The sequence below is a fragment of the Pagrus major genome, chromosome 21 (assembly GCF_040436345.1).
Source record: "Pagrus major chromosome 21, Pma_NU_1.0".
NCBI classification, from domain to species: domain Eukaryota; kingdom Metazoa; phylum Chordata; class Actinopteri; order Spariformes; family Sparidae; genus Pagrus; species Pagrus major.
In genome coordinates this window covers 5,680,070-5,795,482 of record NC_133235.1, presented here as the reverse complement: position 1 = coordinate 5,795,482, position 115,413 = coordinate 5,680,070, and the positions used below count along the sequence as shown (strand labels likewise).

Below are 115,413 nucleotides of genomic sequence, written 5' to 3'. Positions count from 1 at the left end.
GCACCAATTTGGTTAAAAGGGGACTCCGTCTTTTGGCAAGAATTTTAGAAAACAATTTCCCGTCCTGATTCAACAAAAAATATGTCAGTATGAGCCCACATCATCTGGGTCCTTACCCTTTTTATAGATCACTGTGATAACTACTTCTGTTAATGTGGGAGGAAGGACACCATCAGTATGGGCCTGAGTGGCCTTCCTGATTTCTACAACAGAAATGTAAGAGTTCAATTGAGCTGGTGTATTAATTATGTCTTGTCAAGTAGAAAGAGTATTCACTACCAGTAGGATCTCTACCAGATGTCTGACAAATTTGTATTGTTGATAAATGTATTAAGGACAACACTTGAATTATTTTTTGTCTGTTCTGCACGTAGAAGATCTATCTAGGCATAGATCCAATACACAGTTGAAATCCCCTCCAATAATAAGGTTTGTTTGGGAGATATCTGGGACATATCTTTCTTAAAAAATGACAGATTGTCTACATTGGGTGCGTATATGTCCAGTAAGGTAAGGTAAGGGTTGCAACAATGTACAAATAAATAATAATCTTCTGGCCCATGAATCTGCACTCCTGTGACCCGACAAAGTCTTACCGCGAGCACTGAAGAAGGAATCTATAAATCCAAACTAGCCTTGGTTGAAGCAGAACCTGACCCCATTACCCCAAATCTCCTTCTCATGAGGCAACTAGATGCTTCTCTTCCACAGGCTTTCTATGCAGATACCAATTTGACTGGTCAGAGATGATGGAAGCACAGTCAAATACTAGCTCATCAGTTTTGGTCCTGCTTCATCAAAAATGACCTCCCTAACCCACAGATACAAAGAATCTGAAAGAAGGAACAGTTCTCAACTACCTTGAGGTCTATTGCCTTTGGGAAAAGTTTCAATAATAATAATAACAATTATTATTATTATTATTTTATTATTATTATTATTATTAGTAGTAGTAGTAGTAGTAGTATCTTGTGTTTGATACTATTTAGACGTGTAATATTTTCCTTTCAATATTACTTTGTATAGAAAAAATCATCCACATCAACCATCGGTCCTGTTCGTTGCAGTTCACCCTTGAAAACAATATATTGTTGGAATGGCTTCCTGTATCCAGTTTAAATGTTCACCACATCAGATGTTCTATGAACCAATGCCACTACAAAAATATAGCTGTTTCACCAGTAGCATGTATTTTCCTGACCCAAGGATGTTTATATCCATATTATTTGGCAATGAGTCTTACTTTTGTTATTTTGCACTCACTTACACTCATTGCTTTAATCAAGGCTACATCTACTGATTCATATATTCTTGCATTTTAATCATATATAATATCATATGTCATAATCTTCCTGACATGACATATGATGTCAGTGGTTTCAGCTGCATATATTTCAATGCTGACCTTTGTTACGTTCTAATTTAAAAAGAGTCTGGGTATTGTTGCGCCTGAAATGTCTAACCTTGAAAATAGTAGTTTGTGGTTCAAAGTAGTCCACATACTGGCCTTTTACAGACCTTTCACTCGCATCTCACTGTCTAGATTACTTTTGCCCAGTTTTCAAGGAGATGGCTCAGTTTGTGATAGTGTTAACTTTGTGTTAACACAATCTTTCACAGCAGGTGGCCCAGTAGCAGCTGAGAGCAGATAATGGAAAAAGGAAGACGAGTGATTGAAAATCTGAAGAAAATAGAAAAAGCAGAGAAGTGTAACGTTTTAGATCTGTGTGACTATCTGAAAATAATACACACCCTCTGGCCAATTAAATTGCATTATTTACCATCACTGTGATTTATTTCATATCATTTCTGTATGATGAGTCTTTGTCTCCTACTTTTCTGCTTTTCTCTGTCATGTTTGAATTGTCGTCTCTGTGTTCTGATATGCACACACACACACACACCAACATACAAACACATACATCTCTACACATGTACAATATGGTATAGCAGTTATGAGGAAAGGATTAGCAGAAGCGTTGAGCACCTGCAGGACTGAAAGAAAACTGATGACCGTGGCAGGATACTGTCCTCAGGCCATATGCAGCATACTGAATCCTACACACACACATACATGGCTCGGTTAAAGGTTCTGGTGTGGAGATGGAGTGTATCGGATTATTGCGACAGGCAGTGAATAAAGATGTTTGGCTGTTGAGCCATGGCACAGCTTCTCGAGCTAACAGCAACACACACCAGACACACTCAGCAGACTGTAGTGTTCTAATTGGAATGCCTTGGATAGACTGTGTAGAATATGCAAGCAGAATGTGGAGAATGTGTGGTATGTACAGTGACCGTGTTCATCGTTAAATAGTCTACAACGGCGAGAATTAATCTTTGAGCTAGTGATGATTATACGGAGGTCAAGGTCTGAGGCCCACCCACCATTGTCTTAAGAAATCCTACAGGAAACACTGAAGCATGTAAAGATTTTCTAGTGGACCCTGAAAATAAAAGTATGAACCTGAAAACAAGAATAAAATATGACCTTTAAAGGAACTCTGTAACAGTTTGTAGCACTTACCATGCATTAGTCTCTTTTTTAACAGCCATATGTGAGGAGATTGTAACATGATGTGAAAAAAGAGACCTTCCTGTCTCTCTTGGTTGCCTATACAAGCCTGTGGACTATTTGATTAATTTGTTTAAAGCTACTTGACAGTGGATTTCTTTGTGAAGGACCGCTTCAGGTTTTCTGCAACAGTCCAAGTGATGTGACTTGACGCACATTGTCAAGTGCCTCGTCTCAGTGCCTCTATCAACAGAGCACAGTAGCAAACAATGGTTTAGAAATGGAGTCTGCTAACAGAAACTTATGATGGCTCCCAGCACAACAGAGAAGTTCCACAGAGCACCATTAAGTAAACTGACCTTGGGAGGGGTTGAGGTGTGGAACAATGGTGGAAAATTTGTGTCCATGTAAACATAGCCAAGTTTAAAATTACGTCAAAATATGCCACATATGACATAATTATTATCTCTGGAAAGCTGCATGTAAGAGACTTTATTGTTTTTCTGGGAGGATACCATTATGTCAACAGGGGTGATTTAACCCTTTGAGAATCTCAGTAATCCAGCCTTAAACTGCAATGTCTTCTATGATTATTTATCCATTTTTCCGAGGCTTAAGGACAGCAATTCTGAAGAGTTCTTCTTCAGATGTGGGCTTATTAGACGCTGAGTGGGTTGTCTACCACTATGAGGCACTAAACTCAGCAACTGTCACCTTCTGTTTGTTTTTATTCTCAATATCTGCTAAATCTAATATAAGCATGGAGCACTACAAAATTCATGACAATCACATACTAATCACAGCTTTGTAGCACCAGCATTCAGTGGTGCTTTGTGCCCTAATCAGTTAGATTACATTACAGGCAGGACAAGCAAACCAACTTAATATAACGACGGCTAATTTGAAATGCCGTGTTGTAGACATTGACAATGGGAAGAGTGCCAAGCCATATAGAGTTTAATCCCATAAACCAACATGGAGGAGGAGAGCTGAGGACAAGGTTAATTGGTATTTTGTGGAAAACAAACACTTGCAGCATCACTGAGGACAAACTGCAAACTGAAGAGTATGTATGTGTAAAACCATCAGCAGTATAAACAACAACTCAAAGTGGGTGCCACATTACTGTGATTAGACCATGGTGAAATCGTGTCCTGCAGGAATCAATCACAGAAAGATGTCACTTGGTTGAAAGGAACCAAGTAGTGTACCAGAAGAAGATTTAATAGTTCTCAGAATAACAGAATCCACAGACCCTTGCTCTATTAGGTAAACATTTCTATTTCTGATGATGATTTCTGGATCAGCGGGAGTATTTAGAGACTTATTGGGGCAGCCTGAAAAAGGGAATTGCAATAATCCTGTAAAATATCCGATGGGCATGCCCCCAAACCCCCCTTGCAGAGCTAGGATGCATTACCTCAGTATTTCCAAAATCCTGGCTTTGGCCCTGCGAGCATTATAGACTGTATGTAGCCGACCTCCACTCCTCTACCAGAGTCTTGTGTTCTGTCGGCCCTGAAGCTTGACTCAGGATGTTAGAAGTTAGCCTCGTTTTGATGAGAGCACTGTTAGCACTATAAAAAGGATTAGATTACACTTGATAAATTACTTCACATATTTGATTTTCTCCTGCAAGCTGACTGAAATAAATCATACCGAAAGATATACATTTCAGCAAAAATAACATTGCCCTAAGAACTTATATGTTGTTAATTTAAAGTGTTCCCTGCCTAAAATATGATGGGCAATGGTCACATTTAAATAAATGTATAAAATGTAATTAAATTATAATGAGCAATGCAAACACAATTTAGACCGTTGAGAACAAGGACATCCATCATTCAAACCATATGCATCTTTTAAATCAGCAGGTTTGTAAATCTGCAGATTGTGAGCTTTGATAATATCCTCTTTTCACTATTGAATACTTTGTAGCAGAGGTAAGAGAGGCAAAAATACACACATTCTTCACTGGTACAGTAAAGTAAAGGGGTGAACTACAATTTTTTTCATCTACTGTGACTTGCCCTGAACTGGCTGCACTCAGTAGAGAAGCAATGCTGTGCTGTTTCTCATGACCATGAAAGTGCAAGAGACCACACTACTTGAGGAAATAGAGGAAATTGTTGTGCCCTTGATTTGTCAGTCAAACTCGTGCTTCAACAAATACTCCCAGCAAGCAAAAGATGTCATTTGGACAAGTAAAAAATTTGAAAAAAATTTGAAAAGTAACTAGTAACTAAAGCTTTCAGACAAATGTAGAGTTAAAAGTTGGCGAGGTCTGACACAGAAGACTAGGACCCAAATGCAGGATCAGACAGATCAGGTTCAAACAGGCAAAAATCTTTACTGGAATCACGTTCGGTACACAGGAGATCAGTCAGCGGGACAAACACAGACAAAGAGATCAGGCAGAGGCAAAAAGTCAGAAACAAAAACAGGATCAAAACACTGGTTTTGAAGGCTATCACTAGGAGAAATGCTGGACATTGCTATGGGGAGACAAAGATGAATTGGCACAGAAGACAGGGAGCATGCAGAATACAGACACAAGGGAAGAGGGGATAATGAGACACATCAGGGAGGGGCAGACAACCACAGAGGTGGGAAAACACACAGGAAGAGATCTGAGAGGAAAGTTAGACACCAAAATAAAACAGGAAACGGAACTAAAAGACAAGAAAAATCAAAAGCATGTCCTGAAGGTGGATGAGATGTGACAAAAGTATATATATATATATATATATATATATATATATATATATATATATATATATATATATATATATATATATATATAATATACACACTGAACAAAAATATAAATGCAACACTTTTGTTTTTGTTCCCATTTTTCATGAGCTGAACTCAAAGATCTAAAACATTTTCTATATACACAAAAGATCCATTTCTCTCAAATATTGTTCACAAATCTGTCTAAATCTGTGTTAGTGAGCACTTCTCCTTTGCCGAGATAATCCATCCCACCTCACAGGTGTGGCATATCAAGATGCTGATTAGACAGCATGAATATTGCACAGGTGTGCCTTAGGCTGGCCACAATAAAAGGCCACTCTGAAATGTACAGTTTTATCACACAGCACAATGCCACAGATGTCGCAAGTTTTGAGGGAGCGTGCAATTGGCATGCTGACTGCAGGAATGTCCACCAGAGCTGTTGCCCATGAATTGAATGTTCATTTCTCTACCATAAGCCGTCTCCAAAGGCATTTCAGACAATTTGGCAGTACATCCAACTGGCCTCACAACCACAGACCACGTGTAACCGCACCAGCCCAGGAACTCCACATCCAGCATGTTCACCTCCAAGATCGTCTGAGAACAGCCACCCGGACAGCTGCTGCAACAATCGGTTTGCATAACCAAAGAATTTCTGCACAGAAACTGTCTCAGGGAAGCTCATCTGGATGCTCGTTGTCCTCATCGGGGTCTCGACCTGAATGCAGTTCAGTCGTAACCGTCGTAACCAACTTGAGTGGGCAAATGCTCACATTCGATGGCATCTGGCACGTTGGAGAGGTGTTCTCTTCACGGATGAATCCCAGTTTTCACTGTTCAGGGCAGATGGCAGACAGCGTGTGTGGGTGAGCAGCTTGCTGATGTCAACGTTGTGGATCGAGTGGCCCATGGTGGCGGTGGGGTTATGGTATGGGCAGGCGTATGTTATGGACAACAAACACATTGTGCATTTTTGCACAGAGATACCGTGACGAGATCCTGATCCCATTGTCGTGCCATTCATTCACGACCATCACCTCATGTTGCAGCATGATAATGCACGGCCCCATGTTGCAAGGATCTGTACACAATTCCTGGAAGCTGAAAACATCCCAGTTCTTGCATGGCCAGCATACTCACCGGACATGTCACCCATTGAGCATGTTTGGGATGCTCTGGATCGGCGTATACGACAGCGTGTTCCAGTTCCTGTCAATATCCAGCAACTTCGCACAGCCATTGAAGAGGAGTGGACCAACATTCCACAGGCCACAATCAACAACCTGATCAACTCTATGCGGCAAATGGTGGTCACACCAGATGCTGACTGGTTTTCTGACCACTAACACAGATTTAGACAGATTTGTGAACAATATTTGAGGGAAATAGTCTTTTATGATCAATGAAGTGTTTTGAGAAATTGGTTCTCCAGCACATCAGGACTCAAAGACTACATCTCAGAGGAGACTGTGACCTGTCCCTGTACCTAAAAAGACTTTACGCTTGACCACGCTGTGCAACTTGATATTGGACTTCCTCACAAGCAGACCCCAGAGAGTTCAGATTGGCGGTCACAACTCCTCTAGTTATTGCTCAACACCAGGGATGTGTGCTCTGCCCCCTGCTGTTCACACTGTGCACCACTGTCTGCAGTCCCAGGCATGGAGAACCTCTATTGTGAAGTGTGCAGAAGACACCACTATCAGAGGCTGCATTACAAACTCAACTTCAGCATAAAATTCAAAAGAGGCAAAGACACATACACCTGCCTGCATCAGTGGAGCTGAACAGTTTTAGGTTCTTGGGAAACAACATGACAGATAAGTTATCATGGTCATCTCACACCACCATCCTGGTGAGAAAAGCACAGAAAAGGCTGCATTTCATCAAACTTAGAAAGACTAAATTCTGGAGCCAAGTTCAAGTCAACTTTTAGAGAGGAGCAATAGAAAGCATCTTGACTGGAAACATCTCCAGTTGGCATGGTTTCTGCACAGCCCAGGACAGGAAGGCTCTAGAGCAGGTGATTAAAACCAGCCAGAACATCAACCACCCCAGCCACAGATTCACTATGTTTCTGAGGTAGTTTGTCCCCTCATAGTTGCCATACGTCAGTAGTTGCTCATTGCACACCACTGTAGTTAACATTGTTTCTCACTGTCGCACTGACCCATCTCACCCAGCAAAATGTGCCCCCTCACCACCGACAATCCGATTTGTAAAAGTGTCATCGTCACTGTATATGTTGGTAACTTAGCTGTGTCCTTTCTAAGAAGCTTGAAACAAAGTTATATCGAGGAAGCTAAGCTAAGAAAATACTAATTAAAATGGTGTGGTTGAGAGAAACACACAAACAGCAGCCGCTGTCACGAGTGTAACCGAGCATCTTTGTTTAATAATAGCGGGGCATGGAGGTGTAACATCAGTGCATTTAGCAGCAATAAACTAAACTCTAAGGGGACTCACTACTTTTTTGCCCTCTCTGGTTGGGGGCCTTTGAAATCACAATGTTACGATGGTAGAGGGCACAGAATTTCAATGACCATCATCCATTGGGGATCGACGATTGCATCGTCAAATGGTCCATCCCTGCTAGGGACATGAATGCTAATTACTATTAATTTCTTGTGCTGCCTGTGGGTCCACAATCCACTTGGATTTCACATAGTTTGCCCCCCAGCTGTGTGTGTGTGTGTGTGTGTGTGTGTGTGCGTGTGTGCATTTTAAAGAAGTATGTGTGTGTGTGTGTATGCATTTTAAAGAAGTGTGTGTGTGTGTGTGTGTGTGTGTGTGTGTGTGTGTATGCATTTTAAAGAAGTGTGTGTGTCTGTGTGTCTCTCTCTCTCTCTCTGTGTGTGTGTGTGTGTGTGTGTGTGTGTGTGTGTGTGTGTGTGTGTGTGTGTGTGTGTGCATTTTAAAGAAAAAGCCCTATGTTGGCAGTAAATTCATACAGGCACTGGTTATGCTAACACGCTTGTTATACTGATGCTTATATAACAACGTTTTGAATCTGTAGTGTGCCTTGTTGTTATGTGTGTGTAACTGACCATGTGAAGACATCACCTCCAAGTACTTGTGGCAGCTATATACTAAAAACAGAAAAAGATTGAAGCACGTAAAATATTAATCATAAAAAAACAATTTGATATCTTAGCTATAACTGTGATTTTACACTGATCCTCAGCAGCCATACAAGAGGGAGCACAATAACAAATGTCAACATAAGTCTGTTTTTTTTCTTATTTTTTTTATGTAAGTTAGTCATTCTATGAAAAGTACTTCAGTGATTTTAATATTACATTCAATTCCATCTGCAGTTTGGGGTCTCACTCAAGAAACAGACTTTTACAAGAATGGTCAAAATTTAAGCAGCAAAACCTTTATGATCAACTCCAAAAACACTGGCTCCTACATTGCAAACCATCATTACCGTCTCTGTAAGACATTAATTAATTAATTAAACTGTGCACCCATGCTGTTCTCACATGTCATTTACATTTATACTGAACTGTGGTGTTTAGTCTCATCCCAGTCCTGCAGTAGTACCTCTCCTATACACAGATAATGCTGTTTGTTCTAATGGATACTTAAATGACTGTCCAAAAGAACAAAGATCAATATTAATTTATTTAACTCTTTGCAGAGTCTCTTTGTTGACCATACTTGTACAACTTGGCAACTGAAATCTCACTTCAGGATTTTTCCACATGATTTAATTTCTACATATTGGTGAAAAAAAATGCATTCACCCACTCTGTGGTGGGCAGACACCCTGATTTATTCATCTGGCAGTGGAAAAAAAATATTTCAATGCAACACTACAACAAAGTTTTGGGTTATTATCATGCTATATCACCAGCCAGGATAGTGTGGTTCCTTGAGAGATGAGCTCCTCCTCTGCCCTTAGCTGTCACTAACCTCCACCTGTTGCATTGTTTGGTCAATCAAATGTTACTAAGCCACAGAAGAAGCCAAACCTTGATCCCATGCCCTCCCAGCTCCCCCCTTTTCAACAGCTTTTGACCTAGTGTGAATCAGAGAGGGAGGGATGTCACAGCTAAGATGCCATCAGTGAAGGGGATTTGCAGGTTTTAAGTCTCTGCTCTTTGGCCTCCTCACAGTAGGACTTCCTGGGGGCATGGGGCTGCTCTGTGGCACAAAAGGTAAAGCTGCCTGCTGCAACAATGACACATTTAAGGCTTCCAAAGACATTGAACTTAGTTGGAGTGGCAAGCTGATCTCATAGTGACCAATGGGAAGTCATGCATTGAGAATGAGAGGATGTATAATGACATGGTGACACATAATATCATAGCCCAGAAATGTGACCAAGTGAGGTGACATGCAGTTTACTTTGTTTATTTTAATCTAGGGAGGTTATGCATTTGTTTCTTTCATTCTTTCTCAAATGAATAGTTCGACATTCTCGGAAATACATGCATTTCCTTTCCTTCTGAGAGTGAGATGAGGATTGATACCCAGTAGTGTGGGCCGCCAGATATGAATGATTTATACAGGGTTTTAGTTTTGTGCTCTGCCCAGGCACAATAGTACCAATAAGGACAACTTCACTGTAATGAGACTTCAGGAAGCTGCAAACAGCAACTTTTCTTAACAAAACATGGTTCCAGCATTGCCCCTAAAGCCACCAACTGTTGTTTTTTTCCCCCTCAGATTTCTGTTTGTGATGGGATAACAGGGCAAGAATTAAAATGTCCAGGGCCGTGGATGGCCCAGAGTGTGGCAGTAATACCATTTCTACCACACTGCCAGTTTGGCGTGCCCCGTTTTGAATTGGTTCGAACTGGCTCTTGAGGTTGCATCCTGAGTTAAAACCGCATGCAACATAGCAAATAAACAAACTCGTTTCCCAGTGTCCCTGTCATCACACTAGATGCTGGATCAAAAGGATTAAAATAACTGCACAAAGCTGTTAATTCTCTGAAACTACACGGTGGTTTAAAGGAGCACTCTGTAGTTTTGGGGCAGAAATGTTAATGAGCAGAGATCGATCTTCACTGGCTGATTTTTTCTGCCTAAACAAACTAAATAATCAAACTCTCTTTTTTTTTTAATGACTGAATAAACCGAATAAACAAACTGACCTTAAAGGACAACACAGTTTATACTGTTTTACTTTGTTTATATGTGGCAGACCCTGCCACCTTTCTAGCTTCAAACTGTGTTCTGGGACCTTAATTTCCTGTGAGAACAGCTGGTTTATTCACTTATGGAAAAATACATATTTCTGACTTTGTATTATTACCTCATTAATAATGTAAATATTAAAAGTCTGAGTTTGAATTTCTGCTCCAAAACTAAATAGCGTGCCTTTAACAGTGTTACGAGTCGTGTTTAAATCATTGTGTATCTAATAACATCTCATCTAATAACTTGTTGGTTCACTTCTAATTCCCAAGATCTTCTCCCACTAAAGACCCGCCATTGGTGACTGGTGGGAAGTAGAGCGACAAAAACCCAAATCTGTTAAATTTGTATGGAAATACAGCTTGTCTTTATGGATTATATACATTCGCGGTCAAAAGTTTACATACAGTTGTAAAGAACGTGTATATCATGGCAGTCTTCAGTTCCAGTGATTTCTACAGCTCTCTTGACAGAATCGGTGAAGTTCAACTAAATTTGTTGGCTTCCTGGGACAGACTTGTTTCTTCAGCACAGTCCACATGTTCTGATTGGGGTCAAGTCAGGACTTTGGGAAGGCCATTCTAAAACCTCAGTTCTAGCCTGACTGATCCATTCCTTTACCACTTCTGATGTGTGTCTGGGATCATTGTTCTGTTGGAACACCCAACTGCACCCAAGAGCCAATCTTCTGCTGATGATTTTAGGTTTTCCTGAAGAATTTGGAGATAATCCTCCTTCTTCATTATCCCATTTAATTTCTTTAGAGCAGCAGATCCACTGGCAGCAGAACAGCGCCACAGCATAATACTACCAGCACCATGCTTGACAGTAGGTTTGGTGCTCTCGGAGTGCATCCTCTCAGCTCATGTTGATGTAAAACACACCTGACTGTGGACTCCCTGTCACCTGTCTTCCAGCAGCTTCTATCTCATTGCAGACCTGCTTTTTGGTGGTTTTTAGTTGACTCTTGACTGTCCTGACCAGTTTTCTCTCAGCAGCAGGTGATAGTTTGTGTTTTCTGATCGTGGCAGTGACACAACTGTGCCATGCACTTTATACTTACAGTTACGTACAGTTGATCTTTGGACCTGTAACTGCTTTGAAACGGCTCCAAGTGACTTTCCTGACTTGTTAAATCAATAATGAGCTCTTTCAGATCAATGCTGAGCTTACCTTACCTTACCTTACCTTAGACTTTCCCATTGTAGTGTTTGTGGCTGACTCTAATGGCTGTATCAAACCAGTCCTGTTAAAATAAGCCCAGAAAAGTCACCAGCTGTTATCAACCAGAATCACTCAGAAGAAGTTAAGAGGCCATGATGCAAAGAACATTTGATTCACACTTTCTATAATCACCAAAACTGATTACTGATTACTTACTTAATTCATTATTGAACCAAACTTCATGAATGTTTTTGTGACAAAGTAGTTTGTGTTCCACTCATTCATCACAAAAACATGAGAGCTGTAGGAATCACTGGAACTGAAGACTGACATGATGAACATGTTCTTGATGAGTGGATGGAAACTTGTGACCAGGACTGTACATGTCAAACTGACAAGAGGACTATTGATACTTTTTATCATGTTTTTCTTGTTAGATATGTTTTTGCAGGTACAGAAGGAATTGTTAATATGCTGTATGCGAGCTTCCTTTCAATTCAAATACTATTTGTAAATATTTAATGTTTTGTCACCACCACAGAAACATGGAGTAATTGCTGCCATTCATTGATCGTGGTTAGTTGTTGATTTGATAAATTGTTTACAGTCTAATAATGTGTGTTTGTAAGATTGGCAGATCAGACTAATTATCTAATAATTGTGCTCAGTTTCTTAAGGCAGTGTGCAGTTAATGGCTGCTCTTTGTTTGTGTTTTTAAACTACTTTCCTAAACATGGTGTTATTAATGACGCCTGATGACACTTGAAAGCGTCCCTATTATAAGAAACATTAACGTTTGTTTACCCAGAAAAAGCTCATTTATTTCTCTTTGTAACATGAACACCTCTGTCAGCAGTTGTGAGTCTGCAGTGTCACCCTCAGCCCTTATAGACTTTATGTTATCATGACAATTCAACTTACATTATTATAACAAACTGTTCATATTAAAAAAAGTCAGCATTTTGTTAAAGTGATTCAGGTCAGTAAAATTTGTACTGTTTTCTATACTAAGTTTATCAAAATATGTGTAATAATCACTTACTGTAAAGGCACTATTGGTTTTGCCCTTGACGCCCTACTTTTTGACCACGACACGCCATTTAATTTGTATTTATGAAAGGCCTAAAAAATGACGTAATTCCAGCATTAGGATTAAACAAAAAAGATAGAACATATAAAGCTGTAAGCTTTAGATGTGTCAGTAGGTGTATTATTTTGAACTTGAGAAAATAGAACTGCACACCTTTTGAATTCACGTTTCTTTCCTTTACCATACTACGCAAGCTTAAGAGCGTTATTAGCTCATCATTAAACAAACTTCCTTCAAACTTCACAGTAACAAAATTAAACTCACCAAAACCATCTTTGTCTTTCCACAGTTACCTCTGGTTTTAGTTAAATTAATCCTCAATTTACCAAGTAAGATGAGTGGAGGCTGTGCTTGTCCTAGTGTGATGTCAAGCTGTGTTCAGTGGCATGCTGCCCAGCCTGCTTCAGCCCGTGGGGACTCCCCCAAGATCCAAACTGCACGGCTAGCTACAGCTACAGCAGCTATAGCTACAGACAAAGTATACAGCTAAAAAGTATAGTGAGCAGCAGTCGGTGGTTACTCTGCTGATATGGTCCCCCATATCAGCAGAGTCCCCCCCCAACACATGGCCACATCTTACATATTAATTGATTTAACTATCTTTAAAGATGCATGCCATTTACAATTGCCAGCTAATTACACATCCTTTTAATATTTCTCTCTTGTAATAATTAAGTGATATTATTATCGTCAAACCTTTATCACAGATTTTCTAATTCACTTACCCATAATTGCTTAAATGGTATAATGACAAAATAACATTTCAACTTCCCCTTTCACTGACTGCTTTGATGACATTATTATTATTATTATTATTATTATTATTATTATTATTATTATTATTATTATTATTTATGTATTTATTTATGGGTCACCACTGGTCCATATCACCAGGATAATGACATTTAAATACCGCTGGACAGCGGTGCATTAATGGCTCCCTGTCCAATGGGAATTGAATGGAGGATAGCATCCCTGAGAAGCCTATTCTCTGCCCCCTCCCTCCCCCCATCCATTCTTCAAATGACGCTGTGACTGACAGCTCCCTTTCACAGGGCTGAGAGTGGCAAGGAAAAGGTTTAATTTCAAACCATTTTGTAGCATGGCATAATAATGACTCAAACCCAAGCTCACAGGCTGAGACGGGCGGACATGTCAGGCAGGGGGAGAGCAGTTATTCTGTTTTTAATGGGATTTGGATGACATTGAGCATTCAGTTTGGGTTTAAATATCAAACTAAATTTCGTCAAATTCATACATGACGACAAAAGACACATTTCAGCCGTTAGACTATTCTAATATTGTTTGATCATATGATTTCAGATGATAAAAATACAAGTCAAGATTTGAAGAAGAAAATCTGTATATTAAGCAAAAGGAGACTCGTACATTCTACCCCAATAGATACACTGTGAACCCCAATCCATTCGTGACACAAAATTGTAATATTTTTATAAGACAACACAAATTTTTAGGACTGTCAAATCCACATTAAAACTTTATGTTCACGTGTAACAAACGGACATCCACTGAAAGCTTAACATATTTTTTTCATGTTAATTTTTGATTTATTTTTATAAAGTTAATTTGCAAAAATGTTTTAAAGGCAGTATAGAGCCAATTAACAACACATACCTTGTGCACCTAGCATATATTCTGATTGTTTAATGAAGTAAAAAAATTGCATACAAATCTTTTTTATGATCATATGACAGGTGGTCACGTCTTATTCAATGAAATTAAAAATGTGTATTCACTCTACATAACAAGAACAATCATTACAGCAAGAGTTGCATCAAAACAACTTAAATCCTTCATGTTAAAACTGAATATAGTATTAAGCTCAATGAACAGCACAGAAATTGTGCACTGTGTATCCATTTTATTAGTTGTTTGAACTTCCAAATTGCTATAAAACACATCTACTCAGTTTTTTAACATTTATTTGAAAACTAGTCACTTTATAGTTAAAAAAAGGTGAAAAATGTGTGTTCACTCTACATAACAAATACACAACATTACAAGAGCTGCAGACTTATGCTGGAGACAAAAATATTTTGCTGTGTTAACATACAACTGACGTGTTTTTAAGTTATTATTTTTAAGTACACGTAATTTAATAAAAATTTTAAAAAGCAAAATTAAATTCAAAGGTTGGTTACAACTTCCATCTCTGTGTCACTTAAAATCTTTGAGTCAAAACAAAACCTGTAATTTGTGTTATATGTTTATATCAATACAACTTAAATACCTAAAGCCAAAATGGCGTATATTGTAGCCCTAACCCTAACTGAAAGAAATGTTCAGTCAGACAACGACAGGCAGACTGGCAATCAGGAAACTTGAAGACAAGTAAAAGACATGTTACCGACCTAAACAGTAGCCTAGACATTAAAAACAAAAAATCATAATTCAACTAAACACTATATATTGTAGGGGTGGGAATCCAGTTTCCCAGCATGCTTTGAGATTATGTGTTTGGGGCCATAAGACCAAGAAAATGGTTTAAATGTGTTTGAAATCACCATAAATGTTTACTGGTTCACAGTTATCAGTGTTGCTGTTCTTGACACTAATTCTTCAAATGTTCCTAATAGCTAAAATTGTTGTTATGGTAGAAGACATTTTAACGCCATGAATGAAGTGATCTGCACTGTTACTGATCTGTGAAATGAAGGATCACAGTGAGGTTATCTGTATGCCTGATATCTTGTCACAGGGAATCCTAGACAAAGTGGAAATGACCTGGGCTGCTGTCACATTCCCAGCCTTAGTAATTATCCCAGTCTACCCCTCCAGACAAGGGTCATGTGACACAGTAATTATGTGTCTTCATTATGAGTGGATTTAATAAAAATGAACACTCAGAAATCTGATAATTTCAAGGTATTAACATTTACATTCCCTGTTATTACGGCATGGAAATCTAAACGCTCAAAAACATACATTTTTGTAGTGTCATTAAAAAAGTTCTGTTGAGCTCACATAAATTTACAGTGAGACAAGGCTCATGTGACGTGTACTTTCATGTTACTGTACTGGAAAGTTTTGTGTAAACGCCATTTCCAAAAAGTAAATGAATTTGGATTCAGCTGAATAATGAAAGAATTTACTTTAATTTGACTTTAAACTTCAATATATAATTGTTGTTTGTACATAAAATGACAACGTTATGACTCATAGTTATGATTGGGATAATAAACATTCAGCAACACAATAATTTTATGTCACTATATTATAACATATGTATTCCCTGTTATTATGAGATAGAATTAAATGCTCAAATAACAGTTCTGTCGATGTACATCCCAGCAGAAGGGTCATTCGACACCTTTAATTAGATTTTTAATATTACTGTACTGTAAAAACCTAAAAGTTGTGAGTGCAAGCTGTAAGCAAAAAAGTTTAAGTTGAGTGAGCGAGTCTGGGTTTACAGTCTATATCACTCGCTGTCCTGTTATTAAAAAAGCCAAACACTATTTAAAGTAGTAACAAGAAGCTTCAGCTTGGCCAGCTGAAACACGTTAATGCTACTTAATGAGAAAGCATCTATGATAACTATGATAATAATCATAAAATGTATGCAATAATAAGAATTCCTGAAAGGGGTTGTTTTCCATTTATGTATTTTTAACTTTTAACTAATTACCCACTATGTATACATTTTGCTGGTAACACTAGCTTCCCATGTGTTTATTTTTTTAATTTATTTTTTTAACTGATTTCAGGCATACACTCTTTGCTGAACTAAAATATTACCCATGAGTCATAACAGAATAGAATTACAAAATGAAATATACAAATAGAAAATATAGTTATAGGATTTTAATATGAATAAAACATTTTTAATAATGGCAACCTAGTCATCTTGTTGATAAATGAACTCCTTCCATAGGCTGTGATTAAAAGTTTCAGTAAAGGCTGGTCAACAGAACTTGAGTAAAGATGACTCTTTGTGCTATGTTTGGAGATTGAAGGAGATTGGCTGATTAACTGAAAATTAATCACCAATCATTTTTATAGCGGTTTAATTGTAACATTATGTGCCAAAACTGATTTGATGGTTCTCTTATTTTTAACAACAAGAAACTGAGTATTTTGGGGGTTTGGACTGTTGTTTGAGACATTTAAATATGTAAACATGGGCACAAGGAAATTGTGAGGGGCAATTTGTACAATTTACTGACAGTTGTTTAGGATTTATGAACTGACTGAGACTGTAGTTTGCCCATCAGTGGATGATAAAATAATCAGTCACACAAATATCATGTCCACAAATATGCAATACTAGAATACTAGATCTAATCATTGATTACGGATGAAATGTTGCAACTGGTGTCAAAGTCATCACAAGCAGACTTTGATTGATAGGTGAACCTCATCGTCATTGGCCTGCGTGACCTACATCCCTCAGTGCTCGGCCTCCAACCTTTGGCCCTGTGCTGTAGCACATTCTGTTGACTTGCCAACTTCCTTCCTCTTCAGCACAACAGTGTTGTCAAGCTCAAGGGATCTTCTGCTGAATTAATTAGTCAAAGAGTTGGGTTGACCTTAAAGACAAAGGGATTAGTGATTGGTCCGATTTATCTTTACTGTGAAAAAGTTATTTGTTGAGCAGAGGAACAGACAGAAAACAGAATGCAAAGGAAGGATTTGGCGGCAACAGATGGCAAAGGGTCCCTTTGTCACTTTGTGACATCTTGAGGTGTGTGTGTGTGTGTGTGTGTGTGTGTGTGTGTGTGTGTGTGTGTGTGTGTGTAGGCTTGGCCTGGAAGGGAACACGGCCAGTTCTAAAATGAGACACAAAGGGTCAGGGAATAATTTATCTACATTGTTACAAAATCATGCTCCAAAATGCCCTCCAACCCTCCCCTCTTCCGGTCTTCTGTACCCCCCCCCACTCACATCCTGCCACCTTTTGACCAGGGAAGACAAGGAAGATTTCCTCCTTTGATCAGTAGAGGATGGAAGGGGATGAATAGGCCACAAAGAAGCAGCAGGAGCAGTGCGAGGGCTGAGAAGATGAACTGTTTACCCTGCACTTGGCTTCTGTTGAGGCCTCCTGCTTCTCCTGTTTCCTCTAGCAAGCCCACCATTTTAAGGAAACCGACCCTCCAGAGCATTACCCCTGTCCAAGAACCCCAGCCGGGGATAGTGAGAGCAAGGTGCTGCACCTGTCTTGGCCTGTCTAGACATCACTGCCTTGCTGTCCACCAAGTTAGTAATAGAAAGAGGATGTTGGAGAGTGAATGGAGGGGTGGGGAGAGTATGCATGCAGGTTAAAAGTCAGCGTTGGAGGGTTAGGATTTTAGTGAGGATAGTGAAAACACAGCAGAAACAAGAGGTCACCCTGCTGACCCACACAGAGCCTGTGGTGTAAAACAGCTGACAGTGGGGCAACCCAGACCCTAAGGAGGACTGTCGACATCAGAGTGGTTTATGAAGTTTTTTAGTTTTTTTTGTGAGTGTGTGTGTGTGTGTGTGTGTGTGTGTGTGTGTGTTAAATATTTTGAGGTTAGGTTTATTTATTCATGTGCATATTTCCAGCTTGGCCTATGTGTGTTTACCCAACTGTCAAAAGCATGCATTTGAGCTGGTATAGCAAACTTTGGTAAAATCAGAAGAACGCAATATGACAAAAGATGTAGGCCAGACTGGAGCCCAGGACATTGTGATACTCACATGACGAAAAACAGCTTTTTTCTTCTGTTTTCCTCCTCTCTCTCAGTTGTACGGGCAGGTACCTCTCGCCCACTCAGAGACACATATCAGTGAGCTCCTGGGTGGGGTGTGCAACAGCATGAACAACTATGCCCCACACGTGGATCCCGACAGGCAGCTCAGATGGCGTATGAGGTTTGCTTCCAGGAGCAGCAGGGCCACAGAGGACTCCACTGACGTTAAAACTTCCAGTACGATGAGACAGAGGCGTCTAACATCCTGAAATCACAGTGAGTGCAACAGTGCATTATCAGACTGGAATATACCTTATTTGTGATAACCGTAGAGTAATTGAGAATGTTGTGAACACACACACACACACACACACACACATACATACATACACACACACACGCACATATATATATAAAAACTGGCCTTTCTCATAACACCAGAAGCCAAGCTTGATGGATCACTTAAAAGTCCCAGATTCTGCTGCAGTCCATTCCATTTGAGCAACAGCTTCATTTCTTTTTTAAGCACAAAATTAAGTTATTTGTCAAAAATGATCAATCGTTGTCAGGGAAGATGATAAAAATTCCAAAACACACACTGGCTTGTTGATGGATGGAACCGTTGACTGGAGCACTGTTTTGTGCAGTTTATGCAGCAAGGAATTTTCATACCATCGAAGAACTACAAACTTTAGATATCACCTCCTTTTAAAGTTTAGAATGGCCATTTATTTATTGATTCACTCATCTACCAAAATACATTTGCACTGAAATATTTTTAAAAGCTTGCGGCAGTTATTGGCATATTCGATTAATCAAGATTAATTAATCACAAAGCTTGTAAATATTTATGTATATTTATACATAAAAAAATACCTTAAACATTTAAATATTTATATTTAATTTTTCTAATCGCTTAACAGCCTTAATATATATATATATGTGTGTGTGTGTGTATATATATGTGTGTGTGTGTATATATATATATATGTATATATATTTATATATATATATATATATATATATATATATATATATATATATATATATATATATATATATATATATATATATATGTATATATATACATATATATATGGTAATTGAATTGTTGACATAACCCCTTCTGTAATTTGAGGTTTACAGTTTTTGGGTTGAAAACTGAAATATTTGTTTTTTATGTTTTGTGTCATCAAATTTTACAGGTATTTAATTGATTTGTCATTATATAGGAATTTGTTGTGTCTGAGTCTTTCAATTAGAAACTTTTTTGTTTGTTTATGAGATCATTCAGTTCTATTTAGAAGTTTTTAAATTCATATTGTAATTATTAATTAATTTTTCTGTGGGCTTGGTGGCACGTGTTATCCAGCTCTTTTATTTTTCTTTCTAAATGATGTTCCAATTCTGTGTCCTTTTACTTTTTATATAGTCAGTATGAAATGATCCTGTCCTTTAAAAAGGGCATGATATGCTTATTTTCAGGCTCATACTTTTATTTGGGGGTCCTAGTTGAATAGGTTTACATACTTTAATTTTCAAAAAACACAGAAGTTTTCTCATATGGTGCATTGCTGCAGCATCCTACGGAGCCCCCCTGGTGTCAGTCGAGAAAAAAAAAAGCCCTGTACTAAACTGAGGGAACAGATTACTAAACTGTACGCACAGTTTACTAAACTGAGGGAACAAATTGCTAAACTTGGCAACCCACGCCTACGGATATGTCGTTAGTTAGCCTCCAACTGAAAGATGCGTTTGACGTGACAAACACAATAAATGCAACGTTACGAAAGCAGTCAATGTACAATGCTAAACACAATATAGCATTAACTGTAAGGCTACTCGTTAATATTGATACATTGACTTACCTGTGAGGTGCGGTGTGGTCGCAATGTTGAAAAGAAGTAGCTTTAGTAATCTGTTCCCTCAGTTTAGTAAACTGTGCGTACAGTTTAGCAATCTGTTCCCTTAGTTTAGTAAACTGTGCGCACAGTTTAGCAATCTGTTCCCTCAGTTTAGCAATCTGTTCCCTCAGTTTAGTAATCTGTTCCCTCAGTTTAGTAATCTGTTCCCTCAGTTTAGTAAACTGTGCGCACAGTTTAGCAATCTGTTCCCTCAGTTTAGTAAACTGTGCGCACAGTTTAGCAATCTGTTCCCTCAGTTTAGTATCTGTTCCCTCAGTTTAGCAATCTGTGCTCACAGTTTAGTAATCTGTTCCCTCAGTTTAGTAAACTGTGCGCACGGTTTAGTAATCTGTTCCTTCAATTTAGTACAGGGCTTTTTTTTTTCTCGACTGACACCAGGGGGGCTCCGTAGCATCCCTTTTCATACTGTGTCGTGAACACTCCGTTTTAGCAACAGAGTGAGACATCTCATCTCTGTTCAATCTTTGGTGAGAGTTGCACAAGTGCATTACTTAACAGGCAGGATGTAGCCAATCAGAGGCAGAGTAGGACGAGTCATGCCAAGCAAGGTAGTGTGATCCAAAATAACTCTGCTACAGCAGCAGTATGTCTGCTGACTGACTCGAGTGTATATATTTTATAATAAATATATAAAAATATATATTTATATAATGTCTGTTACATAGCAATGCACATAAGTTATGGAAGTACAGGCCTGACTGCAAACCAGGTGTTTCTGGCAGTGCAGGAGCAGTTTATTCAGTGGCAGACAGTAACTCCTCCTTTTGGCGTGGACTTTGCAGACCTTTTACATGCGCACAAATACTACATAACACAATAAAGGAAAGGCAAAAACCCAAAAAGCATAATATGACCTCTTTAAAGGAGCAATTTGTAATTCCTAGCCACCTGCTCCAAATGAATAGGGGGCAGTATTTGACCCTTTCTCAATGTTTAGTTTAAACCTGTTTTGTTATTAATTTTATATAATATATTTTTCATTTATTTCTATTTGATATGATCAGGCTAACATATATACAGTTTGAACACTGTAGTGTTTTGAATGTTTTCTGTAAAGCCGTCAGTACTCATAATACATACATCAAAGTGCCATCTGCCCTCCTTCAGGAAGAAAGTAAAGAACAGTTGTGTACAGAACTAATGATTTTATATCGTCACATAGCGGAAACATGGACTGCAGAGAAAAACATGTTCATCAGACAGCCACGTGGTTTTCACAGGCCACACGGTTTACTTTTTTAACTATAATAAGTGAGATCTTCAGACACTTGACTGTCAGTCGGTCTGATTCTTGATACAGCAGGATCTTCCAGCTCTGCAGGCCTGGTTGTTTCTTCATGGGGGTTGAAGCCAGAGCCGCTCCTTGGAGCAAGAATTTCATGATTTAATAACTGCAGGTGCACTCCAGGTGGTTACAATAAAGTGACCTGAATGACATTTTTTCACTCGGTCTACTAGTGTGTCCATACAATGTTTTTTTTCAGTCATCTGTTATAAACGATGGCAACTAATAACCAACAGCAGAGCAAGAATACACGAAATCCGATCGAACTGCAGAACCTCCATCAAAATGAGACTGCTATCTTTTAATCCTCACATGTGGCGTTTGTGTATTCGTTTACATTAACATTATAGCATACTCAGTTTTAGCAACACCACAGTAACAAGAAAACAGTCACATCACGCCATTTGGAAAGTGTTTCGCCAGCTGTCACAGTTTGTGTTGTCCCGTCTGTGGCTGCTGAGCAGTGGTTATTTCTGCAATGCAATACATAGGCATTGAAATGATGCCAGAACTGTTACTTCTTCACACTCTGTTGATAGGATCTTTTTTTAATTTCTTTTTTTATGTTTTACACAAATCTTAGAAATTGTACCTTGGGTTAGGGTTAAGAGAGTCATTTATTTCCATGATCCAGCCAACTCTCTCTGTAAGTAACTGTTGGAGTCTTTGTCCTTAAGCAGAGACATGTTAAACCTGAATGTGAGAAAAGTATGAGTACTTTTTTCCATCTGGGTGGTTTAACATTCAACTATCGCCAAGGGCGTAGTCCTCCATACACTGAATTAAAACATATGTGGAATGCCATGGTCTAATGTTGCCTGCAGTGGTTGATATGTCTATTAGTAGGTCTAAAACAGTGTTAAAATCACCTCCTATAATTAATTCTGAGCTGGCGAGATTGTTGAGAAGAGAGAATAGTTAATGAAAGAAGGATGGGTCGTTTTTATTGGGGCCATATAGATGATCAATTTTGAGGGGATTATTGTGGACAGAGATATTATTAATGATGAATCGTTCTTTTGGATCAGAGATTGTAATGTTATGGGTAAATTGAATTTTATATGGTATACAGTATCTTGATGACTGGCATCCAGACCAGACAGCTTATGGATATGAGTGTGTAACTAATCTCAGGAAAGCAGTTAGAAATTTTGTCTGTTTGGGTGAATCTTTGAATGAATCTTAGCTTAGTGCCATAATACCCTGCCCTCAGTACCTCGGTCAGCTTTCCTGTTTACTGTTAAACTTTTAAATGAATATTTTGATTTGTGCTTGGTTGGTCTATATTGAAAAGAAACACAAGTTAAGAAGTTGGTTAAAAGATGTTGCTGGGGGACTTCTAAACGAGACATTCGACACCCTGACTATGTGGAAGGCGTTGTATTTATTCCGGTCCCAAAAAACGAAGATACATTTTGTGGATGTAACGAGTGGATTGGGCTGTGCGGTAGACCTCATCATACACTGACCCAAGACCCCTCATTTGTTCAAAGGTAACCTTACTATGCACAGTCACATTATGTTGATGCCAAGATCGTCATGGACACATCATAATGTGTGCAGTCACATCTTGGCTTAGCCAGTGTTAGCAAAACGCTAGTTAACTGGCTAGCTAACATATAACGGTCAGCACCATGGTACTACCTGAGTACTACATTATTAATCCTAGGAGGGGGCACAGTGATGTTTACTGAAAATCTTGTCATCCTCGGCCTCTACGAAAAGTATGCGTGAGACAAAGGATGAATGGCTTCTCTTGTTTTCCTTTAGCCTGGAAGGATTTGGCCTCAATGCCCTCATTTTGCCGTGTTCATAAAACTTAACATCAGGAATATATCCTTCCATTGTGTCCTTGCTGACCACTTCTTGAAGCTATATTGCCTGGCTACCAGAAACTATCTACTTAACACTGCTGCAACCGGCTAAACAGGACTGGTTTCGCCATGTTTCTCATTGTCAAGCTTGTCCAACCTAGCAACAGTAACTAAGGGGGGTGGGACTTAGGATCAGGCCAATTCTGGCAGGATGTTGCTTACAAGCTGACAGTGCTCATTTCAGAGACAATAAGTGTGACCATACCAGCTTTGATCTTAAATGATATCTCTAAGCTCCCTAAATATCAGAAGCCCATAGTGTTGTCAGGTCTAACAAAATGATTGCAGTGTGTTGGAAACCCCCATAAATTCCAACTGTCAAGCAATGAGCTCTAATTTTTCTTGAGGTTATTTGGAGTTATCAACAACTTGTAAAAATGGGGCCAAAGAGGAGAATCTGAATACATGGCTCATTGCAACTGAAAGATTGAAGGATCATTTGTGAATCCTTTATATGCCAGGATGTATTACTGTGTGGTATGTACTTGATCCAAAGTCAATGTGCTCATCCTTAATTCTACACTAACAGCCCTTCAGGCCCTGGGGGTGGGCGTTTTTTCATTCTTTTATATTATATTTTAATATAAAAAGATTTGGTCAAAAAACAGATCACAGGTACTTTTCTGCCTTCACATATTGCATTCTTGAGCAGTTTGGGTTTAAAAAAATCAAAATTCTCTTTAGGACTACCTGCTGAAATAAATAAAATAATAATAAAATATATTGAATATCAAGTTCTCAGTGAATTATATGAGTTGTGGCTTAGCAATGGGTTAAAATGGCTGAACAGTTTGGCAAAGAGAGGGGAAACATGGTCACCATGCAAATGGCATGTCCACCATTGTGCGAGTGTGTGTGTGTGTGTGTGCGTGCGTGCGTGCGTGTGTGTGTGTGTGTGTGCGTGCTTGCGTGCGTGCGTGCGTGTGCGTGCGTGCGTGTGTGTGTTGTGTATGCATGACTGAACAACTTGAGCTTTGATTCCCCCAGGCCAAGTCTCTCTTCCTCAATTGTGTTTGTAGTGTGAAACCAAGGTGGACGAGGTGAAGGATGAAATCATGAAATCTATGCCGAAGTAAATCGCTTTTATCTATAATTTATCTATGTAGCTCTCAATCTCGTGAAACTTTGCACAAAAGTAAAATATGGTGGAAATGTATGTATTTAATGGGTTTCAGCCCTGGGCGAGGCAAAATGGCCCGCTAGCGCCCCCTAAAATGCAGTCCCCAAGACTACATTCACCTTACATGTATGGAATTTGGTACACATGTCTATCGCACCTAGACCTACAAAAAAAAGTAGTCTTGGTGCCATGACCTAAACCCAACAAGAAGTCGGCCATATTTGATTTAGTAAGGTCAATGATTAGATTAAGGCTAATGGAAACATGTTTTGGATGGAGGCTGAATGAATGATTGGATGAACCCAGCAGCCAAACTGAGTCTTTTGTGCCGCTATGAATGGGTAAACCTGTTAAATGAAGAGAAAAACAAACTATTGTCTTGAAAAAACAAAGGTCTCTGCAATCAACAATGTTCTGTAAAAAGTGCTGTTACGATCTGTAGATGTTCATATTTGGGCAGAAATATTTCTTAGTTTTGTTTAAATTCCAGGGATCATACTTGAACGAATTTGGTCCAAATTTGGTCAGCCTACAGATAAGACCGCAGTGATGAAAAGGTCTTAAAAGCTTGAGTCTTTAGCAAACGGCATAGCCGTGGCAAGGCGTTTATGTAGTCCAGGTCTGCCATAAGCCAATATTCAGTCATAGTCATAGCACCACCTACAGGCAAAAGGAAATGAAAAGTTTTATACTTTGATGTACTACACCTCCCAGGTTGAACGGACCCATCTCAAATTTGGTCAGAAAATCCTGATTCCAGCCTAAGACATCAGATGAGATGAGATATAAATTTCACCAAAATGTTTGACAATACAACTGAAACCAGCAAAATGGTGTGTGATATTCAGAATTCATCACAAGCAAGTCCTGTGAACTTTTAAAGTTCTATGACTGTCTTGCTCTGCCTTCAGTTACTGTCCTTTGATTGGCTGGGAGTTGAGTCTTCACACCTCTACAGCCCACCACCCCACCATCCTCCTCCTGTCATTTCAACCTTTTATTTATTTGTTTAATTATTTTTTTCTCCCATTGAGTCAGAGCAAGCAGACTGGTCAGACGGACACAAAGGTGATGTTGCTAATTTATATCACTACATTTTTAGGTTTGAAAGAGTGGGAACTAAATACTGCCATGTACTGTATTTTCCAAGGGGAAGACATAGAAAGAAGAGGGGGAGGCAGAGGGACATAATTAATATTTAAAAGAATAAAGCAGATTCAGAATCAACACACCATCTGAACAATCTCAGGGTCCTGCTTCCAGAAACGACTGAGGTACCTTAGAAAGCCATAAAAAAAAATCATCTTTTGTTACTCCACAGTTGTGAGAGGAAAAAAGCAAGCAGGGCTGGTTTGTTAGGTCCATGTTAGGCCAGATCGTTCTGTCAGTGTTACTAAGGTGGGAAATACATGAATAAAAGAGTTCGTCTAGACCTGACCGTGATGAACCCAAGACATGGAGAGCTACAGTTTAGCACACAAAAAAGAGATCCAAACACTAAAATACAAACTAAACTAGGATGGTGCAAAACACCACAGACCCACAGATACAGAGAGAGTGAGGGTACATCCCATTTCTCTTATTTTATATTTCCTCGATCCTTAATCTGCAATTTGCTTTGGTCCACCAACTTGCAAGCCATCCAAAAGCTCTTATTTGTGCTCTGAGGAGCGAGGATCAAGGACTGAGGAGCGATCCTCTGAGGAGCAATAAGCGGAGACACCAGAGCAGCCTTTACTGAAGACTTTTTGCCCATGGATACACCCCCTTCATGGATATCAGTTATTGACGTGAAGACAGACAACAGATCAAACTCACTCTCAAGTTTTTTGTTTGTTTTGTGATTCACAATCAAAGTTAAAAACTTGTCAGCCTGATTGTAGGTGAACAAAAGGACCACAAACAACTTTCTTCATTTATCAGAAAAATGTATTCTTTTCATGAGTGACACAAGTTCACAAGTGAGGCTCATCATTCCTGAGCGTTGGGTTTGATATGTTATATCATTCAAATGTTCCCTAATTTCAAAAATAATTAACAATAGTAATAATTTTGATTCAACCGATCCATGCCACACACTAGCTAACAGTAAACTGTAACTGCAGCTTTTTCATCCTGTTGTTCTGTTGGATGGCTGCTTGCAACCAGTGTTAGGGCACATTATCACCACCTACTATAACAAGGTGAGAACAGAAAGAAGCTATTGAAGAGGCGCTGGATTATTTACACAATATTATCATATGTTTATTATTAACACTATATCAACCCGAAGTCTCAATCTAACATGAGTTCAAGGGCCGACACACCATTCTACACACGTTTGCTGAGGAAAGATGAGACTCAGTCCCACCCATCCATTCTTTCACAATTTATCGTCATCTGATTAATAATCACATTCATTTGGTGTCAGTTCATAGGTCAAAAGAAAATATCTTTATCAACTTAATAAATTAGCAAATCATGTCAATATTATTTTCAATCAACACAAAAATGGTTTGAACAATTATTGTGGTATAGTATGAGTACACTGTAATATTAGAGTCATAGTAGTAGTAGTAGCATTAATAATGATAATAATAATAATAATAATAATAATAATAATAATAATAATAATAATAATAACAGCAATATGGAAATTAAAATAATGAAACTAACAAAATGTATATCAAAATGCTATTTGTTGATTTCAACTCTTCATTCAATAGAATCTTACCCATGAAACTAATTGCAGAGTGGTGAGAACAATCCACTGCTTAAAGTGGCAATCTCGAAGATTTCCGGAAGCGGCAAATGCAGGTTTATTATTGGACCTCACTGCTTCCCGATGATCCAGTGTCGCCTGTGTGACCTCAGTCAGCTGTCAGTTGGCAGCTTTGTCACACCTCCATTACAACACCACAAGAAAGCGTCTTCTGAGACAGTAATTATAACACTGAATAAAAAATGGTTGCTATAAAAGTAACGTTTTGTACATACTAGGGTTGGGCGATGTCTGCTGAATGTCTACAGCGAACCATCGTGATGGACGGTGACATCATTGTTTATGAATTTGAGGCACTGTGTTCCCTCAGTGTTGTTGTAAGGCAGCAGTTGCATATTAGCTCAACACTGTAGCCGCCACTGTTTCCCACCGTTGCTCTGCTCTGACATGAAACTCTCTCTCCCTGCAGAGGAAACTATTGCTCGTTACCACCAACAAACATCCCTGTGCCAGGTTTAAAAGTGTCCTCGTCTCCGCACCACATCCAAAACTTAGCTTTGTTCAGCCTCATATGCATATAACAACGTCGGCCGACTAGCCAAGGAAGCTAAGCTAAGAAAACTGTGTACAAAAACGGCACAACTGAGAGAAACTGTGGCCCGTGGGAAAAGAAACACTGACAGCAACAACATGTTTCTTTTCATTTCCTCTCCCCACATATTACAAATGACAACAGCTCTTGCCCTACGGCAACTCTGAGGGGACACACCACTTGATTGTGCTCTCGGATGGGGAGCCTTTTAAATCACGATGTTACGATGGTCAGGGATTAGTAGTCCATGGCTGTCAGCCATCGGCCCAACCCTAGTACATACTTTTTCATTGTCTAACATTAGGCTAACTTATTCTGTTAATTATGATGCGAACCACCTGCTCTCTCTGGCTGACCAACCACTGCTGGATGAACGTGTCACTAACTGTGCGGCACTTGTGATATTTTCCAGGAAAGTCACCACCGACACCCAGTGTACATCTTTGATATTACAGCAAATGTAAGGGCTTTCATCAGTGGGCCATAGGCTCAATCATCATTGTGTCACCTCATCTGGCGGTTCTTTGGAATCAACATCACAGAGAAACTGCCTTAATCTTCACACATTGCCACTCTGGTAAAAAAAAAAAAAAAAAAGGAATAAGGAAAAAAAGAAAAAGAATGAGAAAACACTCCACTTCTTAAGAAGGACACTAAAAAGTTTGAAACTTAATGAAGTTTAAATCCCATGCCAAGTTCTTGTCAGTTCTGACTGGAAACACAAACTGGCATGGTTCATGCAGCAAGTAGGGATGTAACAATACCAAAAACTCACGGTACAATATCATCACGATAAATAGTCTACAATACAATATTTATCACAGTATTAAATAACCCACAGGTCCCACCGATCTCCCCCCCTCTTGTTGTCAGGCAGACGACTAGGGCCATGAAAATCTCTGTCAGTGTAACTGACACATTATTATTTCCCAACCGTATGTTCAGTGGTTGTCTGATGTTAATGGGTTAACGTGGTGTTTTTCTTGCAGTTGGTTTGTAAAAACAAACATCCAGCGGCAGAGCTGACACACCGGATTGTGAGTCATAGTTTTCCTGCTGGTGAACACACTGACTGGCTGTCGCAGCTGCAGTGTCTCTGGGTTGGTTAGGTGAAGTAGACCAGCAGGCAGCCCGCCCTTCACACAGCCCGCCCTTCACACAGCCGGCCTGGTTGCTCCACCTAACGAGCCCAGAAACACTCTTTCAGGGAGTAGCAACTCTGAAGGATGAGGGACCCCAACAAGAGCAGCAGAAGAGAGGGAGAGAGGTCGAAGAGATCGGTGTGAAGAGGTCGGAGTGTTACTGCAGCTCCAACACCACCGAAAACAGACAATGTCAGAGCAAGTTAATAGTTTTAATCAAGCATAGACAACGCAACCAACAAAGTCAACCAAACAGAGGCAGAGTAGGGTGGGTCTTATGAGAGCTCAGGTAGGACCCATAATAAAGGGAGTCTGTCTTCTTGAGCGGTATGATAGCGCCCTCTGCTGTTCAGAAGAAGAAAGAGTAGAATGCATTTATACTGATTTCACTTGTTTGTATTTGCTCATAAAGCTCATGGAACTATGTGACATATCGTCACAGTCCCACGATGGCATCATAACATTTTTTTATTGTGATATCCTGAAATTCCGTATATCGTTAAATCCCTAGCAGCGAGTGATTAAAGTTTACAAGAACATTAAAGCTACCCATCTATCAAACATCAGTGATATCGGTGAGGTGAGATGTCTACACTGAGCCCAAAGGATACAAAAAGACAACACCCAACCAGCCACAGTCTGTTCACCCTGCTGCCATCTGACAACAGATACAGAAGTATCCACTGCCATACCACCAGACTGCAGAGCAGCTTCATTCCTCAAACTACTTTGAACCAAACTTCATAAATGTTTGTAAATACAAGTGGATAGAAACTTGCAGATCGCAGCGATGAATCAAAGCTGCCAATGCAACATCTATGAATATGTCTCTGCTCTAGACCCCAAACAATCGTTGAAACACACGGACACAAACAGGTAAACACAGTATCCTCCTCCTCTTCTCCTCGTCTCTTTGTCTTCCTTCTCCTCACCTTCCCCTTCTCTGTTCTTCTTCCTACTTCTCATCTTTTTCCTCCTTTCTCCTACTTTTCCTCTCCCTCCCCTTTTCCTCCTCCCCTTGCTTTTCCTCCTATTAGGCTTTAATTGTATACAGTTAAACATTGGGATTCTTCTATTGAACTTTTATCTGTAGTTGGTGAGTTGGTTAGCTAGTTCTAAATTTTGATGGTGTGGCCTGATGCACTTATGATTTCTGTTGCTCTAACGTTTCTTTAGGTTCATTTTTCAATTTTGTCTCGCAACAACTCTGTGCTTATGCTCTGGTTAGGTTTAGTCACAAAAACCACTTGGTTAGGTAAATTACCTGTTTTGGTCAGGACAAGCACAGCTGGAGATTGCCCACATCTCAATAAAAACGCTGATTCTGGCAACGCAAAAACGCCTGGAATTGTCCCGACATCTCATCAAAATGATCTGGTGTTTGTTGCCACAAATATGGCCTGAAATTGTCCTGAGGTCTCCTTAAAAGTATCTCATGGTGTCACAGTTACAAAAGTTAAAACGCCATAATCACTTGTCAAAAATCATAAATAAATAAACGTTGAGACACAGTCTCTAACTGCAGAATTAACACCACAACTAGGTCTATCAGTCAATGTTGGACATGTGCTTACTGATCTCACAGTTTAACAGAGGATTATGACAGAAACTATTTGATAATTGCTTAAATGTTGTTGTTTTTTTTCTGTGATTTAACATTTAGTAGTTGTGTACAACCCCCTTTGAGACCAATCGTGATTTTGTATTCTTGTATCCTTCTACTTTTATTGCATTAAGTTTGTTCACTGAGCTGACCCATTATCTTGTATTCTAACAAGATTAAAAATATATTTATCCTGGAGATTAGCATAGTTAAGTCTCCCTCTTGTTTCGGCTTTTGTTGCTGCTGCAGCAGGCTTTGATCAGTGTAGCGCGGCGATCCCAGGCTTGGCCTGCCCATCGGAGGCCTGGGTGTGAAATTGGTCTGATGTCATCCCCCATTCTCTACCTTCACCAGCTTTTAGCAGCCGTAATTATATTTCCGCCACAAAGCCCCCATCTCTTTCATTCCATATTCCAAGTTTGACTAGGAAGCATTTAGAGAACTATGGCTAAATTACTCAGTGGGGGGAAGGGGGACTTGATGGGCTGTCTTTTGTCTGACGGAAACACAGGGGACGTCAATACTTTGTGATATGTACTTTTCTTTTCTTTGCTCGTCTGCCCTTTGCCTCTGCCTGTTGGAGAGGTTAAGTTTATGACAAGAGGATGGATGAACTTTAGGTAATAATAATAATACCATTTTTTATGTTTTTCTCATTTCCATACAGGACGTGTCACTGAAATGTTACCATGGAGACATTTATCAAACTTTGCTGGCTGTCTCAACAAGCAAACAAGACAATTGTACATCTTACTGTTACTGCTCTCTTTTGAAAAATAAATAAATATATATTTATATATATTATATTGTATTATATTATATTATATTATTATATATATACACATACATACATACATACATACATAGACATATGTCTATGTATATATATATATACATATACATATATGTATATGTATATGTATATATATATACATACATACATACATATACTGTATATATGTATATGTATGTATATATATATATATATATATATATATATATATATATATATATATATATATATATATATAAATATATATACATACATACATACATACATACATATATATATGTATATGTATATGTATACCTTAAGTTTACCTCAAACTAGCAGTTAGTTTGAAATGTCGCTCTTGGGTAGATTGATAGATCAAAGAAATTAGAAAAGGGACACAGTACATGAAATAAGCACAGCAGAAACATCAGATAGCTCGGAACATCATGTTTACATGGATGAAATCAGATTTACAATTATGCTGTAAAATGAGAACTAAAAAAAAAAGTTTGCCAATTTCACATATTTACACAATGCAAATCAACTGCCAGTTGTCTAGCAGGAAGTGACTGTTGTTGTTAGCATGACGTCATGGTGATTCGGTCTATGTAAAGTAAAGCACAAATTGAGGGGTCATTATTGCTTCAAACACAGTGGCTGACAGATCTTTTAAGTAAGGGATAATGCCTGCAGAGGACGGTTTTGGCCTCCATGATGTCCATTAATTCCTGATAATGGACATTTCCAAGGGCATTATCTTGCTCATGCCATGGTCACTTGCCAAGGCAAAAAAATTAAGACCATACATTTTTTATTATTATTATTTTCAAATTGTCAAATTATAATGTTTTTCACAAGCAAAAAGCCTGTTCCCCTAGCAACACCTGATGGTTGGAATAATAGCTGGAACAATCATTACAATCCCATTAGATTATTTTGTAATGTATACATTTTGCACTACTCCAGTAAATTGGATAAAAATTAGATGCTACTTCATAAACTAATAAATTAATCCGCTCAGCTCATTGAGCCCTTCGGCTCAGCTATTAGCCAGAAAGCTGATGTTATGCTAGCAAGATTCAAGTCAATAACATTGCGTACGGTTGACAAACATTAAATGTAATTTGACAGTATGTTTAACAACCAGACAAGCTAGCTAGCCAGCTTCGTTCTTGTTTTCAAATCAAATCAAACAGATGATAGTCCATGTGTTCTGTCAGCCGCAGCCACAGAGACGAGTTGAATAGTGAATAGAATGAGAGATGATTGCTTATGTTCAGAGGGACAGTGTGGGCGACATCTTGCAGCTTGTTTGTTACAGGCGCCACCCTGTGTTGTTCGGAGGAGGATGCACTGACAATCATTTCAGATACACGCTACAACACATTCATTCAGAACGATGAACTATTGTAGTTTCACAGGTGCCATATGTGAAAAGTTATTAATACCGAATAGCCAATCAGACACTTTTGTTATATCAAACCATTAGGGTGTTGAGCTTTGGATGGACGATGGGAATGTGGCACATTTAACCTTTATGTGGTTGACCTGGGCACATCTTTTTTTAACCACAATCTCTCACTTATCTTAACCAAAGTAGGTGTTATGACACTGGCAGCTACAGAACAGAAGAATACATTTAGTCCAAATGGTTTGATGATGATTTCAAGAGGTCGTATGTGATCATTGTTGACATTTTAAAAGTCACAATAAGCCTGTCAATCAGAGCCACAATAACAACAAATTTGAGAAATATGTTTCAGTGTGAACAGAATGTAATTGGTATGAACCCTCGAGTCATGATGAACATCAGTAAAAGTCGTCTTCTTTACGACTGTGGATTTGGAATATCTCCTGTTCTCCACAGTGGGAACAGGACAGTAAAAAGACGTCCATTTCTCACCATTTCTTGGCTGCAGTGTTTTCACCTGCTGCTTTTTGCATGGACACCCAGAGCATTTTGATCTTCGTCCAGGTTCTCTGGCCACGGCACCAGCCACCACCACCACCCCCACTTTACTAAACCCCTTGACACCTCCTTTCTACTGACAGTCCCACATTGTGCATAGAAACCCAGCTCCTAGCTGTTTCCCCCTTCCCTTGCACAAGTCAAGAGTAGCTCAGTTCATCAAGTCAGCGACCGTTGGGCTATACTTCCACATACAAGCCAGCTAAGAAAGGAAATGTAGATGAGGGCTCCTGCTGCCGTTCACAGAGCCAGTGTCAATGCTGCTGCTGCTGCTGCTGCCAAGGGACACGTAACAGACAACTCTCTGGCTTTTTGTTGATGGATCTCCCACTGCTCTCCATATTTCTTTTTCCTTTTCTGTTTCATTTTTCTCGACTGTTTCTCCACATCGCTCAGATATTCAGGTAAACAAATAGGAGCGTCAAGTTCAGAGATTGCAGTGATGCTGTTTGAGGACGTATTTAATTTTGCTACTGGATCAGTTGTGGAGAGGAGTTGTTTTGGGTTTGCAGATAAATTTGACTTCACACTTTTAGCATTCATCAGTGTTAGTTTGTGTATGTATTTTTCCTCCTGCAATGTTCTGTGCATTGTGTCACAGACTTTTGTCGTGTGTGGCAAACAAACTGATCGGGACACTGAGGTGAATACGCTAATCAAAGTAGTAACTAAATCGTTTGTAGTTTACAAATTTCACTTTTCGTCTTTTTTTACCAATTCATGCAGTCACACAGACGTGATAAAATACCCAGAACTATTATACTAGCATTTTTGCAGTATTTTGCGTATTTGTTGTGTCATTTTTAGAATCAGAATCAAATAGATTTCTACATAGGAGTAATTTTCAAGACAGAAGCACTTAAATGGAAACTACATATTGACAAATGGACTGAATAACCTTCATCATCAAAGATTCCATTTGGTACTGGCTAAAAATGTTCACTGTTTAAGAGTTACAATAACTTTCAAAGAAATTGATGTGGGGAGTTATTGTGTAAGGGTATGAATGCAGCTAAGCTCAGAGCTATGCTACCAAAATCTGTTGTCATTTGTTTTGTTGAACCTTGTATTGGACGTTGTCTCCACAGTCGCAGTTGATGAGAACCTGGTATCAGCTCATTGTAGTTATTATTAACTGGCTTTGCTGATGCCTATTTATTCTTACATTGTTTCTCAGTGACCAGTTCTGTTCTCATTCAAAAAGTGGGTTTCATATTTTATTGGTGTGACCAAGCAAAATTCAGCAGAAAAACATAGGTTGCACAATGCTCAAAAGAGAGGGGCCCACTGCCCACATGACTCTGATCCATACCGTTGAATATCAGTGAAAATTGTCCATGTTGGCTGATTTTTGTGTTGTCGTACCAGTATCATATGTAATTGTAGACTGAAATGGTTGTTTTGAAACACTACATTATAAAGAAATGCATTGTCATCACGCCTGAAATCATGCTGATGATCTCGATTCCTCATAAATTGACATTTTGAATATGTGGTTCATAATTTACAGATATTGTGTGTCTATGGGTATAATAAAACACTGAATTAGATATTGATAACATAACTGTAAAAAAAAAAAAAAAAATCATGTAGATGCTGCCCTGTAGTGATCCTGTACATCATAAAGCTAAAAAACTCAACTGACTAAGATCAGAGCAGTTATGCAGTTTCCAGTGATATTCTGTAATAACGAGCATCGAGTTCTGGATGACAAAGTCCCGGAGATTTGACCACTACTAAATTCCCTGCTTTAATGTAATAAAGCACAGTGTAGCTTCATAGTCAAGTGCATACTCATTGCATCAGAATGGTGTTGAGCCCAAATGGAGCAGAACTCCAGGAAGATTTTCAGTGCTCTGAGGTGGTTATGGAAAAGTCATGGAAATAGTTGTGTGAATTGACTCCAGGGCCACTGCAGACATGAATATTTAAGTGAAAATGCTCTTTACCAGCAAAACCAGATGGTTACAGATGCTGAACTGTTTGGGGTCAAAGCAATCTGCTCCCACTGATCACTCCACTCCCTCAGCACACTGAATCTTTAATCCTGCTTAGCTCAGCTTACACTGTTTCCTGAATCTTGTCACATGTTCAGTATGGATAGCTATGTTTAAAATGTGTAAAATGGGTGACCTCTGATCAGAGTCAGAATAAGGAAAATGACTACCAGTGTACAAAAATCACTTTTATCTGGAATGTATCTGTAGCTGCATGCTTTATGTGTGTCCCTTTCCCTTACATCACTCTGACACTATAGCCCACTGTGTGCTATGGCAATCCGTTTTAGCTTAAATTATATTCTAACTTTTCTGGAACATTGCCCTTTTTAACATGCGAGGCAGCCATGTGCCACTGTAAATCATATGACATGAGACTCAATTTTTTTTTCAATATAAAAATGTACACTTTTTTATGAATGATTAATAAACAGTATGGTTGTGTTAATATGCTTGCACCAAAGTTAAATAAAAAAAAAATGGATCAAAAATCATTGTCATGATTGTATTTTTCATGGACGCTCAAATTTTCAGCTGATGAAGAAAATTGTTGTAAAATGTGCATCATTTGAACGTGATTGTGATTTAAAAAAAAAAATTTTGAACTTAAAGGAGCACTATGTAGCTTCAGAGAATAAGTTCAAACTCAACATTTTAATATCTACAATATTAATGAGGTAATAATACAAACTATTTTTTCCATAAGTGAATAAACAAGCTGTTCTCAGAGGAAAGGTAAGGAAACAGATGAACACTGTTTGAAGCTAGCAAGGTGGCAGGGTCCGCCACATATAAACAAAGTAAAACAGTATAAACTGTGTTGTCCTTTAAGGTCAGTTTGTTTATTCAGTTTGTTCAGTTATGAAAACAAAGAGAGTTTGATTATTTAGTTTGTTTAGGCAGAAAAAAAAATCAGCCAATGAAAATCTTTCTCTGCTCATTAACATTTCTGCCAAAAAACTGCAGACTGCTCCTTTAAAATCTGAGCCTAAAATACACAGGAGGCTTTGATGACAAGTGATAACTTGGGCTTTTAATTCAACAGCGTCATAATGTTGAAGATGAAGTATGGATATATTGGTGAATACTAGAAGTGTCCTCCATGTTGTGTCTGCGTCTTCAGCTCTCATTGTTGTTTCCTTCATTATCAAGATATTTCAAGAAAACCACCCGCAGTCACTTCACAGCAAAATATGAAATACTCGTGCCATTGTTGTGTGTGGAAGATTTTCTCTTGATGTGTGTTTAAGATCAAATAATAAAATAACCTTATGAAAAGTCAAATTTGCACCGTTGTCTTTTATTTACCACCACACCATCAGGATATGAATTATTTACATAGGATCATATAAAAGAGACACCGCTGAATTTGTTCATTATTTAATCATTTAAAATCCTGATGTCAAAACCCTTCATAGAAAACACAGCTGCTCTGTTTTATAACACTGTCAATATTTTAGTCCGTATTTACAACTTTCAGCAGGAGCCCGTCCGGGTTTCTGACTAAACACAAGAAACACGGACTCCCTGTAAGGCAGAAGACAAAATAAAAAATATATTTATTCACAGCATCGTCATAGCACGATTTGGTTCGGATCCACGTGAAGTAGACCCGACAAAGGCCTGTCAGTGTAGCATTCAGACAGAAAGGCTTTTTAAACTAAAAGAATAGGCGACGTGAACGCCTCAGAGCCCCGTTTCTATATGGCCATGCAGGCCTATAGGTATTCACCGTATCATAAATAAGCATATAATGGTCTTTGTTATAAACAGATAAAACGTTGCTTATTTTCTTCGACATTCCTAAAAGTAGGCGCTCGTGACAGCCTATAGGTCCACGGTTCGGCCCGGCGGCGCGGTGCCAGAGTCACCAGACAGCTGGGTGTGAAGGAAAGAAGGGCCCTGGCTGGTGACAGTCTGGCTCTGAAACATGTTGTGAACTGTTGTCAGCAGCAGGCTAAAAGCTGGGTTTGGAAAAATCCGAATGTGCTGGAAATTAAACGGACGTTTCAGATGTGTGGCTCCTGCGCCTTCATGGACAATAACTGAGCTGTCCGTCAGCAATACTAAAATCAAAAAACAAATTCAAATCAAGATTTTAATGGGCTATTGTGTGCAGTTTGTGAAGGCTTGTACGGTATAAAAACACGACCCATCCTTTAATTCCAGGCATAAATTGTGTCGATACAGTTTCACATTGTTTTTTGGGCCCTTTAAAGGCGGCAGAAGGCTTCTCTCTCACACAGACAGCACACCTGCAGGTCTGCTCAACATTCACGCCAGCAGGCCGCAGACACAAACAGAAGGAAGAAGAAAGAGAGCAAAAAAACAGCCGATAAAGTCAGAAAGAACGAAACAACAGCGGACAACACAGAGCAGGCTGCTCGTCACTGCGCACTTCCCACAATGCAGCCGAAACAAATCTTTGGATCTCAGCATATAGTTTTCAGTAAAGTTCATCAGACACAACAGTTGCAGCTGACGTTAAACAGGGCTGTGGTGCGCCTGGCCGCTGTCCAGTCCACTTGTCAAACCATCGCTTCAGATGTCTGATGGGAGCTACGTGTCTCCTATCAGTTGGATTTTTCCACTGTGCTACAATTTTCATGTTTAGGCTGAGCGGCTCTCACAGTCAGGCCTACTCTGAGTGTGCTACTGACACAGTACAGCCCATACTGTGACTACACTACAGTTTATTTCCGAGGGCAAAATTGCAGCATGCAGGCACCGTGTAGAGTTCTCACATGTTGACACTTTCCAAACATCTGGCTTAAAAATGTGCAGTTTACTGTCCAGATGTGTGTCCGCCTCTTCGGACCCTCACATTAGACCCTGCATCAGCCTGCATACTCACAGGGTAACTGATGTTAATGAATAAACTATGAGCACAGTGAAGATGTCTGACGTCAATTTCAATTCATTTCGATTATTACATTTTTCAGAAAAGATCTTAAATGATTTTTATTCATCAATGTATGATCTTAATCCTAAACACGTTTGTCTAAAATGGACCTTGGTTTGCCTCATCTGGTAGGCTAATGGCTGCTCAATTTTAGCAAACAAATAATAAATGTTTAATACAAGCAACATCCAAACAGTCTGTGAGGGAGCAGCAGCTCATAAACGTAACATGGAGTTTGGTTTTACATTCAAGCCCACATTATTGATGTCGCCATAGAATAACCTGCAGTGGATGCTGCATGGCTACATGTTAACAGCATGTTTATTTGGACCTCTGAACGCACAGGTGCTGTGGTTTGTAGGTTGTGACAGGTGTATAGCTGCCGGGGACTTGAACGCAGCACCATCTTTGAACTGGACATCGTCATGGCTACAGCTCTGCGCACACAGCCACACAGTCACGCACACTGTCTGCATACACACCACAGAGAAACACAATGTCACAGTATCGTCTCTTGATTCTTAAATATGAATGCTGGTACTGAGGTGATTATTTGTGCGTGGTTCCGAGCCCACGCCCTGCCCCGTGTCTCCTCTAGTCGCTGTCCGACTTGCCGTCCTTGGCCGTGGAGTGGTCGTACAGTCCCTGCGCCATGAGGTGCAGCGCCAGAGAGTTTTTACTTGCGTTGGTTTTCTTGATTTTGGCCCGTTTGTTCTGAAACCAGATTTTGATCTGAGACTCGTTGAGGCAAAGTTCCTGGGCCAGGCTCTGTCTGCGCTGCTCGGTCAGGTACCGGCTGCCCTGGAACTCAGTCTTTAACCGGCGGAGCTGCTCCTCGGTGAAGGCCGTCCGGGGTCTCTTGTCCTCTTTAGTCGGGATCGGCGCCTTCTTTGGTTTGCGGGATCTGGGACCTTGAGTGAAGACAAAAACGAGAGCCAGTGGTTTTTATAAAATCACAGGTAGGCTCGGTTCTAACCATGCTCACTGCTCCCAGAACACATTCTAATTAGTGCGTAAACTCAGAAGGTGTCACACACAGACAGAATAAATGATTTTGTTGTGACACCAGAAGGAAGGAAGGTCAGCAAGTTAATAATGAGTGTGTGTGTGTGTGTGTGTGTGTGTGTGTGTGTGTGTGTGTGTGAGAGAGAGAGAGAGAGAGAGAGAGAGAGAGAGAGAGAGAGAGAGAGAGAGAGAGTAATGTACTAGCTGTATCTTGGAATTAGATGGAGGATATTGGGTTTATAGAGCAACAACCATCAAGTTTGAGGGGAGGCTGCCTGTCCTGTCCTCGAGCTCTGCTGCTGCACACTTTGGTGAGCACGGGGGGAGGAGGGTGCAGATGGGGGTGGGGTTATCGGGATATGATGGAGGATGGGGGAGTTAGGCGCCTCTTTCCCTCCCTGTTACCATAGGAACTCTTTTTTTGGTAAGTATATCCAATAAGAGTAATAAAGAGTCACAATCCATGCTTGTTTCTATAATATTCAGACGTTTCTATCAGGATGAATTCACAAACAAACGCAGGAGAATGGAGAGAGAATGTGTTGTAGCTTTGACAAAAAACACAGCAGGCCTGAATCAATTGTGCCTCCCAGCAGCCACAGCCTCTGAGAGGTGTCCAGAGCGCACTGAGGAGAAAAGGCTGCGTGCCTTTAAAAACAACCAATTATCTTTTTTACACTCTTTTCACACAAATCTGATACAATCTTATTTTCTTTCATTCATTTCCTCACAGCTCTGCCTCGTACTGCAGGCCTCACACTGCAGGGGAGAAGCTGCTGACCTCTTTGTGGTCATCTCCATAAGTTAACGTGGGCCTTCACCGAAACTTTTTTGCGTCTTCATACAACAATAAAACAAAATACGTGACCGTTTTTTTTTTTTTTTTGCGTCGTCCCGACCTCTCCTCAAACGTCTCTTCGATAGATTGCAAAAATCTTTTCCTCCGCTGGTTTATTCTGGACTAAATGATTTAACGCTCAGTGCAGTTTCTAAATCACGACAAAGGAAAAGTCCAAGTTCACCGTGCATCTCTTTAAAACGAGCCCAGCTCACCGCAACACATTTACTTTATCGATACAAATCGAATAATAAGCTGTTTGGCCCTTTCAGTGCTCAGGCTGTGATGAGTGGGATTCGTCAGGAGAAAATGCTTTATGGCAGACTGAACTGCAAAACGCTTCAGATGCAATCATTTCATATCCCGACATGAACATGCAGTCAAAATGACTTTTATTTATTTTATTTCGTTGGGGGTGAAGGGGCTTTAAAGTTCTGTTGTTCAGCATTTAACGTCGAATCGTTCCCTTCAGGGACACTCGGCCCTCACTTTTTAGACCCCCCCATTGTCAAAAAATATGCTAATGTGTTATCAACAAAGAAGACTGAGGAACAATGGCGTTAAACTTGGTTTTAGCCCGATCCTCCACATTATTAACTTTACTTTCGACTCATATTTCATTTCTTCATTATTTCCTCAACACTTTCGATGACACCTTCTCGTCTCCTCCGTTTTATCGTCATTTTAAGGCCAAACTCCACATCGAATGAAATCCAAAGCAACTCCCAATTAGTTTTTAATCTTATTTTAAAGTTCTTTCTTTTCTGTGAAATAGGCTGTTGTCTATTCTGATAAGCCTGTTGTCATTTGTGAAAAATATTTAAAGTATGAAATAACTAATAACGATGTTGAATATTAAATTAGAATAAGTATTAGATTATAATGCAGCAATAATTCGATTGTCGATTGTTAGAGTGATGTGTGAATGAAGTGGGAGTGAGGCTCGCGTCAGAAAAAGAAAAAAAGCCTCTCGCTCTGTTTGGGTTTTTTGGGTTTTCTTTTTTTTTCGCCTCTACAGGTTTTAAACTTGAAAATGATTCACACGGAGCTTTTCTCTGCCTCATTTCTGCAGTTCAGCCCCTTTTTAACCGACTCACATGAACTAAGTGCTCCTGATTAACACCATGTATTTATCTTTTCTTTCTTCCATTTAACGGCAGTTAGCTGAGCAGTTTCTACCAACCTGATGATGGACGGTCTGAGTAGCGGGTACAATAAACCCAGGCTGGCCACAGCATCGGCTTGGCCGCAGGGGCCGAGCTGGCTTGGGGGTTGCGGAAGCGGTCCCCACCGGCCCCCCGGCCCTTCACAGCCACATCAGCGGCTATCGGGTCAGGCCTCCTGGCCTCAGTGTCCGGATGCCGGTCGTCGGATGCTCCCGTGTTCTCCTCCTCGCCTCCGGCTCCACCCTGCTGCGGGTTGCCAGTTTTGGAGGACTTTCTCTCTTGCGCCTCTCTTCGTATGATCACTCCCAGACTGTCTCCCTCCCGAACCAAAGTCCCGTTCTTCCTCTTTCGTCCGAAGTCCGGCCTTAAAATGTTGTCAATATTAAAGTTGGAGATCCTGTGGGACTGCTGGTTGCCGGGTGGCTGGAGGAGAGGCAGCATGGCCCGGTTGGACTGCTCCTCGCAGTCCTCTGGGCGCTCTGGGTCTCGTCGAGCAGTTTCTTCCATAATGATGAAGCCTGTTCCCCTCAGCACCTCTCTCTCTCTCTGCACCCTTCAACAAAGTAGTATTTCCAGTTTTGTGCTGCGTCCCGGTCACTTAAAAAAAAAATCAATTAGTCTAATTACTAGTCTATTTTTTCGATCCGAAAAACCAAAACGGCGATTAGAAAAAATATTCCCTGTCGTGGCAGATAGTTTATAATGCTGTTTGCTGTGGAAACGCGCCTCTTATGATTTTGACAAAGAAGAATCATGCTCCAGCTCCTGGTGGAGTCCCCATGGCTCGACTCAAATGCTCCAATGTTTTGTAGAAAAATAGTGGAAACAGATGAATAAAATAGAATCTGTTGAATTTTTCAGGTTCCCTGCACACAATTATTGACGCCTCCAGCAGCACTAAACTGCCCTCATAAAGACGCCGCTCAAATACTTTCTCTACGGATTTTGGTTGTCATTTCTGATTGGCTGCGAGACGCTGCCATGACGTTGTACTACAGGCCTCTCAGACACGTGCCTCGGACCAATAAAGCTGGAGAGATGGCGTCATGTGAGGATCCCGGAATTCCCTTGAGGAGCAAATTAATTCAATCCGCTCAGTTGATGATGCGTTCAGGTTACAGCACAAAAATCTCCTCCCTTGAACGCAGGGCACAGATGGAAAAGGCCACGAGTTCAAAATAATGTTCGGCACATCTGGCGGTAAAAAGCGACCTAATTAAAGCCCTTCTCGCTTTGAATCATCACGTGAGCATTATGTTATTATTAAGACAAACCAGTAATGTCACCTTGCAACACACAGGCTCATCTGTCCATGGAAATAATTAACATGACCAGTCAAAGACACACACTGATGGCAGAGGCTGACGGGCAAGGTGCTGAACTTAAGGAGCAACTGGGCTACAGCATCTTGCCAAGTATATGCAGCCCAGGGAATCGAACCAGCCACCGATTACTGGACGACCGCTCTGCTGAGCTGCAGCCACTGAGTGTCTTCATAATTCCAAGTTGTTGTGAGAAAACAAAACATTCAACTACAACTAAGTATTAGTCCTATTTACACTGAATAGGAATAACCATTCGATAAATACATGGAGTTGATGGTGGTGGTCGGTATTCCCTGACAAAAGTGTTCTTAGCCCAGCCCAGCTGTAGCAGACTGTAAAGCACTAACTGCTCAGTCTTTCTTCTGTGCAGTAGTAGTGTAGTGTCTCAGTCTTTCTTTTAAAGGCTCACTCAGTCATATTTTGGACCATCTGAATATTTCACAGCCATTTTCCTGATTAAAACAAGTTGAAACAGTTTACAGCTACTGTCTAGTGTTTCTTGCAGCTGAGACTTCAGTGTGACATCAGGTTCTAATCCTTTGTTTTGAATCGACCCCCGTGTGGTTTAAATCAACATATTTGTTAACGGATTATGCCTTTAAAGCAGCACAAGCCTTTAAACTGTGGTTGCTTTTAATACCTGGATTTAATCTGAGGCAAGCTCGTACATTTACTGTAAATTCCAGTGTTTCATGATTTTTCTCAGTAAAGTTAGAAGTGTTCAGGCTCAGTGGACAGAACTCTGTGCATGTTGCTCGTGGTATATTACAAACAAATGGGCCACTCTTCCTCCTGCTTGGATAAAATCACTGTGCGATCAAGGTTATTGTTATATTTGAAAATTAAGTAAAATGCTGACGGTTTCAATCCAACCTGAATTGATTTTGGTTTGCTAGATTTATTAATACAGTTTATTGGGCTGTGTACTTGAAGGAGCACTCTGTAGTTTTGTTGAAGAAATGTTAATGAGAAGAGAAGTAATATTACAGTATTGCTATTTAATGTACAAAAAAGAATGTACAGTTTAGGGACATTGACAGTGTGAGAAACATCAGGATCTTGTCCTAAATCTGTTTATTATTAATAATATTAATTGTATGCACATTTCCCCTTGAATATTAACAAAAAACCATCAGGACAGTTTAATGGTAAAAACTGAAGAAATTAGCTTCAGTCAACACTTTCTGCATCATCTTCAGATGAGACTTCAACCTGAGGAATATGATTAAATGATCTCAAAATTAAAACAATAATTCAAAGGAAATTAAAATACTTTTGGAGCACTTGTAGGAATTATTGTGATCTGAGACATGTTTTCCATTTATCCTTTCATAGTCTTTTTTATTATTTAGGATGGAAATGTAACGTGCTAAACACCATAACATCTTGCAGGCAATGTATTTAGTCTGCAATATGAACGATACAAGTTTAATATACATGATCAATAATCAACCAAGTGTTACATTGATCTAAATAGGCAATATAAAAATAAAATGACAATGCCAAGTTAAATGTCCAAACCTTTGAAACCTCGACCTGAGGATCTCAAATAAAATAAAATGAATCACAGAACCATAAAATGTAGCTGAATATAAATCTTCCCTCTCAGCGTATGACTTCATGTCCTATGATTCCATTTCCATTATTTTAACCAATGTGAAAAATAAGAAATATGCTAAATATGATAACAATAACCAATATGCAACTTTTCATAAGGTGCTGTACTTAGTCTTATTACAAGGTGTAATTTTAGTCTGAGTTCAAATATGATTATGTAGTTTTGAACATCCTTCTGTTGGAGCCCATAGAAGAGCTGTAGTGTTAAATGGGCATGTTCTGAACAGAATGACTCATATGCTTCCACTCTGAAGGGCTTCTGATAGAAGGCTTTGTGGTCACAAGAGAGCAGCAATAACTTGTTAAGTAGCACATCCTTATTGTGATTACACTGACTTTTTGATTCGTCATCATTCTACATAGAACTGTTACTACACATGTATACCAGATAACATTTGACAAACTTTACTAGCTGTGTTGGGAAGACAGTACACTGTCAGATCAGTATCATATTTTGTACCATAATATCTAAAATAAATATCCCAGAGGACTCTGAGCTGACAGCTGATGGCCTCTGTGGCCACATTATCATCACACTCACCAAAATCAACAAGATCTCTGAATCCATATCTGTAATATCATTTCCATATGTCAGTCTTTGGTGAATGAGCATCCTGGAGATGATAGGCAGGCTTTGTGAGACCGTTGTTGCATTGTGTTGGTGGCCAGATGTGAGATCAGCTCCGACACAAAACTGAGGTCAGCTGGAGCTTCCTGTCCGCTTTACAAAACCTCCTTAAGGGAGAAGGATGAAGGGATCTCTGAGGTCAGGGGACACTTCCTACTTTGCTCTATCTGCTCTGTTTACCCGGGGACGGGGGATTTAGTGTAGGGACAGACAATAATCAAACACATTTTGGCTCACTGGCAGTGGGAAATGAAAAAGCTGGTTGAGCTATGACTACCAGTTGGCAATGATGAAAAGAGTCACGAGAAGGAACAGAAACCATTTGTGTGCCTACAGCAATGTTTCACCCTCTGACATCACCTGAGACCAGCTAACTGCAAGAACAGCTGTTTTAGAAAGTCTTTTATGTTTCAGTTTCATTCAGCCTACTAAAATCCATGTCACTAAAAGAACAGATGTAAAATAAAATATAACATTTGAACATTAACTGAGGAGACAGTGATCAACCTTTGAAAAGGGAAAGGCACTCACCCAAATCAGACACTATTTTCTCTCACAGATATCTGAGTACTCATGTTGATATAAAACCCAACTGATCAGAAAACATTCAGGCTATGTTTAAAAATGAACAGACCAGGTTGTTTTCTCACAGGAAACTTCATTCATTTCAGGTCAGTTTGAAGTTTTTAAAGGTGCACTCTGTAGGTTTGGGGCAGAAATGTTAATGAGCAGAGAAACATTTTCATTGGCTGATTTTTTTTCTGCCAAACCAAACTAAATAATCAAACTCTCTTTGTTTTCATGACTGAATTAACTGAATAAACAAACTGAACTTAAAGGACAACACACTTTATACTGTTTTACTTTGTCTATATGTGGCGGACCCTGCCACCTTGCTAGCTTCAAACAGTGTTCTGGGACCTTATTTTCCTCTGAGAACAGCTGGAAATTCACTTATAGAAAAATACATATTTATGAGTTTGTATTATTACCTCATTAATATTGTAAATATTATCGTTTGAATTTCTTCCACACATAGTGCCCCTTTAAATGTTCTGTGCTTGTTGCCAGTGTCTTGTTTGATACTGTTGCATATTGGGGAAACAGCATTACTGCCAATGAAAGGTAAATGGTTCCAATGTTTATTACAGTGGCTTGCTCTCTACTTAGTCTCAGTAGTAAAGGTCTTGGATGAAAAAATAGTACGAGCACTCAAACAAGTTTGAAGATTTGTTCCTGTGTAGTCTTTTTTTTTAGCAGCGTAACCCCTTTAGACCAAAAATGTATTCCATTAAATTAAACCTTTTTTTTGTGCAGGTTTTATGTCAGTTTGCATGGCACCAATGTATTTCATTTGAATGGCTCACACGTTTTTATAATTGGTAAATTTCTCTTTACTGACTTAATTTTTAGAAACTCTTCACACAGTCAGCACAGAATGCCCGTCTTTCAAATGGCTGTTTTCAGACTCAAACTCAACCCTCACCAAACCTCTGTGCAGGTACACTCTGATTTACATACTGTTGACACAACTGTAAAATGTATGTTCAAAACCTAGCACAAATAAAAATGCATAAAAATTGGGAGCTCCCAGTTCCAGTCCTTAATGACCTCTATGTAAGACTTGTGCCAGGTGAGGAAAGGGGGCAGTTGAGGCAGGATCATGTCACTTTTCTTTCCACCTTACTCTCCAGTCCTCAACCTATGAAAGAATCATAAAAGTAGTTTATGACTACCAGACACATGATCAGATGTCCTTCTTTGATGCAATGACTGCTGGATGACTGGCCATATCCACAGAAGATTGCTGGTGGGATGGTTAGTTACAAGTTACAAGTAATGCACAGGAGTAAAAGAGCAGGTTTTTTACGGGTCCATAGTGTAGGATTTACTGGCATCTAGCGGTGTGGTTCCAGTTTGCAACCAACGTCTCACCCTCCCCTATGCGGCCTACTAAACATGAAAGGCCCTCTCTAAAGCCAGTGTTTGGTTTGTCTGTTCTGTGCTAGATGAAGAAGAAGACTGGCTTTCTCTTTAGATACAGAGGGCTTATTCAAAGAAATTCTGAGACTCGGGCAATTATACACCAACGAAAAAATCTTAAGGAATATTATCTTTCATTTTTGCCAGTATTATTTTCATGTCTTCCCCAAAATCCCCCGAAATGTTACACAGTGGACCTTTAAGGTACTTTCATGCTTGTTTTTTCAAACTGTACTCTTATACTAAAATATGTTTTTGAGCCATTAATCTATTTTTTACTTACGTTTGACATCTATACCATTGTTACAACCAGTCTGCTCTAAATGCAGGGACTGAGTGTCGGGGGAGATGGCGCCGCGTGAGGAACACCTTTACTACAGATGTCAAGTTGCCAGCTGCCTGCAGAGCGCACCAGCTGTCTCTTGACTATGATGCGTGATGACAGAGCAGGACCCAGAACAAGAGGCAGCTTCCAGTGACCATCCCTAGCCACATCTGGCCGCACATTTTATTCCAAACAGTGAGAGCTCATCTTTTATAAACTCCTCCCGTCCAGAAACCTTCATAAGCACATTGAAATAAGCTGCACATACTGTAGTTCAGGGCTGTCCAAAGTTGGCCTGCTGTAAGGTTCAATTTGGCCCACCAGATGTTTCTGCCATAATGAAAAGGTAAATCTTAAATGGAAAAATACATATATAATGTGATGCTCTTTACATTTGTAGGATCCCTTTTTTCATAATCTGAGCATTTTCCTTAACTTTTCCAGGAACTTATTACAATGACTCCGACACCACTGTAAAGTCAACGTGGCTGATCAGAGGAGTGAATCAATCATGTAGTTAAAAGAAATACTGTTCAGTCTGACTGATTTCTTATATCTATTGGCCAATATCTGAAGTTTGGGATTAATATTACTGCTGCATTAATTTGTATGTCATTTTACTGCTGTAGATGTTTAAGGTGGAGCTCATTTGAACTCCTTTATACTGTTGGCTAGTTTAATCTACAGCAGTGCATCATATTCAGATCATCATGTTTGTAGCGTCACTGACCTGTGAGAACCATGTTTGTGTAAAAAGTCAGAGAAAACAGCCTGTTTTCAGCTTTGTGATGATACTTTTATCTGTTCAAAAACCCAAGAGGGGTTTTAAAGCGTTTATTAAAGGTGCAATATATAAGAATTGTCCAGCTGTCGAATTCATGCTCAGAACAAACAGGCAGCAGCATATCACCATGATAACCGCTAACTACTGCTAACTGTAGCTGTCGTTAGCTAGTAGGCTTGATTAGCCATGTATCTGATGGTCTAGACTGGGAGATTGCAGCACCAGGGGAGCGTCGGTGTTTACACCACCAGCACAGGAATGTTGGACCGGTACGAGCTGTTGCTAGCTGGTTAGCATGCTAACTTCATTAGATATCTCTGCAACACAATACATAGATGTTATAACATAAGAAAATAGTTCTCAAAGACAATTCTTACATATTGCACCTTGAAGCTTAAGAAGTGAAGTGAAGAAATACATCATAATTCATTTTATCAGAAATGTTCCAAATCAACAAATCTGGAGAACAGTGGTTTCCACTGGACAGGAAGGGGAGGGGAAAATGTCATCTGAAAAGTAACTAGTAACTTAAGCTGTCAGACAAATGTAGTGGAGTAAACAGTTTAACATTTGCCCCTTGTCTTAGGAGTGCACCTAAGACGCGCTCTTGCATGCGTGCATGCACCCACGGTCACCAGTTAATTCACAAAGACCAGCATTAAGGTGGACCATTTTCTTGCATGCAGGGCTGTAGCCAGGATTTTATAATTACTGAGGTCATGTAGGCCAAATAGAAGCAGCAGCATTACATATGAATTAGCAGCACATTGACTCAGTTAAAGACAAAAAATGCATGAAAAAGTCATAATCATGAGTTAGAAAGTCAAAATTATGACTTTCGTATCTCAATTTCAACTTGTTTATCTCAGAATTATGACTTTTTATGTCATATTTATGATTTTTCCCCCATAATTTAAACTGTTTTTTATAGGCTTATCTCATATCTCATAAATATGACTTTTTATGTCATAATCTCTCTCTCTGCCGGTTATGGCTTTATCTCCCACATTTTGTCTTACCATGGGAATATTTATTCATCAACTTAGTATCCTTGTCTCTAACTGGTGGAATCACAGTGAACCTGGGGTAAAGCCTGACAGTAGGTGATAACAGACAGTGTGACTGCAGCAGGTAGGCTGATGGTTCATTCAGAGCTGCTGCTGTGCTGTGTAACTGTTGTCATAATGTTTGTCCTACTGTGAATATTTCTGCCACTGAACATGTCAGAGCAGAAACTCAGAGCCTGGACATGTCACGTTTTAAATGAATATATGTTCCTAGTTTGTTGGCTCAGGTCCTGAACACAGCTGCTGCCTCTGTTCCTGTGCTGTAACTCTCAGTTAGTTGTAGTGTCGGTGACGTTCAGCCCTTCGGCCCTTGCACACACTGAATGACAGGACGATACTGTACGTGTGCAGCTCGCTACATGTATGTCACATAATGTAACGAGCTGCGCATGAAGAGCTGTTCAGCCTTGTTAATGACAAGATGCCTTTATTCAAAACACACCTTAAAACTAAATACTTTCAGCAACTCATCACTTTAACATTTTTCATCTGGATTATGCAAACTGTGAACATTTTATTTCCTCACTTGGATGAAAAAAAGTGGCAGCACTTCACCTATCTACCCTAACCCTATAAGATTAAAGAGATGGAAGACAACACCATGAGCTCTGATATCTGCAGCCCCGATCCCCAAACAGTCCAACTTCCAGTCCTACCTGGACACGCTCCTTGTCCTCCTCTCTCGGCTCGTCCAGCTCTACGCGGCTGACTGTCTTTCTCTCCTGGCCTCTATCAGCATGTTCAAAAGGCCATGAGCGGGTTTGTTGCTATCAGTTACTGCTCTAATCCTCCTGATCATTGTGCTGTGGATAAACCCGCTATGAAAGCAGCCTGCAGGCCAGACTGATGGGCCTCCATTGGAGCTTGGCATCCTGGACCGTCGCTCGGTCCTGCATGAGTTCACAGCAGTGTTGGCTGACAATGGAGGGTTTTGCTCTGTTGCTCTCTGTAGAAGAAAGGGATACAGCGCCCACATAGTTCTATATCTGGGCACAAACCACCGTGTTGTTTTTTAACTTACAAAATGCTTTTTAGGCCAAAGCTGAGCTGGAAACCAGACAGGACTGAAGGTACAATTTGTAAGATCTGGAGATAATTTCAGTGTAAAACGTTCAAAAAATGATCTAACCCTGTCAACAGCTTGTAAAAAAGTAACAGTTCTGGCGTTATGTTCAAGATGCCTATGTAGCTATTGCATTGCAGAGATATCTACTGCTAAGCAGCCAGGGACGGCCCATCCCTTCTTGTAATACCAGGACTGTGGCAAGAAGCCATAGTGAGTCACTGCGGCACTCACGTCCTCTCCTCTGCTGCAGGAGAGGACATAGAAGTCGAGCTGTGCCTTGAAAATGAGAGTTGTGACACCCTCTGATCTCACCCCACCCAGTCACCCGTTCACTTAGCAATATAGCTAATAGTTCCAAACAGTGCTGGTGACTGAAAAATGGGGACAGTTTGCCGATAATTGCTATTTATTTGCAGAATTTATGTATAATTTCACATTATTAATCATCTGATGTGAATGATAACAACTTAAGCTTGTTATTAATGGTGTTTCCTCCCTAAATAACAGTTATTAGCATGTAAAAACTATTCAAGATATAGCTCTATTTGGGTGCAAAAGTTTTTAATGAAGAAAACACATCTGAGAACTGAATAATTGACATATTACTTAACAAAACTCACAGAAATCAGCCATCCACACAGCCAGCCATCTAACACGAAAGGGCTGCGTTAAATTTTTATGTTAGGTGAAAGAGTTCAATTTATTCCTCTAACAACACCTAATGTTATCTTGATTAAATATCCCTTGTTGTGTAAACCTCTGTGTAAGTTTGGTTAATTTGGATTTGTTAATTGATTGAGCTGCTCAGGGTAGTTGTTTGAACGTGAAAATCTATTTAAGGTTGATTAGAAGGGTGTGGTTATTTGAATTGAATTCATTAAGTTATTGAACTTACCCAGCATTTCTTTGAACTTAAACATCTATTTCAACATAAGTAATGTGGCATGTTGTGTTAACTTTGTCTTTGTACATTTGATTTAAATTTGTACACTGATTCAACTCCAATTCCAGTTGTTTACACTTCAAAATCTATTTCAGATTGGCTATTTGACCCAGTCATTCAAAATCATGCTTTAAATATGTGCACCAATAAATGTTAAAGTGGTTGGAAGTTAACTAGTCGTTGTCATACTTGTCTTTCGAAACAAGCTTGCTACCGCCATTTACTATCAGTTACTGTAACACTTATTTGGTGAAATCAGTTTATATGTGGTGGACCCTGCTACCTTTCTAGCTTCAAACAGTGTTCTGGGACAGTGTAAACATGCGCTGTGCCCCCCTGTAAAATTCCAGATGAAATTTCATGAATGAGTCTATTTTTCATCACAGACAGTTTATGATGACAGAATAATATCCGTACCCCTGCGCTATATGTGGCTAAGGTCAACAATGACGCAAGATAGGCTGCAGCACCTGACGGTTTTGGCTGTTGAGAGGGATCAGCTTAACCATGTCAGTCACAGTCAAGTCATCGACCAGAAAAGCAGACGGTACAGCTTGATGGTACGGAAGTAAACATGTATCCAGTCTAGTGGCCCAGTTGTATGCATGTATGTATGTGGGTATGCATGCATGCATGTGTGTGTGTGTGTGTGTGTGTGTGTGTGTGTGTGTGTGTGTGTGTATGTGGGTATGCATGCATGCATGCTTTATGCATGTGTGTTTGTATGTATGTATGTGTTTATGCATATGGAAGCAATTAGGAGCATCAGTCCCTGTATTTTTCTCTTTGTGTGTGTGTGTGTTGTTTTAAGGCTAACCCAGTCTGGGTCTGGGTGGGGGCCTGTGCCCCTGTAAAGCTGCAGGCCTAGCAACGCCCCTGGTTCAAGTATTTGTGTTTTCATGATAAGTCAAAGCAAACAGCAGGCATCATGTGAGAGATGTGCTCACTGAGTACATGTTTTGTGCATGAATGCAGATGTGATCACTCGTGCTGGTTGTAGAATGTTATAGGTTATTATCAGTGGTGGAAAGTAACTAAGTATGCTACATTTACACAAGTTCTGTACTAAAGCACAATTTAGAAGTACTTTACTTGAGTATTTTCTTTTTTATGCTACTTTATACGTACACTGCTACTCCACTACATTATTTGACAGCTTTAGTTACTAGTTACTTTAAAAATTAAGATTTTACACAATGGATGAGGTAACAAGCTTTTAAAATTTACCACACACTGTGCACCAAAGTGTTTTTTCCCTCAAAACTTTTCACCACTGGCTATAATGTGGCTTAAGTGCTATTATTGGCCGTGTTTCACCATCAGCAGCTTTTTTTAAATTAATATACTGTAATGCTCAGTGGTCATATACTCCTTTTCAGATGCACTTTTGAAATATTTTGTTCCCACGCCTGCAGATCCTCAGCCACCTGCAGACACCTCCACCCCAGCAGCTTCCAGCGACGCAGCATCAACGTCTACTGTCCCCTCCATGTCAGCACAGCCCAGTGATATAGCAACCTCTCCACTTCACAAGAGCCTGGTGATACAGCATCAGACACCTACATTAAGGCTGCACCAACAGACCCTGCCAACTCGACATCTGTTTTAACTAATAATGTAAGAACAGAGAATGTTGTCACTGATTTCTTTCATACTATATTTTTTTCCATTACCATATGTATATTGTATTTATATTATGTTTTATGCCATTGTTACTTCACTGTTTTTATTTTGTGCATGTTTTATTTCTAAAATAAAGAAAATCGACATAAACCAGCTTAAATCTTGCCTGGGCACCAAATTGATCAGGGCCGGCTGTCACAGTCAGTCATTTTCTGTGGTGGATTTGTGCTGTGGTGTTTTTTGTTTCTTTGCCTGTTGTGCTTTCAGAGGTGCACTGAGAGGCTGGGCGGGGTTTCTCCTCACCGGAGCTGCTGACACACACACCTGCAGCAGATTGGCAATCAGCGCCTGCTGATAAGCTCTGGTCTCCACTCTACCTGCTGCCAGGCCAGATGACTTTGTCAGTACTGCCTGATACATTGCCCCCTGCTTGTGCTAAACTCTTTGATTGTGTTCTTGTGTTTTTCCCTGTGGATTCAACCAAGAGATCTAACTTCTTTTTTGTTCTTTTGCCTTCAGTGTTCCACCTTGTTTCATGTACCTGTGGCTTTGTTTCTAGTTACCCAGCCTTCAGCACCTCTGCAGTCAACAGCCTTGCCCTGAGTCCCCCTGAGCTCCACTCTTCACGCTAACCACCAGCACCACCGTGAGCTAACTTACCTCCTCCTCCTCCTCTCCACCAGATACTCCAGCCAGAGCCTCTCATTACTCATACCTGCATACTCCCTGTGAAGCATCAATAAAATTCCTTACTACTCAGCTCCCTGCCTTGTTGTGCGCTCCTACTATGCCTACGCATTGTAACAGAATCATCTGGCCAACAATCGACCCAGTGGATCCAGAATCCTTCCACCTGGCACTCAACACATAGGGCATCCTCGTTGGCAAGCATGAACACATGCTCTGGGAGGTATTGGCGTCTCTCCAAGCTTTATGCTCCAACGTCACTCAGCTTGGCCACCAACTCAACCAGCTTACCTCCCAACCACCTGCACCCCCCTCTGCTACACCATCTACTGTGAGTAATCTACCTGTTGTGAACTCTGCCCGACCTCCTTCTCCCCTGGCCAAGGAGCAGTACTCAGGAGATTTAGGTACTTGTGGTCATTTTTTGTTACAGTGTTAACATGTGTTTGATTTACAACCTTCCAACTACGCTACTGATAAGTCAAGGATAGCTTATACAATGGACTTGTTGAGAGGAAAGGCAGCATAGTGGGGAACAGCTTTATGGGAGGGGGGGTTCAGCAGTTCTTGATTCACATGCCACTTTTGTTAATGAGATGCTGAGGGTGTTTGATCATCCTGTACAGGGGTCAGAGGCAGCTAGTAGATTGTTTTCCTTACGCCAGGGCTCCCAGTCGGCAGCAGCTTGACTTCCATGTCCTAGCAGCTGAGAGTGGGTGGAACGAGCCAGCACTCATTAGTTTTTTGAAGAGGGGGTTATCTGACAGCCTACAGGACGAGTTAGCCTCTAGAGAGGAGCCAGCTTCCTTAGAAGAACTAATTACCCTGGTCATACAATTGGACAACCGTCTTAAGCTTAGTTTATGCTTCTGCGTCAGGTCGACGGCGTACCTACGCCGTAGCTACGCCGTCGACGCAGACCCCTACGCCGAACATCTGCGTCACTTGACGCGCACCTCCCAAAAATCCTAACTACGCGTCGAAACGGCGCAGACAGCAGGGACATGCGACGCGGACCTCGAGGGCTGTGATTGGTCCGCGTTACATCATTTCCGGGTCGCAGCTTTTCCGGTTCGTCCTCACACGTCTTCTCCTTCGTTTGGTATTTAACATTTGCACTAGAAGCATTTGTTCTTCAATATCGATCAGCTCCAGCTCCAAAAGTATCCTCTCTCGCTCAGTCGCCATTGTTCAATGTACTGTTTACCAGAGACCAGGCGTGTTCACTCTCTGGCGTAACCGGAAAGTAAACACTCCAGGTACGAATTCATGCGGTTTCGTTACTCAGCGCCCCCTAGCGTTGTGGCGGTGAATTACCACGCGATGCATAGACACTGCCGCACTACTATAAATGAAAAATCACGGCGATCATGTTCGCCGACGCCTAGGCGCACAATCGCCGCGCAAGCATAATCCCCGCTTTAGAGAGAGACGGAGGTAGAGAGCTTCCACCAGTCGTAGACCAGCTAGGTCCACCCCTAGTCAGATCCCCCACTCTTTGCCAGCACCTCAGACTCCTCCACATCACTCCTGGATCCCCAGAGCTCCCCCTGCTGTCCTGGAGGAACCTATGCAGGTGGGAAGAACTTGTCTGACCCCTGAGGAGTGTCAACACTGGCTGGTAAATAGACTATGCATCTACTGTGGCAAGCCCGGACACTTCCTCGCCTCCCACCCGGCAATGCGAAAAGGGTCCAGCTTGCCAGTGAGACAGGGTGCACTGGTGAGCCAGACTTCCTCCACTTCCAGCTCTCATGTACGCATAAATCTTCCGCATCCCTCCAATGGTCACGTGAATCTCTTCCCATTCATGTTTTTGTGGATTCCAGCACTGACGACAACTTTATTGACTCTGCCCTGGTTGAACAAGCACTAATTCCCATTGAAGCCCTCGACACCATAACTCATCACACATTGCCCATAAATTTAACCATCTCCAGAAATCATTATGAGCTCCTCTAGCTGTTCGTCATCTGCTCACCCACTTCACCAGTGGTACTGGGTCTCCACTGGTTCAAACAACACAACCCTCAGGGTGAAGAATAAATCCCCCCTTCCTCTGATTGATCTCTCCTTCGAGCCACTGTCATGTGAGGATCTTCACAAAATGTTTAGATCCAGGCAGTGGAGGAGTGGCCCACGCCTACTTCACGTAAGCAGCTGCAATGTTTCCTGGGGTTCACCAACTTCTACTGAAGGTTCATCCGTGACCACAGCCAAGTTGCGGCTCCTCTCACCCAACTAACCTCAACCACCTCACCATTCAACTGGTCTCCCAGAGCCAACTCAGCCTTCCAGAGGTTGAAAGAATTATTCACCAACGCCCCCGTTCTTCAGCATCCCGAACCGGCTCGTCAGTTCGTGGTGGAGGTGGACACCTCGGATTCAGGTGTGGGGGCCATACTCTCCCAGCGTCATTCAACTACACACAAACTCCATCCCTGTGCTTTTTTTGGCTCGAAGCCTCTCACCAGCAGAGAGGAATTACGATGTCGGAAACCGGGAACTCTTGGCAGTGGTACTGGCTCTTCAGGAGTGGAGACTGGAGGGCACCCAGGAGCCATTCCTCATCTTGACTGACCATAAAAACCTGTGTTACCTGCGCTCTGCCGGAAGGCTCAACTCCCACCAGGCTCGCTGGTCCTTATTCCTGAGTCACTTTAACTACACTCTCTCTTACCGATGAGGCTCCCATAATGGTAAATCAGATGCTTTCTCTCGACTCTCCCCCCCGACTCACTCCCAGTTAACCACGAGCCCATCGGGCCGAATCCCCAAGTTGTCAGAGCTGCAACTTGGGAGATCGAGACCATCATTCTGGAGGCTTAACGTGTTCACCCTGACCCTGGCACGGGTCCACCTAACCACCTGTTCATGTCGGACGGTCTCAGGTGCTACATTGGGGCCATTCATCCAAACTTACCTGTCACCCTGGAGTCAAGAGGATGCTTCAGTTTCTTCGCCAACATTTCTGGTGGCCTAGCCTGTCCAAGGATGTGAGTGAGTTGTGGCGGACTGTTCTGTGTGTGCCCGGAGTAAGGCATCTCATTATCGTCCCGCTGGCCTTCTCAGACCCCTGCCTGTTCCCAGTCGTCCCTGGTCTCATACTGCAGTGGAATTTGTTACAGGCCTCCCGCTTTCTGATGGAAACACGACTATTCTCACCAAAGTGGAACACTTCTCCAAGTTAGTCCACTTCATTCCCTTGGTCAAGCTCCCATCCACCTCCAAGACCACCGACCTTCTCACTCTCCATGTTTTCCGGCTCCTCGCCTTCCCTCCGACATCATCTCAGATCGTGGACCCCAGTTCACATCTCAGGTTTGGCAGGCTTTTTGTAAGGTGCTTAGCATATCGTCCAGTGTCACTTCTGGTTACCAACCTCAATCAAATGGACAGACAGAAAGAGCCAACCGAGACCGCACTCCGCTGCATCACAGCCCATCATCCCACTTCCTGTTCCTCTTTTCTCCCTTGGGTGGATTATTCTCATAACTCCCTCACCAGCTCCGCTATAGGAATGACCCTATTCATGGCCGCCTACAGCTTTCAACCACATCTTCTCTCCGGCCAGGAGGGTGAAGTCATAGTCCGCTCTGTCCAAGCTCATGTCACCCGCTGTAAGGAGATTTGGAAGGCTACCCGTGATGCCCTCACCCATTCCTCCCAGCGAAGTCAGCATTTGGCGGACCGCTTCCAGCCCCCCAATACCAACCAGGACAAAGGGTTTGGCTTTCCTCCTGTGACCTTCCTCTGCAGGTGGAGTCATGCAAGCTGGCTCTGCGCTTTGTTGGTCCTTTTTGAGGTGGACAGGATCATCAACCCTACTGCTGTCCATCTCAAGCTGCCTGCATCCCTACTGGTACATCCCACGTTTCATGTCTCACAACTTAAGCCAGTTTCCACCAGTGACCTCAGTCCTCCGGCCAAACCCCCACCTCCCACCTGGATCACTGACAACTACCCTGCTTTCACAGTCAGCAGAATTTTGTCAGCGGGGCCAAGATTTCCAGTTCTTGGTGGATTGGGCGAGTTGCGGTCCCAAGGAGCGCTCCTAGATTTCCCGGGCCCTCATCCTGGATCGTCCTACTACGCCTATGCATTGTAACACTGGCTCTGGTTCTGTGGATAGTTTTATATTGTATATGTTGCAAACTTGATAATGTATAATGGCGCCTGTAACCTCATGCGTCATATTTTATAATCTATTTATAATGCAAGGGCACTACACTGCTGAGGGTGCAATTGTGTGACCTTGTGAAGACCAAGAATAACATGGTGCATACTGGCAGGGGGTGTGTCTAAAGTAATGTCAACATTTCATATCAACAAGCTCAAGAGGCAACCATCTACATTATTAAAGGGTAACTCCACCAATTTTACACATTAAAGAGCGTTTACAGGTCTTAGGGAGTACTACTGCATACTGTATATGAAAAAAGTAGTACAAAGCCTGATGTCCCTCGTGTTGCATTGTGGGTAATGTAGGCGCCAGGTTTTAAAAAGGAAGAACAATGTGTGGAATAATAAAGGTGACATATCTGGTCCTGGTGCCACAATGCAACTTAGCCACTGAGTGACATGACTGGATGTCACTTAGCTTACATGCAGCTTCCTCTGGAGTCACAAAAGGCTTTATAGTGTTTATCCACATATGCAGTAATACTCCCCAAGACCATTCAAACACATTTATGTATAAAATTGGTGGAGCAACCCTTTCATGTAGACATCACACAGCTCCTCCATTTATTGTTGTCAAATAGCTGCAGCTCAGTTTGTCAAGGTCTTTTAGGACCAGAGCATCTACCATCTGCATTTCACCTTACAGTGTTTGTGTGTCTGCTCTGTATGCATACACATGTGTGTATGTGATTGACAGTTGGCCTGACATCTATTATTGAATGATGTAATTAACTACTGCAGGAAAGAATTGTAGAAGACATGACATCTTATAAAATATAAATTACACATACTTGTGACAAAAATAGGCTGCTGGTGGTGATGTTTATGGTAAAGTGAGAAGGGTCATGTTGGTTACAAAATAATGGTGATGGCTGTGATTGCAGACCTACCTGTCCCCTCCTATAATATCAGCCACTTCTAGTAATTAGCATTGCTAATTTTCTGCATTGTGCATGTTCATCCATGGTTGTACTCTTTTAACAATTTGCTCTCCACCAATTTCTGGATTATTGCATTATTCATTGTGCCAGAAGCCAAACCACAGCAGAATGTTAGATTTAGATTTTGGCTATTGTTCTGTGCACTTTTGAACTGTCCTCGGGACAAGACCTGACTAAGATGGTGCAGTCATTCTCCCTTATAATTTCCCAATACGTTTCCTGTGCTTTTAAAGGTGGAAAAATAGCTGTGTTTGCAACCAATATTTCTTTGGGGGCTTAAATCATTTTTATACTTATAGTAGTAAGTAATAATGTTTATGGGTTAATATCTGTTTATGTTTTATGTTTATGTTAATGTTTATAATAATGGGATCAATAAAGTATTTTTGATTCTGATTTCTGATTATACATTGTTTGTAAATTAGTTGTGAAAAGCTCATTAGAAACATCAGTGACACATGAGTCACAGAGAATACATTCTCATAATGTTGTTTGTTGTTTTGAAGATGTGTATTTAATAAGGCAGGTAACATATTATTGTCTAATGAGTATTTTGTTCCATTCTAAACCCACACATTTAAAGTATTCTAACTACTACCTTATATTCTCAGAGTAGTAACATATTGTTTTATATTTTGATATTGTTTTAATTTGTTTTAATATCGTTCTTTTAATATTGTTCTAATGTCAGGGAGTGTCATTGCAATTTTGTTATCTTGTTTTCTTCAACAGTAGTACAATGACAATAAGATTTCTTGAATCTTGAAAGGAATGACTGTCCAAAAGACATTCTGCAGACCTTTAAATCAGTTTCCATAAGGAGAAGTTGACAAAAGATCCTTAATCAATAGCAAGATCCAGTGTGTTTGAACTAGCTCTAGGTTCTCCACCGTGCTTCTTAGTGATGATATCAGCCCTGAGTACCAGTAAGAAACAATAGTGATGAATATGACAATCATAAAACCTTATTCTGACATTTGTTGCTGCTTTCTTAATGTTAGCATAATTTGCATAATATTTCATATATACGATACTACAAGCGTGTATCTTCTTACAGATTCACTTTTTTGTTTTGTTTAATTGTGAATAAGACAATATATTGAAATGCCTTCACCTCACTGTGTGGCTGAGATTATGTAGGTTACACGTTCAGATAAAAACATCAACTTTCATATTACAGGGGGACATACAAATATTATTAAGTTCCGTCCCTATGAATATCTCAGATAATTACTTATCATTAAGTTCTCTTTATACAGAAGTATTTTAGGCGATATAATGCATTAAAGTGAGTTTAAAAAAGACAAAATAAATGAATGCAAAACTATAAATATCTTACAGCCCCCCCTCTCAGTATTTCAGAATGCTGTAGTCCAAGGCGCGCTCGGCGATTTGGCGCTCGGGTGTCCCCGGTTTACTGTACGCTCCAAACCAGCTGCTGTAACAGAGACACTTCACTCCTTCACCCTTTGACCGGTTCTAAAATATATACTCCGATGACATTAATGGACAGTCATGTCTGAAGAAGAAAACAAGGTTTCCGAAGAACTTTTCAAAGACGTAAAATTCTACGTGGTAGGGGACATTGACCAAAAGGTGAGGCTCCGGACGTTAGCTTCTTGTAGCTGGATTGGTAGCATTATAGCTTGCTAGCATCATTCAATCTAACTGAGGTGCTGCAGGAGAAGCTAACCAGCTTGCTAACTGACTGACATGCTATATGAAAAACATTGAGCTTGCTAGAGGGTCAGTGTTGTGTCGATCCCTACGTTATGCTTTGTAAAGTTATGTTTTGGATTGTGTTTATGCTACTCGACATGACAGAATATTTTGCATAAGCTAAGGTTACCTAGTCCTGCACTTCCCATGCAGCCTCTTAGCATTAGCTATGAGTTTCGTAGTTTCAAGATGGTTAGCTGCTAGCGTTTAGCCTCCGGTTTATCTGTCACTGTCCTTTTAAACTAATAATAAAGCGAGCGTTTGTTAGCTTGCGTTTTCGAAACCACTACTGCTTAACGGTCCACATACTGATACTGCGCTGATCTGGCGTGTAATGATATACGGAGGTGAAATGGATTGTGCACGGTGTTATTTAGCATCAACTCAACATCTTGCTCAATTGGGCGCCCCTTACTGCGCATGTATCCCTGCTATTCCACTAGCTGGTACTGGAGACCTGTGGCATAGAGCTGTACTTCCTGCCAAATAGTGGGTCCCTTGTCCAACCTCTTTTTGAGCGTGTTTACACGCAGATGCGACCTAGCAGTTCCACTAAGTAGCTCATGTGAAAGGAACAGCGTTTTGATGTGAAGTGATACAACACTGTGAGGTTATGCTAAAGTTAAATAAGCATGATACCAAATATGAGACCACACAATACAGAAGTTGTTAGAGTCTTTTCACCAAATGTGTAAACTTACTGACCCAAATCTTATTTTGGATTCTGAGGGAACTCCGTTTCAAATATTAATGAATTATATCATTTTCTGGTTGTGTGAAATTTTCCACAAGTCATTTTTTATTAATTGCTTTCTTTGTCATCTGTGCTGAGAAAATATCAGACCACATAGAGAAATGAACGGTGTGCATCCTGTCCTGCTCATAGTTCCTATAAATCCCAGCACAGCACAGAGCCTCTCCCCTCCCAGGCTGCTGCTGACAGTGCTGTTGCCAGAAGAGTCAATCACAGTTGATGGCAGTAGAAGAAGTCGCCAGAGGTTGACAGCAAACTCCTGCACACAGTCTAACTTGCATAAAAACGTCTATTTGCGACGTTTCAGTATGCGGCCTTAATCAGACAAACCATTCGTGCACTTTGGAGCACATGTGCTCCTTTGGGAAAAAGGTTGGCGTCAAGCCCTGAACAGTTTAGTTTAATAGTGATTTAGTGGATTTCACCGACAGTTATCACCCGAGCAGAGAGTGTCGGAGCAGCCAGCACACTGGAGTTGTGCTACCCTGCTTCATGCTGTCCAGCGTTACGCTGTCCTCTGTTCTGCTTACCTTTCTCCTCTTCCATCCATTAGTTTCCTTGTTTGTGGACATTTTAAGAGAGACTGGGTTTGTGAAGTTTACAGCCTGCCATGCTGCGCCGCTGTTCTACACTGCTATTAACAATGACAAAACTGAAAACAAAGCCACAACTTGTTAACCAATGAAATAACTTGAAGATTCTTAGTCGACTAATCACTATTTCATAAGTACAGGATCCGGTAATTTTAATTTTACAGATAATAAATAGGGAGATGATGGCTCAGATGTAAGTAAAAAGTCATATAACTTTGTTTTGGAAATGCACCATTGAGTGACATTTTACATATACATTACAATATTGTCCTCCTAGGGAAATTTTTCAACGTTCAACTCTTTGATTACATATAAACCTCATAATTTCATGCACCTTTGCGTGAGGTACATTCTTACTACACAGAAATACCAGCTGGTGCCACAATACCAGTGTGGCGGTAAATGTGTACACGTGGTTTTTGTTGGTACACATTTGTCCCTCAGTGGCTTACATTGCAGATTTAGATGTATTTAATGTGCTATTTGCATAACAGGTGTATTGCATCACTGTGGTGTGATGCTGTGTAATGAACCTGAAGAACCGACTCCAACACATACAGTACGTGTTGGAGTCGTTTTTTCAGGTTCAATAGAAGTATTTTTGATGCTTTCACTTTCATGCTTGTGTGCTGTTTCTTCATTTAATATTGAATGATCTTTGGCCAGTGTTCACAGGTTGGTGTCATTGTTTAAGTCAGTCCAGAGACTGTAGTCTTGTGTGAAGTAGAATTTGATGGATACCTCTGCTGATATTCCAGGTGGTGCAGTTGCTGAAAGCAGGGAAAGGGAAGGAGGTGTCCTACAATGCTTTGGCCACTCACATCATTGCAGAGGATGGGGACAACCCTGAGGTGGGCGAATCAAGAGAGGTTTTTGACCTCCCTGTTGTCAAGGTAAGGATTATGCCAGAGTATGTTTACCAAGGTTAGGCATTGTGTCATTTTTGATTTGTGTTTTTAATCATTGTGATCCTCCTATTTAGGTTACGATTGGTACAATTGAGGAATTATCCCAAAGATAAAACTCTACTGTAGTAGGTTTGGGTGATATGATGGTATATACTAGAGGTGTGGAAATTTCACAATTATAAGATGCATTGCGATGCGGACGTGGAAGATTCTGCATCGATGTAGAGATGGAACATAATCGAGAGTCTGCAGCTTATGTTTGTTGTTGATTGCCCAGCCTCAGCTGGACAATAAAGTTACATCCCGACGTTGCTCCCATGCTTTGAATTGAAGGCGGACATTAGGGTAACGTTACTTCTGTATGAGGTATGTCGGAGGGAGATCATCTGAGAGTGGGAAAAAAACTCTCCAAGTACTTTTCAAAATGGACATCTCATGTCGGATTTTATGAACTTGCTGGGAAGCACGCAATTGGACGAGACCCACGCTGAGCGTGACTTCTGCCTCACAGCATTTACTAATAATGTTAGCCATTTTCACCTGAAGCTAACAGCTGCAGCCATAAATAATAACAGCAAGCCCAGCTAATCAGCCAAGGTCTGAGGAGACACTGTCAACTTTGCTGTCCAACTCTGAGAGAGGTGTGTGCAGTGAGTGAGTGAATAAATGTTTTATCTTAAAGCTGCTATGTGAAAACAATACTTTTAGGATAACACCTGACCCCTCCCATCATCTGGAAAGAGGTGTCAGAGCATCAGAGCCAGAAGAACCAGATTTTGCAATAACTTCTTCACCCAAATCATAACAGACACAGAATCATATAGTGATTGTTAAGGCATCTTTTTCTATTTTCTTCACTTGCCACTAGCAAATCTGGCAAGAACACACACAGTCCCAGCTGTTTGTGCATGTGTTTTTACATGTTTATTCCTCAGAGCTGAGCAGACACACACATACATACAGGCTGCAGGCAGGAGAGAAACCCCTCCCCACATCTCATCACACAAGTCTATGATCCTTTTAACTTTCTTGTTGGAGGAGAAGCAACATCCCGCTTATCCAGGAACGCATAAAAGCTAAATGTTATAAATTCATGAGGTTATTTTAAAGATTACCCCTGTGTGTGATTAGGAAAGACTAGAGGAGCAGAATTGACCTACACAGAGAAATATCTTTCTGAACATCACCTCAATGACTGCCTGTGGAGCAGTGCTATGTGCGCACTTTGCCTTAGCAAAGCACTGATTAGACGATCAGTGCATCTCCATGACTTGCGCTGAACAGCTGAAAATATTTAAACTTCTATGCAAGTCCAAAAACTGCTAAAAAGTGCAACTCACAGAATTTTGTGTCCATATAGGCGTACATATTTTCAGGTAGAAACCTCTGGCTGTATGCTGGGACGAAGAGCTTGTCCGCTTATCCTCAATGCCTTAACAGTGGTGGCAAAACTAAAACTTTGCATGATTTAAGTTTATGCGTTATATTGAAGTTCAGTTGCACCATCACCATGTGACAGAACAGCATGACGTGAGAAAATGAGTGCTGACGGTATCGATCGATGTGAAACAGTAGAAGTGAAAATCTTGGTGTCAAAATTTTAAATAACCCCTGATTTATTTCATTACTTTATACTTGGACTGCTATATTTTAGAGGCACGTATTGTACTTAACTTTATTAACTACTTACTATGCAGATGCAGACAAATAAAACTAAAAAAAACAACTACAGATTCTGATGATCCAAAAAATGCTAAATATCAGATCGCCCAATAATTGGTTGGTCAAAAATTCAAAGCCACACACAAGAGCAGCAGTATCTGTCATTAATTTATTGTTCTGTTAATGTTTTCCAGCCATCCTGGGTGATCCTCTCAGTCAGATGTGGAGACCTGTTACCGTATCCTTCCACCAGCAAGTCCAAAGAACCTTAAATTGGTGTCATTGAAACTCGAACATTGTTTATAATATTATACTATTAATGTTTAGAATTACAGAAATTTCAGAAGGGTTTTCTAGGGGATCTGTTTGTTTTTCCATAACCATGAACACCGCAGAGTAACTGGATTCTCCCCAGAATCAGGACAGATATTCTTTGGTGTGACCGCTTGTCTTCCCAGGGTAAGTGTAAGTAAGTGTGTCTGTGTGCGTCTGTCTGTGTGTGATTTGTCTTTATTATTTATTATTGAGTGATATATCAAAGGCTGGACGCGAATACTCGACTATTCAGATATTCGTTAGTTGGGTAGGTATTCAGTGGGTATACAGTGGATTTACAGAAACTTCTTATTTCCTGGCAAAACATCGATATTTGCCGCCCTGTCTAGGTTACGCACTCCAATGAAAACTGGATTGAGTTAAAGTTGTAGGATGAGTTCGTAAAAGTGAAACACGTGCAAATCGCCAACAGTGACCGCAAAATTAAAAATGGCTGACCTGTTGGGTACATGGCCAAAATAGGCTTTTTTGTGGTCAAGAGGGTCCTTGCACTGTTTTGCTGCTTAGGCCCTAATAATTTTTGAAAGGTTATTAGGGCCCACTAGTGGCAGCAAGAGACTTTTTCTGTAGGTACACGTCTGCCAAATGTCATACTAGCAGTGGGGGCTGCCATTTAGGGGGCAATAGAGGGCGTCCATTGCCAACCACCATAAAGCACGTAAATGATCCCTATAATGACATAAGGACGCAATTCACCAAAACCTTTTTGCAGGTTGTTCAGCACCAACTGTTTTGTTTCTGCTATTATATTCTCTCCTTACACCTCTTTAAGTTGTTGTCATGTATCTATGGCAATGACGGCACCATTCTGGGGTTAAAACATGGTTGTTTTGTGAATGAAGTTTGGAGTGTGTGATTTAATGACCACAGATGTGTGCAGCCAAAAGGAAAAGTTCCCTTTTATAGATCTATAGTTTTGTTAATTGAAAGGATGACAATGGTGGTTCTCTTCTATATGTACTTGATTGTTAATTATAGAGATGGGATGTGGCTGTAGTACATGTAAGTGTGTATGACTGTATATGTGGTGGACCCCAGGAAGAATATCTATGCATATGCTGTGCTAATGGCTAATTAAAACAAAAAATGTGTGTGCGTGCGCGTGCGTGTGCGTGTGTGTGTGTGTGTGCGCAGCTTCCAGATGACCTCAGTGCTCTGTGGGCTTACATAACCTTTTATGGAGGGGAATGCCAGCTTAACCTCAACAAGAAGGTTACCCACTTAGTGGTGAAGGAACCAAAGGGGGTAAGTGAATGTTCGGAGTGTAATTTCCCCAATTTTGCTGGTTTCACCAGCATGTTAATGCAAGAATTCCTCCACTTCCAATTATACCGTGTATTTTTTGGTTGCACTTTCCCCCCTCCAGGCTAAGTTTGAGTGTGCCCTGAAACACCCTGGCATCAAGATTGTCACCCTGGACTGGATAACCGATTCTGTCAGAGGTAATGTTAGAGCTGTCAATCTGATGTATTTATGCATTAGATTTACTTTTTAGTTTGCATTGGATTTTACACAAGTTTTGGTCAGTATCGCAAAAAAACTTGTGCTACATCTGGGGGAAATGTTCGCTCACCTAAACTAAGCCATAATGATAATTATCTTGAAAATGTCTGAATAGGACAGATTAAATTAATGCATCTATCTTTTGCAGACAAAAATAGGAAGGATGAAGCAACCTATCACCCCAGACTCACATGTGTGGAGCGTGAGGAAGAGGAGGACAGTGAAGCAGAGTCATATGAGCATTCAGATGGAAGCTACAGCCCACGGCAATCCCGGCTGTCCAGTGGTGGCTCATCTGGTGAGGAGTCAAGCCCTCACAGACGACCAGGACCAAAAAAACTGAACTCTGTCTTCCCGATCTCTCCCCGCAAACCTGAGCGCCGCAGCGAGCTGATGTTTGACGACTCTGACGATGATTCCTCAACTGAGAAGGAGGGCACCAACCTCAACTGGACGCCGGCAGAAGTTGCCACTCCAACGCCTCCTAATCCAAAAGGCACAGCCAGACGGCCGGGTGGGCCACCCGGCAGTAAAGACCCAGTGTCATCTACAGGCAGTGGGCTGATTAATCTGTGTGCCACTGTGCCTCCTGTACCCGGCAGCGGAGGTGCCATGCCTGCAGAAGCTCGTGCAGCTGCTGCTGCTGCCATCAGTCACACCACACAGCAAGGTCAGTATGTCAGTCAAGTTCATAAAGCTCTTCCAAAGGTTGCACACTTGCTCCAAGATAGTTATTCATCACCGTGAGACCTACATTAAACCCTTCTACACAAGGTACAGTATGTCAGATTGTGTTACAGTTGTAACCTTACAATTGAAATTTCATCCATCTGAATCACTCTCATATAGAGTCAGGACAGAATGAAGCAATAGCAAATTTCTACCAATCTACCGCCTACCAACCTACCATGTGGCTATTGAGCTCGTAAATTGATGGATCTAACAAGGGAAATCAGTATGGATGCATTCTACTATTGCTCCTTGTCATTGGATTGTTCTGTTTGAATAGCAGCGGATGCAATCATACTGCACAGGATGACAGACTCATTCTCATAAGACTCGCCCTACTATGCCTCTGATTGGCTTCGTTATCAATGCTTGACTCAAACTGTTAGCTCACACAGACACTCCGTTGATGTCTGTTTTCTGCAATGCTTAAGTTGTAGTAACACTCCGTCCTCTTAACTCATTCTCTGGAGCCGCTTTTCAATGCAAGAGTGACTCTAGAGATCACTGATCTGGAGATCTGTGGGATATGCGGCCGAGTGCCTGTTTTCTGCTTGCCCCCGAGTCACACCCCCCTGGGTCCCGCTTTACAACCAGAGGGAGGGAGGGAGGGCTTGCTACACGCCACTGGCTGCTGTATTGTTTTGTGATTGTACATGGTCCAATGGCTACTGTTTACACATGCGTAGGTCATAGCCGCTACTTTCATTTTTTCGAAAGAAGGAAAGCAGAAGTACCTCAAGTAAGAAGTAAAACCACATTGTAAGCAAATAATGAATGCTGTACAGGTCACATTTATTGTTAAAGGACATTGTTCAAGTCATTTTGTTTCTTCTTTTTTTTTATATATCTTGATAATAACGTACCATGGACTATATATTGTGATGATATCGTACTGTGAGTTTTTGGTATCGTTCCATCCCTATTGCATACAGTGACCAACTTAAAGCCGACGTGTTGGTGTACAGTAGAGTACGACCAAAAGAGTTCTTGTTGGCATAAGTAAAAAGAAACTAGCCACATCGATGGGTGTTTGAATAGTATAATAATGTATGTATATAAATACGGTTGAAGTACAGCCCCTGCATTGATCAATGGGTACTCACTGATCTGACATTTACAGCTTAAATCAAATGCTACAGTTGTTAGGCTGCATCTTTGCATGCTGGCATAGCACTGCTGATCTCTCATAGACATAATGAGAAATACGAGGAACAACCTTTTGTTTTTCATGTGATGACAGGTTAATTATCCTGTATTTTGGAATAATAAAGCTTGTTTTCTCGGTATGACAAGATAAATGAACCCCTTATAATGAAAAAACAAGCCTTATGTAGGGGCAATGCAATAATTAACGTGATCTCAAGATAATGGCATAAAAGAAAAAGATCATTGACTGCCGTTCTCGGCTTCCGCACAGAAGGTACTCTGCAGATTAATATTTTTTCTTAAAGTTTTATATGTAGTTTCATCATATCAAGCTGGCATTTGCAAACCCAGTATCCTGTTGTCGAAGGTTTTACCTCTTTTTCCGCTTTTTAGGTGTTTCAGTTCCAGAGGGCATCACTGGGTGGAGCCCAGCTGCTAGAACCCTTCGTAACATCACCAACAACTCTGATATCCAGCCAGCCAATCGACCTGCCAACATAGCACATGTAAGAAATCCCTATGGTTCTCCCCACAGATTTATAACAAAACACCAGTGCCCCAGCTCTTTTTTCCCTATTTGTTTCTAATATAACAATTGTGATAGAATATGAGTAACAAGTAAAAACTGCCTTTATACTTTCTCTACATTTCAACTTTTTCTTTGCCCCCCTCTGTTACAGATCATCCAGAATCTGACAGGCAATCAGACAAAGCCATTGGAGCAGCAGACCAATCAGAGCAATGCTCAAACCCCTAACAGTACCAACACTCTTTTGTTCAATCAGTCCAAACTGGTTGGCCAGCCCCTTACAGCAGAGCAACAGCAACAATTATTGCAACAGCAACAGTCACACCAGGCTGGCCAGCAACAACACCAACAGTTACCACAGCAACAACAGCACCCCATGATGCACCTCCAGCAGCAGCATCAGATGATGCAGCTACATCACCAACAGCAACAACATCAACAGCAACAGTCACAGACTGTACAACAACACGGTTTCCCACAGTTGCCCCAACAGCAGCAACAGTTTCTGCAGCAACAGCAGCAAATGCACCAACAGCAGATGTTTTCACAGCAGCCACAGCAGCAGCAGCAGCATGCCTTCCCCCAGCAGCAGCTGCGGCCCCACCAGCTCCTACGGCCTGGTTTGCAGCAGCTGCAGCAGCAACAGGTGTTGCAGCAACAGCTACAGCAGTTTCAACAGCAGCAACGCATGCAGATGTTACAGCAACAGCAACAACAGCAACAGCAACAACAGCAAGATCAACAGCAGCTACATCTACAGCAGCAGCAGCAGCAACAGCAGCAGCAGCAGCAGCATTTCCTACAGCAGCAACACATGCAGCAGATGCAACAGCAGCAGCAGCAGCAGCACCTCCAGAATCAACAGCAGGCTCTGCAGCATCAGAACCAGCAGGCCCTGCAGCAGCAACAGCAGACGACTCTGCAGCCTCAGCTCCAGCAGCCTCCTCACATCCCTCAACTTTTTGGACACGAGCCAGGACAAGACAGTGAGTACACCCAGAGTCAACGTGAAGGGTGATTATGGTCACTCCAGGCCGTACTGTTTTGTATTGGTCTAACACATTGGTTCAGAGTGAAAAATTACTTTGAGTCTGAGAAAGTATTGGACTGACCGCTATCACTCTCTTTGTATTTGGACCCCTCAAGTTTTGTTGTGATTTTTCTTCTTCTTTCTTATATTTTCAGTTTTCATCAAACCAAAAGTCTCCAAAAAAATAACATAAATAGCAAAAAATAACACTCAGACTCTGAGGCAGCGCTTCAACTTTACTTGCAGAGGAATAGCTGACCCATCCAGCAAGAGAGAGGAGGAGAGAGAGAGAGAGAGAGAGAGAGAGAGAAGCCATCACTGGCTGCTAAGCTAATGAGCACAGCTGGAGAGCGTGTAACTTAACTACTGTGGAGCTAGCGCTAAAAGTCGCTACGAGAGATAAGGCTAGTGTACATTTCAATGTATGATGGGTTAACCAGTCTCTGTGCAGAAAGCAACACAATTTGTTGGGATTAGCAGAAATAGAAAATAATGCAATACGTCAGCACTTCAGTAAATTATACTTAACACATTAGTTAACTATTAATTTACTGCTAGTTAATGCTTATTACTCGGTTAATTTATGCTAATTAATATGTCCTTGTTATTGTTGTTACTATTAATAAACTATTAAATAATGCATGAATTAACACCTAAATTAACATGGACAACATTAGTAAATAAATAAATGGGCGGCATGGGCATAGTGGTTAGCTCTGTTGCCCCACAGCAAGAAGGTCCTGGGTTTGAGACCTGGCTGGGGCAGGGCCTTTCTGGGCGGAGTTTGCATGTATTCCCCTGTCTGCATGGGTTTTCTCCAGGTACTCTGGCTTCCTCCCACAATCCAAAATTCAAAAGTTAGGTTAATCGGTTACTTTAAATTGTCAGTAGGTGTGAATGTGAGCGTGAATGGTCGTTTCTCCCTATATGTCAGCCCTGGCCACTTATCCAGGGTGTACCCCGCCGCTCGCCCAATGTCAGCTGGGATCAGCTCCAGACCCCCGTGACCCTGAAAAGGATAAGCGGTTACAGACGATGGATGGATGGACCATTAGTAAATGATTACTTGACACTTTGTAAACTATTAATTGACTGCTAGTTAATCCTTATTACCCCATTAATTAATGTTGATTAATGTACCCTTATTGTAAAGTGTTACTAAGTGAGTCACTAAGTCACTGTCACTGTAAGTGATTTCAACTAAACTTGTTGTAGATGTTTGGATGCTAGGTCAGAGCGTCACTGACCAGTCTTGAGACGTTCTGCTAGATGGCACCATTGGATTGAACATAGGGATAGAACACAACAGAAGAACTTAGGGACAAATGAGGAATAAGTACAGCTGTGGCAAGGAGATGCTGGAAAAAAAAAAACTGGTAAAATAGTGACATCAGCATTCTGGCCCTTCATGAACACAGTTCACTATAAGTAGAGTGGAAAAAATGCATCTTGAATCGCCATAATGTGGCGAGTGAGTGATGATAATGAGGATTTGATAATGAGGTCTGGACCTTTCTGAGAAGATTTTGTTGCACATAATGTATTAGAACCTTAATTTCTACTTCTTTTTTTAAGATTGGTTAAAAACTCAGCTACAGGTGCAGATTTGTTTGTGTAACTTCATTCTGTCCTACTTTTCAGTTCCACAGGATGGCTTCCTTCTGGGCTGTTGGTTTGCTATTTCTGACTACCCGGAACAGATGGCTGACAAACAACTCCTGGCCACATGGAAGAGGGTAAGTCTCACAATAGAGAGAAAAGACAAAAGTCTTTCTTTAGAACTAGGGCATAGGATTTGGCAGTATCCAATTTTTAATACTGCTACTTTAATACTTCCCGGAACCAAAAATGCTGCCAGATTAAAGCAGTTGCATATTTCGGGTAAACCAACCCGCTCGCGTTCCCCATACACAAGTCGTGTATGGGTGTGTCTGTGTTGCTGGCAGTGGTGAGCCTTAAACTAAACATGGCGACCCCTTTGACTCACAGCTGTGTCTCTGGGCCATGCAGAAAGGATAGGCAGAGTTTTGCAGGGAGGGCTGCCCCTCCATACACAACAAGCTAGAACAACTTGGTTTTGGCAAGGCGGCATTTGCCACCAAGCTCCTTATGGCTCTCGTGGCCCCTCCATGAGGAGCCTGCCCTCTTAAGCCAGCCTGTCCGGTCTCTCTAGCCCAGAGTGTCTCTGGCAGCAATAAGTGGTTCCGGAGGAAAACTATAACCCAAGAAGAGCAGCAGCTGAATTATAATAAAATCAATCAACAATGTAATTTTACAGCGCACACAGACCATCCACCCTCCAGCCTCACCCACTTCATCTCACACGTGTGCATCACGCAGCATGCATCAGCAATTTACTTCAGTGTTTCTCATACATTAATTTATTTGTGGCGGTCCGCCACAATATCAACATTGGCTGCCACATATTGATCTTCTATTTTTGGAGCAGCGCATCTTGTTCTCACTCAGTCAAGACAGCGCACCTGTCAGTGAATAGCATGATGTTATATACTCCGATACAGTTGATGGCAGTATTGTTTAAAGTCTGCCAGGAAAACCAACGAAGAAAATGAGGAGGAGTATTTAACACGGTTGGCTTGACATTATGCTTATAAAGTCAACAGCATTAACAAAAGAATTGATTGATTTGAAAGCATCATAATGTCATGCTTCTGTGTTATTAACATTGTAAGTCCATCAGTGAGAGCAGCTTCTCTGCTGCACTATTTTCCCTGAGATGGGCCATAGTTATACAAGTGACGGAGCGCAGGCACTGGGTTTTGAGGTACAACATAGTTGTTTTCTTCACCATACAGTTTGTTTAGGTTGTTCAATGCTGCGGTGTGTTGGTCAGCTCCTCTTATTTCTAAATTCAAATAATAAAATAATAATAATGACCCACCCTGGAAAAGATGACCGGAAGCTTATGTTGTAAGTTTTTTTAAATGAGTGATGTAACATACTGTTTGTGAGTCATTGGGATCTATATTTGATATTCAATATGTACATAAAAGAGTCCTTAAAATCCTGCTTAGCATCAAAGATGGAGACAATGTTTTTAAAAGATACTGTGAATTAGTTTATGTTTACTAAACTCCTCCCTCAGGTCATCCAGGCATGTGGAGGGTCTGTTGACCCCACCCTGACCAGCCGTTGCACACACCTGCTGTGTGAGAGTCAAGTCAGCAACATGTATGTACAGGTGAGTATTAGCACTTCTCTAGTGTAGAAGTTTTCACACAAGATTACACCCTCACACAACTTTTAAGTCACGACATTCGTCATTGAAACTCAACATCTGCAGAAAGCTTTCTTGGAGCTGCTTACTTAGAAGTGTTGTCTGGCGTATACAGACAAAGTTTACAGACTGCCTTATTAAAGTTTTCAGGTTCCTTATTAGCATTGGGTATAAATCCGAAATCTAGGTATAGGGCCCTTCTGCTTTTGACACCAAATCCTCTGCCATCATCTTGTCAGTCAACTCTCCTTATTCATGTCACTTTATAAGTTAATCTGACTCCTGCTACTCTGAGCTATGACTCTTCTGCTACTGCTGTACAGAGCTGACTTTCAGTTTATAATTGTAGCATCTGTGTCTACTGAACACAAGGACTAAACCGCAGCTCTGCTCCTTGATTTAGTTTAGTTCAACCAATTCTGATTCAATTTGACGAAAAGTTTGGCATCTTTGTCACTCTTGTTGATATTTCTGGTGTTTCTTCTTCCAGGCACTCAGAGAGGGGAAACGATGTGTAACAGCCCACTGGCTCAACACTGTACTGAAGAGGAAGAGAGTGGTTCCTCCTCATCGGACATTACATTTGCCCTTTGCCTTTCCTCCTGGCGCGAAACCTTGCTCTCAGCATGTAGGTCCAATCCCCACAAACAACTGCTACTTTGATTTAAAAACCCTTTGGTTACCAGCTAGAAATCTGTTGGTGTACTTGATGAAGACACTGACCGTAAAGAACTATGATTACTCTTAAATCAAGGAAATGTCTTTGTTTTCTTATTACCATATTTTGCAAATGTTTGTGATTATTTTGTGTTGGAATCTGCAGCATCTCAGGTTATTCAACAAGTCTTAATGAGATTGTGATTTTAAGAATTCTCATCTGACTTTGAGTTACCAGGAATACCCTCACTGGCCAGGCACCTGAATCACTTAAGTCTAACAGTAATATTTGAAGGGAACATAACTCTGTCAAGCCTATCCAGATTCACATTTTGAGTTTCTGTCAATTCACTAATACTATCAGTGACAAGACACATATTTGATACAGTTACAGCTTACTTATGGTGTGCTCAGACCAGCGCAGTCGAAGCATCATGCCACAGATAATTTTCAATGGAAGGCAGCGATACAAAGCCTGAAAATGATGCCCGACACTTGTCCTTTTTTTATGGCTGTGATACACTGGCCTCAACTTTCAACAATGACTCGGCGTCAATGTAGCTGGCCACACTTGGCCTGTTTTTACTTTGACGCAATTAGAGTCAACGGGAATTTTTGGTAGTGAAGTTAATCTTATGTTACTCTTACACAAAATGGTTGGAAGGACTGTGGTATGTTTCTTTTTTTTTTTTCTTTTTTTTTTACCATTTTATGTTTTGCTGTCTGTTTGCTGTCTCTGCACTCACTGAATCATTTTCTCTGTCACTGTCTCTCCTCTCAGATAATATCAGTGACAGGTTTTGTGGATGCTGACAGGGATGACCTGAAGTTGATGGCCTATCTGGCTGGTGCCAGATACACTGGATATCTGTGTCGCAGTAACACTGTCCTCATCTGCAAAGAGTAAGATTGTCATCCACAAAAGCACAACTTTGCAGGATGACCTACCTGCTGTCCAGATTATAGTCAGTCTCCATCCACACTTAAACAGCAGAAGTAGAAACCACCAGGCAGCCAAGACATTTCTAACATCACACATTTTATAAGCGAGGCCTCACTGTAGATCTTCACATACAATGGTTAAGTAATCCTAAAGAGTACATAATGAGATCTATAGTTGTGGTCAAAAGTTTACATACACTTGTGAATAACATCATGTCAGTCTTCAGTTCCAGTGATTCCTACAGCTCTCATGTTTCTGTGATGAATGAGTGGAACACAAACTACTTTGTCACAAAAACATTCATGAAGTTTGGTTCAATAATGAATTTATTATAGGTCTTCTGAACATGTGACCAAATCTGCTGGATCATAAATATACATACAGTAATTCTAATAATTGGTTAAATGTCTCTTGGCCATTTTCACCTCAGTTAGGTTCTTTTGATATCCATCCACAAGCTTCTGGATGCCTCTGGATGAATTCTTAACCTCTCCTCTAGACAGAATTAGTGAGGTTCAACTAAATTTGTTGGCTTCCTGGGACAGACTTGTTTCTTCAGCACAGTCCACATGTTCTGATTGGGTTCAAGTCAGGACTTTGGGAAGGCCATTCCAAAACCTCAATTCTAGCCTGACTGATCCATTCGTTTACCACTTCTGATGTGTGTTTGGATCATTGTCCTGTTGGAACACCCAACTGCACCCAAGACCCAAACTTCTGCTGATGATTTTAGGTTTTCCTGGAGAATTTGCAGATAATCCTCCTTCTTCATTATTCCATTTACTTTCTTTAGAACAGCTGATCCACTGGCAGCAAAACAGCCTCATAGCATAATACTACCAGCACCATGCTTGACAGTAGGTTTAGTGTTCTTGGGGTTAAAGGCCTCACCTTCTCTCCTCCAGACATATTACTGCTCATTGTGGCCGAACAACACATTTTTTTGTTTGTGTGCTGAGCTCCTTAGACTTTCCCATTGTAGTGTTTGTGGCTGACTCTAATGTCTGTATCAAACAGCCCTATTAAAATGGGCCCAGAAAGTCATCATCTGTTATCAATCAGAATCACTCAGAAGAAGTTAAGTGGCCATGATACACAGAACATTTGATTCACACAACATCACAAAAACTGATCGTTCAAGTTGCTGTAGCTATATTTTTGACCCATCACAGAAAAATGAGAGTTGTAGAAATCATTGGAACTCAGGGCTGCCATGATATAAATGTTCTTTACAAGCGTATATAAATTACTACTATAACTATTTTGACCATAACTAAACTGTATGTGTCCTGTATCAAATATTTTGATTTGGACCATCGGCTCTGCCATCCAGTTTGTTATCTGCCATACAGTCATATTGGCCTATGCAGAATAAAGTACAGTGTCGGTGATATGATCATCTTGCTGATCTCTCTTTAGACCCAGTGGGCTGAAATATGAAAAGGCCAAGGAATGGAAGATCCCATGTGTAAATGCCCAGTGGCTGTGTGATATACTGCTGGGGAACTTTGAAGCACTGAGACAGACTCAGCACAGCAGATACTCCATCTACACACACCCTGAACCACTTCTGCCCAACCCACAGCTGGTCCAGAACCTGCTAGGTATGTAAAGCTAAATATATCATGACTAATTCAGACATTTATTTTATGTTCGATATTGACTTAATTATAATGGGACAGTTGGCAATAATAATAGAATAACAAAATAAATTAAATATCACACAATGAACCGGGCAGGCAGAATCCTTCTTGGAACTGCACATCTTTTTGTGGATTATCCCACATGCATGCAGTCAAAAAGTATTATATGGTATGAACGTATATGTGTATGCAATTTTACATGACGGGAGAATGTAATTTAAATATCACTGTGTCTGTTTTGATTGCCTTTTTATGCCTTGGTGTGTATGTGTGTGTATGTATACATAAGAAACTGTCCTACACTGGCTTCTGTTTTTCTTTGTAGCTGCTTGGAGAACACCGATAAAAGTATCTCCTGAAGCTTTGGCGGTGAGTTTGTTGATGCACTGTTTCATTAGATGAATGCCACAGTGTGCTTCACACTGTCTTTGATTTGGTGTTTTATAAACATTTATCATTAGTCAGCTCCTCTGTTTTATTGTACCTTTTCTACCTATGGGTCGGTATTTGACGACCTGAGAATGAGACTCAAAAATCACCTATCTTTCTTCAGAATCACTTTAAGAGTTTGCCTACGAATTACACAGTAATTTATTTGTCCTCCAGGGTTGCATAACGAAATGAAAGTTTGTAAACTCCTTCACACTACACAAATGACAGAACATATACACAGTTATTTATATACCAATTTACATAAACACATAGTGCATCTTTTGAATCTGTGTCTGGGTGTATGTAGGCAGCAGCAACAAGATGGTGATGATAATGTGGTCGCAATCTTCATATCAAAAGTTCAAACACTGTCCATAAACTGTGGCTGTGTGTGAGCACCAAGCATCCATGTTATAAACACAGTCCACCGCTCATCGTCCAGCTGTAGTCCTGCACTCTGTCGGCTCAGAACACGGTCCGTCCGTCGAGTGCAACAGTTTGATGTGAGATGTTGTGGTGGAGACAGGTCTCTGATTTCACATGGTTTCACAGCCCTTTTTTTGTTCATTTCCTTTCCCTGTGACCAGACATTAGCCAGGAGCAACCTTGAACAAAGCTGGATTAGCATGACTCTTATTCTGACTGTTTTCCTCCCTGGGGCGGTCCAGTCGGTCAGGTTGGATGGTCGAAAGACGTAATGGGCCGTGATGGTCTCAAAGACCGCTACTCTTACTCCAAAACACTCGCTACCGGCCACGGTCTCTTCATGCACCGCTGTTGCCATAGCAACATTATCTGTTTTCGTCATGGCAGGTTGTCCACCACTTTATAGATTGCGAATGGTGTTGGCCTGGGTGGCCTGCCACAGTAAAGTCTATGTGTGGGAAACACTGCCCTTAATAAGGCTGTAAAACTTGGTTTGCCTCCATTATTCCAACAAAAAAGCCAAAACCCTCCATAGTTGTCCCCAAATGGACAGTGTGTGATTTAAAAAAAACGGACCAAGGAGTCTAGATGTGACGCAAACGTGCAGTGAATGATGCTGCACTACTTTATTTTCATGTGAATGCTGTGTTGGCTCATCTGATTGTGTGTCTGTAATGTTTGTGCGGCGTTTAGAGTCTCCAGCAGCTCCAGAAGCAGAAGATGACAGACTCCACCAACCAGCCTGCAAACAAGAAGGCCAGGTCAGTACAACAGATCTGGGTACAGGCTGTTCGTCAACATGAAACTGTGGAGTTGGACCAAACATCAACTTTCTAGATGACCACTTGATGGTGATATTGTGGATAAAAGTACAATTCTCTTGTGTGCAGAGTGGAAGAGATCCAGTCCCCCAGTAAAAAGCTGCCCCCTGAGTCCACCCCTCGAGTCATGTTCACAGGCTTTGAGCCCACACAAGTCCAGCAGTACACAAAGGTAAAGTCAGACTTCATAAAGCCGTATCATTTAGACAACCATTATACAGAATGCTAATGTCTCTCTCTCACTCATGAAATTAAGGTCACTAACTTTCTGTTTCTAAAATCTCAACATTAGCTTCTCTGTTGTCTTCTGCTGTTAAATGTTCTCACTGTTATGGTGCCTGTCCTCATCTCTTCCTCCTCTGCAGAGGTTACATGCTTTAGGTGGTGAAGTAGCAGACAGCAGTCAGGAAGCCACTCACCTTGTAGCCAGTAAGGTGACTCGCACCGTCAAGTTCCTCACTGCAATGTCTGTGGTCAAATACATAGTCACTCCAGAGTGGCTGGAGGAAAGCTGGAGGAGCCAGAAGTTTGTGGGTATGTGTATGTTTGTGTGCTTTATGTAAGGGCTGACGCTGCAAGAAAACTGTTTATCTGTATCTTTATCCTTGGCTTCAGTTTTCCTTTTTAAGTCTTCCTCTTCCTGCTATGTTTTATTGTTCCTCTTATTCCAGTACCAGTTACTTTTTGTAGAGCAGTAGGTGTGGCCATTCAGATTGTACCTAAAAGAATTAATTAATTATGTGTGGAAGTACAATTAGAAAATGTGTTATATATTGTAATTTATTAGTCGTAACTAATGTGTGTATGTGTGTGTTGCAGATGAGCAGGGTTACACTCTGAGGGATGCAGAGGCGGAGGTGTTGTTTGGCTTCAGTCTGGACGAGTCATTAAAGCGGGCCAACAGTGCACCACTCTTCAAGGTAAAATAAGCTTCACTCTGAAACCAGGACTTTAGCAGCATTAACCTGATGGAAAGACGGGTTCAGACAGGAACATAGTATATTTTCATTGATGTCATTCTTAGACCACTTGCTTAATATTGGGAAGATCTTTCACAGTGGTGTTAATTTGTGAACTTGGATTGATTCTGATCAATGTATTTTGTCGTGGCCTTTTGGCTACTTGTCCTTCACTGTCTGTCTCTCTGCTTCTGTGTCCCTCTGTCCTGTGTTGGATGATGTAGGGGAAGTATTTCTACCTCACCCCGGGGATGTGCCCCAGCCTCAGCACCATGAAGTCCATCCTGGAGAGTGCTGGAGGAAAGCTGCTGGCCAAACAGCCCTCCTACAGAAAGATCATGGAGCATAAACAGAACAAGGTCCTTGAAAATACTTAAATATAATATCCCCTAAATCATTTTTTATTTAAGTTTGACATTTTTTAAGTCCTCGCAGTCGATGGTAGGTGATGCTGTTGAGGAATAATGATAATAATAACTAACTCAGTAATAAGCATGAATAATAAAGGTTAAAAAGAATAGCCGTAGACTGAAATGCCTCTAGCTAATTGACAAAAAGTATGGCTTTATTCTTAATTATAAGTTCTAATTGCTCTTTTGTTACAGAACCTTCCAGAGATCATTGTAATTTCCTGTGACAATGACCTCCACCTCTGTAGGGAATACTTCTTAAAAAACATTGGTAAGTCACACACACAGTCTAACTCCTGTTTAGGCAAAGTATTTTAAACTTTTAAAAAAAGTAATAGTGTTTTCATGAGTTGATAGTAGAGATTTCCTGAGCCAATCCTTTATCAGTATTGGAGCAGATCCATTTTAAAAGAAAGGTATTGGCTGAAATACAGCTGATCAAAATTCAGTCTTTACTGCACTCAACTGTGTATCGTCACTGTACTCACTGCGCTCTACTGTGTTTCTTTACTGTGCTCGGCTGCTCCTTTACTGACTCACAGTGCTCTATAATGTTTATTTACCCAGTATTGTAAGACTCGAACACTGAAGGCCAGAAAAACTTGATGGGGACATCCATAGTTGATAGTATTATAATATCGACCATCTGTGCACACAAATTTTATGTGTGTTTTTTTTTATGCCACTGATTATACACTCTTAGGCCTGTCACGATAATCAATAAATCAATTAATCATACGATAAATTAAAATGAGCTCGATAATTTTGCCGGCCTCGATAATTTCCATTTGCATGCTTGTTTGTTTTCCTCGTGTCTCTCACTAGAACCCTCTTGTCAGTCACTAGCCCCATTCACGCAGCCGTTTGCATGCGGGGATACTGCGCCGATTCTCCGCATCCGCCTTTGTGTGAACGTTTCAGATGCGGTGAGGGGTGAAATTTCGCTGCGCCTCCGGAGGTAGTATCAGAGGCGAACCGAGCCGGCGGCGCGGAGCGAGGGCGCGTTGATCTGATGGTGTTGGTGTCTGATAACTCTACAGATCCTTCACTCAACAAAATAAAAAGAAATGTCCCACAAAGCAACGTCACAGGACCAAACAACAGGAACGTAGTAACTGGTCGTGTCTTTGGCAACTTATGTGAGGAAAAAAATACCGCAGTTATTCGTGGAGAAGTGTCTGTCAGCCTGTCGGTCTGACCGACTCTTCATCACATTTCTGCCCGAAAAACAGCGTCTGTCCCCGGCAAAAACTTTTAACTCACCAAGTGTCTGTCAGCCTGTCGGTCTGACCGACTCTTCGTCACATTTCTGCCCGAAAAACAGCGTCTGTCCCCGGCAAAAAACTTTAACTCACCAAGTGTTTGTCGCGCGACGGTCAGTTACTGTTGTCATGGTGACGGTCAGCCCTCCCGACAAGACTCGGTGAACTTAGTGAACCCCGAGAGTGAAATAGTCAGACAGCATCCAGTTTACTGATGGCGATTATGTAATTATGTAAATGATAGAAAAACGTAACTTTGTCACTTTCCAGGATGTTTGGTGGGTCAGGATCTCAATTACAACACATTATAACAGCATCCATATGATTATAAACAGACAGCTGGTACATGTTTAGATTAACAGGAGGACACCGGGGGAACACCTTGAAAAAAAAACACATACGTCATCATCATCACGCGTACCGTCACGCCTCCGCATCACTACAGACAATGGTGCTAACATTGTTGCTGCAGTAAGGAACCGTGGCTGGCCATGGCTCAATTGCTTTGGCCACAGCCTCCATCTTTATTTATTTTGGATATTTAAAATGTCTTTTTCACATTCCAATGTTAAATATTCTTTAGAAATAAAGGTTTATTCATCTTTGAAAGGGTGTACTTGCATTATTATGCCATTATCATTATATTAGTTGAAAAATGGTCTCAAAGCGACAATATTATCGTTTATTGCAATAATTTCTAGGACAATTTATCGTCCAGCAAAATTTGTTATCGTGACAGGCCTATACACTCTTAACTATGTTCAAGGTAGAATGTGGAATTTTAGTGAAAACAAACTAAAGTTAAGTTTACATTCGGTGTTACTCACCAAGACTATCTTTTTTGGTCTAACAAACAATGTGAAATCTGTTTCCTTCCTCATTAAATATTTGAAGAAGCCATTAAAAAATACTTTAAATCCTACATGGTTTACCTCTATGTTTACTAGCTGCCAGTCTTCTTTTTCTCTTACCTTGCTTGCACTTTGCACCACATGAACTCTGTTCTTGTAAACCATGATGTTCCATCAGAACTCTTGCTGATGTCTTTTGTGTCACTGATGTTGTCTGCTGTCTCTGTTGTCCAGATGTCCACAATGCTGAATTCATCTTGACAGGAGTTCTCACCCAGAAACTCAACTATGACTCATATCCTTTACAGCCAATCACATCTCAGGGCACTGAGCTTTTTGGTGGGCAGTTGCTCTGAGCATCATTTCTGTCATAACCCTTTAGCACCTGTGTTTTACTGTGTGTGTGTGTGTGTGTGTGTGTGTGTGTGTGTGTGTGTGTGTGTGTGTGTGTGTGTGTGTGTGTGTGTGTGTGTGTGTGTGTGTGTGTGTGTGTGTGTGTGTGCACGCGCGCCATGTGTGTGTTCATGGCATATGCATACAAAGATCAGCCACAACATTAAAATCACTGACGGATGACGTGAATAACATTGATCATCTCATCGCACCACCCATCCAAGCACTGTTATGGACCAAGTACACCCCGTCATGGAGTCGGCACTCTCCGATGGCAGTGGTCCCCTCAGCAGGACAATGTTCCCTGACACACCACAAAAACTGCTCAGGAACGTCTTGAGAAACACAACAAAGAGCCCAAGGCATTGACCGGGCCTCCAAATTCCCCAGATCCCGTCCGATAGAACATCAGTGGGACGTGCTAGAACAAGTCTGATCCATGGAGGCCCCATCCCCTAACATACAGGACCCAAAGGATCCACTACAAACATCCTGGTGTCAGACACCACAGGACACCCCCAGAGGTCTTGTGACCATGCCTCAACAGGCCAGAGCTGATTTGGCTGCACAAGAGGAACCTGTACAGTATTAAGCAGGTGGTTTTAATGTTGTGGCTGATTGGTGTATATACAGTATATGTGTATATAGAAGCCTGTCTGGCACTTGGCATTCTTATTTCTCCCAGTGTGTTCACTCGGGGCAAGGTCAGGGCTCTGTACAGGCCAGTTGAATTCCTACGCACTAAACTTGTCTTGCCATGTCTTTATGGAACCGTAATGGGCCTCCCCCAAACCATTGCCACAAAATTAACCTGTAGCATTTAGAAGACCTTTCGCTGGAACTTAGGGGACTAACCTGAATCCTGAAATCCAGCCAATTACTACTCCTCCACTTCACTTTTATGTTGGCACTATATATGTTCTCCTGCCATCCACCAAACACACATGTCCATTAGACTGTCAGATACTGAAGCAAAATGTATCCCTTTCGAAGAACACATTTGTACTGCTCCAGGGTCCAGTTATGGTCAGCTTAACACCACTTTAGCAAACCGTTGGCGTTGGGCGTGGTGATGTGCATATGTGCTTGTGTATATACAGTATATGCATATATGTTTGTGTACATACCGTATTTCCTGAAATAGTAACCATGTCCTTAATTTACCTCAGCTACAGTAGGTACCAGGCCTTCACATGAAGCTGGCTTTTATTAGAAGCAGGCCTTTGTTTCTAATTCCCTGTTTGATTAGTAAGAATTCATCGTATCTTGTACAAAGCTTAGTTTTGATCCATACCATTTCAACATTTAAAGCCCTCCACCATTTCAGTGGGCATAAATACCTTATTTCTTATCAGTGCTTTAATTGTGAAACAATTTGCACACATACCATATGCAAATACAGCCTGATATGACTAAAGGACAACAGAGCAAAGGGTATCAGAGTGAATGAATCAAATATTACCATTTTGTTGGTGTGAGCCATATATAGCACACAGCCAAAGCTTAGTTTCCTCCTCCTTCTCCAGCGCTGCTCTGTCAGCTAACAACAGCTGTCTCTGCTGTTTTATCCACCACCTTATTCTTCCCAGGTCAAAGTATCTCACAGTTTTCTATCCTGAATTTTCCTCTGCATCCGGGTACTTTAAATCTCTTTGTATTTGAAATCCATGCTGCTCAGTTTCATTCTCAATTGTGTTGTGGAAAATTCAGTCACTTGCACTGATTTTACTTCAAATCCCATGTATTGTCACTGGTTGAGGCATTAACACGTGTACACTTAAGCATGGATAGTCAACCTGAACCTGTCATGACCCTAGGGGCTGGGTTCAGTCACTTCAATTGACATATGATGCATTTATATATTTTTTTATTTTATATCTATGTGTGTAGAACAATGCCTTCTCATGGTCATCTACATGGTACATGAAAGACAGACTGTAACCATGGTAACGACTGCTGACAGGTTAACACAAACTCATCTTAAATTAACTGTCAGGTGTTTTCAGGTTAACTGTCTCAAGTTGAGTTCAGAACGCCTGTCAAGTTCGGGTTACTACTCTCTGAGGTATGGTTGAGTTTGGACAAAAAATGCGGCGTCTGCTAGCACCACAGTGGGATATATCCCTGGTTTAAACCACTAATGGGAATCACTGTCAAATTACTGTCTAAGACAGCACTTTCAAACCCCGACTTAAGCAAAATACACTAGTGAATTATATGCGCTCATATACCCCTTTCACACTGGTCAAAAACCCCACCAACATCTGGCCAAATCCGTCTCTGTCAGGCAGGCTTGAGCATCGTTCAGTCGGCACTGAGTTTGAAATAGCGACTGAAGTAAAAGATATTTAAAAATTGACCAGTGGTGTGGCTTCCATGCCTGTCAGCTGTCAGAGATGAGAAAGGAAGTCAGATGTCTCACTCTTTAACAACTTCTGTTACCAGCTCTGGAAAAAAAAACTGGGTGTCTTATTCAGAATGTGATTGATTAAGACTTTTTTTAAAAGGTTTAAAGTCTTCTGGATGTAGTCCGATGAGGTATATGATCCGCTGCTTTTGAATGTTCCCTGTTTGTCCTGCAACACAAGGAACAGAAAGGCAAACTTATCAACGGGGAATGTGGAAGGAGTTATTCACCAAAATAAGTAAAGCCAGTGTGTTTCATTTGGCCGCCTCACGCTATCACCACAGCACTGAACAGCCTGACTGGTTAACATGGATACTGAAGGGAAGTGGGCAGCGCTTTGCCAGCAGTGTTTCCCCGCTGTAATTCAGGCCACGGCACATCCCAACATGTTGAACGAAGGTGTGTGTCGGCCTCAGACTTGGTTGCCTGTATTGTTTCTGTGACAGCACTAATATTTGTTGTGGGCAAATGTAAGTTTCCTTGACAGTCACACGTACAAGTTCACTTGACGGTGAAGCAATGATGGCATCAGGAAGAAGAGGAAGAGGAGGAACAGATCAGGAAGCCGCCTGTGTACAGTCCAGCCACGCTGAGTTTTCTATGTTAGATCTCCAGTCATTTTGTAGCTTTTTCTTACATGTTTGAGAATAAATAAACTGATGTTATTTTTGTGAAATGAATGTTTAAATTATGGAGGATTTTAACTTTTTTCCTGTTTTTCAAATAGAATGTGTGAAGGCTTTAGCTTGTATACGCTGCTTTTTGGATTAAAAACTACATTTGTTTGTGAAAAATGTCTTCGTTTAGTTTCTGACCAAGTTGTGAAATAAAAAAAAATATATATTTTATTTTTGGACATAGTTAATGTCAGCCTGTGAAATTAAACCTTGAGTAAGAAACTTCAAAAAACACTCAATAATAAACTAACAGAAGATTCTGCAATCAATAACTGAGCTTTGTTCACGGGTCAAACAATCAAAGTCCAGGCTGAAAGAGCGCGTACTTTGCAAAGCAGAAGCTCTTTCTCTATTTGCTCTCCCATTTGAGGTTTTGAAAGCTCTCCTGGAGGTTTTCCTTCCAGGTTTATGCATATATAATTCCTGAAAGATTTGATTTAATTAACTGTTAATGAGGGTCTGGGGTAGTTACTGGTGAAATTCTAATTGCTGGCTGTCAGACTGATAGCCTGGGGTAACGTATGGGTGGGGGTGCTGGGTGGGAGTGGGGTATGCAGCATCGCCTGTGGTGCTGCCCTCAAAACTGCAGCAGACTGAATTAGACACAGCCTGAGCCAAGGTCATGTGCTATATATTTCACGTGTGTCGGCTGCCAGCACTTCTCAACATGTATTTACACGAACATGAGTGGGGACTCACTCTGTAAATGGAACTGGACAATGTATTCCTGAAAACTCCTTCATTTACAAAGTTTGAGTAGAGTGGGAAACCTGCTCATCACATGTTCTACATCCAGATAAACCTTTAAACTAGAAACACAACAGATGCAGTCTTCCATACACATTGTAAGAATCACAAAATGGTTTGATGAGGATTAAATATTGTGTGAATCGTATGCTGAGGCCTTGACAGTCGCCTGATCTGAACCAAACTGAACTGTGGGAGATTGTTCAGATTGTTCTACACGTCAGTAAATAAGTTCTGTTATCTTACAAGCCAAAGGTTTTATAGAGAGCCGAAGTCACGTGCTGTCCGCTTTCCCTCATGGGACTTTATTTTGGAAACCATATGATGTTTGTTAATTTAAAGATAATTTTCAAGTCAATAAAGTGTCAGTTTGTGGTAATTAAAGTAAAACCTCATGTAGTTTTGTGTTAAAGCGCTCAGTGAACTACATCGTCTCACTCAACACACGTCACCAACACCAACATGGACCCAACTGGGCTCAGAAAAGCTCGTAAAAAAGATGAACATCACAATAAATCTGCTCATATTGACAACTGCAGTTCTGTGAAAGGAGAGCTGGATCTGGTTCAGTTCTGTGAGCTGCTAATATACAGGAGCAGCTCTACAATGTTTAAGTTAGGAGACGAGTCACTAACGACACTGTTGGCTGTGTCATCGTTATAATGACATATTTTTACAGTCAGGTATTTCATTAGTTTGATGACAAACTGAGATTTTACGGACTTGAAAATTATCTTTTTTAAACTGACAAACATTATATGTGTGATTCATGACGCAATTCAAGCGAGGTCCAAAAGTTCTTTGTCCCTCTTCATTCACTACCATACTACCATACCATTCTGAAATAAGGTCCCATGAGGTCCACCAGAGGAGGTGTGACCGCAGTTCTCCATCAGTGGCTTATAGCTGACCCATAAACCCCTTTAATAAAGGGTGCTTTGTTAGAAAATGATACCATAAAGTAAATAAACAGGGTCATTTTTTACAGAAGGTAAACATTTGTTAAAGGTCCCATGTAGAAGAAAAGTTGGTCTTGAGAGTCAAAAATCAACTTTTCTTACAAATAGGAATAATCAACTGTATACAATACCTTTCTGAACAGTTAGAGGGCTCAACAATAAAAGACAGACAATAAGCATAAAAATGCTAAAATAATTAGACGACCAGAAAAATGCAAACATTGAACATAAATAGACTGCAGAGTTTAAAAAAGTGGTTTAAAATACAAAACATAACTGAGCAGTTTGGGATTGTCAGGTCGGGAGTTGTTCTACAGAACAGTGTTTAACACGAGCAGCTGATCCAAACCACATGTCCTGTTTCCTTCCTGCAGCCCATGTGCTGTTGATAATGACATTATCAGGTGAATGAAGAAATCCACATTAGCATGAACATCTTTGAGCTCATGAACACACACACACACACACACACACACACACACACACACACACACACACACACACACACACACACACACTCACATACAGACTATTTGAGTATCTCTAATTAATTCCAATTAGAAATGCAAATAAGGAGCAACAACTTTGATTAAGCAGCAGCCGAGCTCCTTGTTGGTTTGTGATGTTCTCCTCTGACGCAGCCCAGTTGTGCGGAGAAGGAAGAAAAAAGTATTGGGACACAGAAAATGTTATAATTAATGTAGAAATGCTGCGTGAGATATTTCTAATTAGTCCCCCGTCCCTCCCTCTGTTGCATCAGACATGTTCGGCCTGCCAACTTCCCCATGTTTCACAGGATGCAGAGGAATTACATACTAATTAAAGAGAGGCAGGCGCTGGGACTCGTCTGGCCCCACAATTTACATATGAGCTATTTAGCATATGATGGAACTAATGACTAATAATTTAGCCCATTACAGGGCTCGGCTATCTCATTATGCCTTTGGAAATAAATGAGACTTAGAGAAAAATGTATTGTTTTAGCCACAGACAAAGAAGAGAGCAGACAAGACAGTTTTCATCTCTAATCATACAGCTTCACTGGACCAGCTGAAGGTTCAATGCCCTGCTCAGGGGCACCTCAGTAGATGTAGTGGCGAAAATTATTCATTCAGTATTTCTAACAGCCATGCAGGCTCAGGACAGAGCATACTAACCGACAGATTGAGGCGGTGGGTGACTGTCAGTGATGTTAAATGATTTGTCTTGTAGCACGACTGCCAATATAATGCTGTGTATTTACCGGGTCCTCGCTTGGTCCTACATGGATAATTTTTATTATGTCAGCTATTTTTACATTTATTCAGAGTGATGAGATCAACCGTCATGGTATAATGGCTGATCCTGAGAGGATTCTTTGTTTTATTATTTGTTTTTTGAAAAAATATTCAAAGGGGCACTGTGTAGTTTTGGAGAAGAAATTCAAACTCAAACTTTTCATATTTACAATATGAATGAGTGAATAATTCAACAATTTTCCATAAATGAATAAACCAGCTGTTCTCAGAGGAAGATAAGGTCCCAGAACACTGTTAGAAGCTAGAAAGGTGGCAGGGTCCGCCACATATAAACAAAGTAAAGTTTATTCAGTCATAAAAACAAAGAGAGTTTGTTATTAGAAAAAAAATCAGCCAACGCAGATCTTTCTCTAATCATTAACATTTCTTCAACAAAACTACGGACTGCTCCTTTAATACTTCAGTACTTCAATACTACAGTCAGCATACGTTTTCTGTTTTGAAAAAACAATGCTACAAAGGGTATATTTTTGTTACAATTATTAAAATGTTTCTTGGCATTATAAAAAGCCCACATATAGTGGTTGTTGTGAGTAACAGTGAAGGGGTGTGTGTTCCATGTGTATATGTGAAACATGAATCTGAGCAGAACCTATGAGGAGCTTTTTGGGGTCATCAGGGGCTGAATTCATGACAAAACTCTGAGAAAATTCTTAGAATTTTGACATTTTCTAAAACTTTTTCCTTCAAATTAAAATCCTTGTAAAGAAAACAGTTATTCACAAAGTATCTTAGCCCTTAAGAGAGCTAACCTAAGATAAACTTCTGTGAGGAGTAGTGATGAGAACTTTTATGAGCCTTAAGAGTTTCATGCCATCATTTGCAGTGATGCACTTTTATTCCTTTTTTTGATCAACCTATCACAGCTTTTGAAACAATGTGTCACACCTAGTAGCGGGTCAACCACGCCTCCTCACTAAGATAAAGGTTTCTGTCTCTTCCTGCTCAGAGTTGCTCTCAGAAGTTTCCTGAATCTCTCCTAAGCTACGAAGTGTTTAGGCTAAGTTCAGGAGCTCTCAGAGAGAATTCTCAGACTGTTTATGAATACAGGCCCAAGACCAGTGTGTGTCTCTACTGCCCTCTACTGGCACCATACAGCTCTCTACTGAGAGACACACCAGGGCCTGTGTTCTTAAAGCCTCCGAGTACTAAGAGCTGCTCCTCGTGACGACATTCTAAGAAAATTTGAGTTTAATTTTTTCTTAAAATGAAGTATAATATAATAATAAAGCTCTCCTCAGCAGTGTGCTCCCTTTAAAATGGTTTTTACACTCATCAATATCAAATAGATTAAGCAGGCCTACAAAAATTGCTAGCTACTAAGTTCAGTTAACCGTGCAGCCAGTGGTTGTATTGGCTGACCCTTTCTTTAAAACACATACAAAACAGCAGCTCTGCCCTGCCAGATCGTCTTTTATAAAAAAGGTTTAAAGAGAAGTGGAATGGAACCATAGAACTGTGGTGTTCTGTTCATTGTGAAGTCAACAGGCCGATTTACTCATACTGGATTGTACTTTTGAATTACTGTACTTTACTCAAGTACATATTTGGTGCTAGTTTGTGCATTTCAGTGTCATGTACTGTACTTTTTTCTCCACCACATAATTTGACAGCAACCGATGACTTCCATTCACATTCAGACGTCCCACACACAAAAATTATAAAACAATGTCACAGATTGTATGAAAGCTAAAATACTTGGAAAAAATATGTCTAGTGTAGCTGTAAAACTCTGAACTGCTACACATTATACAGTGGTATATAGTACATAGTATATCAGTTTCACAGATGGAAAAAAGAAAATGGAGAAACTTTATCCAGACAAACTTTTTTTCCTCACTAGATTGCAATTCATAAATACAAGAGAGAAAATAATTTAGATCAGACTTTGACTCAGAATTGATCACCAAAAGAAAAGAAATGATGTCCGTATTTATTCCATATTTAAGCTTTATGTGTTTATTCTGTTAGTGTGTTTATCAAGTTGTATTAATCAAGTATTCTACATGAAGCAAATACATTTCAAAGTGATTATTCTGTTCACTGCAATAAATCAAACATCTGTTGATTTAATTTAGCCACATTCAGCTAACATGATAAAAAACAACAACTTTGCATTAATGTGGAAAATGTACATGAAATTAAAAAACACTGTTTTAGGCAAATTGTTTTGTGAGTGTACAATGTCTGAGATATGTGACAGCACATACAGTATGTATGTGCTGTCCATCATGTCCTTCTTCTGTTCACTACAACTATCAATACTTAGCACTCCAGTGTACAGATGGTTTGCTGTATCACAAAACCTTCATTTAAATCATAGACTACATTTCCTTTAAAATGAATACATTGAACATGCAGTAACGCACAGTTAAATTGAAATAATCTCTCATCACATTTGAGTCTGAATTACAGTTTGATTATTGACACATGTATTTTGCTACTATTGTGAACAGTTTTTCAAACACTAACCCTAACAGAGTAGTAGTTATTAGTATTAACATTAGTAGTAAAAGTTAACGTCATTATATGTGACCTCCATTATTAAATAGGTGGAATGCTGTGGCTTGTCTTTCCCTTCAGTGGACAGGACTAATGGGCACACCCCTCTTGGGCTGATAGGGCGTTGTCCTGGTGACCATCTTGATGCAGTCTATGATTGGACAGACGCTGAGGCACAGAGTGCAGCCCGTACAGCTGTCAGTCACGATGGGCAGGTGGGTCTCCGGGTCGAACTCTATAGCCTGGAAAGACAGCGAGCAAGACACGTTACAGGACTGAGGCAGATACGTCTAAAACACGGAAGAGACAAATGCAAAAGAAAAGAGACATGCATGTTTCTACCAAGGACACTTTGACAAGATTCACCACGTTCTCTCCATGGCTGAGGCTGAGACACGTGTTTCTTGTGCTTATTTGTAAGTTAAGTCGACTCAACTTAATTATCTTCATGTAACGGATAGACAGACAGACGTACCTGGTATCCAGAGTCATTGCAGGTCATATAACATTTACCACAGTTGATACACATCTCTTCATCAATCAGAGCCTGGACCTGAGAACAGGGGGTGGGGATCGATCAGTTTATATTATATATTCATTTTATTTTAGGATAATTATCTGTTACCTTTCATCTGAATAAATGTAGTTTCATTATACTGTCTCTACCCAACATACAGTATCACACCGACACAGTCTGGCAGTTCTCACGAAAAATCCCCATAACATTCCTGAATTATTTTTAAATATTGATTACTATCTGTGGAGGTCAGCAGTTACTGCACTGGTTTATATTGTCACCTTATAAATAGAGCTGCAACAATTAATTAATGAATCAGTTTGAGTCTTTTTTAAAGAAAAGAAATTCTTTGATTCCAGCTTGTAAAATGTGAATATTTTCTGGTCTCTTTCCTCCTCTAGTACAGTAAATTGAATATCTTTTGGTTGGGTCTTTGGGCACTGGGAGATACTGAAAAAACGATATCTGCTAGAGGCTTCCTTTAATCATCCAAAATCATCTTTGGGCTTCTGTTCATTGTTAGAGCCGACAGTCTCTGGTATAAAGTAGCTACAGTGTGTGAGAACAGTGGGTACCTGCTCCATGTTGTTCAGGTCCCCATATGCTCCGATGTAGCGCAGTGCTCTGGCTATCACATCCTACAAACACACCATCAACTTATTAAAAACTTATAACAGCACATAATACATTAAAGGAATAGTGAGGGTGTGTGTGTGTACCTTGACAGCAGGAACAGGTTTCTTAGGCGTGCTGACCCGGCCGTTGCTTGTTTCTATCACATCAGCTTGAACAGCACCTCTGAGCTTTTTCTTGTAGTCTGCGATGACTTCTGTTCTTTGCTGGAGGTAGGGACCAAAGCTAGGGAGGCTCTACACACACACACACACACACACACACACACACACACACACACACACACACACACACACACACACACACACACCGAATGTTTAAAGGAAATATTGTTCACTTTTTACTAATGGCAGTGTTTATGGTGATATTCAAAAATTAGTAATAGAAAACTAGTCAAAGTAGAAAAAATGTGATTATATATAATAATGACATTATTAGTGGTAAGTAGTGGTACCTGTCCAACAAGTTCTTCCAGTTTGGGAACTGATTTCCCCTTCTGATGTCTGCCTGTTGGAGGAGATTGACCGTCCCATCCGTTCAGCTCCAGGCTCTTCAGGTACAGCAAGGCCTTCAGACCTGAACACATACATTCACCACAGTGGTGTTATGGTTTCTCAAAGTAGTAACATCTGGATACTCTGGAACATTTTTCAGCTGGTGGTTAGTTCAGAAAGGCTGAGGTAAGGTAAAAAGGTGAGGTCAGAAAAGCTCTGAGATGAGACGTCCACCAGACAGACAACACAGAAACACAGTTACATACCCACACAGTAGTCCTCAATCACTGTGAAGTCCTGGTTCTGTACTGCACTGCACACCTGTGTTCAGACACAGACATCAACAGAAACATAATCAACACAAAAACAATTTAAGATTTTATTTATTTTTACAAAACATTGATATTTGTAAAGATCAAATTAAGGTAACATTACAAGATTACAGCTCGTCACTGCTCCTATTCCTCAGTTTCGTAAGCCACAGTAGCTTGCATTACAATTAGATTTATTCACAGGATTGAAAGGACAGTATTGACCTCACTGGATAATTAATCATTCAATGCTATTCCAAAAGCAAAGACATTAAAGTTAAATTTGATTATACATGACTATTAGAGACTATAACAATGAATGACAATCAACAAAGAGGTAGGAAATAGCAAATATAATGTAGGAAAAGCAATTAAAGGTTTTAAAATGTGTCCCTTTTACAATATGTTAATAAATCAGTGACAGCAGCATCATATTCACAGTGACTGACTGATGTCTAATTTTAATTTTAAAAAAAGTGGATGAGGAAACTGTTAGTTGATGTCACAGTCATATTATCACCTGTAACACTGAGGCCCCGGCGTGAAGAAACTGTAGTCCAGATTCTGCTGAGTCGATACCTCCGGTGGCCAAGATTGGGAAACCAGGAATGGCTCTGCCGATGGCTGATACCGCTCTGAGAGCGATGGGTCTGATGGCATTACCTGCACATATGAGAGAAGTGCCTCAGTAAGAGGACTACAGACTACATCACTCAATTATGTTTCATTTGAATTTGTTCAGTCTTTAAAGGAGAATAATTAAAGATTTCCAACATTGACATGGAGACCACAAATGTATCATTATCTACTGGAAGCCTGTGTTATAAACTGAGGGTGTTTGAAAAACATGGGTGTCTACCAGACAGTGAAAGGCATTATGGCAAGTGTCGTTTCTTGGAGCATGACCCACGTTATTTTATGTTGGCCATTGTTTTTTAACATTTTTTTTTTCTCACCAAGGTATACTTGAAAGTGAAATACTTATCTCTAAAAGCCCCCCTCTATAAGTACTGTACGTGTTAAAAACAGTTTTATGGGAGTGTGTCCGTTTGTGTATCCTTACCAGACACCCCTCCATATGTGGTGCGTTTTTGCTTTCCAACGCCCGGCCAGGGGGTGCTGTCGGCCTTCAGTCCCATCATACCCGAGACTGTGTTGGTTGCTGTTACTCCGTCCGCGCCACCTATGAAACAACACAACAATCAACATGTGAGCATTCATCACCTACATCAAACTGTCAGATTAGTTGCATGATGTAATAAAATACAGAAGCAGTACTGATATGGAGGAAAGAAACAGTGTGCTGTGGTCGGGTGTGTTACCTTCATGAGCAGCCTTGGCAATGTCAACAATATTGGTAACGTTTGGCGTCAGCTTGGCAAAGAATGGAATGGAAATGGCATCACGCACCCAGCGACAGATGTTACGAACCAACACTGGGTCCTAATGATAAAGACACATAACACCAACATGTCAATACACAAACCCTTTCTATTAAGGTCCTTGTGATAAACGTTAGTTTATAGGTAACAAGCCTCTCCTAAGCTCTTATAAGTCTTAGTACACACTTTGTTATGCATAGTTAAATTAATGCATAATTAAGTGTGTCTTACAGGAGACATTATTATTATCAGCTTCAAAATTTTATTTTGGGTAACTACTAGAACAGGTTAAATGCTCTAATGATCAAAAGTGTTCACATACTTTTCGATGTTGCAGCACTTTATTCCCCCTCTGTCTGAGGGCGCACTCACACTAGGCAATCTGTACCATGCCCAAGCACGTTTGACCCCCATAGGTTGGAAGAGGTGTGCTTCGGCAAGGTACAGTACTAACCCACATGTACAAGCACATGCACGGATACGCAATGTGGACATGAAGTATAATGATGTGCATTACACTGCCTTGCATAATCAAGAAATCCAGGAATGTGAGAGGGCCGTAAAAAAAGTCAGTAAAGTCATGTTCTCTGTGTTGTTGTCCATTGTGCTGCGTCCACGCTATGTGATGACGTATGTACAAGAGGTAACCGTACTCAGGGCCAGTTGCGGCCAGAGTAATGTGAGTGCAGCTTAAGCAAACATTATACAAATGTCTGACGTGGTGACATAGTGTGATGTCACAAGGTCACAGAAGTAAAGGTGAGACTACCGATGAGGTGTTTCAGGAGCAGTGTTTTCTGTGTGAGAGGAGCTTCTGTTGGTGTGAACTTTGACCTTTTTAACTTTCAAAATCTCTGACGTGCAGAAGAACATATATATGAAACACTGAAGGACAGGAAAAAAACAAAACAAGCATAACATGTTTCCTTTAATCTAAAGAAAGCAACAAAAAAGCTTGGTTATGGTTCAACAGTGACGTAATAGGAAAGAGTTCAACGTACCCAATGTTAGCGTTGGCGAGGCTAGTATACGTTACAAGAAACTAACAAGGCTTTTATTAACATTCTTGGAGTCCATAAACAAGTTTCCTACAAGTGCTTCTAAATGTCTATAACCTATTATCAACACTTATATAGTCTTATTAATCTTGATAACATACTAGATGGTATCAGTAGAATAGGATGTCAAAGATTATATGCAGTATGACTCCAAAAACAATCCAGGCACTCTAGGAAAGAAAATATCAAGACAAGGAAGGAAATTTAAAGCGCCTTTATTGTCATGGCTGAATCATTAAAAGGGAAATAATAAAATAGCTGCCCTATTAATGATCAGCCACGGAGTGCCTGGACTGTTTTTGGAATCACCCTTTTCTACCATTTTCCAAGAGCAGCAGACACAATGTTTTCCTACATTGTGTTAAGTAGAGCAAACAGTCATCTTCTCTTTATACTGTGTGCAGTATGTTGCATGTGTATGTGTATGTTGCATGTATATGTGTATGTGTATGTGGTCCTACAGTACCTGTCCACAGGCCAGTCCCATGCCCCTCTCTCCCATCCCATGAGGACAGGACAGGTTCAGCTCCAGAGCATCTGCCCCTGAGTCCTAAACACACACAGCTTTCGCTTTTACACCTTCTCAAACCACACTGTTGTAACTTGTTGATTTACACACAATAGACATATACTGTGTACATTTTGTGAATGGTGAAGTTTTTGTTAATGACAGGATTTTTCTCACCTCTGCCATCTTGGCTAGTTCAGTCCAGTCCTCCTTGTTGTAACTACACATGATACTGGAGATCACCACCTGACAGTGAGACAGAGAGCAACGTAAGAGACTGTCAAACTATGTATCAGTCTGTTTTTCCATCCATCACACATGATATGTCTGATAGATAGCTGATAGCTGCAAGGATTAATCAATTTAACAACTATAGAAAATAATATGTAATAATCACTCAATTATTTGGAAAATAAAAGTTCAAAATCTGATTCCAGCTCCTTAAATGTGAATATTTTCTGGTTTCTTTACTCCTCTATGACAGTAAACTGAATGAACCTTTTGGGGGTGAGGACAAACAGACAAAAAGACATTTGAGGACGTCATCTTGGGCTTTGGAAACTACTGACATTTTTGACCATGTTCTGGTATTTTACAGACCAAACAGCCCTGTTCAGACACATAACTTTAACAAAATCTGGATTTATGAAGCATGTCACTGTGGTGTTTTAAAAGACAATGCAAATAGCTTCAAAAATCTATTAACATAGGTCTACATATGCATGAAGATAGATCTGCCTCTTGTTTTGTAAGAAAATTTCATGTTCTGTGTATTGCAGAGTCAGAATTGTGTCCATGAAGAATCAAACATGCAACATGAGGTGAAACTTACATTGTTTGGGAAGTCCTTCTTCAGCTCGGCGACTGACTGACACCAGTAGGCTGCTGTCTTCTCACTGATGAGCTCAATGTTGAGGAAGGAGCCTTGACCCGGTCCATACACATAACCTGATGTGGTGCCACGCACAATACGAGGAGACACGTTGGTCACCAAATCCTGCAGAGACAGATTTATAGCAGCCAATCAGAAGAATTGAGAGAGGTGGTGACCTTTTCCTTCAGAAATCTGGGCCATCTGTGTTTCTGTAGTAAATTAACAGGAAGGGCTAGATTTCTTTAGTCAATACATTATAACAGTAAACTGAAAATATGGGTTCTGGACTGTTGGTTTGACTAAACAAGAAATGTGAATAAGGACATTTTATATTTCTTCTGACATTTTACAGGCTAAACAATTAATCAAGAAAATGACTGTCAGACTAATCAACAATGACAATGATTGTTAGATACAGCCCTGTAATATTTTTGCTAATTTCATTTCGACAATAAAAACTTTATTTATATAGCTCGTTTAAAAACTGAGTTTACAAAGTGCATTGACAATCAAGTAAAGGAGGACAATATTACACAATAAACACTGAACAGTCGAGCCAGACACAAGGAAGCCTCGTCTGAGCTGAACAGGAAATGAAAGAAGACTGAAAGTCAATATGAGTCATTACAAGTAAGAGGAATAAACCCCATAAAACAGGCAAACTGAGAAAGGAAAAAATAATGCAAATAAAGAGATAAGTAAAAGAATGAAATCAATAAAGGATGATTAGAAGACGACATCACATCAGAGGAATTAAGAACAGATACAAAGATTATGGGCAGTAAAAAGAATAAAGGAAAATACATAGATTGAAAATAGAAGCAGTAAAGGACAGTAAGAAAAATACATCACACGAGAGGAACAGATAGATAGAATGAAAAATCAGTTTAAAAAGGGTGACTTCACATAAAAGCAAGTCTGTAAAAGTGGGTTTTAATAAGTGATTTAAAAGAAGTTGCTGATTCAGCAGGAGGCCAGCTGCCAAAACCTCTCAGCTTTTTTAAAATGTTGTTGTTGTGTGTGTGTGTGTGTATGTGTGGTGTGGTGTGTGTGGTGTGTGGTGTGTGGTGTGTGTGTGTGTGGTGTGTGGTGTGTGTGTGTGTGTGTGTGTGTGTGTGTGTGTGGTGTGTGTGTGTGTGTGTGGTGTGTGGTGTGTGTGTGTGTGTGTGTGTGTGTGTGTGTGTGTGTGTGTGTGTGTGTGTGGTGTGTGGTGTGTGGTGTGGTGTGTCATGTGTGTGTACCTTATTCAGTCCAAACGTCTTGGTCAGAGCGAAGCCCCATCCTTGTTCAAAAGCTCTTCTGATCATAGCCGTGCTGGTGGTGGGAGGAGCGGACGCCAGGCCAAACGGGTTGGGAAACTTTATTCCACAAACCTCAACACTGATGTCCACCTGATCTATGGCGCTGTAGAACAATGGCAACTTCGGAACTGGGTCCACTATCTGTCCATACAGGGACTACAGGAGGAAGGAAGATCGGACAAATATTTGACCTACATCACTACATCTTACGCGAGTTGAAACCATCATTATGTACTCTGGAATCTGACGTCAGACCTGTGACTCATAAATCAAACAGGAAGCAAATATAATGTAGAGAATAATTCGGTATAGCTTACTATATCAAAAAAGGCTCCTATCATTTGCAAACTCCTGTAAGTGGTAGATTCTATAGTGCATGGACACACCACAGCACAACACAGCAGAAATAAGTAAAGCTCATGAGAGCATGTAGGTTTTTCAAGTTAGGACTTAAGAATGAAAGACAAGTATCAACCAAGAAGACACACGTGTGTCTGAGCTCCTTGCCACTGATAGCAGTTGAATCAGACGTGGATTTTAAAGACGAGATGACTGACTGAAGCAGAGTGATTTACCTGAATGTGTCTGTGAATGTGCCATGAGGCCTGTTTGCCATCATTCACTGATTCAACTGAGGTGTTTGCCAAACCAGCAATGTCTCCTCCTGCAAACACCCAGGGCTCACTGGTCTGCATGGTGTCTGTGTTCACCTCTGGAGTACCCCAGCGGTTCAGCTTCACTGGACTCATGGCCTCAGTTACTACACACAGAATATGGATCATGTTATCTATGAAAACCAAACATGTGACTCAAGTCATACAGTCCAAGTTTCAAGTCATTCTTTCTTTGGCAGGTCAAGTCACTTTTTACCCCCAAAGATACTCCTGTCCTACCAGCAGTGTCTTACCAGCTCAAATGAATTGAGTTTGTATTATAATTGTTGATACTCAGTGAAATAAATTTATTCCACCAAAAAACAAATAACTTTATAAAAGCATATTTATTTCTTCTTAATCAAAGAGTATCGGGAACCCTTTAGAAACAGTGAAACACTTTAAAGCTGGACTAATAAAACTAAACTGAAAATATAAAATGAACACAGACGAGTCATCCAAGTCTTCATGTCTCAAGTCATGTTAAGCCAAGTGTCTTTCCAAGTCCAAGTCCAGTCTCATGTCATTTATTTTCAGTTACGTGAAGTTACAAGTCATCAAAACATGTTAATGTTCCACAGTCCCCTGCTGCATCAATCAGTAACACATCTGAACCTTCAGAAACCACAGACAGATTTACACACATCTCAGTTCAGACTAAAGCAAAAAGGCTGACCGTTGATGGTGTGCTACCAAACTGATTGGTTAATTACCTTTTGGCTCGTTGAGCATGGAACCAAAGGCGCTGATGATGTAATCCGCCTTCAGCTTGACAACTTGCTCCTCGTCCTCCAGCCAATCACCTTCTTCAGTCTGCTCGGTGCGACAGAAGCGTAACCCGGCAACCTGGCCATTCTTCATGATGACCTCACGAGGAGACAGGAAGGGAAGGAACTCACACTGCTCCTCCTTAGCCAGCTCCATCTGACAGAACCAGAACACATGTATTCAGTATTGTCAGTCCATCCGCCTGTATATCTGTCCATCCAGCCATCCCTCATCCTTACCTCCTCAGGAACAGCTCTGATGTTGGTGAAGCCCTTCCTGAAGCACACGTAGACTCTCCTGGCTCCACAGCGCAGAGCTGATGTGGCGCAGTCAAACGCCGTGTCACCGGCCCCCAAAACGATCACCACGCCTCTTAACTCTGGCAGAGAGGAGCGACACTGACACATACCTACAAGACAGAGTGATACAGAGAGACATGGTGAGAGACCGTCTCTGACCAATGAAGTGAAAACATTTTGAATGTGAACCAGCCCACTCTCTGCTCCAACACTGCATATGTTCAGGGTTGGGAGTGTTACTTTAAAATGTATTCTGATACAGTAGCTACTTACCTGTTAGGAAATGTAGTCAGCAACATATTCATAAGTGTCATAATATAAAAGTAATGTAACTTGATAACTTTCTGTTATTTGACATATTTTGGTTTGACTCAAGACCAGAATGATGTCCTCACTTTTTATACTTAGCTTTTATGTTTATATATTCATATGTTATTTATTGTTTTTATTCTATATCCCATGATTTTGTTGTTGCACCAAACAGAGTTGCACTCTTATTGTTGTTGTACGCTGTGCTTACAATGACAATAAAGGCATTCTGATTCTGATGTTGTGTGAGACTCGTGAACTGTTGTAATGTGTGTGCATGTGAATGGTTTCAGACTAATACATCATTCTTTATTTAAAAATTGTAATCTTGTTTGTAATCCAACACTTATGGTTTGCGGTTTGGTTTTGCAGTTCAATTTTACGTAACTTGCCATGCATTTCTCTCCAAATTGGCTGTGTGTGTGTCTGTGTCCTGTGTGTGTGTGTAACCAGAGAATATCCCTCCCTGTGAGTAAATGGTCAATCACTATTTGTATTCAAACAACATGATAACACTGGAGATTTGACATAAAATACACCAGAAATGTAAAACATTTTTTGTCATCCCTAGTAATTACATCTTTATTTCCATAACTTCACTGGAACACAGTCACTAGCAAAACCATTGTGTGTGTGTGTGTGTGTGTGTGTGTGTGTGTGTGTGTGTGTGTGTGTGTGTGTGAGTGTGTGAGTGTTCACAACAGTACCTTTCTTGCTGGCTAAGGCCACCATAGGCAGAAAGTCTTTGGAGGTGAAGAAGCCTTGATCCATGGTTAAACCCTGGAAGATTTTAGCTCTGTTTGCCTGAGGGAGACCTGAATACACACACACACACATGCAAGAACACACACATTGGAAGAAAAATTGGACACCCCAATTGATAAACTTTTTCCTGCACATCCATGAGCCAACAGCCAAATGCCAAGCTAGCGTATTTTCTGAAATGTTTTACAAAAAGGCCCTCACCGATCCCGATGAAGACAGCCTTAAATCCTTCCTCTCTCAGGGACGCCAGAGTCATTCCATTTATACCTAGACCCTTCTCACACACAACCTGGTGTGCACACACGCAAACACACATTTAACAAGACTATGTCAGGACTGAAATGATAACAGAGCTCTTCACACATCATCGTCTTAATGAAACTCCAGTATCAAGAATCAACTTGTTATATTATCCTTGTTCTGTCAAATATGCCACTGCAATACATTTTAATCATTGGTCAGTACACACTGAGTCCATTAAGATTATTAAAAACTCAAAACTGTTAAAACCCACCAACAGCCAACTAAAGACTTAATAATGACAATTATGCAATATGTATACCAGCATTTCGCAGTATGGACACTAAGGGCACTAATATATTCAAATACATGTGTAAGAATGATAGAGTTTCTATACCTTGACTCCCAAGTCCTTCATCAGGTCTATTTCAAACTGGACTACCTCATAGGGAAGCCGGAACTGAGGGATTTCTGCTGTGCTGCAGGGAGGAAACCACATGACAGAAAATTTTACATTTTCACTATTCACCTCTTACCTTGTTTAACACTGTCTCATAGATCCCTCTCCCTGCCATCTTGACTCTTTACAATGCAAATCTTTGAAAAGGTCACTCTTGTTCTCTGCGTTGTCTGACATTTAGTTGTCAGATGACCTGGTTGTACTTTATCTAAATGAATGCCTCTAATTAGTTTGTCTCTATTTGTCTATTATTGAGGTATTTTAGTTTTGTTATGGCAGTTTTTAAAAATTCCAACAAAAGTTATTGCCTTAAAACTCAATAGACATAATGAAAGAAGTTCATTGACACAATATAATATGATAATATGCCTATGAAACATCTAATATCACACTTTACAGTCTTTCATACAGTATGATGATGATGATGATGATGAGGATGTGTTACCTCAGCCCTCCAATGTACTTCTGTTTCTCAAATATGGTAATATCATCATATCCAAGACGGGCCAGGAAGGAACCACAGCTGATTGATGCTGGGCCACAGCCAATCAGAGCTATAGGGGAGTGGTAAGACTCTGGCATCTCATTGGCTGGTGGGAGTTCAGGATTCCTGATCTGAGGGATGCCCATCTTACTAAACACCTAGGAAGAAACAAACATACACACATTTGAAATAATACACATGTCAAGGCTTTTGACAGACAGCATGACTGGAGTCTTGCACAAGACTTGTGTATTGCTAAGCTATTAGGGAGCTAGTTACACAAGAATTACAGAAAAAGTGCAGGCAAAATTTCCCAATGCTAACATGCTATCTTGACAGTAATGAGGGCTAACAATAGCCATGGTTGTTGTTTATGTTCTGTATAATATTGTTAGCTGTTTTCTTACATTTGAATAAGACATGGTGCAGTTAGACAAGGCTGGCCATGACAACAATGCACTGTGCTCACAGTACACAGCCCCTGAGCCTCTGCAGCAGAGACAGACTGTCGTTTAGCAGCTAGCTAACCTAGTAACGTTAGCACAAAGCACACACCAACAGCAAGGCCAGGTAGGCTTTTCAGACCGCGGTACGTTAGTCATGGCTGTTTTGCTCGAGTTTATATGATTGTGTCATTTAGCACAGTTTTTAGTGTGTGTATTTTGTAGACTACTAGTAATCTGGCTTAATCTGTGTAGAAAACTTGAATGTAGTGAACTTGCCGTTCACACATATCTCCCAGCAGGTCAACAACAGTTACGGGGCAGTCGGTGTCATTAGTGAAGTCAGTGTGCGTCCATGTGTTTTGGAGTAGTGGCTTTGAAGGGAGGTGGACTGTTTTATGGTTGGATACTTTTAAAATTGAACTTGCTCTTGCTGGTTTCAACAGTCTAACCCCACCTTTAAAGGTGCACTATGTAACTTTTTCAGTAACAATCTTGATCCTGTATTCTTGAACTGTAGGACTTCTAGATGGTCAGTTTGGTTTTTTTGTACTTAAACTCAAAATACAAGCCTGTTTTGCTCTAGATAGATCTTCACAAATACAGATGTAAACATATGGACTTTGAGTGCATCTAAAACTTATAAATAATTATTTTAATATTAAACCTAAAGCTAAGTTGGAAGCATGACCTGACCCGAGAAAAAGTTTTAAAGACATTGTTGTCTTGATTCATATGTTGTCATGTGACATCAGCATAGATAATAGTATGATAGTTGTGTATCTGTATGCATTATGCTGAGCAAAAGCTTTTTGGGTCCCTAAAAAAACATTTAAGTACAAGAATATACACATACACATCACCATATAAACTAAATGATTGTGACATGATTACAGCTGGTTGTATGTCATTACAGCTGAATCATCTGAATATTAAGTATCTATAAAATTCCAACAGTTCCAGTTGTCAGTGCAGAAACTGTTTTATAGAGAAAACTTGACAGCTATAAATGTACTGTACCTCTGTCGCAAACTGCTGCAACCCTCCGATATTAATGGGCCCCTCCTCTGAAGCATACAAGTTGCAACCACCCACACACAGCTCTGATGTGGGACAAACCATTCCACAGGTCAAACCCAGGGGGTTGTCAGACAAGATGGCCCGCGCTGCTCCATAGTAGTTCTGGTATACACATACACACAAAGATACACACAAACATGAATGACAAAAATCACAACAGAGGTACTATTACTTATATTTTTAATTCTCGTCATTCATTGTTCTTAAGCATCTTCAGAAACATCTTTCACAACATAGAACTGGAATGCAAAAAATAGTGGTTGCATGTATGAATAAATATGTATGTTTGACAGTACCTTATTAGAGATGCTTGTAATAAATGATTTGACGTCCAGGTTTGTAGGGCAGCTCTTCTGACAGGGAGCATCCGCACATTTTAGACACCTAAACACAGATTTTACTTTTATTTGTGAGTTTAAGTTATGAAAAATCCTTGTTTCAGACTGGACCAAGAAAGCAACACACATCAGGGCAAACATCGTTTTAAGTCAACAACATCCAACAATGTACAAAAATAGCTAGAAATCACCAAAGTGCAAATATAAGCTTGAAAATAGAATGATGCATTGATAATGATTATTGGAAATGAATGAGTCACAAACTACTCTACGAGGATGCAATTCAACTGCTTGTCATTGTGTCTCAGTGGTGGGTTGAGCTAAATGCAAATGTTAGAATGCTAATGTTGCTCACAAAGATAGTGCTAACACACAGATGTTAAGCAGGTGTGATGTTTACTGTGTTCAACATCTTAGTTTAGTGTGTGCAGGCTAACATTTGTTAATTAGCACTAACAAAGTACAGAGGAGGATCATGGGAATGTCAGTTTTGGCCAAATTTAAAGTTTTAGACAAATTTAAAATGTAACCTAATGGTGGATCCCATCATCTGAGGATCATAAATGTCTGAAAACTATCATGACAATCGAGCCAATTGTTGCATACATATTTCTGTCTCGACCAAGCGGGAACCTCTGGGGCACAGTGCCAAAAACTCACCTCAGCTTATTCTGAGCTCTGTCTTGTGGTGTTGATGTCTTTTGGAGGATTTTTAATGCAAATATCAGACAAAAACTATGGCTTCCTGTGCATTTAATTGGACTTACAGACGAGAGAGATGACACAGACGCCAGTGTTTTGGATTAATGCACAACCCTGCAGCGATCCTCCAGCAGCAGAAACCTGTCTGTCTCTACATTAACATGCACATTTGTGCACAAGGAACAGCTGATGAACATTAATTGTTTAGAAGTCCTGACTGGTTTCCTTTGGAGAGTTTATAACCACAGCTTTTAGTTTTGTTAATTAAATGTGCCACAATATCTGTTACAGTGAGTTTAAAATAAGTAACAGCAGCCTCTCTAATCATCTCCTCCTGTGTAGGAGCATCTGGGTCCAGGGCGGCATTCCGAAGGGCCGCCATTCCGAATGTTCACTTTCATGTTTCAGAATGCCGGTCCTTAATTATTTTTGAAAAAAGGTCGCCATTCCGAACCTGAAACCCTAACCTTAACTATAACCCGGTCGGAATGGCGAACCGTCGGAATGGCGGTCCTTCGGAACAGGTGTCACCTCCTGGAGCATCTAATGTGTCCTTTAAACAGCAGGAAACAGACTGTGGTTTGACTTCAGACCAGATTTCTGTTGCTCTATGACGCTGTCACTTTCTGCTGCCTCAACATAGCAATCCTCCATCAGTGCGCATGACCACACCTCACTTTAAGACCAACATACCCATGGGAGCACAGGTGGGCACGGGTACATTTGCTATTTACACAACGTGGCATGAAAATGAGAACTGCGTCAGTCTGAAGCGTCAGACAGAGCCCCGAGAGTCCAGGAGAGTGCAAGGTCTGTTTCTGAAACCTTTGTGATTAAAAAGTGGATTCATCCTCTTATCTCGGGCTGTGGAGCTGCTGAAATCCACTGTATTGTACTGTGATTCTTTATTTGACTTCTGAATGGAGGGGAAAGGTACTGCACTACATGGACATACGGAGAGGAGATGGGGAAAAGAAAAGCCTGCAGGAGTGTCTGGTGAGTGCTGACTTTTGTCAAAGACAAAACTAAACACAGACACACCTGTGGTGCCTGTTGTTGCTTGCTAGCCTGCGGCTAATGTACCCACGTTCAAAGTTACACGAGTAACATGAGGTGGTATTTGCTTCTCTTTACTGTATATGTGAAAACCGATAGCTTCTTGGCCTTAACTACCTTTGTAGCTTCCAGTTGAAGTAACTAGGCTGCTTCAGCTCCAGCCACACTGTGCAGGTGGCACAAGTATTAAAATTGTAGCAGCTATGATTTTCTTTGCCTGGAGGAGGCAACAACAGTGTGTCTTCATTTGCAGTTTGAAACTGATTTGCTATTACTCTGCTTTCCTAAAGGTGGTACAACTTAACAGCTGTAGAACTGGTCTGTTAATGACCAAACAAAAGAAATAGTGACTGAGTGAGTATGTGAGACTGGCTGTGTGTTACAAGTCTTTTGAAAATAGTATTTCTAAAAAAGTAGAAGTCATTCATTCTCACCTCATTGCTTCTCGTAGAGCTCCACGCTCACTCAGCGTTGTATGTTTGATATCGTCAAAGTTGTTCTCCAACTTCACACAAGACTGAAACAAAGAAACAAACAAAGAGTGACAGGGACAAACAGGGAAAATTGGGGGGGGGGAGTGAACAAAGGTTATTGACTGAAGCCAAGTCGAGTTTTGTGTCTGTGTGTCTGTGTGTGTGTGATCGTGAGGATTTTCACTTCACTAAAATGTTGAGGCTCAATGGGGTTGGAGTTAAATTCCTAATTCGCTTTTAGTTATCCATGATGAAATGATTTGTACCTTTTCACGAATTAGGTGGAGGGTGTTTTTTGTTCAATTAGTTAAAGGGAAGGTCCAAAAAAAGTGTTAATAACTCCAGGGAAGGTCTTGTTTTTTTGAAAACATCAGGTTCAGCCTCTCCTCACACCAATATTCTGTTAGAGTCCCTTAAACATATTACAAAAAACCGATAAGTCTCTCCCCCTTCTCCCTGTCTTTTTAAATACATTTCTCTCCCACTATTACAAGTTCCTGCCCCTGTTTTTTACTTCAGTTTTTCTCTACTTCTCCCTCTCTTCTTGTTCTCCTTTCTCCCTCGTCTCCCCTCCCCTCTTACTGATGTCAGGTAAATTCTAGCAAACATGTTGTGTTCGGCTCCCACCTGCCTGCACCACTAAGTTCATCTGTCAACCGACGGAGATGCTCCACAACATGTTAAACAAGCCTTTAGCATTCAGCTGCTGGCATCTGAGACAGTGTGACAGTGTGTGTGTGTGTGTGTGTGTGTGTGTGTGTGTGTTATAGCTTACATCACAGCTCCTGTCAGGGTTTCTTTTCCAGTGTTTCTTTTCCTTCTTCTTGTTGGCTGTGGACATGATCTGAGCATGAGTCTTCACCCTGGGGTTCAGGGCCAGGATGTTCTGTACAAAATGAGGAGAAATTCATCCAACACATCAATAAAAACTGTGGATTAATGGAAGCAGAGAACAGCCGTAGGTGCTGTTTCTTTTTTTAATGAGTTATCTCCGGATCATGAGTTAATTCATTTAGAAAGCTAGGTTTCTCTCGATAATGAGATAAATTCACCTGTTATGTTGAGATAATCAAATAATTAACTCATGATTTAGAGATGATGGCATTATAAAAAATACCTGTACCTTGGCAGTTGACGACTTCCGTACACTCAGTGTCACCTTCTGTTACCCCTGAGCGACCACTGTTATCTGTCTTTATAGCACACGTGCTGACAAAAACACGGACACTTTGGAACATCCTGGAAAGTTTGCATGTTTGGATGGACGGTTAAGCTGATAAGATAGTGATGGGTTGCCAGGTCAATGCACCGAGGGTATATGACCTGACCTGTGGTGTGGATACATAAGAGTGGTCGTAAAGAAATAAATTATCTACCATACTCACATCCTGTCACTACAGGAGATATATTCAGTGATTCTTATTTCATGGAAGACTGCTGAATGATGAATAGGCTGCTTTACTGACTCAACAGTATGGAATAATTAGATCTAAGTTATTATGTTACCTTCATAAACCAAACAAAACTTATATTGGTAACATGTGATTGGTTGGTGTTCTACTGGTCTCCTGGAGTTTGTCATCATTATTTGCTTTATACATACAGAAACTCATGTGCACTCTCTGCACGTGCACATCCTTTCTGACCTTACATCACTGATCTATAGCTTATACAGCAACACACATGCCTGGTTGCCTAAGACCGTATTAGGAACACACAGAATGGCTTTTTATCCTTTTAATCGGCAACATGCTGCTTAAGCAACGTGTAAAGTGGCAGAATAGCATACCGTGCAAGTTACAGATATTTGGACCACTGTTTGTGTTTTGTATTCAATGGTTTTAGCGTCACAGCTTCTACCTCCGTTTTCCCTTTGATATACTTCATTTTGTTTTAAGCGTCACAGAGCACCTTGGTTTGAACACAATAGTGTGCTATCTGCAATTTGATCAATTTATTTCAACATATTTCAACAATGACCTCTCCTGTATTCAGAGTCACAGATAAATTTAAAGGGGTGCTCCAGTGATTTATTATTTCATTTCCATAAAGTACTCCACATGTAGAGTGAGCGAGTAAGTGAAGTTTAAGTGAATAAACCAGCTGTTCTCAGAGGAAAATAAGGTCCCAGAACACTGTTTGAAGCTAGAAAGGTGGCAGGGTCCGCCACATATAAACAAAGTAAAACAGTATAAACTGTGTTGTCCTTTAAGGTCAGTTTGTTTATTCAGTTTATTCAGTCATGAAAACAAAGAGAGTTTGATTATTTAGTTTAGGCAGAAAAAAAATTAGCCAATTAAAATTTTTCTCTGCTCATTAACATTTCTGCCCCAAAACTCTCCCTCTTCCAACTTGGCAATTAAACGGAGAAAAAAAGTGGACTGCCTCACTTCTGTCCCAGTTCCAGCTCGGCTGACCTCTGTGTTAATAGTTGAACTTTTCAAGACTGAAGCAAGATGTTTGCTGTTAAACGACAACACTGGTTAAGACATATGCACAGTTGCCCCAGTCCTCAGATTAGTGTTCAGCCTGAAGTGATACAGGCTAAGCCCCAAACTCAATAAAAATAAATGTGTTTGTACTTGAAAAAATGTGTGTAAATGTTTTTTGAAAAGCTTTAGCAAAAGATATGGTAAATAAAATAAGAGCACTGCACATTTATGTCAGTCAGTGATCAACAGAGCAACCATCAATATGATAAAAAGTTAACACATGGAAAATGTTTTGTTTCCTTCTTTTAAGAATTTGATACTATATACCACAACGTGCACTGTCACTTTATACTAAAAAGATTAGCATAGATACATGATGTACTATGAGTTTGGGTTAGATTTACTCTCCATGCAAGGTTATTTATCACCTGAACAGTAAAAAGACAATCCTGCTGAGGGAAAGTGTAAAACAAGAAACAAATAATAATAACAATAACAATAACAATAATAATAATAACAACAATAATAATAATAATATAATTTACCTCAATGTCTGGAGGATCTTTACTCAACATTTTGATTCTGCCTGGTGTGGGGACTTAAAGCTTTCAAATACTTTCTGAAGATCTTCTGGCGACTCTCGGTGGTCTCTGGAGAAGAGGTCCGAAGCACTGTCCGGGACTGCTCTGCTCCCAAGTGGAACGGTCTGAGGGCTGATCGTCCTTATCAGGCCCACTCCTCTCGCTAGCAGTTGGACAAGTTGAAAATTAAAATCCGAGTGATAAGGTAAATCTACAGAGCTGATATCGCTCTCTGAGGGTTAAAGTTCAGCAGAGCTGGGCAGCAGACAGGTTTCTGGGTACATTGCACCTGAGCTCCGGATAAATCAATGTCCATAGTAAACTGTTGAGTCCAAACTCCACCTCTTGTGAGGGGCGTGGAGTTCTGCACACATTTTCTTACTCTCAGATGCATTAATCCATGTTCTTTGTTGTGCAACTCCTTCCTTACTCTCCTCCATGTTTTACTTTCTCTTTCTAGGCTTTTCTCTCTCCTCAGAACAAACAGTCACTATCTGAAGGCAGACAGAAGTTAAATGAGGACAGGCCAGCTCACAGACATCCTGCCAACCGTTATGAAATGAGGTATTGACAACAAGCACCGCAAGTCTACTACATCAGCTGGCCGGCTGGTCCCACCATCGCTGAGAGCAAACAAAGGTCGCTCAGCAAAGTCGCGACTCTTCTCTGTTCTGGTGCCTCAGTGGTGGAACAAACTCCAGTACAGTGTCAGGACAGCAGAGTCACTCGCCATCTTCCGCTAAAGACTCAAGACTCACTTGTTCAGACTTCACCTCGACCCCGCATAGTATGACCCCTCCCCCCCCAAAAAAAAAAAAAAATCATATGTACTTACATCATAGCACTTATGTTCTTAAGGTATCCTTGATAAATAGCAGCTACCAGGCTCAGATGAGGGCTTGAAAATTGTTTCTATCTTTTCTACTTTATCAACGGTGATATGCTGTGGTTTCTCTCTTGTGACAAATATACTTATTGTAAGTTGCTTTGAACAAAAGCATCTGCTGAATGTAAATGTAAATGTAAAGTCTGTTAGGTTGTTCTCTGCAAACTAGATTTGCACTGGAGGGCCTGGAGCAGTGGTGGATTTAAAAAAAAATGTACCATGAGACCGTGATGGAATTGGAAAGGCAGACATGTGTCTTTCACCTTTGACCCATCTTCATCAGTTTCTGCCCATTTCTCATTCTTCTTCTGTCAACCATCTGACTCAGTTGATCTCAACTCTCATTCAGTTCTTCATCTCTGTTACGACCCCCTCCAAATGAGGTCTAACAGGTAAATTTATTAATTAAAACAACAAACAAACAAAGGGGAAACCCCCTAAGCAATCAAACAAACAAATAAACTGATGGGCCGGCCAAAATACCCAGACCAACCCACCAGGGCCGTCAGAGCTGGGGGCTAACCCTCTACCCTAACAAAAAGGAACAAGTCAACCTACTCGAAACAAAGCCACGGAAACTAGACTACCACACCCATCAGATAAACATAAAACAAAACATAATACCACAGCCAGCCTCCCAGCTGACTGACTGCATCCCTGGTCAGCGTCAGGTGGAATGAAGAAAGAGCAAGGGACCAGAGCCTAGTGCCCTACCCCCTCTTATTGGATTTTCCCAATTAGCCAGACTGATCAGACTGATCAGTAAATAGCTGAGTCGACATAAGTTAACGTTACTCCCACCTTAAATTCATCAGGGACATTTGGAAAGTTAACGTCAGACCTGTTCAGGTGTTATTTTAACCTGTTGGCTGTGTTTCCCTGCTTGTATGTCAGTTAAAATGCTATTAGTTTTCATTCCCCTTTATAAGTAGCTAATAGGGCAGTTGTAAGCCTTTGGTTTATTGTGTCACAGTTTATGTTTGTTAATACTCCATACCTTAGCTTTCCCATATCATACATAGGATATCTATCTATCTATCTATCTATCTATCTATCTATCTATCTATCTATCTATCCTTTACTGCTTTTTGCACTCTGGTTAGACTGAATTGCATTAAAATGATGATAAAGTTGAATGAATATCATCATATTTTCATTATTAGTCTATTAGTCTTATGCATAGATACATACATACATGCAGTTTCTGTGTGAGTGTATGAAAAGTGATTGTGAAATTGACTTCGATGCGAGGGGCCACCGCCCAGACACCACTGGTAGATCCAGCTCTTTTCCCAGTTTGTTGACCAAAGCTGCTGCTTTTGCATTTCGCTTCTATAACACCGGAAAGTTTTCCACAATATTTTCTTCTAATAGTAGCACATTATATCCTCTGTCTGCTGCTCACGGTCCCTCTGGGCTCTTCTTTTCAGGCTCTACAGGCCATTTTCTCTCACCAGCCTCAGACCATTTAGCCAAACCTCCATCCAGACCATCAGGAGTGTTAAAGAAAGGCCGATCCATAAACACAGACTTGTGAGTCATCTATATAAGACATATTCGTCCTCTAATACCGCGGCTTTAAATATCTCACCAGTTGTATGCTCGCTCAAGTATGTTGACAGCCTCTCCCTCTCCGGGAGGCAGCTTTTAAACATCGGCACCAACTGTTGCCACTGCTCATACTGACCTGCTTCAGTAGCTGCACCAGCGATCAACAGCGTGTCCCTCTCTCAAACAAAGGTCTGATGTTCAGACAAGACGACAATCGGTCTACGTCCTCCTCCTGAAAAGGAGGAACTAAGCGGATGCTTTTGCTTTCGTCCAAATCGGTGAGAGGCCACACCAAGCCTCAACTAGCGAAAGCGAAAGTAAAGCTTTTTAGTTTGCAGGTCTCTGTGCAGCTCTTTCTCCCTGAAGGACAGCCGCTGCAGCTCAGCCTCCAACTCTTTAACCCTTCAGACATCCTAGGGACTTTTTCTGCCATTCAGTTTTTTATTTTCAAGCCATTTTGGCTGTGTTGAATGAATATAGCTCAAAATTTCCAGAGGATATTCATTTAAATTTTTTTTTTTAAATTGTCATCCCAGTTCCTTAAATTAGCCTAAAATGGCTAAGCTGGCAAAAACCGACACATTTGTTCCTAATGACAAAAAATGTCCAATTGAAAAGCATTGAAAATGACTTTTTTGAGCCCACATTTATCTTAACATAAAGTAGCCTAATGCATTCCTTTATGTTAAGATTTCATTTTGGACTACTAGCCTTCAATTTTTAATCTTTAGATTTATCCACCAGTTGTCACTACTTTTTCCCATTCAAAGCATGCAGCAAAATTTCACACTTTTTACTGTTTTCTGCAAGGGTGCCTTGCTACTGAAATGATAAGTATGTGTCGCTATTGATGTTGGATAATGGTGTGTGTGTGTGTCCAGCTCCATAAGTCTTTTCTCTTAGAAGGCCACACTCTGCGTTACAAATGAATGCAATAATAAAAACGATGAGTAACACGAGAACCAAAACAAAATTGGACTTTGCTTTGGTTCTCACTCAGGTTGTTTATGCAGGTGCACTGCAGCCATGGTTATAAGATGAGCAGTAGTGCAGGAGTAGTGATTTTGGAGGTGGCAAGACATTACAGCACACAGGAGGCTCTGGAAGTGATCATGCACTGAGTGCGAGGATGGCTCCTTATCCTCCTCCAAGGACTCTGAGGCTGACACAGAGGAGGCCACAGAGGTAGAAACAGACCAGCTGGAGTCCAACTCCAACTCATCTGAAGATGAGTGCGGAGGGGAGATGGATGAAGCAGCGGCAGGATGGACGTAAAAAAAATTAAAAAATATTTTGGTCTCCCACAAACACTACGACGCTCTGCTACGTCCCAGCAGCCAGTGGTTTGATCCCGGGACGTACACACTATGCCGCCGCCCGACTCAGTGACCCGACATCCAACTTTGAACTCTAATCTACATGGAAGAGGTGGGAGAAATGCTGGTGACCCCACACACCAAGAAGAGAGGGCGCCTTCCCCACTCATCAGCTGCTGCAAGAATAGTTGCAAATCTGCAGGGTGCTGCTGCAGGCCCCTCTCTCATCAGTAAATGTAAGGGCAGTAGGCAGTGCGACTTTTGCACGGACAGAAAGAGAAGAGTTGGCAGCACCTGCTGCAAATGTTGAAGTTCACATGCAAGGACCACAGTCTGTCCATTTGCAGCCTCTGTTCCACCTGAGCTGGACTCACACCCAGACACATACACTGATCAGGCATAACATTATGACCGCCTGCCTAATATTGTGAAGGTTCCCCTTGTGCAGCCAAAACAGCTCTGACCTGTCAAGACATGGACTTAAGACCTCTGAGGGAGTCCTGTGGTGTCTGGCACCAGGGCATTTTATAGTGGATCCTCTGGGTCCTGTATGTTGGGGGGTGGGGCCTCCATGGATCAGACCTGCTCCAGCACGTCTTACAGATGCTCGATCAGATTGGGATCTGGGGAATTTGGAGGCCCGGTCAACACCTTGGGCCCTTTATTGTGTTCCTCGAGCTGTTCCTGAGCAGTGTTTGCGGTGTGTCAGGGCACATTGTCCTGCTGGGGGCCACTGCCATCGGGTAGTGTTGTTGTGATGAGGGGGTGTACTTGGTCCACAACAGTGTTTGGATGGGTGGTGGGTGTCAAGTGGCATTTACATGAATGCCAGCACCCAAGGTTTCCCAGCAGAACATCGCATTGTGATGAGATGATCAATGTTATTCACGTCACCTGTCAGTGGTTTTAATGTTGTGGCTGATCGGTGTACACTCTCTCAGAAAAAATAATGATGCATTAATGCATTTTGTGATTTTGTTCAATTAAAAACTATGGAGTTGTGTAAAGTTGACCTCTTACACTGCAAAAAAAATAGCAATGCATCAAAATCAATGTTGCTGCCAATCACTGACCCATCCCAGGGCCTAATAATAATAATAATAATAATAATAAAATATTCCTTGAAATGTAGTTTATGGAAATTATTTTTTTCAATAAAAAACAGTGAATCTATGTAAACATATACTTTTTGGGAAGCTGACATTTTTTGTCATTAGGGTTTATTTAAGGACCTCTTAAGGGTTAAATCTGACCGCATCGTCCACAAACTGACCTGACTGCTCAGGATTTTTAGGAGTACTCTGAAAGTGCAGCAAGAGACCCTCATCTACTAAGACAGCATATACCTCTGCCTCAATATTATGCTTCCTAGACTGTCTCGTCACAGCTACTTCATAATGGTCAGCAATTAAGAGCAGATTATCTTTAGTACGCAGATCAAATACTTCAAGAATAGCAGCGTCAACAAACTCAGCCAACACAAACTCCATCATCAAAGGTCACAAAAGCCTACGGCACAAAAACCCTGCTGCTTTACACAGCAACTAACTGCAGACTCAGTACCAAAACCACTGCCCTGCAACACACACTACAACAAAGTTACCCAAACCCCACAAGAGTAACACACAGTACCACCAGCTACGAACAAACTACAGGCTACCCAGGCTTACTGCCACTAAGCCAACATCTGCAGAATACCCCTTTTCTTTGGACAAGCCCCCAATTTATGTTACGACCCCCTCCAAATGAGGTCTAACACAAGACAAAACAACAAGTTGTAGTTTAAAGGAAGGTAAATTTATTAATTAAAACAACAAACAAACAAAGGAGAAACCCCCTAAACAATCAAACAAACAAACTAGACTACCGCACCCATCAGATAAACGTAAAACAAAACAGAATACCACAGCCAGCCTCCCGGCTGACTGACTGCATCCCTGGTCAGCATCAGGTGGAATGAAGTAAGAGAGAGAGCCAGAGCTTAGTGCTCTACCTCCTCTTATTGGATTTTCCCGATCAGCCAGACTGCTATCACCTGGCAAGGCAAGAGGCCAATCACCAGCCACAGTGACACATCCTGGCCAGCAGAGAGGGAGCATGTAACAATCTCACTGTTCTCTTTCTCTTATACTCTGATCTCTTTTCCCGTCAGTCTGTCAACCTCCGTCTCTCTGGCTTCTCACCCTGCTCTCCTCTCTCAATCTGCTCCTCCTGTGCAGTCATCACCATTTTCTTTTTAAATTTAGCTAAATCTGCTCGTCATCCCTTCCTTCTGTCATGGTCCTCTCCTCGTGGGTCATGTTTTGCTTTACACTCCATGGGTCTCATTTTTAAAATGGATTTACAATCTCTAAGAAAAGTTTAGACACAAGTGATTTTCCTGTTGGGGTAGGGGTGTTGCAGTTTGGGACACGTGTCCAAGCCTGCGGTGAACTTTGCATAGGTTTTTTTAACCATGTGCAGTGGTGACACTCCCAAGTGTGCGTGTATGGTTTGTTTGTACAGTTACTGGTCCAATGATTAATATATGTTGCCCAGCTTAGCCCCCTCGACCATTGCTGTGATCTCATCTTCCAAAAAGTTGACTTTCTCTTTTGTTCAATGGCTTTTCCTGACTAAACCACATTTCTGCTGGCATTATATATGGGGAAATAGTCAATTTGCTGCTGTCAATTTAAGCTGACTTGAGATTTATAGATCATGGGTGCAAATGGGATCTTTAAAACCTGTGAGGTTTTTAATGCTCAGCATCTTTCATGAATCAAATGTAAGTACACAGTTACAAAAGTTCAAGTACAAGAACATTCTAAGAAAATTTTTTAAAAGTGAGGTCCCAGGTCTTTGCATTATTCCTGCCTGTTTGTTGTGTTTCATTAGTTAATTAGTCCCTGTGTGTTTCCCTCTTTCAGTCATCTGGTCAGCCATGCCAGTTCCCCTGTCCTGCATTTGCTGCTCTTATTGGATTTTCCCGATCAGCCAGACTGCTATCACCTGGCAAGGCAAGAGGCCAATCACCAGCCACAGTGACACATCCTGGCCAGCAGAGAGGGAGCATGTAACAATCTCACTGTTCTCTTTCTCTTATACTCTGATCTCTTTTCCCGTCAGTCTGTCAACCTCCGTCTCTCTGGCTTCTCACCCTGCTCTCCTCTCTCAATCTGCTCCTCCTGTGCAGTCATCACCATTTTCTTTTTAAATTTAGCTAAATCTGCTCGTCATCCCTTCCTTCTGTCATGGTCCTCTCCTCGTGGGTCATGTTTTGCTTTACACTCCATGGGTCTCATTTTTAAAATGGATTTACAATCTCTAAGAAAAGTTTAGACACAAGTGATTTTCCTGTTGGGGTAGGGGTGTTGCAGTTTGGGACACGTGTCCAAGCCTGCGGTGAACTTTGCATAGGTTTTTTTAACCATGTGCAGTGGTGACACTCCCAAGTGTGCGTGTATGGTTTGTTTGTACAGTTACTGGTCCAATGATTAATATATGTTGCCCAGCTTAGCCCCCTCGACCATTGCTGTGATCTCATCTTCCAAAAAGTTGACTTTCTCTTTTGTTCAATGGCTTTT

The 115,413-nt window shown here is 40.8% G+C and overlaps 3 protein-coding genes across 3 annotated transcripts; 1 reads left to right on the top strand and 2 right to left on the bottom strand.

The window, feature by feature from the left end:
- Positions 1-38,813: 38,813 nt before the first annotated feature.
- On the bottom strand, positions 38,814-41,735 carry LOC141017323 (homeobox protein engrailed-2b-like). Its single transcript, XM_073491994.1, has 2 exons — positions 41,246-41,735; positions 38,814-39,130 (listed from the first exon to the last, which is right to left on the bottom strand). Exons 1-2 carry the CDS (start codon positions 41,733-41,735, stop codon positions 38,814-38,816), a joined length of 807 nt encoding a protein of 268 aa, XP_073348095.1.
- An 18,053-nt stretch (positions 41,736-59,788) lies between these two features.
- paxip1 (PAX interacting (with transcription-activation domain) protein 1) lies at positions 59,789-84,598 on the top strand. The gene is made up of 23 exons (XM_073491541.1): positions 59,789-59,995; positions 62,224-62,358; positions 64,230-64,273; positions 64,431-64,494; positions 65,506-65,616; positions 65,738-65,813; positions 66,023-66,544; positions 68,143-68,255; positions 68,430-69,264; positions 70,950-71,044; positions 72,415-72,510; positions 73,037-73,174; positions 73,985-74,106; positions 75,566-75,750; positions 76,115-76,158; positions 77,341-77,408; positions 77,538-77,640; positions 77,834-78,002; positions 78,288-78,388; positions 78,652-78,786; positions 79,033-79,108; positions 81,185-81,245; positions 84,244-84,598. The coding sequence occupies exons 1-23, from the start codon at positions 59,915-59,917 to the stop codon at positions 84,257-84,259; spliced, it is 3,390 nt and encodes a 1,129-aa protein (XP_073347642.1). The 5' UTR covers positions 59,789-59,914; the 3' UTR covers positions 84,260-84,598.
- A 4,776-nt stretch (positions 84,599-89,374) lies between these two features.
- dpydb (dihydropyrimidine dehydrogenase b) lies at positions 89,375-110,754 on the bottom strand. The gene is made up of 26 exons (XM_073491365.1): positions 110,668-110,754; positions 108,059-108,257; positions 105,857-105,967; positions 105,043-105,125; positions 102,809-102,896; positions 102,453-102,614; positions 100,951-101,147; positions 100,443-100,524; positions 100,007-100,094; positions 99,748-99,855; positions 98,672-98,841; positions 98,378-98,588; positions 97,587-97,771; positions 96,952-97,167; positions 95,669-95,833; positions 95,014-95,082; positions 94,795-94,878; positions 93,211-93,331; positions 92,952-93,071; positions 92,409-92,551; positions 91,844-91,898; positions 91,538-91,659; positions 91,170-91,319; positions 91,026-91,088; positions 90,409-90,486; positions 89,375-90,175 (listed from the first exon to the last, which is right to left on the bottom strand). The coding sequence occupies exons 2-26, from the start codon at positions 108,086-108,088 to the stop codon at positions 90,011-90,013; spliced, it is 3,066 nt and encodes a 1,021-aa protein (XP_073347466.1). The 5' UTR covers positions 108,089-108,257; positions 110,668-110,754; the 3' UTR covers positions 89,375-90,010.
- Positions 110,755-115,413: the final 4,659 nt, after the last annotated feature.

Excerpts from the sequence above, each read along its gene's own strand:
- LOC141017323 (XM_073491994.1), bottom strand. The coding sequence starts at position 41,735 with ATGGAAGAAACTGCTCGACGAGACCCAGAGCGCCCAGAGGACTGCGAG. Across the intron at positions 39,131-41,245 it reads CTCAGACCGTCCATCATCAG|GTCCCAGATCCCGCAAACCA; the intron begins GTTGGTAGAAAC and ends TCTTCACTCAAG.
- paxip1 (XM_073491541.1), top strand. The coding sequence starts at position 59,915 with ATGTCTGAAGAAGAAAACAAGGTTTCCGAAGAACTTTTCAAAGACGTA. Across the intron at positions 73,175-73,984 it reads CGAAACCTTGCTCTCAGCAT|ATAATATCAGTGACAGGTTT; the intron begins GTAGGTCCAATC and ends CTCTCCTCTCAG. Across the intron at positions 76,159-77,340 it reads TATCTCCTGAAGCTTTGGCG|AGTCTCCAGCAGCTCCAGAA; the intron begins GTGAGTTTGTTG and ends TGCGGCGTTTAG.
- dpydb (XM_073491365.1), bottom strand. The coding sequence starts at position 108,088 with ATGTTGAGTAAAGATCCTCCAGACATTGAG. Across the intron at positions 95,834-96,951 it reads AGACGTTTGGACTGAATAAG|GATTTGGTGACCAACGTGTC; the intron begins GTACACACACAT and ends CTGTCTCTGCAG. Across the intron at positions 91,089-91,169 it reads AACCTGTTCCTGCTGTCAAG|GATGTGATAGCCAGAGCACT; the intron begins GTACACACACAC and ends GTGTGTTTGTAG.